Genomic DNA, 144,179 nt, shown 5'->3' on the forward strand with positions numbered 1-144,179 from the left:
CTCCACGGTGAATGCAGATATAAAGCACTCATTTAATGCCTCACCTCCATCCTCCGACTCCAAGCATAGATGCCTTCCTTTATCTTTTAATGGTGCAGTGTCAGTCCGTGAGGTTTGAGTGATCTGTTTAGTTCCCCACTCTCTTTCAGCCGAGTTCCCACCAACGCTGCAGTTGACTCTATGCTCTTCCATCATGTAGCAGCCTCTGGATACTCCAGTACAAGATAAGAATCTTGCGGTGGCCAGGATTTACTGTTCCTTTCTTCGTGGTCTGTCAGAATGACTGCCATTGCCAGTGTTTATTGCCTCTCTGAAGATGACCTGAGGGCTGGCATTTCCACTCGCCATTTGCCTGCCTGTTTTGGAAGGTAATTAGTAGTGGAATCATTCTGTTGTGGTATTAGAGACTCATGCAGACAGACCAGGGTGGCACGGGCCCAGGTCTAGGGTGGCACGGTGGTGCAGCGGTAGAGTTGCTGCCTTACAGCACCAAAGACCCGGGCTCAATACTGACTACGGATCCTGTCTGTATGGAGTTTGTACATTCTCCCTGTGACTGCATGGGTTTTCCCCAGGTGCTCCTGTTTCCTCCCAGACTCCAAAGACGCACAGATTTGTAGGTTAATTGGCTTCAGTAAAGATTATAAATGTTCCTAGTGTGTAGGATAGTGCTATTGTACAAGGATCACTGGTCGGTGGGGACACAGTGGGCCGAAGGGTCTGTTTTTGTGCTGTATCTCTAAACTAAATCTAAACTAAACCGAATGAGACAAGCCTGGTGAGTGATAGGTGGAAACAAAGAACTGCAGATGCTGGTTAATACACAAAAGGACACAAAGTGCTAGAGTAACTTAGCAGGTCAGGCAGCAACGCTGAAGAACATGGATAGTAGATGTTTCTGGTCGAGACACGAGATGTCACTTATCCATGTTCTCCAAAAGTACTCCAGTACTTTGTGTCCTTGAGTGATAGGTGGGTACAGATGAGGAGGGGAGGGGGGATGTTTCAATGGCAGATGGTTGGACAAAGGCTAGAGATTAAAAGACAAGAAGTGTGAACTGAGTTACTCCAGCACTTTTGTCTTTTTCAGTCAACCAGCATCTGCAGTTCCTTGTATCTAACTCCAATCTGGTAAATTCACGGCGATTTAATCTTTATGAAAAATTCTACTCCAATGAGTAAGCTGCCTTTGGGTGACATGCGTTCAAACTGACTGGATTAGTGGTCACCACCACTAATGTCACGGAGTAACAGAGTGTGTTGTGCCAATAAGAGGGAACCTGGTCGAAAAGCCATTAAAGTGACAGATAGGCACAAAATACTGGAGTAACTCAGTGGGACAGGCATCATCTCTGGAGAGAACGAATGGATGATGTTTCAGGGCGAGACCCTTGTTCAGACTGCCAGTTGTCCAGGTCTTGACCCGAAACATCACCCATTTCTTCTATCCAGAGATGCTGCCTATCCCGCAATTATTCCAGAATTTTGTGTCTATCTTCGATGTAAACCAGTGTCTGCAGTTCCTTCCCATGCAGGAAGGTGGCGATGATGAAGTTTGTCCTCAGTGGGTAAGTGGAGACAATAGACAATAGGTGCAGGAGTAGGCCATTCGGCCCTTCGTGCCAGCACTGCCATTCAATGTGATCATGGCTGATCAACCCCAATCCCCTGACTCCGCTATCTTTAAGAGCCCTATCTAGCTCTCTCCACCGACCTCTGAGGCAGAGAATTCCACCGGCTCACAACTCTCTGTGGCAAGACCACAACCATCCTCTGTGACTGACTGACTCCACTGGCCAGAAAGTCCCAAGTCCAAGTCTAGTCTTCACGGCAACCAGTCCGGGCAGCCTAAGGACATGACTCAGTGATAGACACAGAGTGCTGGAGTAACTCAGCCGGTCAGGCAGCACCTCTGGAGAAAAGGAACGGGTGATGTTTTGGAGCGGGACCCTTCTTCAGATACGAAACATCATCCATCCTTTTTCTCCAGACTTGCTGCCTGAGTTACTCCAGCACTTTGTGTCTATCTTTGGCATTTGCAGTTCCTTGTTTCTACTGACATGACCTGGTTGAGTGGTCTGGGGAACTTGGCCCATCGGCCCATTCTATCTCAGCATTGTTGTAAGGAGTCACTGGGTTCAGGGTGAGTAATGGGAACATGTCAAACCAAATCACAGCAAACCTTTGGGCAGTGAGAAAGCTGCCAATGGAAGAGTAAGCACATTTTATTGTGCTCCAGCTACAGACTTTATTGCAACACAGGGTGCTGTGGTAAATCAGCGTAGCCTTGGGGGAACAGTGAATTCCAGTTGTCTGACCGTGATGTCGGAGGGAGGGGGGAGCTGTTTAAAAGGGTGACTGTGAGGAGTGGGATAGAGCAGGGCGAATGTTAAAGGCACACAAAGCCTGAGCCGCACTCTGCCTGCTCTTGGTGTGCTTGCCAAAGGCACGGCGGCTTTAATGGAAAGACTGGAGCTCCCACAGAGGGTGATGTCATGCATTTCTCATCTGAGAGCCGACTGTTTTTTTTGATGGAGACTTTTTTTCAAATGCTGTGGTAGGAAAGTACTGGGGGATCCACGGCATGAAGTCACAGGGAGCTGGGGAAGGAAGGGTGTGAAGGGGACATGCTGGCTGCGGGACAGAGGAGAGGGGAGCTGAGGCGGGCGAGCAGCCACAGGATGGGGGCTTGGACAGCGCTGAGCTTGCTGCTCCTCCACATGCCGGCTGTTCTCAGTCTGCCCAAAGGTAAGGCAAACCTGGCGAATGTTTCATCCTCTCCCCACCGCAGTGGGACAGGCACAGAGAACAAGGCAGCGGGCAGCACTGTGGCAATGTACCACTCCGGGCACCCAGGGGCGATGATCAGAGCACAGGACAGTTGGGGTCAGTGATCCCAGGGAGGGGGGGGGGGGTGCGTGTCCGTGATTCCCGGGGAGAGGGAGTGAGTGTCAGTGTTTCCAGGGATAGTGTGTGAGTATCGGTGATCCTGGGAATGGCGGGGTGCGTGTCAGTCTTCCCCAGGGGTTGAGAGTGACGGTCAGTGTTCCCGGGGACAGTGTGTGAGTGTCAATGTTCCCCAGGGTGGGGTGTGAGTATAACAGTTCCCCAGGGTGGGGGTGTTTGTTTCAGTGTTCCTGCCATTGTGTGTGTGTGTGGGTCAGTGCACTGAAGTTTCCAGCCCTGATCCACTCGCATGCATTTCCCTGTCCTGTCACATCATCCACTTAACCTTGAAAGCCCATTCCTTGTAACCATTTACTCCTCGTTTCATTCCAATGCTCCCTTTCCCATCGCTGGTGATCCATGTTGCTTTAATTATTCGGGTATAATCGTTTCCTGCAACCACATCCAGTTGCCCTCTGGGTTTGTTATCTAGTCGCTCCCTGTTCATTGATCCATTCACTCCTGCCCTTTCTTCCCCCATCCTGCTGTAGATTCCCTGTGTCCCCCTTGTCCAGTGTGTGCGTTCTTGGGTCCAGCTGCCCTGTGTCCCATGCTTGACCAAAATCAGGGCTACGCCACTCACTGCCCTGTCTATGTCCACGGAACTTTGCACTCGGTAATCGGTGACTGCCTGTTCCATGAGCTTCCACCCTCTCCCGTCATTGCCTCTCTGCACGCTGTCCTTTCTCTCTGATAATCTTCACAATGATCACCCCTTTGATCATTCTGTGGTTTTGCTATGAATCGACAGCCTGTTCAGTTTCCACATGTTGTTTCCCACCTCCAGCTGTCAAAATGGCACCATTGGCAGTGAGGTGTGTGGAATGATCAGAGGTACTAAAATATACAGTGCAATCACGACTTTCTTTTAGATTTTTCATTGGCTTTTTTCACATGTCATGCTTCTGTTTGGTAAATTCTACAGGTTGCTGATTATAATTGTTATTATTATGTTCTGTGAAATAAATATCAAATTATTCTCTGCATCATATACTGAGTGGTATTCTCCGCATACGCTGAATTTTCCCCTACATTTTTAATTCTGTAAATCATTCACTGTAATCTATACTAAGTGGTATTCTGCTTCTAATATATATTATATCTGGAGTACTGGAGTACTGAACGAGGAGACCAGGCAGTAATGGTTTCCTGATTTAAAAAGGGAAGTAAATGTGCAGGAAATATCTGGAGATGATTTACTAGACTGCTATGTGATGTGAGTGGGTTCTCTCGTGAGATCTAAGGAGGGGTCGCTGGCCTGAAATATGGTTCCTCCTTGCACGGAGGCCACTTGTTGGCTGAGTTCTTCCAGCATTTCTGTGTTGGTCTTCTGAGGACAGATGGATTGAGTTAACCTTTTAATCTGCTGTATTGTAGAGAAGTGAAGGGGGACTTGATTGAACCTAACCTGAGGTGTAGACACAAGGAACTGCAGATGGTGGTTTGCAAAAGAGGACACAATGCACTGGAGTATCTCAGCGGGGGCCAGGGAGCATCTCCGGAGAACACGGATAGGCGGTGCTTTGGTCAGCACCCCACTTCAGTCTGATCGTGGGGTGGGGAAGGAAAGCAGGGCGAGGAGAGGCAAGGCAAAGCATGGCAGATGATAAATAGATAGACGTTGGGGGAGCGGCTGGGGCTGGGGGGTGGGGAGTGATAGGCAGATGGTTGGAACAAAGGTCAGGGATTAAAATTGGTGTGAACAAAAGGATTGTCGAGTTGCAAATTGTGAAGCCAGAGGAAGGAATGTGGGTGGAGGGGGAGGGGAGAAATAGGTGTGGGGCATGGGGGGGGGGGGGGGGGGGGCGGAATAAAGGGGAGGTGTGGGGGAAAAAGTGGAGAAGGAGGGGAGGAAGATATGGAGTCACCTAAAATTGGAGAGTTCAATGTTCATACCATTGGGCTGTAAGCTATCTAAAAATAACATGAGGCTCTGTTCCTTCAGTCTGCATGTGGCCTCACTCTGGCAATGGAGGAGTCCCAGGACGGAAAGATCAGTACGGGAATGGGAAGGGAAGTTAAAATAATTAGCAACAGGGAGATCCAGTATGTCTCAGCAGACCAAGCGCAAGTGTGGACAGAATGGCCAGTATGTGAATGGGAAGGGGGGTAGACCTCTCCTGAGGTAACTTGACAACAAGGATGTGGAGAAGATTTTTCATCTTGTGAGATAATTTAAAAATCAGAGAATTGCTCATTTAAGGAAATCTTTTTTCTCTCTGAGAGTTGTGAGTATTTGAAACTCACTTCATCAAATTCTATGGAGCAGGAACATGACCATGTTTTTGACTATGTTTAAGGCAGAGGTGGTTTGATGCAAGATAAGGAGGAAGGTGAAAGCTTGTTGAGAGTTAATGGGAAAATAGACTTGAGGTCAGTCAGATTTGGAATGATCTTGATAAATGGTGACGCTCAAGTCTCCTACTAATTCGTGTGTTCCTATGTTTGTACTCCTCACAACATGGATAGGACAGGTTTAGAGAGATATAGGCCAAATGCAGGTGTGGGACTAGTGTAGATGGGATATGTTGGGCGATGTGGGTCAGACCCTTACCCATTCATCATCTCAAGCCTATTACCACTTGCTCCACCGGGGGGTTTAGTATAGATAGCTCTTTTAATTAAGAGTGAATGATGTGCTAAAGGTTCTCCAGAAATATCAGCCGCTGTCATGAAGTCCCTGGTGTGAGAGTGAAATGGACCCATTGTAATTAGTGGAAGTTGTCAGCTCAGTGAGCAGCCGGAATGCAGGGCAGTGCAACAGTATAACACCAAATGCCATCCATGCTGGATATCTGGAAGATGTTTCAGAAAGACTAGAGAGTGGTACAGAGTTGGGAATGTCGAGTAGTCGACATTTATTTCAGCCATGAAGCCATATTCTGCTCTGAGGCACAACTATTAAATGGATTAAATCAGTAACTGTGCACTATAGATTTGAAGAATGGTCATTTCTCCTACTGCAAACAAACATGTTGCAATGACAAGCTGGAAAGAACGCAGAGGAGATGTATGAGGATGTTGCCAGGACTTGAGTGGCTGAGGTATAGGGAGAGGTTGGGCAGGGTAGGACTTATTCCTTGGAGCTCAGGAGGCTGAGGAGTGATTTTATAGAGATGTGTAAAATCACGAGGGGAATAGATAGGGTGAATGCACAGTCTTTTACCCAGGGTAGGGGCATCAAAAATAAGAGGACATATGTTTAAGGTGAGAGGGATTTAAAAGCAACCTGAGGGGCAAGATTTAATAGGACCTGAGGGGCAACTTTATCACTCAGAAGTTGCTGGGTATATGGAACAAACTTCCAAAGGAGGTAGTTGAGGCAGGTTCTATGACAGCATTTAAACACACTTGGACAGGTACATGGATAGGATAGGTTTGTAGGGATATGGGCTAAAAATGGACAAAGGGGACTAGCTATGATGGGGAGTGTAGGAAGGAACAGCATATCCTGGTTTAAACCGAAGATAGACACAAAAACCTGGAGTAACTCAACGGGTTAGACAGCATCTCTGGAGAGAAGGAATAGGTGACGTTTCGGGTCGAGACCCTTGGTCGGCATGGACGAATTGGGCTGAAGGCCCGGTTTCTGTGCTATATTAGTTTATCACTGTATGTGTTTATAAACAGTGCCACTACTGTGACTGCACAGTGACAGAGGTTTATAAGTGGCCACTGGGAGAATTTTACGACAATAAACTTCACATTATCTACAATTAGCTTATGTAAAGTGGTCGAAACAAACATGGTGGTGATTGTGACCTCAGGGCTTAACATGTGGTACCTGCTCCAACCATTGCCTCTGCTCTAAGCTGGCTCACTGACCACAAACCTTTCCTTCATGTCTCTCAAATTGCCTCTGTTGCTGCTAACGCTCTGGTCCTTTTGCCTTGTTAAAAAAAGTTCCAACCCTTGACCTCCCACCCATTCTAAAAAACATAGAAAAGGTATCCGTTAGAATGAAAATGGATAAAACCGATTGCAATTGATATGATAACAACATGGAACATGTACCCTAGCAGTGACCTTGTAGGGCCATCATGATGTTGTAGTTACGACATCTCCTTGACTTGCGGGTCAGATAATTTATTTCTGTGTGCAGAAGACAAAAGGTTGTGGGTTTAGATCCCAAGTGCCCCCAAATGTGGAGTCAAGAGTGCAGGTAAAACTTGCTATCGGAAAATACTTATTGGTGCTACTGGGGATGTGGCAACAGTCCACACTTGCAATGCCAGCCCGAGAGCAGGTCCTAGTGGGTGATGCAGGACCAAGGGGACCAGAAACACACTGTAGGACACACACTGTGAAGGGAAACCACAGGACTCCTTACAGTAACATCACCTTAAGAGCAAAGTAAGCTAAAGCCACCTTTTCTTTCATATCCTCGGTGTGGCACATTTACTTCACTCATGGACTATATTTTGTGCTGGTGACAGACTTTTGCCATTCTACGTCACCAGCTACTGCTAACTGCATCTTCCTTCATTGCCCCGGTGAGTTCACCACAACCCTTATTCTACACTCATCGAGCAACAAGGGAGTCAGTCCCTTTCACCTCAGTACACTACCTATCCTCTCTCGTACACAAGGGTATACTGTTTCAGGCCATGCCTTGCTGATCTCTTGACTGAAGGTCTTAAAGTAAATATCTTGAAGATCCCAACAGCTGCCCAGGTGGAGAACTAAGTTGCTATGGCAGCTTAGTGTGTCAGAGGTTGTCTCTGGAGTGTCGGAGGTTGAGAAGAGACCCAATAGAAGTATACAACATTATGAGAGGCATAGATAGGGTAGACAGTCAGAAAAGTTTACCTAAAGTTGACATGTCAAAGACGAGAGGGATACATTTTAAAGAAAATGTGTGGAGCAGGTTCTTTACACTGATAGTGGTGGGTACCCGGAATGTGGTACTCGGGGTGGTGATGGAGGCAGATATGATAGTAGCATTTAAAAGTATTTTAGATAGGTACATGGATATGCAGGGAATGGAGGAATGTGAATCAAGTGCAGGCAGAGAAAATGAGTTTAACTTGGGATCATGTTCCGCATGAACATTGTGGGCCGAAGGGCCTGTTCTGAACGGTCCTGTTCTATGCTGTAAAGCGGTGATGGTCATACACCTTGAATTGCAAACACTGGCAGCTATATAATCGTGGCATGTGTCACCTTTGTAACTGCCCTGACAAGTTACTTTTAAGAGTGAAAAGTTTTATGATCACTATTACAAACACTGCCTTTTTTAATTCCAGAATTTATTTGGATAACTTTTATTAAATTTCCCAGTTGCTGTTCAGGGATTGAACTGTTGTCCAAGTTCGAATAGCTTGAGTACTTCAGTAAATTTATTGCCAATTAGAACCGATGACGTTTAAAAGGTAATTGAATCTTAATGAGGTGCCAACTGCACATGGTATATATCAGTTACAGGCAGTGCTGAGAGCTGAACATTTTAATCAACATGAGTCAGAGTGGCATAGCCACTGGATCATACAAATACTTGGTGGTGTTCAAACATTAGTCACATACTTGGTGCACTGCTCTTGTCCCAGTTGCCGACTTCACAATGTGTTCCCACCACCGACATAGTAAGGGCTGCAAGCCGGCAGCCCTGCCAGCAGCGTGTCAGTTTTGCTACTTTTTTAATTTTTTTAGTGTGTTTAAATGTATGTTTTTAATGTTTCTCTGTGTGTTTTGGGGGGGGGGGGGGGGGGGGGGGGGTAAGGGGGTGTGGGGGTGTAAGGTGGAAACCGCTTCGGTCACCTCCTCCACGGAGAGGCGACTTTTTCCATGTCGCCTGCCTCGTGGCCTAACATCGAGGATCGGGCGGCCTTTCCCGGAGATACGTCCGGGGCTTCAGCGGCGGGCGCAGCGCGGTCTCTCGGCGTGGAGCGGGCGAGCCCTCGCCGGGGCTCGCCGGAGGGAAGCACTCCGTTCTCTGGCCCGCGGCAGCCTGAAGCCGCGGTCTGCAGAGCTCCAGCTGGCGCGGCGTCCGCAGCCTGGGATCCCTCGTTGGGGACCCGGGCGAAGAAGAAGCTCCCACCGCTGGCCTGCAGCCAATTTCTACCGTGGGCGCGGCGTGGACTTACCATCAGGAGCGGGGTCCCTCGCCGGGGACCGCTGGGGGGGAGCTTCGACCGCCGGCCCTGCAGTCTGCGGTGCTTCTGGCTCCGGCGCGGCGGGAACTTTAAATCTCCGACCTCCGGCCTGCGGCCTACACCAACTGATGGGGGAGGCACCGTTTCAGGACTTACCTTGACTTTCATTCATCTGGACGCCCGCAGTGGCGGCTGCGGAGGGTTGAGGTCCCAACCACGGGGGAAAATGGAGGAGGACTGGCCAAATTTTGTGCCTTCCACCACTGTGATGAATGCTGTGGTGGATGTTTGTGTTAAATTTTTATTGTGTTTTTGTGTGTTCTTTTTCATTTTACCGCTGCTGGCAAATTGATTTCACTTGTACTTTATGCACAATGTGATGAATAAAACTGATTTTATTGTATTGATTGTATTGTATTGTTGCACAGTGGTAGAGTTGCTGCCTTTACAGTGCCAGAGACCCGGGGGAGATCCTGACTGCAGGTGCTGTCTATATGGAGTTTGTACGTTTTCCTGTGACCACGTGGGTTTTTTATCTCGGTGCTTTGGTTTCCTCCCACACTCCAAAGGCGTGCAGGTTTGTAGGTTGACTGGCATTGGTAAAATTGTAAATTGTCACTAGTGTAAGATAGAATTGCTGTATGGGTCGTCGCTGGTCTGTGTGGACAACAGTGGACCTGTTTCCACGCCGCATCTCTAAAAAACTAAAAGTGCCCCTTATATAATTGTTCAGGAACTGAGCGGTTCTGGTTGACCCATTACAAGAAGGATGTGTAGGCTTTGGTGAGGGTGCAGGCTTACCAGAATGCTGCTCTGATTGGAGTTCAATGCCACAGTGCATGCGAGTGCGTGTGTGTTGAGGTGGGAGAGGGAAAACATCCAAAGATTAGGAGTGTGAGAGAATACATTCCTTGTCCAGTTCATTCTTGGGCAAAACAATCTTTGTTGTAAGAACCCAAGTATTACATCTATTCTGTTTTATAAGTGGTTGCAGTAAACACTAACTATAGGAAACAGCTCATGAACCATGGCTGTTGTGTTAAATGAGGTGCTTGTGCAGTAATCAACCAGAACCAAATGTCTTTATGATACAACCAGTGTACCATATCTGCAGTGTGTACTCTGTACAAGAGAAATCCCATGTACCATGACTGCAGTGTGCACCATCTACAGGATACATCCCGTGTGCAATAACTACAGCATGAACGGCAGAAAATTGCTTCGTTTTTTTATGGCGGCACCTTCTAATCCTTCATCATCTGGATGCATGTGGCCTTGCAATCTCCACCTAGTTCCACCATAACATCTCTACTCGGATCTATATTGCCATTTCTTCTTCAGCTGTCCATGGAATTTAAACTATGGAAGCTTCCTCTCCCCCGCTGGGCCATTGGACTCATCTTGCAACCTAAGCGACTTTGCCACAGTTGACCAATTACTGCTTTGCCTAACAATTCTAGATTCTGATTTGCTCTATTCAGATTCCTCTCCCATTCACCAAAGTCAGCCAACTCAATTGTTACATTCAGGATTGGGTGACGTGTAGACATCCTTAGGTAAATGTAGAGCTTGCAGTAGTCATAGAGTGGTACATAGTGGAAACAACTTGCCTACACCGACCAACATATCCCAGCTATACTAGTCCCACCTTTGGTCCATATCCCTCCAAACCAGCCCTATCCATGTACCTGTTTAACTGTTTCTTAAACGTTGGGATAGTCCCTGCCTCAATTACCTCCTCTGGCAGCTTGTTCCATACGTCCACCATCCCTTGTGTAAAAATCTTACCCCTCAGATTTCTATTACATATTTTCCCTTTCACCTTAAACCGATGTCCCCTGGTCCTCGATTCATCTACTCGCCTGGCAAGCGATTCTGAGCATCTACCTGATCTATTCCTCTCATGATTTTATACACCTCTATAAGATCAATTGGCTTGCATTGGGTTAGGGTATCGTGATTATTGGCTGTTGATGAGGTGAATGTTGGTTGACAGTGGGTTGAATATTCATGTTCATACAGTAAGTTATGTTCAGAATGAGGCCATTTGGCCCATCAAGTCTACTCCGCCATTCTTTCCCTCTCAACCCCATTCTCCTGCCTTCTCCCCATAACCTCTGACACCCGTTCTAATCAAGAATCTATCAATCTGTGCCTTAATAATATCCATTGACTTGGCCTCCACAGCCGTCTGTGGCAATGAATATTGGCCCATTGTGTGGTGAATATTGTGTGGTGCATTGAATCATGGTCTATGCTGTGCTGGGCATCGATCTATGTTATGTCTACAATGCATTGGAGCACACTAGTCTTGTTCAACCAGTGAAGTTAATTTCTTTGTTGGTTGATGTAAGGTTATGATTTTTCCTCTCTGGAAACTGAGCTGCTCCTCTTTGGAAATTTGAAGATGCCCCCTTCAACGTTTAACTTCATCATCACTTACCTGCTGTGCTTTGAATTTCACACCTCGTGGTACCGACCAACAATTCACCTTCACTGAGGTCTCATGAACAAGTCACAGACTGCTCCTGACGGGAGACCCGATGAGGGGTCTGTGACTCTTTGACAGATGATCACTGGCCCATCCGCCAGCCCACCCCTCCTGCTACCAAATGCAGGACCCTGCTACCTTGCTGGCTGCCTCTTGGTTCGAGCCCCCGTCGGTGACATACAGCCACCGACCCCAGGCCTCGCCCCCACTCATCCCCCATCTTGGAACTGCCTGCTTCCCTGTGCTGCAGTTTGTATCGGAGCAACGAGGGAAAGAAAGGCCTTTGCCTCATGCAAGGGTGATTCAGTCCTGCCTGATACCACTGAAGTTGGAGCCACGATAAGTGGCGGTGCAGTGGTAGAGTTGCTGCTTTACAGCACCAGAGACCCAGGTTCAATCCTGACTACGGGTGCTGTCTGTATGGAGTTTGTACGTTCTCCCTGTGACAGCATGGGCCTGCTCCGGGTGCTCCGGCTTTCTCCCACATCCCAAAGACATGCAGGTTTGTAGCTTATTTGGCTTCGGTAAAATTGTAAATTATCCCTAGTGTGAAGGATAGTGCTAGTGTACGGGGTGATAGCTGGCCGGTGCGGACTTTATGGGCCGAAGGGCCTGTTTCCGTGCTGTGTCTCTAAAGCCTAAAGTAAAGTGCCTAGTCAAGGAGCAACATGCCCTATTGTGCATCTAACTGTGACTCATTAACCCTTCTCCAAGGGTAGCAATGAATTTGAATGTTGGGTGCGTCACAGTCTAGTTTATTTTAGTTTAGAGATGCAGCGTGGAAACAGGCCCTTCGGCCCATCGAGTCTACGCTGACCAGCGATCACCCATACACTAATTCTATCCTACACACCTAGGGACATTTACAGAAGCTAATTACCTACAAATCTGCACATCTTTGGGATGTGGGAGGAACCCGGAAAAACCCCACATGTTCACAGGGGGACATGCAAACTCCGTACAGACAGCAATTGTAGTCGGGATCGAATCTTCATCTCTGGCGCCGTAAGGCCGCTACACTACTGCTGAGCCACTATGCCATCATGATTAGGTGAATGGGCATTACTGTCTGGAGTATACAACCTGTAAGGATATAGTGAATCATTCATTTGGTTACAGTAAGCTTATTGTGAACTTATCCTGACTTAAACGACTGATGTCTGGGGCTACTCCCTGGACCTTCCTCCTGGTAAACTCATTTGACAGTTTTGTCTGTGTGAGTGAAGCATCTCCTGGAATATTACCAAGGCAGATCCCAGGGGGACGAGCAAGAAACTGATTTGCAGAGTCTAGAGTTTTGGATGCTGTAATACCTTCACCTCGTAACTCAGCAGACTTTTCTTGAGATCTTCTCCGTTCGTGTTTCCAGCAAGTACCCCAGTTATGTTGCTGCATCTGGGACAAGCTATGCCATGGGTGGATTTGAGCGGCAGGGTGCAGGGGTTGGCATTCCCATGGGACTGTAGTGGGCGCCACCTTCAATTTTGCAATGACCCGTCAGCCTTAGCAGTACCCGACAGTATCGCCACAAAAAGAACACGCTTTTTTAAGCTTCTTCCCTGCAACAGTGAGACTCTTGGCCAAAACACAACAAAATGAACTGATGTCCTGATATAGTGTTTGTGCAAGCTACAATGCTCTATGTGTCTTCTGTGTGTCTTTTAAAAAAAAAAATGTTTAATTTTTAAATTTTTAATTTTAATTTTTTAACGTAACTTGACTCTCTGAATAGCCGCACAAGAGTTCCTATGGGTGTAAGCACAAATGGTAAATAAAGTTTTTGACCTTTGACCTTGAGATGCGTTGTCGGGGCACTCTCCCTGAGAACAATGGAGGAGCCAGCGGAGGTACTTTGTAACTTTGTCAGCACCGTATGTGGCGATTATTTGCATATGTATTTGGGTATGCAAGCAAAGGATTTCACTGTCCCTTGTCGCATGTGATAATAAAGTATTCCATTCCACTCCGCTATGTGGGAGGAAACTGGAGCACCTGGAGGAAAACTACGCGGTCACAGGGAGAATGTGCAAACTCCGCACAGGAAGCATGTGAGGTCAGGATCTAACCTGGGTCCATGGTGCTGTGAGGCAGCAGCTCTACCAGTGGTAGTGGTGCCAACTGTTAATGGACAAGTGAGAGGAAGCACATTGCAGGGCTTGAGGGAGATGAGGAGGAGTATGGGACTGATGTCATTGATGCTTTGGGTGCTGACATGGAGCCAATCAGTCTGATAGCCACCTTCAGTGTTTTCTTAAGTAAGATACAAGGATGGAAGGCAACGGCAACAATTCTCCAATAAAACATGACAGTGAGGCTGCATCTTCAGCCGTTCACTTGGTCATGACCATTACACGTGGATTATACTCACAATGGCCGTTCTGATGTTTTAAGTTGGATGCTGGAGAAGGAGATAGCATATTCATGTTAATAGCATAGTTTCTCTGCAGTGAACTGCTCAATGTATGGTATCCACTTTTTACAATATAGTTGAATATTGCCATATATCGCCTATAGATATATTTGCCTTCGAAGTAAAGTTGGATCATGTTTTCCAAATACATTTTTTTTCCTTCAAGAATAGTTTCTTACCAACAACCACCAGGATCTTGAACACGACACAACACTAATTAAACCATAAACAATGGAGTGTCTCTGGTTGCACTAAATAAAGATTTTGGGCTTCTTTACACTGGTATTGGGGTTATTAATTTGTAGAGTTTTTAGTTTGAGTATTATGTTTATAATCCAGTCTTGCTGCTGCAAGTAAGAATTTCATTGGTACATTATGACAAGTCAACACTCTTGACTCTTGACTCTAGACTAATAGACACCTCAGCTTCATATATACACCCTTACTGCCCATCCAACTAAAACCCCAATCCCAGCATCAGAGGTTTTAACTCCACTTTAAATCCACTTCTGTGGCTTTCTATCAGTTAAGTTCAAGTTGAAGTTTATTGTCATAAGTGCACGTGCAGTGAGGTGCAGGTACTGAGGTGCAGGTATAATGAACAACCTTGCTTATGGCAGCATCACAGGACTCAGACAATACGCAAAAACATAAATTATACATCCTTATGTGAAAAACAACATGATATCTAAATATCACCATTAAATGCCTGGCTCCAATTTTAAGAGGATGTTTTTGTAGGAAGGAACTGCAGATACTGGTTTAAACAGAAGATAGATGCAAAAAGCTGGAGTAACTCAGAGGGTGATACAGCATCTCTGGAGAGAAGGACAGGGGAGGGAAGGAGAGAGAGGGTTGCAGGGGTTTCCTCCACCCGAGTCGGTGTTCAAGTTTCAAAGTCGTCTTTTTGTGTCTCATTGTATGTAACTCGTTTTCACCTAGGGCACAGTTAACAATGGCCTGTCTCCTTAATCAAAAATAATAGAATCTGGAGAAGCGAGAGGGGATGAGTTTGGCGGTTCAATAAGGGGAGATATATAATAAATGGGAACACGGTGACAATTTGGGCGAGCAGTGGAACCTTGCAATATACATCTGCAGAACTTCAAAGGTAACGGGACGTGAAGTGGTTAAAAAGGCACATGGGTTAATTTGGATTTAGTTTGATTTCTTTATGGTTACCTATACAATGATACAGTGAAATGCTTGTTCTTCAAGCTATTCAGTCACATCTTACAATATAGGTAGGGAGGAACTGCAGATGCTGGTTTAAAACAAAGACACACAGAAAGATGGAGTAACTCAGCGGATCAGGCAGCATCTCTGGGGAAAAGGAATATGCGATGTTTTGGGTTGAGACCCTTCATCAGACCCATTCTTCAGTCTGAAGAAGGGTATCGACCCGAAATTCACTGAACCCTTCTATTCCTTTTCTGCAGAGATGCTGTCTGACTCGCTGAGTTACTCCAGCATTTTGTGTCTATTTAGGATGATGCTTACTGGGTCTGAATGTCACACCAGATTCTCTCCTCCCACCCCCTCTCTTCTCCAGAAGGTACCCATTTGCAGCAAACTATCTTTCACTTCTCTGTTGCTACAATATAAATGGCCTCTCAATTTGCCAGGAGTGTGAACAGCCATTGCCTTTTCCATTTTTCTTGCAGGGTATACTCTCATCAACGAGGACTGCCCGGGAGCGGAGTGGAATATCATGTGTCGGGAATGCTGTGAGATAGATCAGATTGAATGCACCTGTCCTGGAAAACAGGAAGTGGTGGGCTACTCTGTCCCATGCTGCCGGAACGAGGAAAATGAATGTGACTCTTGTCTGATCCACCCAGGTAAGGTTAAGCTTCCTGGTGCCTTGAGAGTGAGTGTCCAGCCATTATACTCCTTGCAACCACTGAAATTTAGCAGGGATAAAAGTTATCTCCCTGATATTGCCGGCAAACAGCGACGACTTGGGTAAAAGAGGCAAGTCTTCTGGAAGGGAGCCCTGCCTATGGGTTTGGGGCTGTGTCAGTGGCTTGCTTTTTGCTTGCTTCCTTGAACCACACTGCACAACCTTAATCACAACCTTACCTCAGCACTGAACTACCATGGACTTTATATGAGATTGCACTATGTATTTTGTCTCACTATTACAGCCTGGTTACCTAATATAACTGATAATTTATTGTGTTATCCATTATTGTTTGTTTATTTATTTGTTGTGTTGTTGCATTTAAGCTGCAAAAAGTAACATTTCCATTGTTCTGGTCCTGGTGTATCTTGACTGTTGACACCTCCCCTTTGTACTTAAAATACAGAGGCTGCAAAAGAGAAAAAGCATGAATACATCCCATTGTTAAACCCCCCTCTCTCCACCAACGTGGATATATTCTTTTAAATAAACTTTTTGTCATGAAGTTGATGGTGTTCCACTTGACCTCATTGCCCTAGGATATAGGGCACCAACACTGGGTCAGGGTCACTTTCCTGTTGGCACTTTGTATACTTTTGCCAGAGAATGCCAGACAGATGTGAGGTAGGAATGTGCTTTGGGATGCTTTGTATGGTCATGTAGTTTCAGACACATGGTATTAGGTTTGCATCTGTTGAATGGTCAGTTGTAGCGGGTTGTGGAAAGAGCAATATAAAGAATGGTCAACATAGAAACAGGCTATTCAGCTCATGGTCGCGTTGTCCCTTATCTATCACATGCTCCATAAACTCTTAATCCCCCCCCCCCCTCCCCTCCCCTCCCCCACCCTTACCATCTCTTATTCAAGGACCTTTTCCACCCCTGTCATTCCTTCTTCTTCCCATTCCTGTCATGCAGAAGATACAAATGTTTGAGAGCACACACCTCCAGACTCAGGAACAGCTTCTTTCCCACTGATGTCAAATTTCTGAATGGTCCTTCCACAAGGAAAGATACAGCCCCTATTGTCCAACCTCCCTCATTGTGGAACTTCCCTGGAACTTTAGACTTTAGAGATACAGCTCAGAAACAGGCCATTCGGCCTACCAAGTCTGTGCCGACCAGCCATCACCCCGTACACGAACACTATCCTACATACAAGGGACAATTTTACACTTACCAAAGCCAATTACCGGACAAACCTGTACGTCTTTTGGAGTGTGGGAGGCAACCAGCGCACCCAGAGAAATCCCATGCGATCACTGGGAGAACATACAAACTTCATACAGACAGCAGTCATTGTCAGGATCGAACATGGGTCTCTGGCGCTGTAAGGCAGCAACTCTACCGCTGCGCCACTGCGCTGCCTCTATGTACTGGTATGCTACAATGCTATGTATTTTTCTCTTTGCTCTTCCTGTTGTTGTTGTGCATGGTTTGATTGTACTCATGTTTAGTATTATTTGATTTACTTGGATAACATGTAAACAAAATATTTTTGGTGCACCTCAGTACCCGTAACAATAATTAACCCCATCAAACTAACTCCAATCCTCTGAGGCACATGATTCCTATTCCTAAAACCCTTCCCTTTAATCTTATATTAGACCAAGTGGGTGGGGATGGGGTAGCAGAGGGTGGGAGCGGAGGGGAGTAGGGGGGGGGGGGGGGGAAGAGGGGGTGTGGGGAGGGGGGGGGGGGGGGGCTCGCACTCTGCTCACCCTGCACCTTCAGCTTTCGGCCTCATGCAGCAGAACCCGGTCCCACTCCAGCTTCACTCAGAGGCTTCCGGTTCAACTCATCAGCTTCCGGCTGGTCGTGCTGGTCGCCGCAGAAGCAGTCCGCCAGCTGCCCAACACACTGCGCCCCTTCAGCTTTTTACTCTCCTCGCTGCGTTATTGACAGCGGGTTCCGTAAGGGGCAGCTTTTACGATTTTTAAACCTTCATAACTTTTGTACTATTTCACCGATCGGAACAAAACTGATTTGACTTGCAACAGAGGAGAATGGGGAGTAAGGTGGCGAGAAATCGTAACGCTGTGGGGAATTGTTTTAGCGCAAATTTAATTACAACGCAGACCGGAAGTGGTCAAGATGAGAGTTTTAGTAATAGTATAGAAGATAGATGAATGCATCCCCCCCCCCCCCCCAAGATCTATAATCGTGCTCAGCCACAATTCTTCATAAATGCTTCTGTCAAATCATCATGTGACTTGGGTTCCAATAAGTATTGCCCACTTTTTGTGATCTTTGTGTTAAATCACAATTAAAACACAAAGTGCTTGTGCTGTAACACCAGGATAAGTGCTCAACCAAGAAAAACCAAGTCCAAAGCCAAAGTAATATCTAAACTGATTATACAAATTTATACTAAGGACAATAACTAACTCCATCTGCAACAATCTGCTACCTACATAAGCACCAAAAAAAAAAATGATCGTGTAGATGCAAGTATATCATTGTGGTTATCAAGTGGGCACCTGTGTTCACTGTTGTTTTGTGTTAGGCCCATGGCACCTCGAAGAGGCTCAACAGTTAGTTCTGGTGTCCACCAACCCATCCCGCCCCCCTCAATACCTGCTCTCACCACCCATGCTACCAGTATCTACTAAATCAAGGAAACTACTATATTTGTTTGTATCAGGAAGCAATGTGACCTCTTTATTAGAACCTCCTCTTCTCCCCAACCCCCACCTCTCATCCAAAGGCCAATATTGTACAATTGCCGATTTTATTCTCTTCAGATTCCTCGCTCAACCTTTAGATGAAGCAGATATTGAATGTTGGCTTTCTTTGTTCCAGGCTGTGTCATCTTTGACAGCTGCAAGAGATGTAACAATGGCTCGTGGGGGACATTGGATGACTTCTACATCAAAGGGCTTTACTGCTCTGAATGCCACACTGGCTGGTCGGGGGGGGACTGCTTGAGTAAGTAACGCTGAGGACACTGTGTACTCTTTCCATATCCGTCAACCTTTCCGAGTGAAAAGGGCCGTGTTCCATCATTACTGACTGAAAGGCTGCTGTGGGAGGGAACACAAAAGCCAGATCAGAGACTTCATCATTGCTACTAGAAGCTCCACAAGGCCACGTACAAAGCACCATGCAATTCTGTCTCCAAGGGAGAGGCATATTTTCCTCCAAATGCAAGAAATAAAAGCAAATATAATGAGGGCGAAATTTAAAAAACTCAGAATGCTGGGAATGTTCTGTAGGTCAGGCAGTGAGCAGGAGAAATAAGTTAATGTTTCATTTCGTTTAGTTTAGAGACACAGTGTGGAAACAGGCCCTTCGGCCCACTGAGTCCTTGCCGACCAGCGATCACCCATACACTAGTTCTATCCTACACACTAGGGACAATTTACTGAGGTCAATTAACCTAAAAACCTGCACGTCTTTGGAATATCGTAGGAAACCGGAGCACCCGGAGAAAACCCGCGTGGTCACTGGGAGAATAGACAAGCTCCCTACATACAGCACCCGTAGTCAGGATCGAAGCCTGGTCCCTGGCACTGTGAGGCAGCAACTCTACCGTTGTGCCACTGTGCCACCCTCTTCTTTCTGATGTTGCTGAGAAAGGTCAGATATGTAAAGAGCTTTAAACAAGTTCAGAGGTCAGTCAAAGGGGGAAGATGAGTGAAAAGGTGGAGATAGGAAGAATTAAATCATGGAAAGGGTGATGATGCAAGAGAAGGGTTGATAATGTATGGAAGAGTAAGTTATTGGGAATCTCAAGCGACTGCTACCTCTATCCCTTTAGCACAAGGGATCAGGCAGGCAGCAATGGTTATCGATTCCTAGTGGCTATATATTGATCCCATGCAATCTCAAATATCGGAGGTCCCAACACTAACTTTCAATGGAGTTTCAACATCCTGAAGTCTCACTATCTATTTCCATGGTGCAATATCTGTAGGTCGCTAAGTCTGTGCCTGCTTTTGTGATCCCAGTGCCTAATCCCTCTTGATGTTGGTGACTGTCCCTGTCTCTGACGTTGTCCCTGACTCTGCCTTTGTCTTTACGATCTCTTGACTTTTGAACTTCTAATGACGTATGAGGCATTCCTGCAGTCTGCCTGGAGATGAAACTCGTTTCTCTATAGAATACATTGTCTTCTAGATATGGAGCACATATCGGGTTTCTTAAATCGAGCAAAGCTCTGAATCAGATATTTGGTGATGAGCCTTGATCATCGTTTACATTGATCCATCATTTTCACACCTTACCCTTCCATTTCTCTTGTTTCCCTCTCCCCTGGCTCTCAGTCTGACGAAGGGTCTCGAGCCAAAATGTCACCCATTCCTTTTCTCCAGCGATGTTGTCTGTCCTGTTGAGTTGCTCCAGCATTTTGTGTCTACTTCACAGAGCTAATGCATAAAGTACTGACCTCGGGATTCCTCCTCACTCACATCACTATCAAAAGGACACCGGGTGCTGGAGTAACTCAGCCTCTCTGGAGAACGTGGAGAGGTGACGTTTCAGGTCGAGAGCCTTCTTCAGAATCTGAAGAAAGTTCTTGACTCAAAACATCACCTATGCAAGCTCTCCTGAGATGCTGACTGACCTGCTGAGTTACTCCAGCACTTGGTGCCCTTTTGTGTAAACCAGCACCTGCAGTTCCTTGTTTCATCATTTTGATATCACTGTCTATGGCCCTCTCAAATTAACCCTGTGTCATCTTACGGCCTACTTTGTCTTTCTGCCTGATCAGTGAATCTACAGCAAAATATACAGAAATGCACCCAAACCAAATTAGATAATAACTCTTCTTCCCTTCTATTTATTTCAGTGCAGGTTAATCTGGCACTCTATTGTAATTCCCATTGATTCAACTGCAATACAACTTGCTATTCCCATGGTTAAGGTATTATGAAGCTACTTCTCACTCTTGTTACTATGTGACTGAGCAGTTGTTACCCTATAACTAACCAGCTTCTCCCCTTTCTCTAACACCAATTAAACCGCCTTCCAACTTTCGTGCTGACCCCACATTATTTTCTCGTTATAACACTAATTTTTATCAACTCCCACTAGATATGTCGGTTGTAAGAAACAAGGATGTGCTGATTTGAAAACGAGCGATAGACATTTCTCTCTGCTGATCCAGTTAAAATTGGCACATCACACACACTTTCTTAGGTTAAAGTAATATCCCATATCCATTCCCCTTGGTTGCTCCTATCTCCTTTGATAAAGCTGTACTCTACACCCATTGTCACTCGATACTCTGGCAATCACATACATCTTTTCACACAAAGGGTGGTGGGTGTACGGAACACGCTGCCAGAGGTAGTTGAGGCTGTTGAGATTATCCTAACGTTTAAGAAACAGTTAGAGAGGTACATGGATAGGACAAGCTAGGAGGGATATGGACCAAAAGCAGGCAGGTGGGACTAGTGTATCTGGGACATGTTGGCTGGTGTGGGCAAGATGGGCTGAAGGGCCTGTTTACACACCGTATCATACTATGACTCTATGACTATCTGTCTATAGGGGACACTTTGCCTCCACGCCAGGGTTAGTCTGGTATTTTATGGCCACATGCTGTGGTTAATTTGTTGCCATGTTATCACATGCCCTAGAGAAGCTGCTACTCTGTGCCCCCTTCCATTGGAGACGAGGAGTCTGAACCTGCACTCACATCCAGCAAAGCCAGCTCATCTACTGTCCTGCACAGTCCCCATTTACATTGAATTCCTGAGAGTCAAACCCAGGCTTAAAAATACTCAGTGACTGCACTTCTGTGTCTGGGTTGGAGAATCCCGCTGATTTACAACCCTCCGAGTGGAGAAATTCTCCTTCTCCATAATGTTTCCCACTCTAACAGACTTGTTTATCCTAGCAACCGTTCTCGAGCTTATTTATCCCCAGTAACCATGGGGTTATATATTTGGGCTCCCTTAGATTTGGCAATTGATTTCTGTTATTCCAGTAATCGATCACTTGTCTCATTCAGCTGAGCTCTCCAGGATAAATACCGATGAGAAGTAATTGATCGCAGCAGTCAACTAATGGGGTCTTGACATTCTTTTTTTTGTTGAAAAAGTAGAAACAGCTGGCAAAGCACTCGGGAAAACTGGGAAAGTGTCATAAATATTGAAAGAAGAAAATGGGATTTGGGAACCTTGGAGATTCACGGAGAGAAATGTATACGGGACTGAAGGGTGGGGTGAATGAAAGGGTGTGACTAGAGAGAGGATGGGATCAAATAGCATGAAGGGCGGGGTGAAAGAGTGAGGAGGGCAGGTTAATGGTCGATGGAGGACCTGGCGTGAGGGGACTGCCATGAGGCGAGGTGGAACTTGTGACTTTGTGAGCGCCCTGTATGGGCGACTATTTGCACACCTTGCCAAGGTAAGCAAGCAAAGAATCTCACTGTGACTTGTCACATGTGACAATAAAGTATTCCATTAAATTCAATTCAATTCAAAGGTGAAATAAGTCTGATGGAAGAATGAGACGGTTGCTGTACACGGTGAATGGCTCGGTTGTAACCATGTGTTGCCTTTCCGCTGACTGGTTAGCACGCAACAAAAGCTTTTCACTGTACCTCGGTACACGTGACAATAAACTAAAGGGCCTGTCCCACTTGGACGACCTAATCCACGAGTTTCGAAGACCCTAGACGAGTTGAAAAAAATGTCAAGGTTGTGTTGACTCGCCAAAGTAAAAGACCTCCTATGACCGCCTATGACTATGTCTATGACCTCCTATGACTATGTCTATGACCTCCTATGACTATGTCTAAGACCTCCTACGACTATGTCTACAACCTCCTACGACTATGTCTACAACCTCCTACGACCCCCCACAACATCAGTCTTCCACACCTAAGACCAACTACGACTAGCTACTAGTGGAAAATTATCCCATGATAGAATGATGTAATGTTTGCAATTTTTTTTGTCGGGCCATTTACCGACCTAAGACTACTTACTACCACCTACGACTACCTACGACTACCATCATGACCTACTACGTTCTACCTACGACCTACCTAGGAGTAAAAATAATCAATTTTTTCCATGCCGACCTTTTTTTTAACTCGTGGACATTTTTTATCAGGCTGGAAAAAGCGCCGCGACCTACTTGAGGCCACGAGTACGTGGAGACCACTCATGAGCATGAGGAAGAGTTACGAAGACCTCCTACGACCTCGTGGCGACCATGCTGCGAGTATGAGTCGAGGGCAAACTTGGCAGAGGTCGTCAATTAGGTCGTGAAATAGGGACGGGCTAAAACTGAACTAAAAACTAAACGGAACTACAAGTATTTACAGGAGGGATTTGTATGGATTAAGCTGTATGTTACACACAACCACTCACAGACTTGATGAGCATATTTCTGTTTCCAGAATGTGGGAATGTAATAAATGCTTCAAGAGGACATATTGTACTGGAAGGATACCCCAGCAACTCTCACTGTGAATGGTCCATATCAGTGAATCCAAATTACACCGTTGAATTAAGGTAGGATGGGTTTATCATGTGTAGTTTTCGACACCTCTTTATATGCTAAGTCATGGTACAAAAGTTGGCGTTGATTAAGCATGATGAGATTTTCAATGACAAGCCCAACATTTATCGTCCAAGCAAAACTCCCCCGTGAGATGGTAATGGTGGTGATGAACCATCGTCTTGGACCACCTCCCAGTCCTAGTGATAAAGGTGCTCCTACAATGCAGTTGTGGATGTAGACCCTGTGATGATGAAGGACTGCTGATATATTTCCAAGTCAGGCTGGTGTGTGACCTGAAGGGAAGTGTGCAGATCATGTTCCCCATGCACCTGCTGTCCTTGTCCTTCTTGGGGGTGGAGGTTGTGGATTTGGGAAGTGTTATTGAAGCAGCCTCTGTGAATAACTGCAGTGTATTTTTTGGAAGGAGGGAGTGACTGTTAGGATGATAGAAGAGGTCCAGTGACTGTTAATGCCGACCAAGATGCCCCATCCAAGCCAGTCCCATTTGCCCCTACCTGGCTCCTATCTCCCTAAATGTTGTTATTACTGTGAAAACACTAGTTGGAACAGAACTACCTCTACTGTCCCTCCTCAGTATCCTCCACTCTGGGGATAACAAACCCAGCCTATCTAGTCTGTCCTCATAACAGAACTGTTCCATTGAAGGCAACATCTCCCCTTCACCTTCTAGAGGGCAGTCACATCCTTAATGTAAGGATAGAATGAGAGACATGGTGGTCCATGAGGTTTCGGTTTTAGCTTTATTTAATTGGGAGATGCAGTGCGGAAACAGGCCCTTCGGCCCACCGAGTCTGTGCCAACCAGCGATCACCATGCACTAACGCTATCCTACATACACTAGGGACAATTTACAATTTTCCAAAGCCAATTAGCCTTCAAACCTGTACGTCTTTGAAGTGTGGGATGAAACCGGAGCTCCCGGAGAAACCCATGCAGGTCACGGGGAAAATGTACGAACCCCGTATCGACTCTCCTACACACACTAGGGCCAATTTACAAATTTACCAAGCCAATTAAACTACAAACCTGTACTTCTTTGGAGTGTGGGAGGAAACCGGAGATCCCATAGAAAACCCACGCAGGTCACGGGGAGAACGTACAAACTCCGTACAGACACCACCGTTGGTCAGGATTGAATCCGGGTCTCTGACGCTGTAAGGCAGCAACTCTACCGCTGCACCACCGTGCCGTTGTATACTGTGGTGTTGCTGATCCTCCATTGTGCCTCATGGATGCCCAGCTTTGCGCTGAAGCTAGCCTACTGCAATCCCAGGGTGGAGGGTGATCTTGGTATTAAGACGTGCACTGTTATGGCTTTCTCCCAAAACATTTGCATTTTGGAGTGACTGTGAAGTTGTGGTTCAGGCATCAATTGCGCTGTTGGCTTTTTATCTGTCAGCATTGAGTAGACAATATTCTGAATCCACTTGGCAATACAGTTTTGATAAAGAACTTCCCAAGGTTGGAGCTTTGGTGCCACCTCCTGTTTGAAATGAATGTTGGCTGTTTTAAGGAAATGCCTTAATATTAAGATTGACACAAAAAGCTGGAGTAACGCAGTGGGTCAGACTGAAGACGGATCTCAACCTGTAACGTCACATATCCCTTCTCTCCAGAGATGCTGCCTGACTCGCTGAGTTACTCCAGCTTTTTGTGTCTATCTTCAGTTTAAACCAGCATCTGCAATTCCTTCCTACAGATTTTAATATCTGTCTATTTAACTGCGTGAGTCTAATATTCTCACCCTAGTTCTCTACCTCTCCATGCCCTGCTCTCTCTGCCTCTGTAACCTCATCCAGCCTTAATCTGGCCACTTGATCACCCTCAGTGGCGGCTCATGGCTTCAGTTCTCTGGGTCCGAGTTCTGGAACGACATTGGAGCTCTGATAATCCAGCGAACAATTGTTCGGAAGTCCTGATGGTCTGGCATGTGGCTCACTCGTTAGTTTGGATTGTGAGTTGTGAAGTGGGAGCAGGGTGGAAGGATGAGGACTGCACGTATGTGGTCAGGGTCCAGAACGCCAGGGGTTTGCAGGCATAGCCAGGGTCTGGAGTGTTTGTATATATCACGCTCCCTTTAAACTCACTATTTGATTGGTTCATTGATTGATTGATACTTTGATCGATTGACACTTTATTGTCACATGTACTTGGTACAGTGAAATCCTTTGCTTTGCATACAATACTCAAGTATGCAAAGAGTCGCCACATAGAGGTTGTCGACAGAGTTACAAATGTATTCAACATAGTCCTGATGGTCCCTCTTCCTCTTGCCCCCCCACTCCACCGGGTCCCTCTTTGTTGTCGGTGGTGCGTCCTCGACCAGCTACCAGCACAATGGCCCTCCTCGTTCACCAACCATGCCCCTCACTCACCGACGTCCCTCCTCCCTCTTCGACAGCTCCCCTCGCCTTCCTCGCTTGTCCCTGGTGGTCACTTCAATCGGCGGGATCGTCCTTGTTTGCAGCCGCCACCAACTGAGTTCGCACCAACCAAAGTCCCGGTTGTGTCTAATTATTGGAATATTTCCGTGGTTCTTCAAATGTACGTGCCTCTTGCCCTCTCCTCTGATGTTTACCCCTAGAATCTATCTAAATGATCAAGGTATTGATATATTAATCCTAATGCTTCCTTTCGAGCCTTGGAGCTCAACATCTGCCAATGCTATTGCTGTTGTTTGTTGTGACCAAACAATTTGGGAGATTTTGATTTAATCAACATTAGTGTTGTTATTGAATAAGTGAACTTGCTGGGGGAACACGTGTCATGGGCCGCACGGTGACATATTCGTCAGTATGACCTCCTATCTCCTCACAGATGACATGTCCATCAGAATCGCCCCCCCCCCCCCCCCCCCAACTCTATAAACTGTACCCATTGTCTGTGGATGCGGACTGCATAGAGTAGATGCGGAGAGGATGTTTCCATTAGCAGAGTGTCTAGGACCAGAGGGCACAGCCTCGGAATAAAAGGATGTACCTTTAGAAAGGAGACGAGAAGGAATTTCTTTAGTCAGAGGGTGGTGAATCTGTGGAATTCATAGCTGTGGAGGCCAAGTCTTTGTGTATTTTTGTGTATTTTTAAATGACGAAGTAGAGTAGATGGGCCGAATGACCAAATTCTATTCCAATGATTTAGAAACTTATGACTTGAACAGGGCTCTCGTGCCTGGAGATGGAAGCGCTGAAGGGAAGTATTGAGGGAACTGCTGCCTGTGGAGAGAGTCACTGGGATCTCCTGCCTCCTGTGGAGGGAGGCATTGAGGGATCTCCTTCCTGCAGAGGGCGCTACTGAGAGATCTGCCTCTGGGGAGGGAGGATCTGAGGGATCTCCACTGTGGAGGGAGGGAGGGAGGGAGGCAGAGAGGGAGATACTGAGAGATTTCCACTGAGGATGGAGTGAGGGTGCCCCTGCGAGTGGATGGAGGGGTCGCGGTGCGCCGGGTTCAGCTGCTCTGACCGCGCCCTCCTCTCTTCCAGGTTCTCCATGCTGAGCCTGGAGTTTGACTACATGTGCCAGTATGACTACGTGGAGGTCCGTGACGGCGACAACATCGACACCAGGGTTATCGGCAGGTTCTGCGGAAACGAGCGCCCTCCCCCAGTCCGCAGCTCCAGCAACATGTTACATATTCTGTTCGTGTCCGATGGGTACAAACGCTTTGATGGTTTTTATGCCACGTTTGAGGAAGTTGATGGTACGTCACCTGGTCCTAGGTCATAATCCACCACTCCTCACTCATTGCTTGCAGGTTCATTCACTGCTCAGGTGACTTCTTCATCTCTCCGCAACTTCCTCACCTTCACCTTTCAATGTTTTCTATCTCAGCGACCTTCTTCGCCTCGCTCTGCCTCACCTCATTTGCCGGCACTCCTCCCTCACTACACCTACTCTGTCTCTCTCAGTTGCCTACATCTCCCTTCCATTGACCACCCTGCTGATGCCAGATGCCAGGGTGGCAGATTACTGCAGAGATTCAGATTCAGATTCAGATTCAGATTCAACTTTAATTGTCATTGTCCGTGTACAGCACAGAGACAACAAAATGCATTTAGCATCTCCCTGGAAGAGCGACATAGCATATGATTTGAATAAATATTTACATTAGCATATATACAGACATAGTGTTTTTCCTGTGGGAGGAGTGTCCGGGGGGGGGGGGTGATTGGCAGTCACCGAGGTACGTTGTTGAGTAGAGTGACAGCCGCCGGGAAGAAGCTGTTCCTGGACCTACTGGTTCGGCAACGGAGAGACCTGTAGCGTCTCCCGGATGGTAGGAGGGTAAACAGTCCATGGTTGGGGTGAGAGCAGTCCTTGGCGATGCTGAGCGCCCTCCGCAGACAACGCTTGCTTTGGACAGACTCAATGGAGGGGAGCGAGGAACCGGTGATGCGTTGGGCAATTTTCACCACCCTCTGCAATGCCTTCCGGTCGGAGAAAGAGCGGTTGCCATACCATACTGTGATGCAGTTGGTAAGGATGCTCTTGATGGTGCAGCGGTAGAAGTTCACCAGGATCTGAGGAGACAGATGGACCTTCTTCAGTCTCCTCAGGAAGAAGAGACGCTGGTGAGCCTTCTTGATCAGAGTTGAGGTATTGTGGGTCCAAGAGAGGTCATTGGAGATGTTGACTCCCAGGAACCTGAAGCTAGAAACACGTTCCACCTCCGTCCCGTTAATGTGGATGGAGGTGTGCGTGCCGCCCCTGGACTTCCTGAAGTCTACAATGAGCTCCTTGGTCTTCTTGGAGTTAAGGGCCAGGTTGTTGTCAGCGCACCATGCTGCTAAGTGCTGGACCTCCTCCCTATAGGCCGACTCATCGTTGTTGCTGATGAGGCCAATCACCGTTGTATCATCTGCATACTTGATGATGGTGTTAGTACCATGTACAGGTGTGCAGTCATAGGTGAAGAGGGAGTAAAGGAGGGGGCTCAGCACACAGCCCTGTGCTGAGTTCAGGGTGAGGGTTGAAGAGGTGTGCTTGTCTAACCTAACAGACTGTGGTCTGTTGGTTAGAAAGTCCAGTATCCAGTTACAGAGGGAGGGATCGATGCCCAGGTTACCGAGTTTGGTGATCAGTTTAGATGGTATAATGGTGTTGAATGCTGAGCTGTAATCGATGAACAGCATTCTTACGTAAGTGTCTCTGTTGTCGAGGGGGGAGAGGGCGGAGTGAAGTGCCGTTGAGATGGCATCCTCCGTACTCCTGTTCTTGCGGTAGGCAAACTGATAGGGATCCAGTGTGGGGGGTAGGCAGCTTTTGAGGTGTGCCAGGACCAGCCTCTCGAAGCACTTGGTGATGATGGGGGTAAGTGCAACTGGGCGGAAGTCGTTGAGGCTTGCCACAGTGGAGTGTTTTGGCACTGGCACGACGGAGGTGGTTTTAAGGCACGTGGGGACAACTGCTTGGGCAAGTGACAGGTTGAAGATGTCAGTCCAGACGTCTGTCAGTTGCGCAGCACAGGCCCTGAGCACGCGCCCGGGGATGCCGTCAGGGCGAGCAGCCTTACGTGCATTAGTCCTACTCAGTGCCACGTATACGTCGTAGGGGGTGAGTGTGAGGGGTTGGTGATCGGCAGGTAGCACAGCCTTGATGGCTGTCTCTAGATTGTCCCTGTCGAAGCGGCCATAGAAGTGATTAAGCTTCTCAAGGAAGGAGGCGTCGCTGGATGTGGGGGTGGTGTTGGAGGGTCTATAGTCCGTGATGGCCTGGATGCCTTGCCACATTCGTCGGGGGTCGGAGTTGTTGTTGAAGTGCTCCTCAATCCTGAGCTTATGGCAGTGCTTGGCCTTCTTGATGCCCCTCTTCAGGTTAGCCCTGGATGAGCTGTAGGCTCGAGCATCGCCTGACCTGAAAGCGGTGTCCCGTGCTTCCAGCAGTAGCCTGACTTCACTGTTCATCCATGGCTTCTGATTCGGGAATATGGTCACCTGTTTGAGGGAGGTGACACTATTGATGGTGGAGTTTATAAAGTCCAGAATAGAGGATGTGTAGGAATCAATGTCCGTGTGGGAGTCAAGGGTGGCCTGGGCTGCAAACGCCTTCCAGTCAGTGTTTCCAAAACACTGCTGAAGTGTGAAGTCCGCTTCCTCTGACCAGACTTTAACTGTCCTCACAGTTGGTTTAACCCGTCTGATGAGTGGGGAGTATTTAGGGAGCAGGAACAATGAGACGTGATCAGACTGACCAAGGTGGGGGAGGGGGATGGCTTTGTAAGCTTCAGCCATGTTGGTGTAGACTTTGTCCAGTGTCTTGTCTACTCTAGTGGGGAAGGAGACATGTTGGTGGAATTTGGGGAGTACAGTCTTCAGGTTAGAGTGATTGAAGTCACCCGCAACAATGAAGGCTGCCTCGGGGTTGTGCGTCTGTTGATTGCTAATGGCAGTATGCAGCTCTTTCATTGCAAGCTTGGCATTAGCATCAGGAGGGATATAGGCTGCAGTCACAACAGTGGAGGTGAACTCTCTGCGCAGATAGAACGGTCTGCATCTAACCAAGAGGAACTCAAGGTTAGCTGAGCAGTGACTCTCGATGATGGTGGAGGTCTCCCACAGCATCCTTGGGCCTTCTCTGACCCCTGTTGCTTCCAGGCAGGTGGCGAGTGGGCTTCCTCAAGCTCACTGTAGGAGCCAAGAATCTTGCGGGCAGGACAGACATTAGATCTGGTCCTTGGGGTCTTCCCTTTGGTGCTAGGCAGATATATTGGTCAGGATCTGGGATATCTTGTTGCATTTACACAGACAATTGATTAGACTGCTCTTGGAGTATTAGGTACAATTCTGGTCATCACACCACAGGAAGGATGCGGTAGCAATAGTGAGAATGCAGAAGAGCTTCACCTGGATGTTGTCTACAATGGCGGGCTGTAGTTATAAAGAGAGGATGGATAGTCGGGGTTTATTCTCACTGGAGATTAGGAGTAAGATGAGAGATGTATGGGGCATAGATTGGTTAGTCAATCTTTTTCTCAGGACAGGGGAGTCTGGAACTAGAGGGCCAAGGTTTAAGCCGAGAGGAGAGAAATGTAGAGGCAAGTCTGAGGCAGGAGGTACGTCCAAGTTAATCGTTAATCCGCTGCTGCGTCATGCTGTTTATTTTCAGCTCCTGTTGTTGGCCCGACACTCAATCTAAAAATTCTTGAGTCGGAGCCAGCAAAAAGATTATCCGGATGAGGCCATTAGCCCATTCCATGTCCCTGCCTCCACCTCCTCCTCCGGCAGCTCATTCCATACACCCACCACCCTTTGTTATCCCTCAGATTCCTATACAAGATTTCCCCCTTCATTTTAATCCCATGCCCTCCTGTTATCAGCCTGTTATCGATTCCCCTCCTCTGCGCAAGAGACTCTGTGCATCCACCAAGGTACAAGATACAAGATACATTTATTTGTCACATGTACCAATAGGTACAGTGAAATGTATGGATCTATTCCACCCATGATTTTATACACCTTTGTAAGATCCATGAAAGTGTCCACACAGATCAAGGGGATGGTGGAGAAGGCATTTGGTTTTCTTGTCTTCATTGGTTGGGGTACAGGGCATAAGAGATGGGATGTCATGTTGTAGCTGTGTAAGACATTGGTCCGATTGTACTTCTGTTTTGTGTATGGTTCGAGTCACCACAAAGCAGGAAAGACATGGTAGAATTAGAAAGAGTGTGGAAGATGCCATCATCTGGAATGGAGGGCTTCACTTACCATGAGACATTGTGTAGGTTGGGTTGGGTCGCACTGGAATGCAGGTGGGTGAGGGGTGACCATGTCTTGCAAAAACCTTGCCTCACACTGATCTCAGACCTACCCTTTCAACCTGTGACTTCTTGCCATTGTTTAACATGCACTAGCCTTCCTGATTTACGTCTTCCATTCCCTCCACTGTTTTGGATACCTCAAGATGATCACCTGATAAGAAGGTGAGAAAACCAAGGCTGCTTTGCTCTTTCATTGTAATTCAAGGCGGTGGGTGGTATCATCGAGTAAGTCTTTCGTGGGGTGGTCCAGTGTATGAAATTGTCCTTGTGCCTGGAGAATAGAGCTGGATGGAGTACGGGTGCAATCTGATCAGAGCATTGTGCCGCTTAGAAATAACTTGAAATAGAATGGGACATGAGAGAGTAACATGGCGTAGCATAGAAATGTGGTCACTATTGCAAACAGGAAAGCTGATTGCCAATTTGTACATGTCAAAGTCCCTAAATGAGAAACAATTATGTATTTTAAGGATGGTAGTTGAGGCTGGACTCCTTGGGGAAAAAAGTCATTTTCTTTTCTGTAAAGTGGTGCCCACGTACCGCTTGTTGTTGGCCCAATCCTTCTGTAACTTACTGCAAGGTCAGCTTGGGTTCTGTGCTGATGTTTCTGGGCAGGCCTTGAATCCACAGCCTTTCCACTCAGAAGTGAGAGACCAACCGTTCAGGTCAGGTTGAAAAACAGATTAAAAAGAACTGCAGATGCTGGATATCTGTGAAAATGAAAGCAGGAATTTCTGGAAACCGTCAGCAAATGAAGCAACTTCTGTGGATAGAGAAACTGAGTTAATGTTAACTTAAGATTATGACCTTTCAGCAGAACTGGGAAAGTTAGAAATCAAACATGTTTTAAGTTTCACAAAATGTATGTATGTGTGTGTGCATAGGAATGTGTATATAGGAATGTGTGTCTTGTATCTGCATATGTATGTGTGTGCATGTTGGTGCTTGAGCATGCAGATGTGTGTGTGTTCATATGTGCACCTGTATGTCTGTGTAGATTTGTATGTTCATGTGTGTGCATTCATATGTGTGTATATCTGTATGTTGTGTTTGTGCTTAAGCAGTTGCCTGCATATGAGTGTATATGCATGTGTGTATGCATGCATGTGTGCATCTTAGTATGGATGTCTGCACATCTATGTATGTACCTGTGTATGTGTGTGTATCTATGTATGTGTGTTTCTGCTTGAGCATATGCGTGCATGTCTTTGTATGTATGTGTGCGTATCCGTATATGTGTGTATCTGTGTGCATACGTGCATGCATGTGTGTATGTGTTGAGTTTAGTTCATTGTCAGGTGTACCAAGGTACAGTGAAATGCTTTTGTTGCGTGCTAACATGTTTGAACATGTGTGAACATGCATGTGTGTGATGCATGCGTTCATGCATGCATGCGTGCCTGCTTGGATTTGGGTATGTGTGCATGTGTGTGATTAGTGCGGGGGAGATGGATAGAAGTTCCAGCGCTCCATTATTTCAGATTTCTAGTATCTACTGTATTTTGTATCTCACGGTTCCAATATTGCTTTCTCTCCTCGATTCCCATTAATCTCTTATTTATATCTTGCACAGACAGACTGCTGTGATGTATGTATTCATCACAAGCCAGTTATCACAAACTAGCTCCAAGCATTGCAAGCTTGCTGTAAGCACCATTTTTAAGCATTTCATCACCCTCTCTCAGCCAGCACCAACTGTATTGTTCAGTCCCTCTTGCATTCACTTTATCACAGGCACTTCCTTTGTTCACTTTACCCTTCTCCTTTCTCTCCAACCTAATACATATTTGATTTCTGACTTTTGTTGCTTCTGATGAAAGATCATCGACTGAAATATTAACTCTTCCACAGATGCTGTCTGACCTGCTGTGCATATCCAACGTTTTCTGTTTCATACATTGTTTGTATTATGTAGTTCAACACCATGAGGTCTTATTGATCCCTAATCTGCTCTGGCTGCATCATCCATGGATACAGTGGACAACCGGTGGAGTCAATGCATTGAACATCACTCCTTTTTGCTCTGCCATACTTTATTCTGATGCCACATGCTTTTTTTTCCATCAGCTTATGCATATTGACAATTTTCTAACTCCTGGGGTTTATCTTCAGAATCAGCTGACTGTGAGTGGAGAAATATCTGGATACTGAATGTATCTAATTTTCCATAGGTTTCTGAATTCATACGGCTGATGGAAGCTGAGACAGTCATGATCCAGTCTAGGGTGAAGACGGGCAGCCCCTTTGCTCACCATTAATACGTAGCTTCTTCTCAGGATGTTGTACGATGGCAAGAGAGGAAAAATGGGGCGATAGAAATGTGGTAGACCCCCATTATTGATTTTTTTAAAAAAAGTGTCTTCTTCACGTGGCCTCTTCTAAATGTTTATATGTTCAAGACGTAAGTAAGGCCGCATTCAGGGCATTGCGTTCAATTTTGGTCGGCTTGCTATAGGAATTATGCCATTAAGCTGGAAAGGTGTTGAGAAGATTTACGATGTTGCCAGGACTCGTGTGCCTGAGTTGTGGGCAGATGTTGAATGATGATCTTATAGAGGTGTATAAAATCATGAAGGGAATGCACAAACGTGAATGCACAAAGTCCTTTTCCCAGTAGAGGAGAATCAAAACCTAGGAAGTCATTGAGACAGGTACAATAACAACATTTAAACGACATTTGGTCAGGTGCATGGATATAGAAAGGTTTAGCGGTGTAAGGCTGAATGTGGCTAAGTAGGGCCGGCTATGATGCAAGGACAGCAAGGACAAGTTCGGGCGAAGGGTCTGTCTCCGTGCTGTTTGACTCTATGACTGATGCCACCTGCATACCCTACCCATCCCAATCCTGCCTTGCCTCACCTCTGTCCTTACACCCTGCTCCCACTTGCCTCACAACCACAGAGGATTGGACGAAACACTGATGAATCTGAGCTGACTGGCTTGGAGCTTCCATCCCTTGCCACATTGGGGGAGATTGGGGAGTGGAGGCTACTCTTGCCAGCTGGTGACAGGTAATGCCTGGTTCCGTCCGGCCCAGCCCAGCAGAGTTTCCTTGTTCTACCTTGCACTGAGATTCTTGGATCTACCTTTATCAAATCATAACATAGACGGAGTACAAAGTCCAGGATTGATCTAAGAAACAGATCTATTTTGCAAGGTTAGTTTATCATCTGGCATTTCCACCCACTGCTGCCATAATGCCTAAAGTAGAAGCTGGACTCCAAACATAGCTCATTAGAACCACTTACAATTAGCCTGTAATACTTAAAGCTGGCCAGTGATGCCTGAAACTAGCCTGAAATGCCTAAAGCTAGTCAGTGATGCCTAAAGCTAGCCTGCGATACATTAATGAAGTTTAAATTTAGCCTGCAAGGCTTACAGCTAGCCTGTAATGCTTAAACTTGGTCTGTAACTCACAGCTAACCGGTAATGCTTTAAAATTAGCATGTAATACAGCTAGCCTGTAATGCTTAAATATGACCTGTAATTCTTACAGCTAACTGGCAATGCTTCAAGTTAGCATGTAATACTTACAGCTAGCCTGAAATGCTTAAAGGTAACCTGTAATACTTGAAGCCAGCTTGTAATGCTTAAAGCTAGACTGTAATGCCTAAAGTTAGCCTGCAATGCCTAAAGTTGGTTTATAATAAAGTTAGACTGTGAGGCATAAAGATAGGCTGAACCACCTAACATTTGACTGAGGAAACAGCTCCAGCTGAGCCACTGTGGTAAGAATTTCAGAACAAAGGATTGCAGGTCATGGAAATGAGAGGCAGCTTTGAGTGTGTACAAGGCTGCAGCACAGATGAAGCAGCAGATTGCCATGTTTTTCTCGAGGCAGTCGATATTAGGGGGGAGTAGAAGGAGGTGAAGAGTTTGGAACTTACGACGATGGTTAGAAGGAATGCTGGGGTCGGGAATTCTGACTGAATCCCATCAAGGCCACCCAATCTAAAACGAGCAACATAGGAAATAGGTGCAGGAGTAGGCCATTCGGCCCTTCGAGCCTGCACCGCCATTCAATATGATCATGGCTGATCATCCAACTCAGCATCCTGTACCTGCCTTCTCTCCATACCCTCTGATCCCTTTAGCCACAAGGGCCACATGTAACTCCCTCTTAAATATAGCCAATGAACTGGCCTCAACTACCTTCTGTGGTAGAGAATTCCAGAGATTCACCACTCTCTGTGTGAAAAATGTTTTCCTCATCTCGGTCCTAAAACATTTCCCCCTTATCCTTAAACTGTGACCCCTTGTTCTGGACTTCCCCAACATCGGGAACAATCTTCCTGCATCTAGCCTGTCCAACCCCTTAAGAATCTTGTAAGTTTCTATAAGACCCCCCCTCAATCTTCTAAATTCTAGCGAGTACAAGCCGAGTCTATCCAGTCTTTCTTCATATGAAAGACCTGACATCCCAGGAATCAGTCTGGTGAACCTTCTCTGTACACCCTCTATGGCAAGAATGTATTTCCTCAGATTAGGAGACCAAAACTGTACACAATACTCCAGGTGTGGTCTCACCAAGACCCTGTACAACTGCAGTAGAACCTCCCTGCTCCTATACTCAAATCCTTTTGCTATGAATCGGAAAGCCATGCTTGTCTCTTGTTGCCTTTCAGTGTGCTCCTCATCGCCATGCTTGCACGATGGGATGTGTCTCCGGCTCGGACTTGCCAACTATGAATGTGCTTGTCTGGCTGGGTACACTGGCAAACGCTGTGAAAACAGTAAGTATTAAGGTTTGTGCCAACTTTAGCCTGTAGATACATCATGCTCAGAGCCTTCGTGCATTATTGCAGCTGGAATGTGTGGAATTATTTGGAGAGACTGGGCCCTAACCGAGCTGTGTTTGTTCTGTATCGCACTGGAGCTTAAATGGTGAAAGGCTCGATAGTCTCAGCAGGTCAAGCAACAGCCATTGACCGTAAACTTAATGTTTCAGTTTAATGACCTTTCAGTTTCTCTCTCCGCAGATGCTGCCTGGCCTGCCGACTATTTCCAACATTTACTGTTTCATTTCAGATTTTTGGCATCTGCGGTATTTTAGTTATGGAGTTACCTACTACATTTTGTTCAGACTCCGATAAAGCTCTAATAACTGATGAAGGGTCTCGACCTGAACGTCACCCATTCCTTCTCTCCAGACATGCTGCCAGTCCCGCTGAGTTACTCCAGCATTTTGTGCCTATCTTTGATTTAATCCAGCATCTGCAGTTCTTTCCTACACAAGCTCTAATAGCTGTCAGGTTGTCAATCCTTACTCCTGCCATACGCCAGAATTTCATCAGCTATGCTGAGTAGTTTAGGTGGAGTAGGTTGACCTGGTAAAGGAAAGCCCAAGCCTCAGGGAGGATGGTAAACGTTAAACTAGCAAGGTCTTCAGGCAAGTGAGGATTTGAAACAAAATGTCAGACTCAGCGTTGCTCAATTAAAATGGAAGATAACAGCTGAGTTGCCTGGTCCCACACACCATGATCGAATCATTGAGTCAGACATCATGCACCAGGCCCCTTGGCCCATTGAGTCTGTGACAGCCATCAAGCTCCTATTTACACTAACCCTACATTGATCCAATATTATTTTCCACATATTCCCACCATCTCTCCCCAGATTCTATCAATCATCTACAGACTAGGTAGAATTTATGGTGGCCAATTATTCAATCCAGTCAGGAATGAGGGAGGTAATGGAACACCCGGGGGAAACCCATGTGGTCACAGGAAGAATGTGCAAACCATACAAAGACCAAAGGTCAGAATGGAATCCAGTAAACTGGTGTTGCTCCATTAGGGGAGTTTGGGCCGTGAATTTAGTTACATAATTCTGAAGAAAGAATTGGGAATCTTTGTATTTATACAAATCATAGACTTCTATAGAATCAATGATCGCAGAATTAATGATCCCCACTCTTTAGCTTTCTTGGGGCCACGGATATAATGTACTTCTAAACATTATCCAGTAGGTGTGTTTTTGTAACTTTCTAATTCCAAATAAACCGCAGCCTAAAACTCAATCTTTTAAAAATGTCATTGATCAATGGTTGAATTGGTATGAATGAAGAGACTTCAATAGGTCGTTCCATATACTTACCACTCTCCGTGCGAAGAGGTTGCCACCCAAGTTCATAGTAAATCTTGCATCTCACGTCTTACTTATTATAAAGCAGAAAAAGGCCATTCAGCCCGTCGGATCAGTGCTAGTCTCCAATTCTTTTACATATTCCCATCAACTAATCTTTGCTACTTTGTCACTTGCCTACAGAAAGGAGTAAATTACTATAGTAAATGAACGTGCATGCAGACCTTTGCGATGTGGAAAGAACAGCAAGATTGTGCAGACTCCACACAGACAGCACCTGCGGTCAGGATCAAACCCAAGTGTTCATAAGTTCATAATTTAATAAGTGATAGGAGCACAATTAGGCCATTCGGCCCATCAAGTCTACTTTGCCATTCAATCATGGCTGATCTATCTTTCCCTCTTAATCCCATTCTCCCGCCTTCTCCCCATAACCTCTGCCTTAAAAATATCCATGGACTTGGCCTCCACAACCTTCTGTGGAAATGAATTCCGCAGATTCACCATCCAAGTGTAAGTGAATGGAGCTGTGAGGCAGCAGCATCTACTGCTGCAACTCCATGCCGCCTCTGTCATATTCATTGGTATTGCGAGCTGAGAGAAAATATTGATGGTGTGCCTTTGCTTTGATTTTCTGACACTCTTTATATATCATTGGAAGGTTTAATATCAGAGAAGGTCAGGATCCTGATGCAATGCTGAGGATTGTTTTCATTGTCTCACAGATGACAGATCTGAGAGATAGTTTAGAAAACCGTCAAATAACTGGACTTTGTCTGAATTTGATGGACCGATCCTTTTAATTCATGCTGAAATCTAGTAAAACCTGGTAACTCTTTAATGGAATATCTAAATAACCTCTTCCTGTCTTAATGATTGGTTGATAGTTGCAAATCTCATGAGTAGGAGCGATTTAAACTCCTCAGGAAAAAACCCAACAGTTATAAATTATTGTGCAGGAAGGAACTGCAGATGCTGGTTTAAACCGAAGATAGACACAAAATGCTGGAGTAACTCAGCAGAACAGGTAGCATCTCGGGATAGAAGGAATGGGTGATGTTTCGGGTCTGAAGAAGGGACTCAGCCCGAAACGTCATCCATTCCTTCTCTCCAGAGACGCTGCCTGTCCCGCTGTGTTACTCCAGCATGTTGTGTCTATCTACAGTTTTAAATTATTTTTAGGTTGCAATTCCTGGAAGTCCAAGTAGATTTAAAAGTTAGCTACAAAGGTTACGTTTACTAATAAGTGTGGCGTAGCGGTAGAGTTGCTGCCTTACAACGAATGCAGCGCCGGAGACCCGGGTTCAATCCTGACTACGGGTGCTGTCTGTACGGAGTTTGTACGTTCTCCCCGTGACCTGCGTAGATTTCCACCGAGATCCTCGGTTTCCTCCCACACTCCAAAGACGTGCAGGTATGTAGGTTAATTGGCTTGGTAAATGTAAAAAAAATTGTCCCTAGTTGGTATAGGATAATGTTAATGTGCGGGAATCGCTGGTCGTCACGGACTCGGTGGCCGAAAGGACCTGTTTCCGCGCAGTAACTCTAAACTAAACTAAGAATAAGAATATTTTATTATTTTACGGTTGAAGTTACTGTAGTTATTGTCCCCTGATTCCCATCGACCTCCTCCAGATTCTACTGCTTACTTACATACATTGGGCAAGTTACCGTGAGTTACAGGGAGAACAGGCAAACTCCACACAGGTGGTCAGGGTTGGACCCAGAACACAGGATTAAGAAAACCATTGCGTACATGGATGGCAAGAAGATCTCAGTTGTAAAATGTTCATGTTCTTGCTTTCTGAATGCTAATCTTTAGCTTGACAGAGAGCTGAGGTAATTAGTCTAACGCTGTCCCAACCTGGGGATTTGCGACTGAGTTCGTCTGCAGTCCTTCAGCGCACAGGGGACCTATAATTCACTGCAAATCGAGGTGAGTTCGCATTTGCTGGCTGGTCTAACGCCACTTCTTGTGGGAGGAGATTCACCATGATGTTGCCTGGCTAGGAGAAGGTTAGTTATGGGTTGAGATTAGATGGGTTGTGATTAGATAGGCTGTGTTTCCTGGAATGAAGGAGGCTGAGAGGTTACCTGATAGATGTGATGAAAATGACAGGAAACATAGAAAGGGTAGAAGTTCAAAATTATTATTTTTCCATGATAGGGGTATCACAAACAAGAGAGCGTAGTATTAAGGTGATAGCTTAAAGGGGATCTGAGGGCAAGGTTTTCCACACACAGAGATAGACACAACGTGCTGGAGTAACTCAGCGAGTCAGGCAGCATCTCTGGAGAAAATGAATAGGTGTCGTTTCGGGTTGAGACCCTCCCACACAGAGAGTAGTTAACATCTGGAGCTTGCTGCCAGAGAATGTGGTGGAATCAGATGCATCCACACTCTTAACAGGATTTAGACAAACACTTAATTGGTCAAGGCATAGAGAATATGGTCCTAATGCAGGCAAATTGGATTAATGCAGATGGTGGGAAAAAATGGTGTGCACTTGATGGGCAGAAGGGCCCATTACTGTGCTGTACTCTATCACTCTGTGACTTTATCTTGGTGGCCAGAAGGTCAAGAGAAACACAACACCAATATAACGAGGATCAAATGGCATTAATTGTGCACTGTGTGGAGTAATGTTAAACTCACATTTTATCAAAAGGCTTGTGATTTCATAATGGAAAATACAACAGTTGCTGGAAATCTGAATGAAAACAGAAAATGCTGTAATTATTAGCAGGACATACGGCATCTGAGGAGATTCCTGTTACATCATGTTCCATCCGTTCCCTTATGGATTTATGACTAGCCATTATGTATTTATGGTTCCTAAAAATCAAAACATTCTTTACATATCTCCCTTGCCCATTTTGTCACATATTTAAAAACCATCAGAAAGTCTCTACACCTTTCAAAGCAAAAACAGTCCTATCCTGTTTGATCTTTCCTGACAGATGTTTCAGTAAATCCTTGTAAGCTTTTATGAATGTTCTCCAGTACTTCCATGCCCATGTTTCTGGTTTGCCAGCAGTCCAGAGCGATGCAAGGAAGGCCAGACCAAGACCTTGGAAATGTTTAACACAACTTCATTGCCTCACTAAACTGTGATGCTGCTTCTAATAATTTTGTCATAATTTTTCTAGATCCCTTTTAGTTTTCTACACTTCTCATTTATTAAACTGTAGATTTATTCCCAAGCCTCAACACCTAACATTTGCAGAGATAAACTTTCATTTGCCACTTAGTGAATATGTCTGCCTGTTTCCTAATGCCTTCTGGATGCTGCATTGTAAGATAAAGGACCCTGTTCTGATACCAAGTTCCTTGTTTCTGTCTGAATCACAGTGGTCCCAGCATTGGGTTTTGTCGTTGTCTGTCTTCCTCCAATCTGAATGAGTACCCTTTCCCTCAACTCCCCTTTTATTTGGTTAATTTGTCTTCCAGTCAGCGACTTCCCCATGGGCTAATTATGGGTCGACAAAGGGGAGCCTTTTCAACACAGAATGGAGACTTCATATCTAAATATCATCTCTACATCATAAATTTACCACCTGACATTTACAAGCCCCATGTGTAATTGTGAAGGTCCTCACCTGTGTCCAAGTAGCTCACACAGTCAGTGAACCTTAGCAACTAGTGTGGGAGACTCTATCTGTGAGAATTGTCTCCCAGCAATACTCATGAAATATTCAATGAGTGCAAATTGGGGAAGGCTTTGGTTCTCCTTGTGAAGAAATCTCACAGAGATCTGGGATTTTCCCACTGTGGTCTCCAGGAATTGTTCAAACTTGTTGTGAGGGGGAGGGTTGTCTTTCTGTTAATTGTTAAATGTTCTTGAATTTGCATGCTTGCAGGATTTGTTAAATGTCTGCAGCAAAGTGAGTTTATCAACTATGTGACCTGTCAGTGGTGATATGTAGGAATACGTTGGCCCCGGTCAATGGGACGATGGAAGGGGATGACTTCCGATTTGGCTCCCAGGTCTACTTCGGTTGCCATGAGGAGTTCCACTTGGTTGGAAGTAACGTTGCCACTTGCCAACTGGATGGGACATGGAGCTCAAGTGCGCCACACTGTGGTAAGGCTCTTCAATACGCCATGTTTTGGGAGGCAGAGACCACATTTCCATGTGAGGATGGGGTTGGAGGGCTATGGGGAATACATCTACGATTTAGTCTCCACAAGGTTAAATGACACCTCACATGGATGGATACTCCTCTATAGTAATACCCTGTCAGGATATTATCATTTATCAGTAGGGGAATTAGATGCAAACAAAGACCGTTGGCAGAGCTGTGCCTCACAGCACTGGAGACACAAGTTCAATCCTAACTCCTGGTACTACCTGTGTGGAGTTTGCTCTTCTCTCTGTGGCCATGTGGGTTTCCTTCAGGTGTTCCAGTTTCCTCACACATCCCATAGGTGTGCGGATTTTTAGGTTAATCCCCTGTGATATTGCTCCAAGCGTGTTGGAGCTGGATGCGAAAGTGGGATAACAAGTCCTTGAAAACTTTTGATGAGTAAAGAGGTTAAAACGTTATTGGGGACAGCTGGAAATGCAGAGATGAGGGTACAGAGGAGACTCAAGAAACTGCAGTTGCTGGAAGTCTGAGCAACTAACAAAGTGCTGGAGAAACCCGATGGGTCAGGCAGCATCTGTGGAGGGAATCGACAGTTGATGTTTCAGGTCAGGACACTTCCTCAGACTGATAGGAGTTGTGCGGGAGAAAGCTAGAAAAGAGAGGTGGGAGGGAGGAAACGGCAGAGCCTGGTGAGTGATTGGTGGGTACAGGTGAGGGTGTTTTGATTTTCAGACGGGTAGTGTAAGTGACAAAGGCTTGAGGTGAAAATGAGACAAAAAGGTGTCGGATTAGGAGGAGGAGTGAAATATGTGGAAGGGAGTGGGCATAGGAGGATAAAAGGGAAATGGGGGACTCGGATGGGAGATGAGTGTACAAAGGAGGAGAAAGGATTAGGTTGTCTAGGAGGGATGGAAGATGGTCAGGATCGAACCTGGGTCGCAGGAGCTGTGGGACAGTCACTCTACTAGCTGTGCCACCGTGCCGCCCAGAATGACATCACTGATAAATTCTGTCACTCATTTTGATTTGAACAAGAGTCTTGAAGTCAACAAAATGCCTTTTATCTCCTGCCGCAGTACTGTGGATGGAAGAGAATTTAAAGAGCAGTGTTCATGTAACTAATCTCAGCCACCCAGTCACAGTTTTCTCTGCTGCTTAAACTGAAGATGGGCTCAATCATTTTACACTATAGGAGTTTCTTCTCCCAGTGGCTGGTGAATCTCTGGAGTTCTCTGCCTCAGAGGATTGTGCAGATGGGTCAATGGGAGTATTTAAAGAAAGGTAGATACATTTTTGGAAGATTGAATGCTGTGTGGAACTGGCACAGAAGAGTAGATGAGGTCGGGGTAGATCGGCCATGTATATACTAAATAGTAGGGCAGGCATGAGGGGCCGAGTGGCCTACTCCTGCTCCGGATTATGTGCTCTCTTGGGATGACATCATCTACATACTTCCAGAAAAGGTCAACATGCTTCCAAGATGGCGTCCAACCCAGGCGAATTTTTGCGTGCTAACCGCAGAAGCAGATCTACAATCACATATGATAATCGCTCCACATTCTTAAATCTCTATTCCTTATACACGGTAAATGGTTCGATTGTAATCATGTATTATCTTTCTGTTGACTGGTTAGCACACAACAAAAAGATGTTCAATCGGTACACGTGACAATAAACTACTAAACTAAGGTTAGCTGAACCTATACCAGTGTGGTATCGGGGAGGGGGGGGGGGGATTTGTGTCTAATTTGTGTGAACACATAATGGCCATGTACCCAGGCCCCAAGTGCCCAAGCTTTGCTGCTGCATTCAGCTTCCTGGGCATCATGTGTTACTTCACCCTGGTGATGCATAATTTATTCTCCAGATTCTAAAACATGTCGGGGTGGGGTATTTTCTCCTCAGTCATTAGTGCTAAATGTCTACTTCAAAAGCAGAATACATGCAGAGATGTTGCACTATTGTGCATCTGGGTCCTCTTGCTAATAAGGACATAAGGGATAGGAGTAGGAAGAGGTTATTTGGCACTCATATCTTTTCTGCCATATAACATGATCATGGCTGATCTTTTGCCTCGGTACCACTTTCCTGCACTTACCCTTCATTCCCTTATTATTACATCACACACAGGTTCCAATGTTCAAAGGCAATCCTAAACAAATGCACCATATGGTACATGGCTCACATATTTCTTCCCAAACCAAAAAAAGCCAGACTAGAGGATCAGTAGGTGGGAGGGGGAAAGTTTAAAGGAGATGTGCGGGGCAAGTTTTACTAGTGGATGCCTGTAACGCACGGTGGGAGCATCGTGGAGACAGATACTGTAGGGGTTTTGCGTTTCCCTTTACTCCACTTCGGGCCCAACTGCCCGAGTTATTCTCTCCCTTGTCGGAGGGTCAAACGGCCACCACTCCACTCGAGCGGTTTCCAAGAGAGAGAATACAACAAAAGGGATTCCCCTAGGTTCTAGACCTCGGAATTATGGTGGGATATGATAAAAAGGTTGAATTGACCAGAGTGTGCTGATGAGAGGAAACAGAAACCAAGATGGACTCAAAGCAAGTCTAAATTACAGGCTTTATTAAACAATGAGAAATCGAATCTCACCAACACTACATAATACGTGGCTAAACTTATGCTTTAAACTAAGACTATGGACGGAAAACTATCGGGCACGTCGTAAAACTTACTTTACACAATTTTACCCCCCTTTCCTTTTATTTTCTCAACCTCTATCCTATTTTGGGAATTTCACCAGGTCACCGGGATACTCACAGCTAGGTCGATGCAGGCCCACGAGCTGTCCAGCAGAGCAGAAAGAGAGCGAGTTCTGGCTTGACTCCTGTTTTTATACCTGAGCTTCCTTTGAAACCCCCAGGTGGTCCTCTGGATAAAAGGGTTCTTTTGATGATTCCCAGTTTCGATCTGGCATGAACAATAGGCTTCCGATGATAAGGGGTTTGCTGATGTCATGATCCCTCAGCCTGATCGTTATCCCATCGCCTGGATGGGCTCCTATTGTCTCGATGGATGGGTCATCCAAGATGGTGATTGTGCTTGTGCTGGTCTGTTTACCACTGTCTGCTGAGGCTTGGTTCCTTCCTTTGTGTATCCAAGATAATCTCGTTATCTCCATCTCAGCCTTTCCTGCCCACACCATCCGCTTAGTTGTGTGATGCCCAAGTCCACAGGCCAGACAGGTTTGAAACTTGAAACTGATTCTTTCTGTGGATTGGGGTTTTTTCCGTTGCAGCCAGCAAATCTGTCTTTTTAAAATATCCATGTCCTTATCCGAGTTCTTCCATAATTTTGGAGGATTTGCCCCAATAACTTACAGATACGACAGTGGCATTTAAGAGGCTTTAATGATTTGATGAGTCTATGATACTTTATTGACACAAAATGCTGGAGTAACTCAGCGGGGCAGGCGGCAGCAGCTCTGGAGAGAAGGAATTGGTGACGTTTCGGGTCGAAACCCTTCCTCAGGCTGAAGAAGGGTCTCGAAACGTCACCCATTCCTTCTCTCATGAGATGCTGCCTGTCCCGCTGAGTTACTCCAGCATTTTGTGTCTATCTTTGGTTTAAACCAGTATTTGCATTTCTTTCCTGCATGGTTTATTGTCACATGCACTTAAGTGCAGTGAAATGCAGTTTGTTTTGCATACAACCCAGTAAAATCATATTGCAGACCTCACCTTGCCGAACAGTCCTATCTTGTGGCTGCTGCCACATGTGGCAGTAGGCACCCACTCCCCCCCACGCCCCCCTTCATTCTCGGCGCGCCCTCCCTACTTTTAGATAGACATAAAAATAAGTAGTGAATGGAGAAACATGGATAACGTTCAGGCAGAAGGGAATAGTTTAATTTGGCATCTCTTACCGTTCTTTGCTATGCAAAGGGGTCCACTAATGTTGCAAAGAAATCTAGGCCCACCTCTCCCGCAGTCTAGACTGGGTCTTCCGTACCATTGTTTTCACTGTGTTATTTGACCTGTAGTTCCAGAGATCAAGTTCTGTGCCGACCCTGGTACACCAGTCAATGGACGTCGGAGGATTCTGCCCGGAAGCGGGTACCTACGCCAGGGCAATGCCGCCTTGGGCACCATCGTGCAGTTCACCTGCAACTCTTTGTTTGTGCTGAGTGGCAGCTCTCTGGCAAGGTGCCAACACGATGGGATGTGGTCCGAGAAGCAGCCAACCTGTACGAAAGGTAATATCACAAAAGCCTTTCTTAGCCAAAGGTAACGTCACTGGGTTCATAAGTTCATAGGTTCATAAGTTCATGTGGCAGAATTAGGACATGAAGTCTACTGTGCCATTCAACCATGGATGATCTATCTTCCCCACTTAACCCCATTCTGCAGGCTTCTCCCCATAACCCCCGACACCCGCACCCGAAATGATTCTCACCCCCTCCTGTTTTCATTGAGAGCTCGTGACTTCAAATAGCAGAGTGGTCTTGCGTTAAATTCAAGAATAGTTGAAATAAATAAATCAATCAAACCTATAACCAGCAATAAAACATAAATGAAAAACAATGACACATTTATTTAAATATACATTTAATTGACATTGATTGATTGGCATCATTAATTTTAATCAAAATTTATTTCATTTTCGTCTTTAAAAAAGCCTCTATTTGTCTGCACACTTTTCATCAAGTCCGGCATGATTCTGGGTTCAATCCCAACCTCCGGTGCTGTCAGTGTGGAGTTTGCATGTTCTCCCTATGACCCTTTGGGTTTTCCCTGGAAGCTCCAGTGTGTTCCCACTCACATACGCAGCGTACTAAAGATGTGCGGGCTGGTACGTTAATTGGCCGCTGTGAATTGATCCTAGTGTGGGTGATTGGTGAATCTGGCGGGTTTTGGAGAATAAAGTGGGATCGGAGTAGAATGAGTGTAAGTGGGTGCTTGAGGGCTGACTGAAGGACCTGTTTCTGATCAGTATGACTGTCTCCAAAAGGCAACGTTTTGCCCCATTTTCATTGCTTTTATAAGATGCTTTGATCTTTGATTGCAGAGAGGAAGCTTTGTGTCATTCTGGGAGCACCACTCCATGGGCATCGGAGAATTCTCCCGGGAAGCGGGCACCTACACCAAGGCTATGCCAGTGTGGGCACCGTCATGCAGTTCACCTGCAATTATTCCTTTGTTCTGAGCGGCAGCCCACAGGTGAGGTGCCAACAGGATGGGATGTGGTCAGAGAAGCAGCCTGCTTGCAAGAAAGGTAATGATGCCACAACTACATTTAGCCACACTCACAGCTTTAACAGGAGGGCAATGACTTTATACAGTATTTAATGTTGCTAGAAGCCCCCTCAGCACTTCTATTGTGGACATGTGGTGGCCTATGATTTTACACCACATATAAAAACACAATAGCATTAGATGCAGTTCAGACGAGATTCACTAGGCAATTATTTTCTGGGATGGGGAGAGGGTTGTCCTATTACGGGCACTCAATTTTCATGTGTTTAGTGATAAACGGCTGTTCCCTTCAATGGCATAGTTTGTAGACTACGAGGCACAGATTTACCATTTTGCAGAATGTGAAGAACTTTATATTTCATCGAGTACTTATATGCTCTCAAATTCACTGCCTGGAGTGGAGTGGAACTAGAATCAAGATGCATTCAAAATGTTGTGCACCCAGGAGAAAATAATTTGCTGGGATACAAGGACGGAGCAGGGAAAGTGGGACCGCTGAGATTTACCTGCGAGGAGCTGGCACAGAATTAATGGGCCGAATGGCCTCTCTCTGTGCTGTAGTAATTCTCTGATCCTATATCATGGTTGTGCTTGAACTCCTCAGTCAGCTGTGGATGCTGAAGGATTTCCGCCTTGTCCCAGGCACAAGGTGTGTGGTGGAATATTCTCCACTTGCCTGGATGATTGTAACCCGTAAAGTACTCGGGAGGACTGATAACATTTTGTACATAGCTGCCTAGTAGATTGGGACCCCATCCAGCGCCCTAGACATTCACTTCCCTCCATCACCAATGCACAGTATCTGCAGTGTGAACCATTTACAAAAAGCACCACACAGGCGCACTGTGCATCATTTACAAATGCACTGTCAGTGATAGCCTCAGCTACTTTAACAGCACCTCCCAAACTTGAAGATCTATCATCAGAAGGGCAAGAGTAGCAGGCACATGGAAACACAAAAGGACACAAAATGCTGGAGGAACTCAGCAGGTCTGGAAAACATAGATGACATTTTGGGTCAAGAACCTTCTTCAGACCAACCCTTCTTGATCTGAAACGTTACCTATCCATGTTCTCCATAGATGCTGCCTGAGTTTCTCCAGCATCTTGCATATTAACCAGCTTCTGCAGCTCTTTGTTTCCCCATGGGAACACCACCTTCTGCAGGTTCCCCTCAAGATCACACACTGTCCTAACCTGGAAATATACCTCTTGTCTTTCATGGTCACAAATCCCAGAACTCTCTCCCTAACAGCACAGTGGAAGCATCTTTATCAGAAATTGATTTAACAAGATGGTTCAATTTCAAAAATAGACACAAAATGCTGGAGTAACTCAGCGTGACAGGCAGCATCTCTGGAGAGAAGAAATGGGAGACATTTCGGGTCTTCTTCAGACTAGAGTCGGGGGAAAGAGAAACAATCACCTTCTCAAGAGCAGTGAGGGATGGGCTATGAATGTTGACATTGTCAAAGATGACCAGAAATTGTAAGTCAATAAATTAAATCGCTCAACAACTGGATCCACTCACTTAATAATTGTCAGGCACCAGAGCTTCAGAATGGATATTTGATCTTCAGGAAGAGATTCCAGCCTGGGATGTTTTTATCGTCCAATACAATTGATGTTAAAGGAAAGCTGAGCAAGTGATGCCCACATTCCTGTTAGATTTCCATCCATTCGAATCTGTTGTTTTCATTCCTGAGCTTGAAAGCTGTCTGTGTGGAGTCTGCATGTTCTCCCTGTGATTGCATGGGTTTCCCCACATTGATGCAGTTTCTCCCATATCGCAAAGGCATGTGGTTTGGTTGGTTAATTGGTTGCTGTAAATTGCCCCTGATGAATGATAGACCTGACAGAAGTTGATGGGATTGTGGAGTGGATAAAACTAGCATTAATGCAGGGTAGGGTAAAGGGCCTGTCCCACTCGGCCATCATTCGCGCGCTATTTACACGACCTGCTAGCGTGTGGGTAGCATGTGGGTAGCGCGTGGGTAGTGTGTGGGAAATGTAGGTAGCGCGGGACGGGTGCATGGAGTGGCGTGGAGGAGTGTAGAGGTCGTCCTGCACTAAATATTCGCGCGCCACCGGCCCGTCGCGTAATTGACGACCAAAGTGGGACTGGCCCAAGACCCTGGCGTGGCGCAACGTCTCATCTCCATCAGCAGCTGAAGCAGGCAAACGATCGCCGAGCTCGGCCTGGGGCTCACGGCCGTTGCGGATCCGGATCCGCCCCCACTCCTACTCCCAGAGCGGGGCCAAGACGATTGGAGATAGACACAAAATGCTGGATTAACTCAGCGTGACCGGCAGCATCTCTGGAGAAGAATGAAGAAGAGTCTCAACTCGAAACATCACCCATTCCTTCTCTCCAGAGTTGCTGCCGGTCCCGCTGAGTTACTCCAGCATTTTGTGTCCATCTTCAAAATGACGTCACGCGCTCCAGACGGCCGTGCAGACGCATGATGACGCGCGCGACCATCGCGGGTCAGTCACTACCGGCCTGTCGCGTAAATGACGGCCCAAATGGGACAGGCCCTTAAATTTTTGATGATTGCTGCAGACTTGGTAGACTGAGGGCTCTGTCCCTGTGCAGTATCACTCCATGAATCTATTGACACTATCTAACCTTGATGTATCTCCAGCAAAGGTAAAAATTCACTTGTCGCATGTTTCTGGGATATGACTGGCTATGTGCTGCACTGATGATCTGCATCTATCATGCATAGATGGCATGCTGTTACAGTTCTCTGATAGTTATGACACTGGATTAATACACCAATTACTCAGTTGTGTTAGTTTAGATTAGAAATTCAACATGGAAACAGGCCCTTCGGCCCACCAAGTCTGCACGGACCAGCGATCCCCATACACTAACACTATCCTACACACACAAGGACCAATTTACAATTATACCTAACCAATTAACATATAAACCTGTACCTCTTTGGAGTGTGGGAGGAAACCGGCGATCCCGGAGAAAACCCACGCAGGTCACGGGGAAAACATACAAACTCCGTACATACAAGCACCCGTTGTCAGGATCAAACTGCGGTCTCTGGCGCTGAAAGGCAGCAACTCTACTGCTGTGCCATTGTGCCTCAAAGAAGCAACTTGAAACTGATTGCTGTGCATAGATTTGACAAGAGGAAAATCTTTGTGTTAATCTGTTAAAAAAAATAGATTTGTTTATTATCATTGAACCTACCTGATTAATGTGACCAGTGTCTAATCATTGCTGTGGTTTCATCCATATTCAGCTCCAGAGAGGAAGCTATGTGGTGACCCTGGAGTACCAATGCATGGGCATCGGAGAATTCTCCCAGGAAGCGGGCAAATTGACCAGGGCTCTGCCACCTTGGGTACCATCATGCAGTTTACCTGCAATTACTCGTTTGTTCTGAGTGGCAGCCCACAGATAACTTGCCAACAAGATGGGAAATGGACAGAGACACGGCCAAGGTGCACCAAAGGTAATACAACACATCCCGCTTTATGTATGTGGCTGGTGCGATGTGTCATAGGCTGCAAACCCATTGTTGTGTGAAATGTCTGAACAATGGGAACTAAAAGTAAGGTCCGGAAGCCTGGAGCAGGAGTGATATGTGGGCCGTTTAATTTTGATATAAGTTGTCTGTGTTGCGGGGACGATCTTTGGACCAAACTTTACTCATTGTTCTAATTGGTCATTGATGGATCATGGATAGCATACGATTTGGATGAAATTAACCCAAAACATGGGTAAATAGACCTCTTTTCCCACGTGTCTTAGGCTTCTGCCAATGTCAAAATGATGATCTCCCCAATTAATTATCCTCCTGAGCCCCAGGTAAAAGAACACCACATTGGCACAGTTTACTGGTTAGAACAACACTTGGTATTGTGTTCAGTTCTGGCCATGCTGTAACATGCTGGAGAGATTGCAGTGGAAATTCACAAAGATGTAGTCCAGATTGGAGGACTTCAGTAATGGGGAGCGATTGGATGGGCTGGGCTCATTTTTCCTGTAGCAAATGAGGATAAGGAATATAAAATAATGAGAGGCAAGGCACCGATAGGCTGGATAGCCAGTATCTTTTCTCCTTGAGAAGGGTAACTAAAGCAAGAGTGAGGAGGGAGTTTTGGCAGGGATCTGAGAGGAAAGGTTTTCACACAGAGTGATAGATATCTGAAACATACTGCCAGAGGAGATAGATACAAAATGTGGGAGTAACTCAACGGATCAGGAAGCATCTCTGGAGAAAAGCAATAGGTAACGTTTTGGGTCGGAACATTTCTTCAGACCAGAGGAGATGTTGGAAATCAAATACAAACACTATGTTTAAAGAGGCCTTCAGATTGGCACTTGAATAAGGAAGTCATGGAAGGATACGGACCTAGAGTGGAAAATGTATTAGTGTTGATAAGCAAAAAGGTTGGGGCTTGGATCTGGTGGGCCGAAGGGCCTGCTTCAGTACAGCTCGATGAGTCTTTGAGGGGGAAATTTTACTCTGAGGTTCAGCCCCTCAGAGAGTCGTAAATTCAAACAACATAGAAACAGGCCCTTCAGCCAATCGAGGCGGTGTAGGCCATCAATCACTCGTTTACACACAAATCCCATTCCCATCAATTCTCCCCAAACTCCACCACTCACCCCTACACTTGGTACGATTTACAATGACTAATTAGCGTACCAGCCCTTTGGGATGTGGGAGGAAACCAGAGCAGCCAGAGAAAGCCCACGAGGTCACAGGGAGAATGTGCAAACTCTGCCGAGACCGAAGTCAGGCTTGAACCCAGGCCTCTGGCACAGTGAAGCAGTGGCTCGACTGGCAATTCTGCTGCTTCGGCTGACCATGTATTTCTTTCTGTTTCAGCTTGCAAGAGACCCAAAATCCCTAACTTGGTGAGACAGAAAGTTCTGTCAACACAGCCTCAGACCAGGTGAGATGCCTGATTCATGCCGTCAGGTTGCAGTGTAATGTCCTTGGGTGCATTCACAGATACAGGCCGGCCCAGATCACATTCACCTTCTGCTCAATCACACGTTCAGCTGACCTCAGCCATTCTTCACCCAAAACCTTACAGCTCATGTCCCATTCACCCATTACTCCAGTTCTCGAAGGTTGACACAGATAGCCACTTATGCAACAGTCAGTTGTAAATTTACCCTTTGTATTTTCACTCCATGTATTTTCACTCCTGGCCTCTTGGTCGTCCCTTTCTGTTTGACATTTGTGCCTTTCCCTGCAAAGGTCAGGAGTTTCTTCCCTGAACTTCAATCTTTTAAGATGTTCCTAAAGACTGATCTGATTGATCAAGTTTACCTTCAGTAGCGTTGTATTGTTCAGTGATGCTCCTTCAAAACACTTCAGAGCATTTTTGCACAATGATTGAAAATGCAAGTGCATTTGAAATGGTTTTGTTTGGCTGCAGGTATACACAGACAGTGTGACACAGGAGCAAGAGTAGGCTCCATCCCTATGAATTCAATTTCTCTGGATAAAACACGGTCCTCCTATCATTTGGATTGTTTACGCAGCTGATCATGGCATTTTAAGTACCTATTTACCAAGTTCTTTTGCAGACAGATCAGTAACATTATTGCGATACCCAAGTATAATCCCCGATTAAGTATCAAATGCATAGAAACAGAAGGCGAGGCCTGTACCCGCTGCAGGAGGGCTCCCTGGTTCAGGCTGGGGTACGGCAGCGGCCCAGGTCCTGCAGTAGCTTCTGCCGCCTGCGGCCATAGATCATAGTGGATCTCACGCTCGGCACAATTTTCTGGCATTGCCTCAACATCCCGTGACTACAATCACACCCAGCAGTCTATCGATATTTGCTTAAGTAAATACTTTGGCAGAGCCGGCCCAGTCCTCTGGGGTAGAACATTCCCTGTGTGCAAACAATTCTCCGAATGTCAGCCCTTTAAAACTGTGGCCACGGTTCTTGCCTGCATATCCAGGGAAACGTGCTCCATGCAATTAGCCTTCAAGTCCTTTCAGAATCTATTAAGATTTTGCTCATTGGTTTAACCCATTACTGCCTCATTGTGATTCTGTACTCTCATATTAACTGCCTTTAGCCTTTGTGTCTTTGCAAGAAGCTGGCTACATCATCTGCAGCTTATGAACACACAATTTATGGGAGTCCATAGACATGAGTAAGTGTCTGGGAGAACGGCCAAATGGATTTGCCGGTTGCGGTGAGGCAGCAGGTATCTTCTGCCGTGTGAGAACTACATTTGTGGCCTTATTTCTGACCTGCAAACTGTTTGGGTTATTGACATTTCTCAGGAACATAACCCTGGTGTAACTCGGGGACTTTTGGCATTTTATCCTCTCAGTTAAGCAAGGATATAGTTGAGGCAACCAGAGAGAGACTTAAAAGGTATTCTGATTACATCCTACCAACCTGCTAGCAACAAGATATTCTTCTCTCTCGACCTGAAATTATTTCCTAAAAAAAATCCAAAATTGGTGTTAGTTTCCATGAGTTTCAACTTGGCATTTTCTCGAATAGCTTCTGGAAGTCCGGATAAATGGCATACTTTTGTTAAACAGCAACAGTCTGATTAATGGCATCCAATTGTGGATTGGGAAGACGATTGTCAAAAAGGATACAGCAGGATATAGAACAGTTGGAGATTTGGGCAAAGAAATTTAGATTAGATTAGATTAGACAGCCTTTACTGTCATTCAGACCGAAGTCTGAACGAAATTGAAGCAGTCATACATACAATACAATACAATACAATAAAAAACAACAATAAACACATATTAACATCCACCACAGTGAGTCCACCCAACATCTCCTCACTGTGATGGAGGCAAAAGTCTTAGGTCTCCAGTCTCTTCCCTCCTCTTCTCCCTCTGCGCTGAGGCGATACCCTCCGGGCGATGTTACAACTGTCCCGCGGCTCAAACACCGCGGCCCGGGGTGGTCGAAGCTGCCGCCCACCAGTCCTGCTGACGCAGCCGCTGGCCCGCGGCTGAACCCCGGACTCAGGCCACCGCCGCCAGAACACCGTCCAAGCCACCGGAGCACCGTTCCAGCCCCGAGCCGGATCGCCCTCACGTGAGTGCCGTTACCGTCTCAGCCTCGGGCTGGGCCGCCCCGACCGGGTACCGCTCCTCCCTCGGGCTGGGCTGCCCCGACTGGGCGCCGCTCCTCCCTCGGGCTGGGCCGCCATGACTGGGCGCCGCTCCTCCCTCGGGCTGGGCCGCCCCGACCGGGCGCCGCTCCTCCCTCGGGCTGGGCCGCCCCGACTGGGCACCTCTCCTCCCTCGGGCTGGGCCGCCCCGACCGGGCGCCGCTCCTCCCTCGGGCTGGGCCGCCCCGACCGGGCGCCGCTCCTCCCTCGGGCTGGGCCGCCCCGACCGGGCGCCGCTCCTCCCTCGGGCTGGGCCGCCGCGACCGGGCACCGCTCCTCCCTCTGGCTGGGCCGCCCCGACCGGGCACCGCTCCTCCCTCGGGCTGGGCCGCCCCGACCGGGCACCGCTTCTCCCTCGGGCTGGGCCGCCCCGACCGGGCACCGCTACTCCCTCGGGCTGGGCCACCCCGACTGGGCGCCGCTCCTCCCTCGGGCTGGGAACGCCGTACCTCCCCGAGCTCGGCCACTCCGACGGGAGCACCGTTCCTTCCTCGGGCCGGCCGTCCTCACGGGAGCGTCACAGCCCCTCACGGAAGCCCTGTTCCAGCCCCGAGCCGGGCCGTCCTCACGGGAGCGAGCTCATGGCAAGTCCTGGTGGGCTCTGCCTCCTGAGCCTCGAGGTCGCCAGCTCCGCCATTAGGCCTCAGCGCAGACGGAGGCAGAGAAGGGGAATACAACATAAAAGTCGCATTCCCCCGCAGGGAGAGACAGCAAGCCCCGTTTCAACCCCCCCCCCCAAAACAGAAACTAAAAACCAAAACTAGACTAACCAAATCGAAAATAAACAACCCAAAAAACACAAAACAAACAGGACTGCCGGAGAGCCGCTGCAGCCAGAGCCGCGCCGCCACCAGGACGTCATATCATGTCATGATTATGGCAGATAATGGCAGATTAAATGTAATTTGGACAAGTGCGAGATGTGTTTTGGGAGTTCAAATGCAAGAGGGAAGTAAAGAGTAAATGCCAGGACTCTTAGGAACATTGATGCACAGAAGGATCTTGGCGTTCAAGTCCGTAGGCCAGTGTCGGTAGGCCGGTGGATGCTGCGAAGGGGGTCGCTCGGGCTGTCGGTAGGCCGGTGAGTGCTGCGAAAGGTCGGTTGGGCTGTCGGCTGGGGGGTGCTGAAGGCGGCCCGGGCGGCGTGCAGGGCAGTACTGCTCCCCACCACAATGATGATCCAGAAGGGCATGCTGGCCGAGGTGGACTTGCTGAGCTGCCACACGTACGGAGCCTACAGCCGGTCCCAAAGCTGCTCCAGCTCTGGACGGGGGGTGGGTTAGGGTTAGGGTTAGGCATTTTTCTCTCAGTGGAAGATGACTTCGCTTTCCCCTTGCCTGGCACTGTCCCAGTCCCACTATGGCTGTGACCCCCACTCTGCACACTGGCGGTCAGTGAGGTTCGGTAAACGGGGGAACCCAGAAGAACTGCCCTTACCCGTTAATTAGGCTGGTTTAGGAGCTGGACCGCTGCGGCAGTCTCATTCAACAAACACACTCACAATTATATTCATATTATTTTTATATAATATAACATAATTATATATGATTACAGTCATATTCACTATATATATAGATGGTATAATAATATATGGTTTAAATAGACTGCAACACGGAAATAGGCACCCCATGGTGTGATATGGGCACTGACCACTAGAAGACGCTTACTTTTTTAATCTCATTTTCTAATTAGTTTAATCAATTAATGTGCGACTTTTGGCACTGACGAGTTATGACTTCCTTCTCAATTATATTTAATCTAAACCTATACAAAATTTCATGTAGTTCCGAGACATGGATCATGAGAGTTGATTTCTAGACACATATTTGATGCTCGGCTCACAGCCTATTCACTACAGAAGGCTGTGGAGGCCAAGTCAATTGATATTTTTAAGGCAGAGATAGATAGATTCTTGATTAGTACAGTTGTCAGAGGTTCTGGGGAGAAGGCAAGAGAATGAGGTTAGGAGGGAGAGATAGATCTGCCATGATTGAATGGCAGAGTAGACTTGATGGGCCAAATCGCCCAATTCTACTCATATCATTTTCTAAGGGGAGATTGGACAAACTTGGATTGTTTTCTCTGGAATATCAGGACAACCTTAGAGAAGTATATAAGATTATGAAATATATAAGATTATGGAGAGGCAGAGATATTCGTTTTCCTGGGGTGAAAATGTCAAATTCTGGAGGATGTCGGTTGAAGGTGAGAGGGAGGAAATTTAAAGGAGATTGAGAACACACCTTTTTTTTTAACACAGAGAAACCTATGTGCCTGGAGCATGCTGCCAGGGGAGGTGGAGGCAGCAGATACAGTGTCAACTATTTGGGCGGCACGGTGGCGCAGCGGTAGAGTTGTTGCCTTACAGCGCCAAAGACCCGGGTTCAATCCTGACTTCGGGCGCTGTCTGTACAGAGTTTGTACATTCTCCCCATGATCTGCATGGGTTTTCTCCGGGAAGATCCAATTTCCTCCCACACTCCCATGATGTACAGGTTTGTAGGTTAATTGACTTGGTATAAATGTAAATTGTTCCTAGTGTGTGTAGGATAGTGTCAGTATGCGGGGATCGCTTGTTGGTACGGACTCGTTGGGCCGAAGGGCCTGGTTCCACGCTGTATCTCTAAAATAAACTATTAAGGGGCATATTAAGGGACACGTGAACATGGAGGGAATAGAGAGATACAGACCATGTGCAGGCAAATAGGATTAATTGAGATTGGCATCATGGTGAGCATAGACATGGTGGGCTGAAGCAACTGTCTCTGTGTTGTTAAGTTCCAAGTCTCATGTTCTAACACAGAGCTGCCTTTCGCAACATTCGTTTGTTCATCAGGCATGACCTTTACTGATGATTTACTAGTGCATACTGGTTTTCCCAGTTCATCTGGAAGTAATCATGTGTACAGTCACTCTTTCCTTAATTGTAGGCTCCAGCGATTTGATGAAAGCAGATGTTAAGCCACAATTCTCTCGGTCACTGAATTCCCCCTCTCACCTTTCCTAAATGCAGAATGACATCCATCACTTTTCAACCTATAGGAATAGTTCCTGAGCTTTGAAACGTTATAGCTATGAGATCAGCAATATTCCTAACTATTAAACTCCAAAACATACGGATAAGATCGTCCGGTTGAAGAAGTCCTCTACTCTCCGAAGACAGGATCAGTCTGAAGAAGGGTCTCGACCCAAAACGTCACCTATTCCTTCGCTCCATAAATGCTGCCTCACCCACTGAGCTTCTCCAGCATTTTTGTCTACCTCCAGTTCTGGTAAATGTCATTCTGCAGTGCCATTAACATTTTTTGCCTGTGTTTCCATTACAGATTTCATACTGGTTTTCTTTAAAGTTAATATTAAGACAGTTCACCAATATTAGCCCAATTCCCTCATTGCTATTCATAATGTCATTGTTATCTGATTTTGAGGGTACCGTATTATGACTAGGAACCCTTTTTATCGCTTACACAATTGTTTTGAGGTTCCTTTTCTGTTGAATCCACTGCACCTTTTGCTTTTCTTTGGATAACTTCCATCATCAGGACGTTCACTTTTTGAATTATTTTGCATGCTTTAGTTTTATGATGATCTTCACCTTTTGACTGGTTCCTTTGTTTAGCCTTTAGGGTTGAGAATCACAGAGTCACTGAGTTGTACAGAATGGAAACAGGCCCTTTAGCCCAGCTCATTCATGCCAACCAAGATGCCTATCTTACATGAATCCCATTTGCCTGCATTTGGCCCATATCCCTCTAACCCTTGACTATGCATGTAATTGTACCCAGTTCTACCACTTCCTCCAGCAGCTCGTTAAATATACCCACTGTTCAGTGTGAAAAAGTTGCCCCTCAGAACCCATTTTAATCTTTCCCCGCACACCTCCTTTAAACTTTGCCCCTCTTACATTGAAGGTATGTCCTCTAGTATTTAATATTTCCACTCTGGCAAGAAGGTTCTGACTGTCCACCCTATCTATGCCTCTCATCTGTATTACTAAAAGTCTGTTCTTGACCGGTTTTGGCCATCTGTGCTGCGATTTCCGAGAGAATGCCGCCACCTACGGCCGTCATTTTTGGCCACCTTGCTCAGAGCCCCCCTCCGCCGCATGTGTGCCGAAAAGTTTTCCCGTCGATTAAAAATGACAGAGATATTAATGTTTTTACAAAATTCCCCATTCTCTCTGCTGCTCCCGCTGGTGGCAGGGGGGAGGGACTATAACACCAGGAAGTGGTGTGCCTCACTCACGCTTCAAGATGGAGGAAGGCAGAGGGTCATGTTTCTCTGAGCTGTGAATAACACTGAACACATGTCTACTCAAGTGTAAGTGCCCTTAGTGATTCTAAAATGCTTCCAGAATGTGTCTATTGGTTCTAAAGCTTGCAAAAAGTGTCTCTATTGGTTCTAAAGCTTGCAAAAAATGTCTATTGGTTCTAAAATGTCGTACAGTTGTACAGGGTCTTGGTGAGACCACACCTGGAGTATTGCGTACAGTTTTGGTCTCCTAATCTGAGGAAAGACATTCTTGCCATAGAGGGAGTACAGAGAAGGTTCACCAGACTGATTCCTGGGATGTCAGGACTTTCATATGAAGAAAGACTGGATAGACTCGGTTTGTACTCGCTAGAATTTAGAAGATTGAGGGGGGATCTTATAGAAACTTAAGGGGTTGGACAGGCTAGATGCAGGAAGATTGTTCCTGATGTTGGGGAAGTCCAGAACAAGGGGTCACAAGGATAAAGGGGAAATCTTTTAGGACCGAGATGAGGAAAACTTTTTTCACACAGAGAGTGGTGAATCTCTGGAATTCTCTCCCGCAGAAGGTAGTTGAAGCCAGTTCATTGGCTATATTTAAGAGGGAGTTAAATGTGGCCCTTGTGGCTAAAGGGATCAGGGGGTATGGAGAGAAGGCAAGTACAGGATACTGAGTTGGATGATCAGCCATGATCATATTGAATGGCGGTGCAGGCTCGAAGGGCCGAATGGCCTACTCCTGCACCTATTTTCTATGTTTCTATGTTTCTAAAGCTTGCAAAAAAATGTCTATTGGTTCTAAAGCTTGCAAAAAAATGACTATTGGTTCTAAAGCTTGCAAAAAATGCCTATTGGTTCTAAAGCTTGCAAAAAAAATGTCTATTGGTTCTAAAATGATTCATACTAGCGCTCCAGAAAGCCCCCCCGGTTGGCTTGGCTTGGCTTGGGTGTGTCTTGAATTGAAAGGCACTACTTACTGCAAATGGTGGCATGAAGTTGAAAGGCACTACTTACTGAAAATGGTGGCTTGGGAGCTTTGGCTTGAAGTTGAAAGGCACTATTACTGCAAATGGTGGATTGGTTGCTTTGGCTTGAAGTTGAAAGGCACTACTTACTGCAAATGGTGGCTTGGTTGCTTTGGCTTGAAGTTGAAAGGCACTACTTACTGCAAATGGTGGCTTGGGTGTGGCTTGAAGTTGAAAGGCACTAATTACTGCAGATGGTGGCTTGGGTGCAATGGCTTGAAGTTGAAAGGCACTACTTATTGCAAATTGTGGCTTGAAGTTGAAAGGTACTACTTACTGCAAATGGTGGCTTGGGTGTTTGGCTTTAAGTTGAAAGGCACTGCAAATGGTGGCATGAAGTTGAAAGGCACTACTTACTGCAAGTGGTGACTTGGGAGCTTTGGCCTGAAGTTGAAAGGCACTATTTACTGCTAATGGTAGCATGAAGTTGAAAGGCACTACTTGCTGCAAATGGCGGCTTGGGAGCTTTAAAGTTGAAAGGCACTACTTCCTGCAAATGATGGCTTGGGTGTGGCTTGGGTGTGGCTTGAAGTTGAAAGGCACTAACTGCAAATGGCGGCTTGGGAGCTTCGAAGTTGAAAGGCACTACTTACTGCAAATGATGGCTTGGGTGTGGCTTGAAGTTGAAAGACACCACTTACTGCAAATGGTGGCATGAGGTTGAAAGGCACTACTTACTGCAAATGGTGGCTTGGGAGCTTTGGCTTGAAGTAGAAAAGGCATTACTTACTGCAAATGGTGGCTTGGGTGCTTTGGCTTGAAGTTGAAAGGCATTACTTACTGCAAATGGTGGCTTGGGAGCATTGGCTTGAAGTTGAAAGGCACTACTTACTGCAAATGGTGGCGTGGGTGCTTTGGCTTGAAGTTGAAAGGCACCTCTTACTGCTAATGGTGGCTTGGGTGTGGCTTGGGTGTGGTTTGAAGTTGAAAGGCACTACTCACTGCAAATGGTGGCTTGCATGCAATGGTTTGAAGTTGAAAGCCACTACTTACTGCAAATGGTGGCGTGGGTGCTTTGGCTTGAAGTTGAAAGGCACCACTTACTACAAATGGTAGCATGAAGTTGAAATGCACTACTTACTGCAAATGGTGGCTTGGGTGCTTTGGCTTGAAGTTAAAAGGCACTACTGTAAATGCACTTACTTCCTGTTTGCACTGTATATTGATTTTAGATAAAACGCTACCACTTACGGCTATGATTTTTGGCCATCTTACTCAGTCCCCCTCCGCTGAGCAGGTGCAGAGAATTCTTCCCATCAATGAAAAATAAAAGTGTTATTAGTTTAAAAAAAAATGTTGAGAATCTCTCTCCTGTTAATCACTCGATGAAAGCCACACCTTTTCCGGTGGGGGGGGGGGGGGGGGGGTGGGGTTAAAAAACCCGGAAATGTGGGTGTGGATGCAAGATGGAGGAGGGAGAGGTCACAACTCGCTGTCTTTAGTGGCTTTGCACCCTACTTCAAATGGTATGAAACTGCACTTGAATTTGGTGGCCTTGCACCCTGCTAGAAGTGGTAAGAAACTGCACTTGAATTTGGTGGCCTTATACCCTGCTTGAAATAGAATTTCAAGGATTAGCCGTGAGTCAACTACCAGCCCACCAGCCGTGAGTGAGTGAGTTGCCAGCACAACAGGCTTGATTGACTGAGACGCCAGCCCAAGAATCCATTTGGCGCACAATTTGCATACTAGCCCTCTGGAAACCAGCCCCTTCAGCCCACAACACCCATACTAGCGCTCCAGAAAGCCCCCCCACCCCCCAACTGGCCACCAATATTAGAATTGGTGGAGAGGTGGAATATTGCGTTGGATGACCAGCCCTCCTGTGTGATGCTGGGACCCAACGGGTCCCACTTAGTCTAGTAATTTTATATATTTTTCTATCAGTCCTCCATGTAACCTCTGGCATTCCAGATAAAACAATCCAAGTTTGTCCAACCTCTCCTTAGAAACATAGAAAATAGGTGCAGGAGTAGGCCATTCGGCCCTTCGAGCCTGCACCACCATTCAATATGATCATGGCTGATAATCCTTGTAGCTAACACCCCCTAATCCAGACATCATTCTGGTCTACCTCTTCTGCCCCCTTTCCAAAGCCTCCACATCCTTCCTGTATTGGGACAGCCAGAACTGCATGCAGTACTCCAAATGTGGCCAAAAATTACAATGAAGCTGCATCATGACTTCCTGACAAGTATACTCAATGTCCTGACCAATGAAGTCAAGTATACCAAGTTAAAAAAAGGACACAAAGTGCTGGAGTAACTCAGCGGGTCAGGCAGCATCTCTGGAAAACATGAATAGGTGATGTTTCAGATCGGGATCCTTCTTCAGACTGAAGTCTGCTCAACCTCTCTTTGTAGGTAATACCTCATAACACATGCATCCAGCACTTCAGTTGTTTTGTGTTAACCAGCATCTATTGTTTTTGTATTTCTACAAGTATACCACATTCCTTCTTTAATCTCCTTGTGTTTCATGCCTCTTTCAGGGAACGATGGACTTGTTGTGGATGTGACCATTCTTTGCTTTCTCCAACAGGAGGACACCACTGCACAGGCTACTGGCCACTATTCTAGACAAGAAGGAGTCCCAGATCTCACCCACTAAAGCCCCAGTGCAGCGTTCTGGGGATCTACCAGCGGGATTCTATCACCCTCACACTCAGCTGGAGTACGAGTGCATCTCTCCCTTCTACAGGCGTCTTGGGAGCAGGAAAAGAACCTGTCTTAAAACGGGAAAATGGAGTGGCCGATCACCATCATGCATTCCCAGTAAGTGTAGTGCCTGATAGAAGACAGATATTTGATCTAAGTTCTCATCTCTGTGGTGGTACAAAATGAGAAGGGTGTTTAAAAAAACCTTTATTTTTAACCTAATTTTAAATCTAGATGGATTAAGGAAGGATGTTCCTGATGGTGAGAAGGTCAAAACTAGGGATCCCAGCCTGAGGATATAAATAGGGTAATTTAGACTGAGATAAGGAGAAATGTCTTCCACAGACAGTAGTGGACAATCAGGCAGTGGCGGCCAAACCATTCAATGTGTTCAAGAAAGATGGTGATTTTATACCATCCTGTGATAAATATGTCAACTTGCTACAAATGGGTTGCAATTTTCAAACTTTGTAGTTCTGTGGGTACTACATAACTCACAGATGCACTGCACCTAAACCTTTTATATGCTGTTATGCACATTACTAAGATATTTGTTCATTTTTGAAGTATGCATGCAGTTTCTTCAGCTGCTTATTGTTGAACACACAGGTGTGTTTTCCTCAAAGTTCATACATGTCAAGAAATAAAGTGAAGCACTTTTCATCAGATCAAATAAAACTTTACTAGTAAAATGTAAAAATTCATCAAGTGGAGATTAATGTTACGAATGTCATGGTTGCACTAATTATGAATGGAGTTATTGAGTCTCAGCTGGGGGCACAGTAGTGCAGCGGTAGAGTTGCTGTCTTACAGCGCCAGAGACCATGGTTCAATCCTGACTATGGGTGGTGCCTGTATGGACTTTGTACGTTTGTATGTTCTCCCATTGACTGTGTGGGTTTTCTCTGGGTGCTCTAGTTTCCTCCCACACTCCAAAGACATTCAGGTTTGTAGGTTTAATTTGTTTCTGTAAAATTGTCAATTATACCCAGTTTGTAGGATAGTGCTAATGCATGGGGTGATCATTGGTCGGCACAAACTCTGTGTTTCCATACTGCATTTCTAAACTCAAAAACCTAAATATCCAACTAACAATAATGTGTAGTAGGTTAGTACAAAGTTTGTATGTTTCTCTTTCATTAGGTGGCTCCCAAACAATAGAGAATGATTATGCTCTCCATATATGTTGCTTGCCCAATGATAGGCCTGGTTGCGGTGATTAGGTGACTCGAATGAGTAACGTTGGTCTTCTTGTTTCTCTCTTGCTTCGCAGTTTGTGGAAAGCTGGGCAACTTCAGCCAGCAGAACCTGCCCTCGATGAGGTGGCCCTGGCAAGCCGCGCTCTACCAGAAGGTGTCACCGACCAACAACGAGATTGTCCGAGGGCAGGCCTGGTTCCTGGCGTGCAGCGGGGCCGTGGTGAATGCGCGCAGTGTCCTGGTGGCTGCCCACTGTGTGACAGAGCTGGGCAAGGCAACGCTGATCAACACGGCTGACCTGATGGTGGTCCTGGGCAAGTACTTCTATGATGAGTCGCGACAGGAAGATAGCCGACAGCGCCTGCAGGTGAGTGCCGTTTACCATGTGGGGTGGGGAGAGGAGGTGGGGGAAGCTCTGTGGCCTTGTTGCAGTATTCTTCATCCAGAGAACAAGACAGTCTGTGTCCGAAGGAACTGCAGATGCTGGTTTAACATAATAATAATAATACATTTTATTTGTATAGCGCTTTTCAAGGACTCAAAGTCGCTAGAACATAGAACATAGTTTAAATCGAAGATAGACACAAAAAGCTGGAGTAATTCAGCGGGACAGGCAGGATCTCTGGAGGGAAAGAATAATGGGTGGCATTTCGGGTCAAGAGTGTTTTATTGTCATATGTCCCAGATAGAACAATAAAATCCTTATGTAGCAGCACAACAGAATTTGTAAAAATAGTACACGGTGAACAATATAATAAACAAGAGAGAAAATAAAAAAGGGTCGGGACCCTTCTTCAGACTAGACGGTCTGCTGGCTCTTTTAACAATAGGTGAAATGATCCTGAAGTGGGAACAATGGATATTGTGCTTTATTTGTTATTTCTTGGGGCAACACTGTCACTGGCTGAAGCCCAGGTGTGGTGAAACCTCCCACACGACTCAGTGGAATATTTACTGACAAATAAGGCACATTGCCCATTGTTCCCACTTGAGGACCATTTCCCCCATTGTTAAAGGAACAATGTTGTTCTCTGGATATGGATTATTAGAACAAGGCCATAGGGTCATACAATATACAACCATCAAGCACCCGTTAATACTGATCTTACACTAATTCTCCCCACATTCCCATCAGCTTCCTTCAAATTCTGTCATTCAGACACACACTAGTGGCCATTTACAACGGCCAATTAACCTACCAACCTGCATGTCTTTGGGATGTGAGGGGCTAACTGGAGCACCCAGAGGAAGCCTAGGTACTCTGTGGAGAATGTGTATACTACACGCAATAGCCCTCAAGGTCAGGACTGAACCCTGCTCACTGGGACGTTGAGGCAGCGGCTTTACTAGCTGTACAGTATCGCTCTCAATGCTACTGCATGAGATTCTGTACAAATAGCACTGAATTATTCCCCTAAGAATTAACTAAACTGCTAGCTGATGCATGGATGTGGATCATCCATAGAAATGTATCCAGTTACGTATAACATGAAAGTTAAGTTCCTGAAGAAATGGTGCATTATAGAGAATTGTGTTATGAAAACTATTGCTTCAATGGGGAAAAGATGGTTGGGGTTAGAAAATTTCAGACTCACAACAACAGGATTTTTAAACATAAAGACCTTTTAATATGTATGTTCATTTTGATTATTGCAAGCTAAAATACTAAAGACTATATGTTACATTGTTTAGTATATTATCATTAAACAAGTATCAAGAAGTGCAATTGTGTGTACATTTTGATGCCCATCCTATGGTGAAACTAGCAGCTGCGTTCTTAGGAGACAATGATATGTGGTTACTGTGGGGAAGTTACATGGAAACAGTTTTTTTCCCTCGACTGTTTCTCACCCCGCCACAGATTATTTTCTGCTTGTCAATTATCTAAATAACTTCTAAATAGTTGTGCAGTTCACATTTGAAATCACGTTATAACCAGATTAGCTTGTGCAATACAAATACTGTTCTCTAATTCCTCAATTGTGTCATATCTAATTAGTGCTATGGAAATGAGTGTTGGAGCAGAGCCACAAGGCGTTCAGAGTGATGGGTGAAAGTAAATGATCTTAAGAGGGAGATAGAATCAAATCAGGATCCTTGGAGCTGTGGGGCAACTGTGGTTCCCAGAGTTTATGAAAATCTGTGCCATATCTGGCCTTCCTTATGACAGTGTAGGAACACAGACTGGGGGTGGACAAAGCAACACCTGCCCTCAGCGTACTCAGTGGTTCAGTGATGAAGCAGGAGCCGTGCTAATGGTGCTGATTCTGACTCGAGAACCACAAGTTCATCAGTTCCAGCCCCCTACTGAAAGCCATTAAGTGACCCACAAAACAAAGCAACAAATGAAAGTCTGAAGAAGGGTCTTGACCCGCAACATCACCCATTCCTTCTCTGCAGCGATGCTGCCTGTCCCGCTGAGTTATTTCCAGTATTTTGTGTCTAAAGCAATAAATGAACAGCTTTTCCAAGATTCTGATTTAATTCTTCCAGATCTCCGGAGTCATCGTGCATCCCTCCTACGACCCGGTCCTGCTAGATTCCGACATTGCCATCATTAAACTGATGGACAAGGCGAAATTCACCGACCATGTGCTGCCAGTGTGTCTTCCAGACGTGAAGGACCTGCCCAGCATCAGCACTCAAGGCTACGTCACTGGTTGGACAATGCAGAGCGAGCCCAGTGAGATGGTCCGTGCCAACGATACCCTCCGGGTTGGCACCATCGAAACTGGCGACGCGGTCCAATGCGAGCAGCAGTACGAGGAGCACGGCATCTCCGTCAGCATCACCGAGAACATGTTCTGTGGCCGGCACGATCAGAGGGGCTTCTCAAACATTTGCCCGCTGGAGACGGGAGGTGTGGCCACATTCCCAACAGTGGACAAGGTGGGCAAAGCCTTGACCTGGTATCTGGTGGGGTTGGTCAGCTGGGGGTATGAGAAAGGTTGCAGCCCAGAACTTTTCACCGTCTATACCAACGTGACCCCTTTCAAAGACTGGATCGAGAAGCACCTGAAATAAGCATCTTTCTTCGAGTCAACACGTGGCAATAATGACCAGCAGAGTGGTCGCCATTAACGGCCTGGCTTTCTCAACTGCGCCCTTGGACCTGATGGTGGCGTTTACACAAGGCAATAACAATGCACGCTAGCTGGTCCATCAGCAGACACCATTCATCAAAACCCAACAGCTGGGTTGGTGACTCTGGTGATTTTTATCAGCAGCTCATATACCTACCCGACTAAAACTCGCTTACAGAGCAGCCGTTAAATTCAGCTCCCGGGCCTCAGGGAATCACATCCCCATTCCTGACCATGGGATTCACAATCCCTCTTCCCATCTTTCTCAAACCCTCTCCACAAAGCTCTCTTTCCCTCCTCCCAGGGACCACATTCCCTCTTCCGAGCAAGAACGCTCCCTCTCCCCAGTCATCTCATTCCCTCTTCCCAGGGAATTGCTTTCCCCCTTTACAGCCAGGAATCATACTCCCTCTGCTCAGATCTTGTAGAGAGAATCTACATTATGCTAAGTTAGGGGTGAAAATCTATGAAATACAGGTCTTGAAATGCCCCCTGGAAGTCACCCCCCCTCCCCCCAAATGTGACGCCTAGGCTGGGAGAGGCTGATGATCTTGACCTCATTGGGATTTCCACGCCGATCGGTGAATCAAATTTTCCGCTTGTTGCCGGGGCTCTGGGACTCTGGCCCGGCCGAAGCTGGCAGATCTGTTCCCATAGCCGACTTCCAAGGTTGAATTTGCAGGCTGGTATCTCGGCGGCCTAAGCAATCCGTTCTGGTACCGTCGGGCTCCTGGATAACCTGTGACCTGGATAACCAGAAAGACTCTTGAGCCCAGGGTGCCGGAAAATCGGTGCTGGACCTGTGACTCTAATCCTCAGGACGTTACCAAGGATTGAGATTGTAAACCCCATGCCAAACATTCAGAAGCATTTGTGCTATATAGCATATGGAGCAAAGGAAGACAGGAAAAAATTGTGACTGTTTCCAAAAATAATTTCTTTACCTAGAGATTGAACAATACTTGGAGCAATGCTCATTAGGTGTTGATAGGTCGCTGATTTAAATTACAAAACATAATGCAAACTTATCCCTGCTGCTCTTGGCAATATGAACTCAGTGGACACACAGGGCATATTAGACATAGGATTCACAGCCTAAACATTAACCCTCCTTTCTCTCTGAGTGCGCTGCAAAGTATTTGCACCTTTTAGCATCAGTTTTGATTAAGGATTGAGTAGTTGCCATGCCGTGGCCACAGGGCTGGACACATCTGTAATGAAATTGTCTGCCGGCTTGCATAAGTAAATACACACATATAGAGCTACAGTAACCCCCCTCCAAGCTAAGCAGCAGTGACTGTGGCAATCTATCAAAGTCATGCCTCAGGTATGTTTTATATTAATATACTGTACACTGCATCTTCAAGAAAAGGAATAATCTCATGCAAACCATCAATTATTTACACACATGAAATTTATGTAATTGGTTAATTATTTATGTTACTATACAGTTGTAAGTTGAATAAATTGACTCAGTCTCTCGGTCTCTTTGTCCACTGAGGTTTTCACTGCAATCTGCACTTGACATCTCTGAATATCCATTCCAGCATTGGATATTCCAATGGACCACTTCTCCAGTGTAACAGCTGTTTTCACATCCTGCTTTGGAAATGTTTCTTCAACGTCTGAAGAAGGGTCTCGATGCGAAACGTCACCCATTCCTTCTCTCCAGAGATGCTGAGTTACTCCAGCATTGTGTGTCTGTCTACCTTTCTTCAATGTAATTGTATTCATAGCATCAAACACATTGTATTATGCACTCGGATTCACCATGTTCTTGATGCGGCTCTATGCACAAAACTGTCCATGAAATAACATCAACAATGACCACAATATGCATTGTATTTTGATAGATTTCTGGAAGCAAAGAGCTCAGTTGAATCATCTGTCTCCACTCTGGTTGCTTCTTACTGTTCTACATCATTGTGCCGTGATATTCAATTCATCTTGTATTCTGACTATAACTCCAACTCATTGTGTTCACCAGACACATGTTTCCTCACGGGGCTAATGCCAGAATTTAGACTGGCAATAACAAACAATGAATGGCAATGTACTGAGCATAGGGCTGTCAGATTTTCTCATGGCACAGTGGTAGAGTTGCTGCCTTAAAGCCCTGTCCCACGGTACGAGTTCATTCCAAGAGTTCTCCCGAGTTTGCCCTGATTCGAACTCGGAGATTTACGATAATGGCCACTCGTCGGTACTTGGGGCTCTCGTGGACATTTTTCATCATTTTGCAAAATCTTCACGAGTCTTCCAGCGCTTACCTGCCATTAGCGAGTCTTCCCGAGTACCTGCCGAGACCTGGCTTTGATCCTGATTGCGGGAGCTGTCTATATGAAGTGAGTACATTCTCCCTGTGATGGCATGGGTTTTCTCCAGGTGCTCTGGTTTCCTCCCACACTACAAAAATGTACAGATTTGCAGGTTAATTGGCATTGGTAAGTTGTAAAATTGTCCCTAGTGTGTAGGATAGTGCTAATATACGGGGTGATTGCTGGTCGGCATGGAGTCCACACCGCCATTCAATCATAGCTCATCCAGGGTGGGATGGAATGTTTCTGTTTTGAAGATAGACTTGATTGTCTGGACCTGTTTGCCCGAGAGCAGAGCAGGCTGAGGGGGGACCTCCTGAGACACAAAAGATTATGAGGGCATGGATAGTGTGAATACTTTTCCTCATAGCAGAGGTAAATAACATAGAAACAAAGAAAATACTGTAGGTGCAGGAGTCAGCCATTAGGCCCTTCAAGCCAGCACCGCCATTCAATAGATCATGGCTGATCATCCACAATCAGTACCTCGTTCCTGCTCTCTCTTGAAAACATCCAATGAATTGGCCTCCACCCCCTTCTGTGGCAGAGAATTCCACAGATTCACAACTCTCTGGGTGAAAACGTTTTTCCTCACCTCTGTCCTAAATGGCCTACCACTTATTCTTAAACTGTGACCCCTGGCTCAGGACTCCCCCAACATTACAGACCATAGATTTAGGATAAGGGGTAAGGAAGATTTTTTACCAGAATCTGGTTGGAATCTGGAATTCACTCTTCTTCTTTTCGTGTCTTTGAAGCTGGTTGACTATATGACAGTTTCCCATTCCTTTACACAGTCCTTTGTGTTTTTATTGAACACTGCAAGATCCTTTGAGCTGCACTGGTTGGGTAGTAGGGGGCAGACAAGGCAGTGCTGCATTGTATGGTCCTCTTCTCCACATTCACAGGCGGTTTGGCCAGTTTCATAGCCCCATCTGGCCATGGCAGCTTTTGATCGCCCTGTTCCTGTTCTCGGGCGGTTGAGCGTCTTCCACTGGACCCATGGTGCTTCTGAGCCCGGAGGGAGGGCTTCAGAAGGAGGGATACCCATGTCAGAATAAGTGGTAGGCCATTTAGGACAGAGGTGAGGAAAAACGTTTTCTCCCAGAGAGTTGTGAATCTGTGGAACTGACTGAGTATTTAATAAATGTCAGGGCTGCCAACTCTCACGCTTTGAGCGTGAGAATCACGCCCTCAAGCAAACTCACACGCCCTCACGCTGATCAGAAATTTCTCACGCTCTGTGGTGAGAAATTCTGTGATAAATGAAAATTTAAAAACTCGGATAAACGGCATGGTCCACGGGTGTTGGAAAGCCGGGGCTGAGGGAGGGATGGGAGCAGAACCAGCAGCGGGAACAGATGCGGTGAGCCGGGATTGGCAATTGTGTTTGACTGGCTGCGAGTGTTTGTGGGGCTGAAAGGGCTTTCTCATTGTGCGACCTGAAGCAAGACTTAACAAGATTTAACATCGTGGGAACCTTCTGCGATAGCAGTACGGCATTCGTGGACCACCGAGGACCTCCGTGGCGCTAACGGCAGGTAGTCGTGTGACTTGGTAAGGTCGGGAGAAAATTCAAACATTTTTGAATTTCTCCAAGAGTGTCTTGAGCAGCGTTGCAACATTGTATGGACGCAGATGCCAGTGCGATATCCGTGCGATATCCGTAATGACACTTGCGAATACCATGGGAACTCCTGCGAACGGTAAACCCGGAAGCTTGACAGAGGGGACATAAGGTGAGTAAAAAAGGTGGTCTCAATATCGCCAATGGACCATGTGTCCATCGAGGACGTCCCACCTAATTGTCATTGTTTGAGAATCTTTTTCACAGTAAGACTTGCAGAGATGCCTCTCAGAAAATCGCAAAGAAAGGGGTCAAAGAAAGTCGGAAAGTTTTTAGCCATGCAGGTAAATGAGGAGGAAACTCAGCAAGAGAGACAGGTGGAGAGGCAAGAGGAGATGCCAGAGATACCACTGCCTGTGGGCTCCTTGGAGCAGGGAGAGGGTGATCAGGGTGGATTTGAGATTGCCTCCCCAGTAGCTGTTGCCTCCACAATATTCTCAGCAGACGAGAACATAAAGGTCAGATGGCAGAAGGTAAGGCCATATAACTTCAACAGGGAACAAGAGGGGGAACTGGTGGAGTGGTACCAATGCAATGAGATTCTCTATGACAAATCCAGAGAGGATTATAGAAATAGGGAGAGAAAGCGCAACCTGCTGGAGACGAAGGCTGCTGAGTATCCCCGGTGCTCATGTGAGTAACTATAACAATATATTAGTTTATGTACAGGAGAACAACTAAAAATGTTATCCATGATTTTAAAACATACAATGCTACAGATGTAAAAGTGCTGTTTTTGTAGTCACCTTTAATTTATCTTATAAGTCTGTCTGTTCCCTGCAGCTGCAATGTAAAAGTAGTGGCAGACAGCTTTTACACCCTCTTCGTTTGAAGTAGGAATCATGTCTCTTAGAGCCATAAAATAAATTATGCATGAGGGCAGGCAATTTTCACTTGTAATTCTTGTCTTCAAAAATGCCATCTGTATTGACCAACTTGTGCTCTGTTATCCAAGAAGAACAATAAATAGCACATTAAATGCGGAGGGCATGATCTTAAACAGGCCTCTCTTTACTGACCAAAACTTTAATTTAACGGAATAGATCCAATGCTTGAAGTTCCATTTAATTCCAGCACTCTACTTTAATGCAGATGACCAACTTTTGCAATGGTTCGCTTGAGAACCATTAAGAATCGCCTGAGGCCAAGTAGCGGAGGGTGATTGCTATGCGCAACCCTGGTTCCAGTGCCTTTCTCATTACAGTGTCAGTCTTCTTCAGCAGAGGTCCCAAATTATTCTTTAACTCATTAAAGAGCTCGGGTGAAATTCTGACAAAGTTTTTGAATGCACTTTTATCCTCTTCGCACAGCACATTAAGCAGTTGCTCATATTGTCCTAATTGAGGTCTCCGTTGAAACATGGGCTTAACCCAGTGAGACTTCCTCTTAATTATCTTTTTAATTAATCTCAGCCTTCTGCCTTCACGCAAGCGTTTTCGATGCACATGTTGCGCTAATGCATACAGCGCGTCAATGAAAATAACAACCAGCCTGTACTCGAACCAACTTTGTATAGGCATGTCTGCAAATTAGCCAATTCTACGAACGGAGGATATTTATATAGTGTGTGAAAAAAAGTGACATCATTTGTGCCACGTGATTAACTACACTACAGTCCCCGATGTTCATTCACGATTCGGGAAAGATCGGGAGACGGACAAGTCAGTCTCACAAATGACAGAATTGCCGAGTACCGTGGGAACTCTTTATCGTGGGAACACTTTATCGTGCGGAACTCGTGCTGGACCACGACCACTTCACTCGGGTGACATCTTGCTTCAGGTCTCACTGTGAGAACTGGCCATGACAAGTCGCTCGCTGCAGCTTCGGCCATGGAGCACTCCGGACAGTGCAAGTCCCGGGCTGCGGAGCCGACGGAAGCGTTGTGCCGCTGCCGCGAGAGTCTTTGTGCGAAGGGACAGACTCTCAAAGGGAGGTGGAGAGAGAGAGAGGGGAATGAGACAGGGAGACGGGGGAGAGAGAGGGGGGGGTGAGAGGAGAGAGAGAGGGGAGAGACAGAGGGGGATTGAATGGAGAGAGAGAAGAGGGAGAGAGGGGGGTGGGAGAGGGGGGAAGAGAGTGAGGGGTGAGGGAAGAAAGAGGGAAGAGAGAGAGAGGGGGAGGAGAGGGAAGGAGAGAATGGGAGAGAGGGGGAAGGGAGAGGGGTGGTAAAAGAGAGAGGGGAAGAGGGAGAGAGAGGGAAAGAGAGAAACGGGGGACAGAGAGAGAGATGGGGGGGACAAAGAGAAAGAGGAGAGAGACAGGAGAAAGAGAGAGGGGAGAGAGCCAGGGGAGAGTGAGGTGGGAGGGGGAAATGGGGTGAGAGGGGGGGAGAGAGGAGGAGAGAGAGAGAGGTGAGAGGGAAGAGAGAGAGGTGAGAGGAGAGAGAGAGAGAGGGGGAAAAGAGAGAGGGGGAGGGTGAGAGAGAGGGGGGGAGAGAGAGGGAGGGAGAAAGAGAGAGAGGGGGGGAGCGAGAGAGGGAAAGCGAGGGGGAGAGAGGAGAGAGAAAAGGAGGAGAGAGTTAGGGGAAAGAGAGGGGAGAGAGTTAGGGGAATGAGAGGGGACGAGAAAGAGGGGGGAGAGTGAGGAGGGAGAGATAGAGGGGGGAGAGAGTGGGGAAGAGGCGAGAGAGAGGGGGGGGGGAGAGGAGAGGGAGAGAGGAGAGAGAGAGGGGAAAGAGGGGGAGGGGAGAGATAGGGGAGAGAGGGGGGTTGAGAGGAGAGAGAGCGGAAGAGAGAGCGAGAGAGAGGGGAGAGAGAGAGGGATGAGAGTGAGGTGGGAAGGAGAGAGAGAGGGGAGAGAAAGAGAGGTGGAGAGAGGAGGGAGAGAGTGGGAGAGAGAGGAGAGAGAGAGGGGGAGAGAGTGAGAGAGAGAGGGGGGAGAGGGGGATAGAGAGGCAGGGCTGCCAACTCCCATGCATTGAACGTGAGAATCAGGCATTTCACCAAATTCTCACGCTGATCACAAATTTCTGTGATCAACGAAAATTTCAAAACTTATATGAACTGCATGGGCCGCAGATGCTGGAAGCAGAAGCAGCGGCGGGGACAGAAGCGGACGGAGAGCGGGGCTGGCGAGTGTTTGCCGGGCTGGCAAGTCGCTCACTGCAGCTCCGGCCATGGAGCAGCCTCAGTGCAAGAGTCCCGGGCCGTCGGAGGCGTCGAAGTGTTGCACTGCTGCCGTGAGAGTCTCTGTGCCGAATTCGCCCAGTTGACTGGCATGGATCAGGCTGTGGCTCGGTGCATCCTGGAGGACAACCAGAAAATGTTCCCGATGTTGGGGGCGTTCAGAACCATGGGTCACAGTTTAAGAATAAAGGGGGGACCAGTTAGGACTGAGATGAGAACAAACTTCCTTCACGCAGAGAGTTGTGAATCTGTGGAATTCTCTGCCACAGAAGGCAGTGCAGGCTAATTCACTGGATGTTTTCAAGAGAGAGTTACATTCAGTTCTTGGGGCTAACGACATCAAGGGATATGGGGAAAAAACAGGAAAGAGGTACTGATTTTAGATGAATAGCCATGATCATATTGAATGACAGTGCTGGCTCGAAGGGCCGATGGCCTATTCCTGCACCTATTTTCTATGTTTCTATGCTTCAGTATATGGCAATAAAACTCGATCACTTGATTTTGAAGCATTCATGCATGGTGGAAGTATAATGTAGTCATAGAGTGATACAGTGTGAAAACAGGCCCTTCGGCGCAACTTGCCCACACCCGCCAACATGTCCCAGCTACGCCACCTGCTTTTGGTCCATACCTCCAAACCTGTCCTATCCATGTATCAGTCTAACTTTTTCTTAAATGTTGGGATGGTCCCTGTCTCAACTACCTCCTCTGGCAGCTTGTTCCATACACCCATCACCCTTTGTGTGGATAAAGTTACCCCTTAAAAAGTTACCTTAAAAATACTTCATACAAAAAACATTGAAATCATACTTCTACAGTGCATTAAAACATGATCAAATTTCAAAACGTTCCTACCCTGGGAAGGGAAACACCCTTCTTCCACACCCTCTCCCTACTCAGTTGCTCCACTCACCGGGTACCCCGAAGGCCAGTGATCAGTGATTGCACAGCCTCCCCCCAAAAACGCTCCAATCCAATTTAAAGCATATATATTGCATTCAAGTGTAAGTTAAAAGACTCGCTACAGTATGCACCATATTGCACAATTTCAAGTTGAAAAATGCAAATGTTCTGTACCAATGGGAGGAGTCCACGTACCCACTCACGCTCACCCTTCATTGCCAGCTGCTGCCCCTGCCACTGATGGGAGCAGATGCCCACCGACTCGGTGCAGCTACGGGGAGAGCACTAGGTGGAGAAGCAGAAAGCCAGGTAAGGGCTCCGTACGATCGGCCAGCACCAAAGTACCACTGCCATGAAGGGCATCTTGGCAACACTAATGGTTTGGTCTCATGTGATGATATCTTGCTGAAGATCGACTGCTTAGCGCCTGCATTCATGAAGCGTGCTGGAGGTGCTGTAATGATGAACACCAATGGGGGAGGTAATATAACAATGGTTAGTGCAGAGAAATCTGCGTATCCACATCCATTTAATAATGGTCCTGCCTATCTCACGGAGCTCATGTTACCACTAGAGCCAGGATGTTTAGGCGCTAAAAAACTGAAATAGGCAGGCAAAAAGGCATAATAAAATTACAAAAAAGACACAAAAAAGGCATTTATTGACAAAAAAAGGCTTAAAAAGGCATGTATTTCCACCACCAAAATATGTTTAAAAATGATAATATAAAGGCATACTACATTAAATGACCAAAGTTGCCTGGTTGCACATGATTATAGCATTTTTTTCAAATTATCTAGTGTTAAACTATGCCGTCTGTCAGACAGAATATGCTTCAGTTGTGAAAAACGTCTTTCTACCTCAGCTGAGGTCACTGGTGCATACCCGAAACAAGCTACAGACTCTATATTCATGTCGATATCTTGTGCATTGCAACTATCTTTGAGAACTTTAGCTATGTTTTGTATTTCTTCAAGATCTTTGTTAGTTAAAATCACTCTTTCACATTTTCCTTGTATGTCTTTACTGATATCGCCAGGAATTTTACGGATATCGTCAGTTACTTTGTTGAAAACCTGCAAGTTATTTACTAATGTTTTGCCACGTTTCTCAAGGGAAGTGATAGCTTGTGGGAAGGTTGCAAAATTGGAAGCAATAAACACAAGCTCGCGGTGGAGGGACTTTTTCTGCATGTTTTCACTGACGATCCTGACTGCAGCAAATTCTTCTTCTTAAAAACAGTGGACGATTTATTTTACCTTTTCAAAATTTGCAGCATAGTGGAGTACAGCAGAAAGCCATGTACCCCACCTAGTCAAAACGGGATGAGGAGGTAGCGGGTGCCATTTCCTTGAACAACTGCACACTTGCTTTGAGGAAGATTTTCTTGACATTGTAAATGATGCTTGGCAATTCTATGAAGTCCTTGAGCTAAGCATGTCAAATAAAACATTTTGGGGAATAAAACTTTAAGAGCACGAGCAGCTTTTTCATGTATGGAGCTGCATCAGTCACAAACAGAAGAACATTCTCGTGTTTTATACCTTCTGGCCAAAGTACAGCAAGTGAAGATGTAAAGCAACTGAGCAACTGAGCTGTTTAATTTCTCCAATACTTCCAATGTCAACAAATACGCCTTTGATGGTTGACTTGCCTCTAATGTACCGATGACCATATTGGCAACATATCTCCCCACAGCATCGGTTCTTATCTATTAAGATCTATATTTTGTTGCATGCAACTTCATCTCTAATTTTCTGCACAACAATATTGAAGTTGCTGTCAACATTATTTTTCCGTAATGATGACTCGCTTAGCATATGTTCCTCTGTGTATTTCTCTAAAAATCCTCTGAGAGATATGTTTTCCAATTTCCACAGTGGAATTCCAGCATCAATGAATGCCTTGCACAGATCACTCGAAAACTCAGATTTGCGACTGGAGCCAGCAGTAAATGTAGTGAGGAGACAAGCTTGGGTATTTCGCTTAGGTAGCCTATATCCCAGCGGTATCAACATTGACCTCTAATTTTAGATAATCCTTGTCTTCTCCCTCCTCCCCCTCCCCCTTCCCAGCTCTCCTTCTAGTCCTACAATCAACAAAAGACATTATCTTGGTGAAATCATCAAAAAGACATGAAAAGGCACATGGCATTTATGGCAAAATCCTGGCTCTAATTATCACTATCTGTCACAGGCTTGCACAACATGGGTACAAATAGCCCTATCTGTCCTGGGCCCAGCACATAGATGCACTCACAAAGAAGGTGTACCAGTGCCTTTACATTCTTAGACCTTTAAAAAGATTCTGTCTGTCAATGAATACTCTCTTAGAAGTGTTAGGAAGTTTGGCATGTCTCCAACAATTCTCACTAACTTTGACAGATGCGCTGTACAAAACATTTTATCGGGATGCATCACTGCGTGGTTTGGGAACAGCTCCATCCAAGACTGCAAGAAATCGCAGAGAATTGTGGATGCAGCCCACACCAACCTCCCTTCCATTGACACCATCTACACCTCACATAGCCTCAGCAAGGCCACCAGCATAATCAATGGCAAGTCTCATCCCTGACACTCCCTCATCTCCCCTCTCCCATCTGGCCAGAGGGACATGAGTGTGAAAATGCACACCTCCAGATTCACGAACAGTTTCTTCCCAGCTGATATCAGGCAAGTGAATCATCCTATCACCAACTAGAGAGCAGTTCAAACCTACCATCTACCTCATTGGAGACCCTCAGATTAACTTTAATCGGACTTTACCGGACTTTATCTTGCACTAAACATTATTCCCTTTGTCCTGTATCTGTACACTGTGAATAACTTGATTGTAATCATGTATAGTTTTTCCGCTGATTGGACAGCACAAAACAAAAAAGCTTTTCACTGTACTTCGGTATACGTGACAATAAACTAAACTAAACCACTCTAAACCACTCAAACTTGTCACAGATGCACTGTAGAATGTATCCTGACTGATTGCATAATGGCCTGATATGGCAATTCCAATGCTTGGTAATGCAAGAGTGGTGGACTCAGCCACCATCAATTGCACAGTCCTCAGCACAATTGAAAGCATCTATATGAGCAACTGCTTCAGGTTTCTCTACCATCCTGAGCAAGCCCTCTTCTCATTGCTACCATTAGGCAGGGTATACAGAAGCCTGGAGTCCAACACGAGCAGGTGTAGAAACAACAGCCATCAATCTACAGCCCATGACCTACAATCATCCTGAACACTACACACCACCTCCTGTACTACCAAGTTGTGTTTTGCACTGACATCCTGTTTCATTCCACAGTCATCTTTCTTTCAGAAATGTTATATGTAATTTATGTATAATTCACGATTTTGTGTGTGTACGTATATGTGGCTGTGATGCTGCTGCAAGCGAGATTTTCATTGTACCTGTACCTCACCATACTTTTGCATATGTCGATAAACTCAAACTGACTTGACTCGACTCGAAGGAACCATCAAGATGGAGTCAACTTGTCCAGGTGTTGATGCCAAGTGTCCTTGGGTTTTAACCAGCTGGATGCTCAGAGTGATGGTCAGTATCCTGTCACATCACTCCATGCACTGGTATTCAGAGCATTCATCCTGTAAACAATAGACTGCAACTAAATGGCAGGTTGGCTCGATGGGTTGTGGGTAAGGGCTTGCTGAAGGAAGTAGACCATCGTAGTGGTACAGCTAGCAGATCTGCCCTCGCAGTTCTGGAAGACAGGGTTCAATCCTGACCTTGGATGTTCTCTGTGTGGCGTTTGCACGTTTTCCCTGAAACCGCATGCATTTCCTCTGGGTGCTCTGGTTTCCTACCACACCCTAAAGACGTGTTGCTTGGTAGGTTAATGGGTTGCTGTAAATTGTCCCTCACATGTAGGTAAGTACTAGAATCTGGGGGGAACTGATGGAAATGTTTGAAGAAGTAACTGGGATTGATGCAGAATTGGGGTAAATGAGTGGTTGATGGCCAGCATGGGCTTGATGGGCCGAAAGGACTGTTTCTGTGCTGTATCTCTGTAATGTAAGCATTAAACAGGCATTTAGGCTCAGATGTTGTCTACAAATTGCTCCACATGTCAAAAATAACTAAGTGCATGTGTAAAGTTGGGCTCATTTAGAAGAACCAGTAAAACATAGAAAATAGGTGCAGGAGTAGGCCATTCGGCCCTTCGAGCCTGCACCGCCATTCAATATGATCATGGCTGATCATCCAACTCAGTATCCTGTACCTGCCTTCTCTCCATACCCCCTGATACCTTTAGCCACAAGGGCCACATCTAACTCCCTCTTAAATATAGCCAATGAACTGGCCTCAACTACCTTCTGTGGCAGAGAATTCCAGAGATTCACCACTCTCTGTGTGAAAAATGTTTTTCTCATCTCGGTCCTAAAAGATTTCCCCCTTATCCTTAAACTGTGACCCCTTGTTCTGGACTTCCCCAACATCGGGGACAATCTTCCTGCATTTAGCCCGTCCAACCCCTTAAGAATTTTGTAAGTTTCTATAAAATCCCCCCTCAATCTTCTAAATTCTAGCGAGTACAAGCCGAGTCTATCCAGTCTTTCTTCATATGAAAGTCATGCCATCCCAGGAATCAGTCTGAGGTCTCTGATTCGCAGATACAAGGATAGTAGCATGAAGATAAGATAAACTTTTCTTTCTCAGAGTTATTCAAGATGGCTTGGTGTCTGATGTAATAAATAATTCTTATTTTCTGTACCAGGAAAAACAGCTAGTTTCTAAAACAGTCAATTGTTTGTAGATTTGAGAAGCATAATATTATTGATTATGGAAGTGCCGCCTGCCAGTAAGCTCGCCTGAATTTACCACAGGTTATGATTCCAGAACAGCACCAGAACCCACAGATACAGCTGTTGATAGGTGTTTCCAATGAGCTTTTGTAATGAGCTTTACGCTGAGCTTTGGCAATTGAAGGACATGTGAGACTCAGTGTTTATTTGCTGCTGTTCGGTTGTAGTTTTATTGATGTTTAATGATTTTTTTTCTATTAATTTCTACACTACTTGAGAGTTATTTCTCCATAGTTGATTTGAATTCTTGAAACTGCTCATATTTTGTTACAATCTCTCTATGATTCTACCACTCAGTGTGATCAGAACCAACTCTAGTTCAGTTCAGTTTAGGTTATTGTCACGTGTACCGAGGTGCTGTGAAAAGCTTTTGTTGCGTGCTAACTAGTCAGCAGAAAGACAATACATGATTAATAGTGGCTCGGGTGGATACCGCATTACAAAGCAAATATCAATGGTTCAATGGCCGCCACAGTGGCGCAGCTGTAGAGTTGCTGCTGTACCACGCCAGGTACCCGGGTTCCATCCTGATTATGCGTGCTGTCTGTACGGTGTTTGTACGTTCTCCCCGTGACCGGCGTGGGTTTTCTCCAGGGTTTCCTCCCACACTCCAAAGACTTAGGGTAATTTGCTTGGTATAATTGTAAATTGTCCCTAATATGTGTAGGATAGGGTTAGTCTGTGGGGATTGCTGACTGGCGCCGACTCGCTGGGCTAAAGGGCCTGTTTCCACGCTGTGTCTCTAAACTAAACTAAACAATGGTATTTTATTGTCACATGCATCTAGGTATGGTGAAAATCCCTTTGGTTGTATACAGTGCAATAAAAATCTTTACTATATATAGGCATAATCAAACTCAAGTACAGGAGTGTAGGAACAGTAGATTACACTGAGAGCACACAAGAGTTGCTACATTTCCGGCACGATTCAAGTCCAACGTTTTTCATGATGTGGAATCTTAACTTTGTCATAAAGGCTCGCAGGAATCATTGTGTTCTGGGCATCGCTTGTAGAAGGAAGTGCAATGATTTTCTCGTGTCCATAGGCCTTGTCTACACTTCCCTGCAGTTCCATGTGTCATTGGCAAGATGGATTGCCAACATTAGAGGATAATGCTACCTCCATTGCAGTGACTGCCGCCCGCACACACTGCAGCGGATGCTGCTTCCTGATCTAAGCTAATCTCCAAAGAACATCGTTGGTGAAGAATGGGAGATTGGCCATGCCTTTGAGCATCAAGTGGAATGGATGTGACTTCCTCCCAATGCTCAATGTGAGACACTGGGGCATTAGCATGATAACTTTCTACATGGTCAGGAAATACATGAGCCTACATTTTGAGCTTTTTGCTATTTAAAATTTGCTTCATTTCTGTTTTTAAATGTATCCATTGCCTCTGAGCAGCCAGCCAAGTTTGTGTAAATGGGATAGTCACCCATGGTGACACTGTCAGCTACATTTGCAGGTTAAACAATGGCTGATGGAACCTTTTCACTTCAAAGGAAAATACCATACATGCTGAATTTTTTAATTAAAAAATGAGAATGCAAAGTTCTACCCATCTGTCTTTGTCAAACAAGTTGTAGCAGTAGTCAGCATGAGTGTTTCTCATTTAATTCAGGCGTTATATGGCAATCAAATTTTCTGGGGTGACTCAAAGCTAATTGTTGATTTGGTTTATGTCACAACTTGCTCAGGTTTTTCCTATTTTCTTTCCTAACATATTTGCTCATCTTAGTTTCTGAAGGCAACTAATGTTCATCTCTGCTTGGGCAGTGCCCTGTGCTTTCAACGTCAATCTCTGGGAATGGATCCATCTACAATCAAGACTTCTAGTTCCGGAATTACTAGTGCAGTGTTTTTCACTCCTCAGTTAGATGATTCTGATGACAACAGATTGTATTTACAGATTATATTTACTGGTCAGTCAAGACCTTTACTTTTCATCCCACTTGGGCATGGAAGAGTGTTGGTCACCCATCTCCTTGTGTTTATTTCTAAGATAGACGCAACGTGCTGGAGTAACTCAGTGGAACAGGCAGCATCTCTGGAGAGAAGGAATAGGTGACGTTTAGAGTCGAGATCCTTCTTTAGACTTCCTTGATATCCTTGGTTTTCTGTATCCTCGTAGAGTTCCCAGAAAGGCGGAGAATCCCAGAATTTTGAAAATGGAAATGATGAGGCTATTTAAGATGGAAATGATTTTGCAGGGATAGAATGGAATGGAATACTTTATTGTCACCATTGACAAGGCACATTGAAATTTTTTGCTTGCATACCCAAGGTATACAAATAGCGGCCACCTACGGCGCTGACAGTTACAAAGTACACCGGCTCCTGCTTTGTTCTACACCCTCCCCCCCACACACACACAGCAGTCCCACCCATGCTGTGTCCTCCATTGTTCTTCACCCTCCCTCACGGCAGTTCCCCCGTGCTCTCATTGACCGCCAAGGCTCCATCACCGCGAGGTCTCGCTGCCGCCGTCGAGGCTTCACTGGTTTTATGTGCTTGATATACAAAGCTATGGCAAGCAGTGAGTCGAAGCAAGTGTGGTGAGATTGTATGTGCTCTAGCGATTGTTCAACAAGGTTGATGGGACTTTGTCCACCTCCAAGGCCAAATATTTCTCCTCATTCCTTGCATATCCTTCCGCCCTGGTACAGTATTGCACATGTATTCAGCAAAGTCTACATGGAGTTTGATCATTATCCTGATGTTTTATATTGGGATTGTTTAATAGGCCTCACTCATTGCTCTGATACCTTTGGAGTTTTTAAATAGCATGTGATCGGAGTAAGTTTGTACTGGAATTGTTAAAAGTTAAATTTAAATTGATAATGGTGCCTGTATAAATGTTATTGTTTAAATGGAATTTGAGATTGAACATTGTTCTGGCATTGTTTCATTGGCTTTTTTTATTATTATCCTGTGCTTTTGTACTGGAATTATTAGATATTTCTTGTTCATGCGGGCACACAGTTTGGAGCAGGAGTACTTCCTTGTCCCTTCAAGCCTTGAGACCTGCTCCCCTATTCAATAGAAACATAATAACCCTTCCCTCCCCTGCCTGACTGTTACCTGCTAGTCGACCCCTCTGAGTCTGTATCGTAGAGTCACGGAGTCGTTGAGTCATACAACACAGTAACAGGCCCTTCTGCCCAACTTGCCCAAGCTGACCAAGATACACCATCTAAGCTATCCCATCTGCCAATGTTTGACCCAGATGCCACTAAATCTTTCCTATCCATGTATCTGTCCAAATGCCTTTTCAATGCTGTTCTGTTACCAGCTTCAACTACCTCTTCTGGCATCTCGTTCCATATACCCATCACCCTCTGATTGTAAAAGTTGTAACAGTGTGAACTCCATCATCAAGTTCGCTGACGACACCACTATTGTGGGGCGTATCACTGATGGGGATGAGTCAGAATACAGAAGAGAGATCGAGCAACTGTCCATATGGTGCCAGCGCAATAACCTGGCCCTCAACACCAGCAAAACCAAGGAACTGATTGTGGACTTTGGAAGGAGTAGGAGGGGGACCCACAATGGTTGAAAGGGTCAAGAACTTCAAATTCCTGGGTGTGCACATCTCTGAAGATCTTTCCTGGTCCGAGAACACTAACGCAATTATCAAAAAAGCTCATCAGCACCTCTACTTCCTGAGAAGATTACGGAGAGTTGGTTTGTCAAGGAAGATTCTCTCTAACTTCTACAGGTGCACAGTCGAGAGCATACTGACCGGTTGCATCGTGGCTTGGTTCGGCAATTTGAGCGCCCTGGAGAGGAAAAGACTACAAAAAGTACTGCCCAGTCCATCATCGGCTCTGACCTTCCTTCCATCGAGGGGATTTATCGCAGTCGCTGCCTCAAAAAGGCTGGCAGTATCATCAAAGACCCACACCATCCTGGCCACACACTCATCTCCCTGCTACCTTCAGGTAGAAGGTACAGGAGCCTGAAGACTGCAACAACCAGGTTCAGGAATAGCTACTTCCCCACAGCCATCAGGCTATTAAACCTGGCTCGGACAAAACTCTGATTATTAATAACCACTTTCTGTTATTTGCACTTTACCAGTTTATTTATTCATGTGTGTATATATTTATATCATGGTATATGGACACATTTATCTGTTTTGTAGTAATTGTCTACTATTTTCTGTGTGCTTAAGCAAAGCAAGAATTTCATTGTCCTATACAGGGACACATGACAATAAACTCACTTGAACTCACTTGAACTTGAACTCCTGTTCTTATTAAATCTTGCTCTCTCATCTTGAACCTATGTCCCTAGTGTTTGATTCCCTTACCTTGGGTGAAAGACTCCGTGCATAGACCCGTCCTATCTCATGCCAGCTCTTGCCTCACTCGTCCTCTGTCCACTTCCCTCCACAGATGCTGCCTGATCCATGGAGTTCCTCTGGTATTTCTACTTTTATAAAATTAATCTCAGAAAATGTTGACCCTAATAGTTCCTCAGATCAACCGTGACATGGCCATGCTTCAGACCTATGTGGGGCGGCGGCAGAGATGGATCAGGAAAGATGGCGATGCAAGCGGCCAAACGGGCCAACATTTGTTTTCCCCCTGTAAGCATCTTGTACGTATGAAATTTACCATACAAATTAACAGCTGAAGAAACGTATGATATATTTGGAAAGTATGGGCCAATCAGGCAGGTCAGAATTGGAAATACACCTGAGACGAGAGGAACTGCCTATGTGGTTATATGAAGACATGCTTGTCTTCTGTACTTGGTCCATTTCCTAATGAGCAGTTATGACCATGGTCTTGTTTCTCCTCCACCACAGCAGATCCCACCTCGTTCCAGAACTAAAGTTATGAACTGATACTTCATCCCCAAGTGTGAAACTCCTTAATTTTGTATTTTTATTATGGTATTATTTCAGTTTTCATTGTTTGTTCTGTAATTTGATCTGAGAGTGATGAGATCTAAAGTTGACCTCATGTTCCTTGTAATGAGTAATTGTCCAAGAGACTGTCCAGTTGTTCACTATGGTGTAATGCGCAAACAAATAGGGATTGGGACATTTTAGTTTCATAACGTCACCAGGTCATGTGATAGGAGCAGAATTAGGCCATTCAGCCCATTTATCTCTCCCTCCTATCCCCATTCTCCTGACTTCTCCACATAACCCCTGACATCCATACTAATCAAACCTTCACTGCTGTCTACTTGTATTTTCTTGACACCTTCTTTGAAAGACAATGTAGCTCTCCACTAGTCCATCAGAGGATGGATGAAATCAGATAATTGCATGTCATCAATGCCATTTTGTTTCAAGAAATTCTCAACCTCCGCTTGTGTGGAGCAATGTTGTCTGACATTAACACGTGAGGCAAACCATGAACACTGAAACGTTGCTTAACCTTTTTCAATTGGTGTTGAAGTATTTGTTGGATACATAGAAACATAGATGTGTATATATTAGTGTGTGTGTGTGTGTGTATGTGTGTGTATATATGTATACAAGTTTATAGAAAATAGGTGCAGGAGTAGGCCATTCGGCCCTTCGTGTCAGCACTCGCCATTCAACATGATCATGGCTGATCATCCAGAATCAGTACCCTGTTCCTGCCTTCTCCCCATATCCCTTGATTCCGTTAGCCCAAAGAGCTCTATCCAACTCTCTCTTGAAAGCATCCAGTGAATTGGCCACCGCTGCCTTCTGTGGCAGAGAATTCCACAGATTCACAACTCTCTGGCTGAAAAAGCTTTTCCTCATCTCAGTCCTAAATGGCCGACCCCTAATCCTTAAACTTCGGGGGACGACAGATGGCACAATGGGCTAAATGTTCGGCTGGCGACCAGAAGGTAGCCGGTTCGAATCCCGCTTGGAGTGCATACTGTCGTTGTGTCCTTGGGCAAGACACTTCACCCACCTTTGCCGGTGTGTGAATGTGTGTGAGTGATTGGTGGTGGTCGGACGGGCCGTAGGCGCAGATTGGCAGCCACGCTTCCGTCAGTCTGCCCCAGGGCAGCTGTGGCTACAGAAGTAGCTTACCACCACCGAGTGTGACTGAGGAGTGAATGAATAATGCGATGTAAAGCGTCTTGAGTATTAGAAAGGCGCTATATAAATCCCATCCATTATTATTATTATTATTATAGAAACATAGAAAATAGGTGCTGGAGTAGGTCATTTGGCCCTTCGAGCCTGCACCGCTATTCAATATGATCATGGCTGATCATCCAACTCAGTATCCTGTACCTGCCTTCTCTCCATACCCCCTGATCCCTTTAGCCACAAGGGCCACATCTAATCCCTCTTAAATATAGCCAATGAACTGGCCTCAACTACCTTCTGTGGAAGAGAATTCCAGAGATTCACCACTCTGTGTGAAAAATGTTTTTCTCATCTCAGTCCTAAAAGATTTCCCCCTTATCCTTAAACTGTGACCCCTTGTTCTGGACTTCCCCAACATCGGGAACAATCTTCCTGCATCTAGCCTGTCCAACCTCTTAAGAATGTTGAACGTTTCTATAAGATCCGCCCTTAAACTTCTAAATTCTAACGAGTACAAGCCGAGTCTATCCAGTCTTTCTTCATATGAAAGTCCTGACATCCCAGGAATCAGTCTGGTGAACCTTCTCTGTACCCCCTCTATGGCAAGAATGTCTTTCCTCAGATTAGGAGACCAAAACTGTACGCAATACTCCAGGTGTGGTCTCACCAAGACCCTGTACAACTGCAGTAGAACCTCCCTGCTCCTATACTCAAATCCTTTTGCCCATACAAGCCCATCCACACTGAATGAGCATCAGTTATCAACTAAGAAAACATAATCAGTATGGAATCTACACCACAGCCACTCAGGTCACTCCTGGGAAAATGAGGAAGAGAGGCAGATATATTTCTGTTTTCTGGATGTTTGTTGCAATTCTGCAGACTCTATTTAGGTCAACCCTGTGATCATTCTAATTACTGAGTGCATCAAATATAGTTGCTCCAGGAGTAATGCCCGGCCTTGTGGACGAACAGCTACTCCACCTACATTTGGTGTTTCACCCTGTAGTTCATTCAGTGAAGGCCACCTCTTCAGGACACAGTCCTAGCTAAACAGGAGCAGGTACAGGTCCAGGGGCTTTCACTGTCCACATATCATCCTGTATCTCTTCCTGAGCAGCCACCTCCAGCACCGGGAGATGACTGAAAGCATTTGTTCCCCAATGTTGAAAACAATGGTGTATTCATGTGCTCTCCATATGCTCTCAAGGTCAAAAGTTACCACCACACACATGGGGAAGCAAAGGGCCAGGAGTCTGCGATCTGTGTAAACGGACATCTATAAATGTACTCATGGAACGGCTGCATTTCAAACATGACGGCTGAACCTTCTTCACCCAGCATGTAGTACTTGTTCTCTGCTGCTGTCAATTATCATGTGATAGGAGCAGAATTAAGCCATTCGGCCCATCAAGTCTGCTCTGCCATTCAATCATGGCTGATCTATCTCTCCCTCCTGACCTCATTCACCAGCCTTCTCTCTACAACCCCATGACACCCATACTAATCAAGAATCTATCTATCTCTGCCTTAAAATTATCTATCGATGACCTCCACAGCCTTCTGTGGCAATGAATTCCACAGATTCACCGCCCTCTGACACAAGAAATTCTTCCTCATCTTCTTTCAAAAGGAAAGCCCATCAATTCTGAGGCTATGACCTCCGGTCGCAGACTCTCCAACTAGTGGAAACATCCTCTCCACATCCACTCTATCCAAGCCTTTCACTATTTTCTTGTCATAAGCACCTTCAAGGGTTCTCAGAATCATCTTCCACCCAATGGGACAATCCACCATCAATACTGTATGGTGATGTGTCAGAAGCTAAGATTAACTCTGTCTCCACTTTCAAGTAAAGCCCTCCCCCATCCTTCCACCCCCCAACTCTCCCACCCCTACCCCCAGCGAACATCCGCTACACCCGCTACACCCGCCAGAACCTCGTGGATATCGGTGACCAGCATCAGACATCTGTTTCGGGTGTCTTCCATCGCACGTATAACACCCCGGGCGACATAGCGAGACCACCGGGGTCCCCGTGGATTGTCGTCGGGTCTGAGAGGCGGCGCAGACGGAGGAGGGAGAGGAAGCAGAAGCGAGGCCGCAGGTCCGGTGTTTTGCTAAGGCTAAGAAAACAACCACACAAGCCACCGCTACCGAGCCTGTATCTCTCCAATGTCAGATCCCTGGTTCACAAAATGGATGACCTGGAATTACAACTCGCTGGAAATCGATATGTTCGTGACTGCTGTATTATGATTATCACCGAAACCTGGCTTCACCCGGGGATACCTGATGCTAGCATGCAGCTAGCAGGACGCTTTCTGCTCCGCGGGGACGGGACTATGGACTCCGGTAAGAGCAGGGGAGGGGGCCTCTGTATATATGTGCATGAGAATTGGTGCAACAACGGGATAATCATAGACAATCATTGTTCCCCTGACCTCGAGTACATGTCTGTAAGATGCCGGCCTTTTTTTCTACCGAGAGAACTAACAGTAGTGATTGTCACGGCTGTGTATATTCCACCTGACGCCAATGTAAACACGGCGCTCTCTCTCCTGCTGAACACCATTAATGAACAGCAGCGGGCCCACCCCGAAGGTGTTCACATAATTGCAGGGGACTTTAATAAGGCCAACTTGAAGACTGTACTGCCGAAATTTTATCAACATGTCAAGTGTTCTACTAGAGGGGTGAACACGCTGGATCATGTCTACACCAATATTAAGCATGCGTATAGAGCCATCCCCCTCCCCCAACTCGGCCAGTCAGATCATCTGTCCCTCCTGCTCTCCCCAGCCTACACCCCCCTCAGACGTAGTGCCAGGCCCACCATAAAGTCTGTTACAACCTGGCCTGAAAATGCACTCTCCAAACTACAGGACTGCTTTACACAGACAAACTGGGACATATTCGAACACCAGGATCTGGAAACTCTCACGGAAACGGTGCTGGACTATATCAAGTTCTGCATCGGAAACGTGACTATGGACAAAAACATTTGGGTTTTCCCAAACCAGAAACCCTGGATGTCCAGCCAGGTCCGCACACTCCTCAGAGCCCGCGATGCTGCCTTCAGGTCACGTGACAGAGCTCTGTACAGGGCTGCTCGAGCCGATCTGAAAAGTGGAATTAAAAAAGCCAAGGCGGACCATAAGAGGAGCATAGAGTCCCACTTGTCCAGCAATAATACACGGGAGGTATGGCGGGGCATACAAGACATCACAAACTACAGAGGCTATGCCACAAAGTCAGAAGACCTGAGTGCGCCGCTGGCAGAGAAGCTAAATTGCTTCTTCTCCCGCTTTGAAACATCACAACAGCAGCACTCACCTGCTACAGCCCTGCTCCCACCCTCACCTGGCTCCTGTACTACTCCACTCACTGTCAGGGAGCACGATGTCAGACGGGTGCTCCTGGCAGTGAACCCCAAGAAGGCTACCGGCCCAGATGGAGTACCTGGTAAGGTGCTCAAAGAGTGTGCCCACCAGCTCACTGTCATCTTCACCAGAATTTTCAACCTCTCCCTGGACCAGGCAGTTATCCCGTCCTGCCTAAAATCAGCCACAATCGTCCCAGTGCCGAAGAAGTCTCCCATCACCAGCCTAAATGATTACCGTCCCGTGGCCCTCACTCCGGTAATCACGAAGTGCTTCGAGAGATTGGTCCTCCAGCACATCAAGGTCTATCTCCCTCCAGACTTCGACCCCCACCAATTCGCCTATCGCCCAAACAGATCCACAGAAGACGCCATCACCGTAGCTCTCCACTCTGTGCTGAGCCATCTGGAGCAAGGGCAGAGCTACGTCCGGATGCTCTTTGTGGATTACAGCTCAGCTTTCAACACAATCATTCCGGACATTCTCATTGATAAATTGGTCACTCTCGGCCTCCCCACTCTCACATGTGCCTGGATAAAAGATTTCCTCACCAACCGGCCCCAGACTGTGAGACTCGGCCCCCACCTCTCCTCCACTCGCAGGTTGAGTACCGGCTCCCCACAGGGCTGTGTGCTAAGCCCCCTCCTATACTGTCTCTACACCTACGACTGTAGTCCGGCCCACAACAACAACCGCATCGTCAAATTTGCTGACGACACTACTGTAGTCGGACTTATTTCAAAGGGAGATGAGGCAGCCTACAGAGAGGAAGTCCTGAAGTTGACAACCTGGTGCTCAGAAAACAATCTGGCTCTGAACACCAGGAAAACAAAAGAGCTCATTGTCGACATCAGGAGGCACAGCACTGACTTAGTCCCCCTACATATCAACGGCGAGTGTGTGGAGAGGGTCAACACCTTCCGGTTTCTCGGCGTCCTCATCTCCGCTGACATCTCCTGGACAGACAACACGACAGCGGTCATCAAGAAGGCTCAGCAGCGGCTGCACTTCCTGAGGGTTCTCAGGAAGCACAACCTGGACTCTAACCTGCTGCTGACCTTCTACCGCTCGTCCATGGAGAGCCTGCTGACATACTGCATTACAGCATGGTACGGCAGCTGCACCATGGCAGACAGGGAGAGGCTTCAGAGGGTAACTAGGACAGCACAGAAGATCATTGGTTGCCCTCTCCCCTCCCTGATGGATATTTATACATCCCGTTGCCTTAGCAGGGCAAAGAATATCATCAAGGACAGCTCCCATCCTGCGTTTGGACTGTTCGACCTGTTGCCCTCTGGAAGGCGCTATAGGTGCATCAAAACTAGGACAAATAGACTCAGGAACAGTTGTTTTCCGAAAGTCATAACTACTCTTAACTCACACATGCACTGACTTCACAGCCCAACACCCGGACTTCCATCTACTCCATCCACGTACTGAAATTTGGAACTGTAATATGTATTGTAATTGTAATTTTTAATATTTTTAAAATAATTTTTAATATTTTAATATAACTTTAAAAATCTGCCTAAGAATACTACCTATTCATCCTTCACCATTTTGCCTTTATAGATATGTATATAGCGCCGCAGAATTGTGCACCTATCCCCACCCCCTTGTTTTGTTTTCTGTTTCTTGTTTTTTGTACTAAATTATATGTATGAACTGAGTACGAGATGCTTTTAATCTCATTGTACATGTATAGTGTCAATAAATGGCATATCTATATCTATCTATATCTATCAACAAGACCTTGTACAACTGCAGTAGAACCTCCCTGCTCCTATACTCAAATCCTTTTGCCCATACAAGCCCATCCACACTGAATGAGAATCAGTTATCAACTAAGAAAACATAATCAGTATGGAATCTACGCCACAGCCACTCAGGTCACTCCTGGGAAAATGAGGAAGAGAGGCAGATATATTTCTGTTTTCTGGATGTTTGTTGCAATTCTGCAGACTCTATTTAGGTCAACCGTGTGATCATTCTAATTACTGAGTGCGTCAAATATAGTTGCTCCAGGAGTAATGCCCGGCCTTGTGGACGAACAGCTACTCCACCTACATTTGGTGTTTCACCCTGTACTTCATTCAGTGAAGGCCACCTCTTCAGGACACAGTCCTAGCTAAACAGGAGCAGGTACAGGTCCAGGGGCTTTCACTGTCCACATATCATCCTGTATCTCTTCCTGAGCAGCCACCTCCAGCACCGGGAGATGACTGAAAGCATTTGTTCCCCAATGTTGAAAACAATGGTGTATTCATGTGCTCTCCATATGCTCTCAAGGTCAAAAGTTACCACCACACACATGGGGAAGCAAAGGGCCAGGAGTCTGCGATCTGTGTAAACGGACATCTATAAATGTACTCATGGAACGGCTGCATTTCAAACATGACGGCTGAACCTTCTTCACCCAGCATGTAGTACTTGTTCTCTGCTGCAGTCAATTATCATGTGATAGGAGCAGAATTAAGCCATTCGGCCCGTCAAGTCTGCTCTGCCATTCAATCATGGCTGATCTATCTCTCCCTCCTGACCTCATTCACCAGCCTTCTCTCTACAACCCCATGACACCCATACTAATCAAGAATCTATCTATCTCTGCCTTAAAATTATCCATCGATGACTTCCACAGCCTTCTGTGGCAATGAATTCCACAGATTCACCACCCTCTGACACAAGAAATTCTTCCTCATCTTCTTTCAAAAGGAAAGCCCTTCAATTCTGAGGCTATGACCTCCGGTCGCAGACTCTCCAACTAGTGGAAACATCCTCTCCACATCCACTCTATCCAAGCCTTTCACTATTTTCTTGTCATAAGCACCTTCAAGGGTTCTCAGAATCATCTCCCACCCAATGGGACAATCCACCATCAATACTGTATGGTGACGTGTCAGAAGCTAAGATTAACTCTGTCTCCACTTTCAAGTAAAGCCCTCCCCCATCCTTCCACCCCCCAACTCCCACCCCTACCCCCCTTCCCTCATGTCCCACACTGGTGCGCATACATTTCTCCCACAATCACCCCTCCACCCCTCCCTTCCACTTCCTCTCCTCCCCTCCCTTCCACCTATATCACATTTTAATCCTCTCCTTATCTTACATACCTTTGTCTCCTTTTTATCTCTTGCCTTTGTCCACCCATCAAGATGCAGACTTTCCCCTCATCTATATCCCCTATCTCGTCCGTAGGAAGAAGCTGCAGATGCTGGTTAAAATCCGAAAAAGGGTCTTGACCAGTGATGCTGCCTGGCCCGCTGAGTTACTCCAGCTTTTTGTGTCTATCCACCTATTACTCGCCACCCTCACCTCTTTGCAGCTTTCCCTCCACTATTACAGTTAGTCTGAGGAAGGATCCCGACCCGAAACGTCACCAATCCAGGTCGTGCAGAGTTGACCCCTGACCCACTGATTTACTCCAGCAATTGTGTGTTTTTTAAAATAAAACAGCATCTGCAGTTCCTTGTGTCGACACTTACACTGTAGCTCTCTGCCTGGTGAAGAGAGGACTGTAACGAGATATGAGCACGTTTCGAGGATTTGGATCCACAATGGAGGAAGAACACTCAACTGAAATAAAATTGATTAAAAAATGTGTTTATTTAAAAAAAAGTCTACAACTTAACAATAAAGGAACAGAGACTCACACATCCTTCAACAACAAAAGCTGGTTTGTAAATGCTTGTCGGGGACTCCTTCTTATAACAGCTGTGTTGGGTCCTGACGTTGTTCTGGAAACCTGGCCAGAGATGAATTCCATTGAGCTCGCTAACAGCCTGCATTTACATAATCAATAATCCCGTGCTTCTACCCGCATCTACAAGCAACAGTTGACAATGTTTTTGGAACTAGCTGTTCTTCTCAGTGTTGAAAACAAGGGTTGTTTGTTGCATCAGGCACGGAACTGCTATTGAATGTCTGCAAAAAAGAAGCGTTTATCTTATCTTTTTGCTAAATGTCCTTGCCCCATGCTTTACTGGTTCTTCCAAGTGAGCTCAAGCACCTTATTGTTTTTCTAAGTGACCCCTCTTGCTCGACATATGGTGCTGCTAACAAAACTCCATCTTAGCCGAAGCCTATTGAACCATGTGACACTGCCCCCTTGTTTGGATGCTGCTCTGATCCCTATCATTGGCTGACAGACCAGGAGAGGCCAATCCTCAGCATCATTGCTAACAGTTGGGTCCAATTAGCTGATATTGGTTTGGCCTCTTGAACCTCGTCGAGGAGAGGAGAGGAAGTGGGGTGTTCCCCTGTTGGCTGTGTTCCCGCTGTCACATGTTTGAAGGAGACTGGGACAAAGCTGGGAACACCAGTGCCACTGTGTGGTCAAGGCAGGGCAGCCAGGAAGAAGCTCTCGACAGCCATGTACTGCTAAAACTTTCAAGAGAGAGCTAGATAGGGCTCTTAAAGATAGGGGATATGTGGAGAAGGCAGGAACGGGGTACTGATTGGGGATTTTCAGCCATGATCACATTGAATGGCGGTGCTGGCTTGAAGGGCTGAATGGCCTACTCCTGCACCTGTTGTCTATTGTCTAAGACTGAGCGGCTGGGGCAAGCCTGAGATGCTAGTGTGTGTGGACTGGCAGGAGTCCAGCCAAAAACTAGTCGGACACAAGTGTGTGCTCTTGACGTGTTTAATCTTCTGCATACAGCTCCCTACTCCTCAACTGACACGGGCGTTGTCCGGCCTTAAATAACAACTCAGATAACGACCCCGTGACTCGCGCCTCCCCCACCAAGACGCCGCCCTCTAGAGCCGATGGTTCGTCGTGACGTTGGGTTGCTAACAGGCGCCGCCACACTAGTACCTCGTTCTACCCCTGGGCAACAAGGGACTGCGCCCACACACAGAGGCAAAAACTGAGCTGCTAGGATGAGCCGCATGCCACCAGCGCCGCCTGTTCAAGCCCCAAAGCTGAGCTCATTATCCTGGCAGCAAGGATGAGCTGCAGGGACAAGCCTGAGATCACCACGCCTCCTCCTTCAAAACCAGGACTGAGCTGCCGGGACAAGCCTGAGATCGGCAGCATTACCACACATTCACCCTGACAATGAGGGACACCGCTCTCATGCATTTCTGGGATTTGTCTCTGTAAATAAAATATGCGTGAGTTCACCCCACTGCGAGTGTCGGCATGGTCACTGACGAAGCTGGCGTCATCCCCGATGCCACAACCATTGCATTACAAGGACCATCACATCCACGGAGTACAACAGGGCTCTGCCATGCATAAAGCATGCCCTTGAAAGACACAACATATTCAGCGGGTCAGTCAGCATCCCAGGAGAACATGGATAGATGCCATTTTTGGTCCAGACCCTTCTTCAGACTGAATGCAGGGGTGGGGAGAAAGAAAGCTAGATGAGTGGAGGGCAGGACAAAGCATGGCAGGTCCAAGATGAACCTAATCACCTATGATCCAGGTCATAGGCTTGACCTTCAATGCAGCATTACACTTTCTTTCACAAATATTAATGTGCTGCGCCTTGTTGGATTTGACAAGAATTAGAATTGAATAATAATTCAGCATTCCCAATTCTACCTCAAATTGGAGCAGGACCATTGGCTTTAACAGTCCCGTGAACTTGGTATAGCTTGTTAACATCCTCATAGTGTTCCAAGTAGTGTATTTCATTCACCAGGCATGTACACTGTTTTTCTTTCACCTTTCCCTGAATGCTCAACACTGTTCCTAGACTGTGTGGGTTTGTCTCAGTGTTCCTGTAGCCACATCTCACCCATGTTTACAGCACCTCTTGCAAGGGCCTGCAGCAATCATTCCATAGTTCTCTGGAAGGTATTAGGCACAGATAAAACTCTGAAAAGGAAAGGGTTACATACAAACAAGCTCTTGTGTGTGTGTTGACAGTCAAAACTATTTTAGGCCGACTCTCTTACACTATCTCTTGATATACATGTCCTTCCCGAAGCTAGCGTGCAATTTGATTGTCCAATATCTGAGTGTGGCATTGGAATTTGTCTCTGGAACTGTAGCACCATAAAGCTGAGAACTAAACTCTACACTCTGTAGCTTTCCCAATGCTCTACCTATTGCACTTGAGTTTGGCTTGATTGTATTTATGTGTCGTATTATCTTATTTTGATTAAATAACATGTAAAACAACGCTTTTCATTGTACCTCAGTACACGTGATAATAATATGCCTTAAATCCAACCATGAACGGGGAGCAAAACTGGGAATGGGATGCTGCTTCAGGGATGAGACTCCATTAATAATCACCTTGCAGTCTCCACAAATCCTGTTGTATCACTTTGGCACAATGGGTGCAGGCCATTCATCATACTTTGCAGGTTCACTTTGATTCCCTTGTCTATGGGAGAGATGCTTGTGCATGCTCTTACATGGAACAGCCTGCTTTCCTGCCAGGGCCTGCATGTTGTTATGTACCGAGCCCATTGCACAGCCAATTATTTCATAAAGGTCAGATACACCTCTGCCTAGGAATGCTTCTGAATCAGCTCATTTCAGAATACAAGCACCAACTTGTTTCTTGTTGCAATAAATGCAGACCTCATTTGGCTGCATTCTTACCCATTTTATTGTTAGGTGTTCTAGATCATTAATCAAATCAACTGAGTTCCCTTTTGAAAGGATGGCAGCCAGATACAATAAGACCACACCCCATACTTTCACACACAAGGTGACTGAACACTCGAATACTAGATATTGGTTCAATGCAAAGTTACACAACTTTATTTTAGTTTACCTAGCTTCAGATTAAAGTGATTCATAAATCATTTTTACTTTTTTAAATGACAGTGCTTCCCCATGCTCTACAGATTTGTAATTACATTATATACTGCATTCCCATTGCAATATTAGAGCAGGCTCCTGCTAACAGTAGTGAATATTATTTCAAGCAAAGAACTGAAAATATTGCAATTCTACCCCCATGTCCGTGTTCGAGAGTCAACTGTTGCAACTGAGCTAAATGTTCTGGACATTTTCCTTATTATTTTAAAGAGGATGGTTGTTGGACTTCTCTTTGGACTGTTTTTTGAAGGAAATTTGCAGATGACACCAAAGTAAGCGGTATTGCAGACAGTGAAGATGGTCATCAGAAATTACAGCAGGATCATGATCTGCTGGGCAAGTGGAGTTTGATGCAAGGTTTAATTTTGGGAAGTCAAACCAGGTCAGGACCTTCACAGTGAATGGTAAGGCCCTGGGGAGTGTTAGAGCAGAGGGATATAGGCGTACAGCAGAGCTGCCAACTCATGCATTGAGCGTGAGAATTACGCATTTCGTCAATTCTCACTCTCACACACTGATCACAGAATTTCTCATGCTCTGTCGTGAGAAATTCTGTGATCAACGAGAATTTCAAAACTAATATCAACTGCATGGGTCGCGGGTGTTGGAGAGCCGGGGCGGAGGGAGGGATGGAGCGGTGGGGTCAGATGCGGATGGGGAGCCGGGGCTGGCGAGTGCTTGCCAGGCTGGCGAGTCGCTCGCTGCAGCTCCGGCCATGGAGCAGCCTCAGTGCAAGAGTCCCGGGCGTTCGTCAGAAGCGTTGCGCCGCTGCCGTGAGAGTCTCTGTGCCGAATTCGCCCTGGCGACCGGCATGGACCAGGCTGTGGCTCGGTGCATCCTGGAGGACAACCAGTGGCTGCTGGAAGTAGGTACCAAGCACTGGGTAGAAGCGGTGGAAAATAGTGGCCTTCAAATGGGGGTGGTTGGAGAAAGCATCCTGCTGGCCTGCTAGATTTTCACTTACTGTAACTGCAGGAAAAATGTTCCCCATGTTGGGAAAGTTTAGAACCAGGGATCACGCAGTTCAAGAATAAGGGGTAGGCCAGTTAGGACTGAGATGAGGACAAACTTTCTTCACACAGAGAGTTGTGAATCTGTGGAATTCTCTGCCACAGAAGGCAATGGAGGCCAATTCACTGAATGTTTTCAAGAGAGAGTTACATTTAGCTCTTGGGGCTAACGTAATCAAGGGATATGGGGAAAAAACAGGAAAGAGATACTGATTTTAGATGAACAACTATGATCATATTGAATGGCAGTGCTGGCTTGAAGGGCCGAGTGGCCTATTCCTGCACCTATTTTCTATGTTTCTATGCTTGAGTGTATGGCAATAAAACTCGACCACTTGATTTTGAAGCATTTATACATGGTGCAGGTATAATGTAGTCATAGAGTGATACAGTGTGAAAACAGGCCCTTCGGCCCAACTTGCCCACACCCGCCAACATGTCGCAGCTACACTACCTGTTTTGGCCCATATCCCTCCAAACCTGTCCTTTCCATGTATCAGTTAGTTTCTCAAATGTTGGGATAGTCCCTGCCTCAACTACCTCCTCTGGCAGCTTGTTCCATACACCCACCACCCACAATTTCAAAAAGTCCCTACCGTGGGAGGGGAGAGAACCCCCCTCCCACACCCTCCCCCCCACCCGGTCGCTCCACTCCCTCGCCGGGTACCCCAAGGCCAGTGATCAGTGATCGCTCAGCACCCCCACTTTCAAAAACACTCCGCGGCCCCTGGTTCAGACGTAGAACACTGCCAGATGTGAGCGGGGAACTGAAGCCAGTTGTCCATGATGTCTGGATCCCAATGCTCAGCGCTTCGTGTTTCGGAGTTGGCTAATGTTATTGATTTGTAATTAGCCTGATTTGTAATTAGTTGACAAAACCTTAATTTATTAATCCGGAATATCCAGGAGGATAGGATAAGTGTAATATTAAAATGACATGCAAGGTGTCAGGCTGTCTGTCACAACATACAGTCCCGATAACCCATTATTTCCTTCAATTAAATATTGGGAAGTTAGTACTATTGTCATTTGCTACTCAACTATTATGTTTGTTTACCTCACTGACTATTTCTAAACTCCCCCCCCCCCCCCAAATCTTTGACAGGTTGAATAGAAATGTCCCCAATCTCATTGTTTTATTAATTGAACACGTAGATGAACATCCTCAAGGAGTGTAATCAGATGGAAACTGATTCAGATGTGATATTTAAGAGCTTGTTCAAAGAAGGGACATATTTTAAAGGAGTGACAGAGATACTTGCAGGGGAATGTGTGAGGAGGTTATTATTTGTCTTTACTTTTAGCTTGAACCAGGACATCTGAAGATTCAAATTTTAATATAGTAATTGTGCTGATACTGACTCCAACCAACCACGTACTGAATATCATCCATTCCGGAGGTTTTATTTTTCTGATGCCATTTAAACTTCACTTGGATTTCAATCACTTCAATGTAAAAGTAATTGGGAATGGGGAGCATTGGAACAAAAATTTGCCCTCGGTACATATTAATTGTAATACAATAATGTATGCATGTTGGTAGGTGCAATCAAAACAAAGATCTTTTTATTCAAAATGTTCAAAAGGGAACTGCAGATGCTGGAATATCGAAGGTACACAAAATTGCTGGGGAAACTCAGCGGGTGCAGCAGCATCTATGGAGCGAAGGAAATAGGCGACGTTTCGGGCCGAAACCCTTCTTCAGACTGAGTCTGAAGAAGGGTTTCGGCCCGAAACGTCGCCTATTTCCTTCGCTCCATAGATGCTGCTGCACCCGCTGAGTTTCCCCAGCAATTTTGTGTACCTTAAAGATCTTTTTATAATTGTTTAAGAAGGAACTGCAGATGCTTATGATTATTAATTATAATTTTATAATTGTTGTGTTATGAATACCACAGAAAATAGTATGTACGCTCAAGATCACATTAAATAGAATATTATTGCTTAAATATATAGTTATTGGACTTTGCTTTTTGGAAAAGTCCCAGCTGAGAGGAAGACAGCAAATTACTGAAAATATTGAGGGTGAAAATGACTTCAGGACAGTTTGTTGGGAAAATGAAGGAAATGGTAACAGAATACAGCTGAGTGAGTATAATTTTCTGGACGTGAAGTTGTGTTCAACCAATTGATGACTTATTTGACAAAGTAACTAGCATGTTAGAGAACAAGGAAGCCAATGGATGTAACAAATTTATACAAAATTTGGTCCGTGAAGTACCCCATAAAAGATTACCGCATTAGATAAGCACCTGTGGACTTGAACGTACTAGGTTAAGTCCAGGGGATCAGATATGGAGCTTTATGTGTGGGCCAGATATATTGCCAGTGCAGAGGGGCTAGGAGCAAGGCCAAGTGTGCATCCAGAGTCAAGGTCTGGAATGGTACTAGGTGTGCTGTCAAAGCTGGGACAATGGGAGTGTTCAGCACTGGGAACCTAAGCAGGTAAGCAGCTATGATCAGGGTAGAATAGGGGGCCAGGTGTAAGGCTGGACTCAGGGTCAGGAATGTGAGAAGGTATGCAACTGGAGTCAGGGTCAGGAGTAGTACCAGGTGTGCAGTGAGAACCAGGCTGGTCAACATGGGCCAAGTGCTTGATTATAATCTGATTTCCATACATGAACATACTAAGATCATTTGTGTGCTGCACCTGGCTCTATTGTGGAATGTCATTAGGAATATAATTTAGCCTAACCTTATTCATAGCAAATCCAATTTAGAGCATAAATATTGCATTCAAGTGTAAGTTGAAAGACTCAATATAGTATGCACCAGATTGCACAATTTCAAGCTGAAAATGCAAAAACTCCACACCAATGGGAGGGGGGAGACCCCCCTCCCACACCCTCGCCCCTCAGGCTTCGTCTCTCACAATTTCTCACTCCCAACTCTCACCAAATGTTAGCAGCCCTGGCGTACAGGTACATAGTTTCCTGACAGTGGGATCACCGGTAGATAGGGTTTTTGGTACATTGTCTTTCATCAGTCAGAGCATTGAGTATAGAAGCTGTGACATTGGGTGACAGTGGGATAAGATGTTGGTGAGGCCAGGTTTAAAATATTATGTTCAGTTTTGGTCACCTGCTGTAGGAAAGATGTAACTAAACTGGAAAGAGTGCCAAGAAGATTTACAAAGCTTTTGACAGGACTCAAGGGCCTGGACAAGTTAAGAGTTCATTCCTTGGAGCGCAGAAGGCATAGTGATGATCTTATAATCAATCATGTAACAATTAAAACTCTGATCTTGGATGTGGATGTATTTGTGTATTGTGGATTTGTGTGTGTATGTGTGTGTTTTTCTGTGATTCACATCTCCTCGAAAACCCGACACACTAATGGTGACATTTTTACATATTCCGGTAGAGATTTACCTCGTGATCTCAAAAATCGCCTCATCTGAAAATTTGATTCATTATTTCTTGAGTCTTTTAATTAAAATTGTTCACAAATCTGAGATATTTTTTAAAGCTAACAAGCTGATGACGTCACAACGGCTCTGGTCCTCGCGGCCAGCTGGGCAGAATTTTCAACGCGCAGCCTGCTGGCCACTGTTTTCCACGAGCTGTGAGTAACGTAACCCCCCCTGCGTAACTCGCACTCGGCCGGCCGTCCGCATTGGCTCGACCCGCCTCGCCCACAGCCCAGCCGCTCTCCCTCCCGTAGGGCTCTGGATTGAAGCTGCTGATCACTCAGTAATTTGGTTGGGCTTCTGAGGGCTTCAGAGGTACCGCGAGGACCGGCGAGGTCCTGAGAGGTCCTGAGAGCTGCAGAGGTCGGCCGCCCGCTCGCAGTCAGCCCTGTCCGTGCACCAAGTTCAAGTCCGCCCTCTCCCTCTCTCTCCCCATCCCCCCTCCTCTCGTTCCTCCTCCCTCCTCCCTCCTCTCCCCCCTCTCCCCCCTCCTATTCCCCCTCCTCCCCTCCTCACTCCCTGTCGTTGAGTGAGTGATCGCCCGATATACAGCTACGTATGCTGACAGTGCCTCCTTCCAGTTTTTCCCTTCGGCATGGGCGATTCGTATCCTCTTCTATATGGACTGGTTTTGTCTCTCTACTTCTCCGTTAGCTTGTGGCCATTTCATAGTCACCTTGTGATGATGGATGCCTGTGATTCTCATGTATTCAGCAAACGTCTCAGAAACAAACTGTGGCCCATTGTCGGAAAACAATGTAACAGGCAACCCGTGTCTGGCGAAGATCACTGCTAATGCCTGTACAGTCTTTTCTGCTGTAGTTGACTTCATCACTGCATACTCATAGTACCTGCTATAGTAGTCTACCGCTACCATAATTGATTCACCTGTTGGAAGTGGTCCAAGAAAGTCAACAGCTACGTCAACCCATGGTTCTGTTGGCAACGTTGTACTTCTAATTTGTTCTGGTGGGTTGCTCCTGCTTGTGATTTGGCATCCGTGACAGGTCTTGACAGAATTCCCCGCATCTTTCTCACAACCTGCTCCGCAAATTCTGTTTGGTACCGACGATGCCTAAATGTCCTTCATGAGCTAATGACGCGATCCTTGTTCGGAGTGCCTGCGGGATCACCAATCTGCTACCTCTCAGCACACACTGACCAATTACACAAAATTCATCTTTTATGGGAACATCAGCTTTGTAAGGGCATTGATCCCATTGCCCACTGTGAATACGTTCTCTGATATCTTTGAGTTCAGGATTATGTTCTGATTCCATTTCAACTTCCTTTGTTGTCACGGCTCCTGGCATTGACAAATCGCACAAAGTTCTCTGCTTCCCTCTCTAGCGTGGATGTTGCTTCCAGCTGTTCATCCATCAACAGTCTCGACAGCGGATTTGCTTTCCAAGCAATGTGGACTACTTTGTACCTGTACTGTTGGAGTCTCAGCAGCCAACGTTCTATTCTGGCACATGGCTTAGACCTTGTCGAATAGATAACTTCCAGCGGCTTGTGAATCTGTAACAAGTTCAAATTCAATGGCATACAAGTACGCATGGAACCTTTCACAGGCCCACACTAGTCCCAGTGCTTCTTTCCCTATTTGAGAATACCTTCTCTCCATGCTGGTTAACAATCGACTGGCATATGCTATGATTCTGGGTCCATCTGCATGTGTCTGTACCAACACTGCTCCTAAGCCGACTGGACTAGCATCTGCTATGACTTTTGTTGGTGCAGCTGGATCATAATATCCATGGGCTTCTGCACTCATTAGCCTCTGTTTCAGTGATTTTAATGCCTGTCTCTGTTCACTACCAAACTGGAACGGTACATCTTTCCTGGTCAACTTTCTCAGCGGATCTGCCAGTGTAGCAACATTTGGAATAAACTTTACACAATAATTGACCAGTCCTAGAAAGCTCCTCATCTCGGTTGCATTCTGAGGTTCACGTGAATCTGCAACAGCTTTCACTTTAGCTTTGGCTAGGTTCAGCCCTTCACTTGTGAGTCTGTGTCCCATGAAATCCATCTCAGAGACCCCAAACTTGCACTTGTCTTCATTCACAGTGAGACCTGCTTCTTGAAGTTTAGTCAACACTAGCTTCAATCTCCTGTCATGCTCTTCACGAATTGATGCATGGATGATGATGTCATCTGATATGTTTGCTGCTCCAGGTACATCTTGAATCACTCTGTGAATTTTGTACTGATAGATCTCGGGAGCAGCATTGATTCCAAACATCAGTCTTTTGTATTGGTACATAGAAACATAGAAACATAGAAAGTAGGTGCGAGAGTAGACCACCAGGTCCGTCGAGCCCGCACCGCCATTCGCTCATGGCTGAACACTAAACAGACACACTTACCCACAAACAGTAGACACAAGACACAGAACACAAGACACTACCCTCCCCTTTATACCGCTATCACCCCTCTCCACCCCAAGAACCTCGTGATCTCCTGGGGGAGGCAAAAAAACGGATAAAAACCCAGGTCCAATTCGGGAAAAAAATCCGGGAAATTCCTCTCCGACCCCAATCCAGGCGATCGACACTTGTCCAGGAGATCACTCAGGTCTTACTATACTAACCATACCTAGGTCCATATCCCTGCCCTCTCCCCGTAGCCCCTTATCCCCTTGGCAGCTAAAAAAACATCTATTTTAGTCTTAAATATATTTAAAGTTTCTGCTTCCACTGCTCCCTGGGGCAGTGAATTCCATAAATTAACCACCCTCTGGGTGAAGAAGTTCTTCCTCATCTCAGTTTTAAAAGAGCCCCCCCTTATTCTGCAACTATGTCCCCTAGTTCTAGTTTCCCCGATCATTGGGAACATCCTCGGTGCATCCACCCGATCAAGGCCCCTCACGATCTTATATGTACATTCCGCAGTGAATGACGAATGTTGTCACCTCTCTTGACTCTGGATGTAATTCCAACTGATGATATCCCCACTTAAGATCAATTTTGGAAAACACTTTACTGGTTGATAACTCTTGTAGCTCCTCATCAACCGTAGGAATTGTGTGTCTTTCTCTGATTATTGCCTCATTGGCTCCTCATGTCAACACACAGTCTAATGTCATCATTGGGTTTTGGCACAATCACAACTGGACTCACCCATGGGGTCGAACGTTCAACTGGTTCAATAATGTCCTGATCAATCAACTACTTGATTTTAGCTACTTTTCCACGGTCCAAATGGCATTGTCCGCACCGGTTGAGCTATCGACTTGACATTTTCATCAATGGCTAACTTTACTTGCCGGCCTTTCCGACCCCTTGGAATACTGAATGAAATTCCTGCCTCATGTCATCATATGACTGCACTGAATTGGCATGCACTCTGATGTGAAGCACTCCCAGCTCTCGAGCTGCATTTCTACTCAGCAGAGGTTCTCCCTTCTCCTCTATCACCACGAATTCTGCTTCAGTTTTTCTATCTCCGACTTCTACTTTAGCCGTGAAACATCCAATGGTCTGCAATGGTTTAGTTGCGGTGTACGGATATAACTTCCTACTGCACCTCCTTGCCGAGCACTTGATTATCTGCTTTTACAAGCATTCCCAAAGTGACCTGTCAATTGTTCCTCTGCAATTGATTACTTCTAAGTCGCTACCAGAATCTACAATTACTGGCACTGTAACACCTCCGATGGTCACTGCAACTTTCTCGTGATGGCTCTCATTCAATGCAAACTGCTAATTCCCTTTAACAGCACACTCACCAGCTTCATCACTGTCTTCATCACTTCCGAAATCGTCCTTTAGGGAGTTTATGGATTTCTTTACAAACCTCCTGAATGTGCTCGTCTGCAACACAACCCTTACAGGCAGCAACAAGAATGATCTGCCAAATAATAACTCATGATAAGCCCCGAAAAGCATTTGGACCCCTACTGCCTTGGAGAAGACCAGCTAGCTACTATACCCATGTTACGACATACATTTACGTGCACACTGGAGATTAAAATGGCATGCGATGCTTGTAGAATGGTTACTAATTTATAATGGTTATTGACATGGTGTGCCAATTGCTTGAAAGAGTTTATTTGGACTGAGAGTGGACTTTTGCAGTACGGAGTAGCTCTCAGAAATGGGAGGTCAATGACCCCTTATTCAGACTGTGGCACAGCTGGAATTGGATTTAGTATTGGTTTATTATTGCCACGTTTCCTGAGATTAAGTGGGAAACCTTGTTTGCGTGCTATCCAGTTAAATCATACTGCACATGAGTATAGTGCTAACCGCACACACGTACAACATAGTGCAAAGGGTAAATAAAGCAGACGGCAGAATATAGTATTGCAGTGTTGCGGTGTTGCAGCTACAGAAAAAGTGCAGATTTTTAAAAAGTACAAAAGCCGCGATAAGGTGGGTATGAGGCAATGCACATAATGCGTACAGAACTGGGAGGTGGAGAAAGGAGCCATTCCCACAGCAGGAGGACATGTCCTCCAAGGTCCATCCAAAATTAACTCTGCATCCACTCTGTTGTCTATCCCTCAGTAGGATGTCGTCACTGGTCCAGACAGAGCTAAGGGGGCACATTTCCACTGGCAATGTGACAAGGAGCTAGTCGCCTCAAGCTCTACATATTCTTCAAGGCTGGTGCTGGAGACCTTGGTATCAAAATCTCAATTTGCCATGAAAAAAAGTAGTCCTAGATAGATTAATACAATTCCTTGCAAGAGGGAATCAAGGAAATTGTTCCTCTGCAATTGATTACTTCTAAGTCGTTATCAGATGTTTCCAGCTGTTATCAGCGACTGAATCATCCTATCACCAACTAGAGAGCAGTCCTGACCTACCAACTACCTCATTGGAGACCTTCAGACTATCTTTAATCGGACTTTACTGGACATTATTTTATCTGCCCCCTCAGATTACTGATTGGAATATCAAATCACAGTTCCTGCTTGGAGGGGGCGCTGTCCTGTGCGGTATGGCTGCCCAGCCTGCAGCTATTCGTTTTTCACTCTTTTTTTAATATTTAGTGAGTTTTAGTGTTTTGTTTTTGGAACTCTATTTTTTTTATGTGGGGGGGGGGGGGGGGAAACTATTTTTCAGTGTCACTACCTGGTCGGAGAGGCAGCGTTTCTCCGGGCTGCACTTTCGACCCGTCCCCGCGGCCTACCAGCGGGTCTGGAGCGGCGTTTCCTGAGGGGACCGGCCAGAACCTCGTCTTCGGCGGCGGCGCAGCGCTGGAGCGCTATTGCCGCGCTGGAACTCCGGTATGCTGAGACCGCCAAGAAAAACATTGCAGAGCTGCGGGACTGTGGAGCGGCCAGCCGTGGGCGACGGCGCTGACTTTAACATCGGGAGCCTGGGATCTCTCGCCGAGATCGCCAGTGGTGGAGCTCCGTCCGGCGCAGCCTTGTTGGCTTTGGAAGCCGCGGTCTCCAGTAAGGAAAGCAGCCGTTCCAGGTGTCCCATGCCGCTGAGAGGATTCTCCCGACGCCGGAGCACCATCACCCGGTGAGAACGACCTGGAACATCGGGCCTCCGTAAAGGCAACTGTGGAGGCCTCAATAGGCCCGACTATGGGTGGACATGGGATGGGGACTGGACATTGTACCTTCCCTCATAATGGGAACCATTGTGGGGGGAAGTTTTTATGTTTAAATTTCTTTATTACTGTTATGTCCGTATTCTTTCTTTATGTGCTGCATTGGCAAGAAGCATTTCACTACACCTAGGTGAATGCAACCAATAAAATAACCTTTAACCTTTGACCTTTGAACTTATTTCCTTTATCCTGTATCTGTACACTGTGGACAGCTTGATTGTAATCATGTATAGTCTTTACACTGACTGGATAGCACGCAATAAAGACACTTATCTCTCTACCTCGGTACACATGACAATACTAAACTAAACTAAACATTACAAACCCACTGACTCACATGGCTATCTGGACTACACGTCTTCCCACCCTGCCCCCTGTAAAGACTCCATCCCCTACTCCCAATTCCTCCGCCTACTCCGCACCTGTTCCCAGGATGAGACATTTCATACCAGGGCATCGGAAATGTCCTCGTTCTTCAGGGAACGGGGATTCCCCTCCGCCACCATAGATGAGGCTCACACCAGGGTCTCATCCATACCCCGTAACACTGCTCTCTCTCCCCATCCCCGCACACGCAACAAGGGCAGAGTCCCTCTGGTCCTCACCTTTCACCCCACCAGCCGGCAAATACAACACATAATCCTCCGCCATTTCCGCCACCTCCAACGTGACCCCACCACTCGCCACATCTTCCCATCTCCCCCCATGTCTGCCTTCCGCAAAGACCGCTCCCTCCGCAACTCCCTCGTCAATTCTTCCCTTCCCTCCCGCACCACCCACTCCCCGGGCACTTTCCGTTGCAACCGCAAGAAATGCAACACCTGTCCCTTCACCTCCCCCTCGACTCCATTCAAGGTACCAAGCAGTCGTTCCAGGTGCGACAAAGGTTCACCTGTATCTCCTCCAACCTCATCTACTGCATCCGCTGCTCTAGATGTCAGCTGATTTACATCGGTGAGACCAAGCGTAGGTTGGGCGATCGTTTCGCCGAACACCTCCGCTCAGTCCGCAATAACCTACCTGACCTCCCGGTGGCTCAGCACTTCAACTCCCCCTCCCATTCCCAATCCGACCTCTCTGTCCTGGGTCTCCTCCATTGCCAGAGTGAGCAACAGCGGAAATTGGAGGAACAGCACCTCATATTCCGTCTGGGGACCTTGCGTCCTTATGGCATTAACATTGAATTCTCCCAATTTGGCTAGCCCGTGCTGTCTCCTCCCCTTCCTTAACCATCTAGCTGTCTCCTCCCACCCTCGGGCTCCTCCTCCTCCTCCCCTTTTCCTTCTTTCTTTCCCCACCCCCCATCAGTCTGAAGAAGGGTTTCGGCCCGAAACGTCGCCTATTTCCTTCGCTCCATAGATGCTGCTGCACCCGCTGAGTTTCCCCAGCAATTTTGTGTACCTTAAACTAAATAAATGATAGTTTGATGGTGTCATACACCAGTCTAGAGCATCCTGGATCTGGTTGATGCGGCTCCGTGCACCATTCATCATGCTAATTGTTGCTTGTATCCGCCATGCAAGATTTGCTCATTTGTAGTTTGCTTCACTTTCAGGATTTAACATGAAATAAATCATGATAAGTAAAACTCTAATAATCCAACATCGATTGTTTGGAAATCCAATTGGTCTGGTATCTGGCTGGCTCATTAGCCCGGGATGTGAACTGAGGGACTGGTGCAGACAGGGCTTGAGACAGGCAGCATTTCTGGAGAGAAGGACTGGGTGACGTTTCGAGTTGAGACCATTCTTCAGACTGTAGACGATGCTGAGATGCTGTCTGCCCTAAGATAGGCACAAAATGCTGGAGTAACTCAGCGGGACAGGCAACATCTCAGCTTCTTCGAGTTCGAATTGGTGGAATGGTGTCAGCCTCGATAACAATCAGCATGGGAGCGCCTCAAGGCTGCGTGCTCAGCCCCCTGCTGTACTCACTCTATACCCATGACTGCGTAGCCGTCATAGTGCGAACGCCATCATCAAGTTCATGACGACACCACTGTTGTGGGACGTATCACTGATGGGGATGAGTCGGAGTATAGAAGAGAGATCAACTGACTGACTACATGGTGCCAGCACAATAACCTGGCCCTCAACACCAGTAAAACCAAGGAACTGATTGTGGACTTTGGAAGGGGTAGGATGGCGACCCACAGTCCCGTTTATATCAACGGGTCAATGGTGGAAAGGGTCAAGAGCTTCAAATTCCTGGGCGTGCACAACTCTGAAAATCTCTCCTGGTCCGAGAACACGGATGCAATTATAAACAAAGCACATCAGCGCCTCTACTTCCTGAGAAGATTACGGAGAGTCGGTATGTCAAGGAGGGCTCTCTCTAACTTCTACAGGTGCACAGTAGAGAGCATGCTGACATTCCCTGGCTATTAATGACATTATCAGTTCCACCATTAGCCAATTACAGTAACATGGTAGTGAATCAGTGAATGTGCAGATCCCCATAGAATCATAGAGTCATACCAAGTAGAAACGGGCCCAACTTGTCCACACGGGTCTCTGATGGGATGGCTGGGTGGGCAGTTCATGAGGTGGCGCGCTCTTTCCTCCGCTATTCCAGGACTTCGGATTGATCCCAATCCCATCCTGGATGCTCCCAATCCTCACATTGAGCCTTCACCGCCCAGAGGTTTCCAGGAGTCGGTGAGAAGGTTACATTCTTGTGGGAACTTCCTTGGACCTTGTGCTCTGCACCTATAACACGCAAGCACCATCACATGTACACGGGAAGCTCAACGGCATAAATAATGCCACACGGTCACGGGCAAGTGAGTGGCCTCTGGTAGCGCATCCCACAAAACAAACTGCACCACCCCCTCACTCACCCCACAGCCAGCATCCAGCAGGCACGGTGGCGCAGCGGTAGAGTTGCTGCCTTACAGCACCAGAGACCTGGGTTCAATCCTGACTTTGGGTGCTGCCTGTGTGTAGTTTGTACATTTCCACGTGGCCTGCGTGGGTTTTCTCTGGGTGCTCCGGTTTCCTCCCACACTACAATAACCTACGGGTTTGTATGTTATTTGGCTTATTGGCCCTAGTGTGTGTCGGATAGTGTTAATATGTGGGGATCGCTGGCCGGCATGGACTCTGTGGGCTGAAGGGTCTGTTTCAGCGCTGTATCTCTAAACTAAACTAAACTAAACTAAAACTGTCCCCTCATCCTCACAGCCAGTGCCCAGTAGTTACTCCTCACTCTACAGTGGGCACCCAGCAGTTATCTCCTGCACTTGCAGTTTCTCCATGTTTGGATATAAAGATAATCCATCCTCACCGAGGGCAGCTGGTGGGGCAATCTCCACACAGTGAAAAATCTCAAAGAGCTTGAAGGAGTCGGCATTCTTAATGTGGTTGAGGGTGTCGCAGCTGGTAGAGCCGCTGTCCCGGAGACATGAGTTCAATCTCAACCTCAAGTGCTGTCTGTGTGGAGCTTGCATGTTCCTACCTGTAACCATGTTGGTTCCCTTCAGGTGCTCCTGTTTTCTCCCATTTCACTAAGCAGGTTTTAGGATAATTGGCCACTATAATTTGCCCCCTGTGTGTAAGTGCGTGGGGTGAGTTGATCGCAGTGTGGTGGGAATTAAGTGGGGTTAATATAAGATTTGGGTAATATGGGTGGTTGATGGTCAATATGACCGGTGGACTGAAGGGCCTTTTTCCAAGCTCTATGTCTCTGTGACTCTATGGGGCACTCCACTTGACTTTGCAGGGAGTCCTTTCTGACACAGGAAAGGGTGTTGGGCTCCACATCAACAGTTGTGCCCCCAGTCACAGTACAGTGCCCAACACTGGCGAGTTACCTCTCCAGAGCTTTAGTCTGACTGCACTGAGGTTGTTGTCCAATGTGGTGTCACAAAGGTAAATAAAAGTACACTTGTCAGGTGTTGTGTGGCATAACTATGGTGTGATAACTGCGAGATGTTGAAAGGCATAAAAACCTCCCAGTATTTATTATATGGAAGACAGACACAAAACGCTGGAGTAACTCAGCGGGACAGGCAGCATCTCTGGAGAGAAGGAATAAGTGATGTTTCAGGTCGAGACCTTTCTTATGTGTGAAAGGTGAGAGTGGCGTTGTGAGATGCAGCACGGAAACGGGCCCTTCAATCCAGCAACTCCACTCTGTCGCATTTCCATTAACCCTATATTAATAAATACTATTTTTCTATTTTAATTTGGAGTCACGTGAGTGACTAGGTGAAGACCCCGCCAGCACGCATGCACGACATAGCGTCTCACGCAGTGCAATAGCGACGGGCGGGAGAATGAGCTCTCCCGCAACAGAGTTTAAAACGGGACCTCCAGGTAAGTAAAACTTATTCTAAGGTTGTATTTGAGAAAGCTTTGTTGTGCTCTGTTTTATAGAGAACATGGACAAGGGCAGGAAAACAAAGAAGGTCGCACCCCGTCCGACTGTGATGGCCCAGGAGGGTTCCAGCAGTGGGGGGTGACTGGCGGCACCTGGACCGCACTCGCTGTGATCCACAGTCACCGACGAAATTTCTGCAGATCCGAACCCAACGCCGCAAACTGCTCAGCTCGAACCACCGCAGCGGGTTGGAGGCAAGGCAAAGCAGGAGTCGGTCCGGCCGGTAGACTCCGATGAGTCAGGCACAGAAGACACACCGCCCGAGGGCGGCAAAGGTGACCGTTTGTCCCGCATGGAGCGGTTGATGGAGCAAATGCTCCAGCGGGACTTGCTCCGGGAGATGGGGCAAGCCCGCCAAGGGAGTGCATGCACACCCGCTACAGTGCAAAATCCAGCACTGGCCATCGCATCTCCCTCAGCAGAGGGGAGCGTTGGTGACCAGGGCTGGGCTGGTCAAGAAGAGGGATCTTTGGCTGAAGACAACAGCAGTATGCTGGGGGTGCAGGAACAGGAAGAGCTGCTGGGAGTGGTAAACCGCTACACTGTAACACCGTGAGCGGGACAGCCGTTACAGCGTAAACTGGCGGCTAGCATTGACTACCTGTCCTTCAACCCACTCCAAGAACAGGTAATTAATGAGGCGATGGAATTATACACGCCACCGGAGAATTGTATTTCGCTCAATGTACCGGCCATCAATAACCAAATCTGGGGGTACATTGGGTTGGGCATTCGAACCCAAGAACTAAAACTCCAAAAAATTCTGAAGCTCCTGACGTCAGCCATAACATCATACGCTCGTTCCGTGGATGGTGTCGAAATGACCAACAACCAACAAGACACCCTGGCTCTGCTGTGTAATACACAGTACGAAATCAACAACCTACGGAAAGAAGCCGTAAGACCTGCCCTCAATCCCAAATTTGCAGGGTTGTGCAAAATGCTGACCTCACAACCTCAAATCAAACCTTACAACTGCTATTTGGTAAAGACCTGCCGAAGCAGGTAAAAGATCTGGACGAGGAGTTTAAAGCACTCGGACTCATGAGGGCAGGCCCCGGAACGAGCAAGGCTATGCAACCCTGATGGCAGCACCCCTACGCATCCACCAGTAGGCGTCTACATCATGGTACTGGTGAAAGCATGGGGCCCGCATATCATCTCCGGAGGTCTTTTTAGGACAGGGCCCAGAGTGGACCCCATGGAAGATGCGCCAACCCCACACAGCAACACCTCGACAGATGAAGAGCCGGAAACCCAAGAAATGAATATTCTACCGGTAACAATGGAGGTAGGTGGGTCTGGTTCCTTCCAGAACATAAAAGGTGCAGGGCCTTTACTAACTGGGGGAAAGTTACACCTGTTTTTGGAAGCATGGAGGGCTATCACTCTCGATAATTATATACTACAAAGTATTCAGGGATACAAAATTGAATTTGTTCAAAAAAGTATGCAGCCAGTTCAGCATGCACTCCACAGGGAGTTTACCCTCTCGCAAAATGAAAAATGCGAGGGACAGGCAGAACTGGTGAGACTACATACAAAAGGAAACATAGAGAAATCGGAACATGACCCTTTGGAATTTGTATCAAATATCTTTACAAGAACCAAAAGAGATGGTGGAAGTCGCATCATCATTGACTTAACGACATTGAACACTTTTGTCAAGTATATACATTTCAAAATTGAAACATTTGTTACTGCCAAACAATTAATTTCCAAAAGATACTTCAAGGCATGCATCGATTTAAAAGATGCATACTATTTAGTACCCATTCATAAGGATCATCGTAGTTTGGTTATATTGCAGGCAGGTGGGACTAAGGGAAAAAAGTGTTCGGCACGGACTTGTAGGGCCGAGATGGCCTGTTTCCGTGCTGTAATTGTTATATGGTTATATGGTTATACCTAATGTTTAACTGGATGGGGCAACTATGGCAGTATAAAGCATTGCCTAATGACCTAACATCTGCCCCAAGACTATTTACCAAGATATTAAAACCGGCCCTGGCAATACTAAGAAAACAAAAACATATTGTCATTGCATATCTAGATGATATTTTGATAGTGGGCAAAACCCTGGAATTAGCTAAATCAGCAGTATTAGCTACCAAACATTTATTTGAAACTCTGGGGTTTGTCATACATCCAGATAAATCTAAGTTGACGCCATCCACAACTATGGACTATCTGGGATTCACAATTAACTCAGTCCGCATGTCTGTAACGTTGCCAAAAGAAAAAGCAGCAGAATTGGCACAAGCCTGCAACAAATTAATGATTACCAATCAACCAACTATTCGACAGGTGGCAAGAGTAATTGGGAAATTAGTAGCAGCATTTCCAGCTACCCAGCTTGGATCTTTGCATTACCAAAACTTACAAAGAGCAAAGGTGCAAGCGCTAAAACAACATGCAGGTCATTTTGATTGAACCATGAAATTACCAGCTAAAGCAATATCAGAATTACAATGGTGGAAAGTGAACATTTGGCATAGTTCCAGCCCCATCGTTATCAGTAACCCAACATTCACGATACAAACGGATGCTAGTGCTCAAGGCTGGGGAGCAACTAACACTATATCTAGTACGGGTGGTAGATGGAACATACAAGAATCATCACTACTACAGACACTGGGTATAAACTATTTGGAAATGTTGGGTGCGTTTTATGGGCTAAAAGCTTACTGTTCAGCTATGCACCATTTGCATGTCCGCCTACAAATTGACAATACCACAGTGGTGGCCTATATTAATCATATGGGTGGGATAAAATCGATATCATGTGATAATCTGATCAACACAATCTGGCAATGGTGTGTCGACAGACATATTTGGCTATCTGCAACTTACCTACCAATGGCAGACAGTGGCAGACACCAGGTCACGAAAATTCAATGATAACACCGAATGGATGTTAAACCCCAAAGTATTTGCTGAAATTACAAAGCAATATGGAACACCAGATATCGACCTCTTCGCATCCCGACTGAATCACCAGGTATCAACATACGTCGCTTGGGAACCAGACCCTGAGGCAGCAGCGATGGACGTGTTCTCGCTGAACTGGGGAAAATTGTTTTTCTATGCCTTTCCCCCCTTCTGCCTCATCAGTCGGGTACTACGCAAAATACAGATGGACTCTGCTTCAGGTATTTTGGTAGTACCCGACTGGCCTACACAACCATGGTTCCCTGTGGTCCTTGACATGGTCACTGAACCACCCATGACCATTCCCAGGAGACCAGATCTGTTGGTCCACACTGTCACAGGCGAGAATCATCCGTGCCATGACAGAATAAATCTGTTGGGTTGCAGAATTTAAAAAGACCATTATTGGACCTGGGACTGTCCAACAGGACCATGGACATGATGACAGCATCTCACCGACAATCCACCCAGAAACAGTACCTCTCCAGCATCAGGAAGTGGGAAGCGTACTGTACAAGAACTGGGACGACATATAGAACAGCAACCATAACGAACGTACTGGAGTTCCTGTCCAGCCTTCACTACGATGAAGGTCTGAGTGACAGTACAATTAATTGTGCTTGAAGTGCTCTGTCAGCCTATCTATAGCAGGCACCAGGACAACAGTCGATAGGATCACATTCGCTGGTGGCCAAATTAATGAAAGGCATCTTTAATACCAACCCCCCTAGACCAAGGTACACCCAGATCTGGGACGTCAGTGTCGTCCTGTCATTTCTAAGGGGATGGTCACCAGCCAGATCCCTGACTCTGGAACAGCTCACCCTGAAAACGGTAATGCTGATGGCTTTAGTCTCAGCCCAAAGGGTCCAGTCGCTACACCTTCTCAGACTGGACAACATGGTCATATCAGCTGACCAAGTTATATTTACTATCTGGGAGCTGATTAAGCAGAGCAGACCGGGAACTTCAGGACTAACTATGGAATTCCGGGCGTACCCACCTGACCCCCCTTTATGTGTCATGTCACATTTGCTGCAATATCTCAACACAACCAAAGAATCCCGAGGGAGAGAAAAGGCACTATGGATCAGCTACAAAAAGCCACATGGTCAGGTGTCGGTACAAACCATCTCTAGATGACTCAGACAGGTATTGGGAGCTGCTGGGGTGGATACTGACATTTTTACATCTCACTCCACCAGGGCAGCAGCTACATCGGCGGCTAGGAATATGGACATGCCATTGGACTATATCCTAGCAACAGCGGGGTGGTCCATGGAAAGAACGTTCCAAACGTTCTATAATAACCCGATTGCTAAACCTGTATTATTTGCAGAAAGGATTTAAAATTCTGCAAATATATAATTTAAGCCCGGGGGAGCGTTATTTTTCTTTGTTTAAAATAAATATTATTATTGTTTTTTAAAAAACGGATTCATGTTTGATTACGATAACACACTTCCTCCCTTGGATGACTTCGGCAGTGAGTGAAGAATGGACTGTTACACGGTTTGAAATCACAGAGCTTTAAAATCTTCACATAGTCACTCATGTGACTCCGAAGTAAAATAGTAAGATTAAACGAGAACTTACCAGTTTGAAGTTTGATCTTTATTTTATGAGGAGTTACGATGAGGGATTATGTGCCCTCCGCTCCCACCCTCAATTATAAAGGTCAACTGGTATCCTAGTTCTTCTTATCTTTACTATGTTTATTTCAATTACTGTGTTTCTGTGATTCCACACCGCTGCTTTGAAGAATGTCGCGCATGTGTGCTGGCGGGGTCTTCACGTAATCCCTCATCGTAACTCCTCATAAAATAAAGATCAAACTTCAAACTGGTAAGTTCTCGTTTAATCTTACTATTCTCCCCACATTCCCAGCAACAGATTCTACCATTCACTACACACCTGAAGTAATTTACAGTGTCCAAGTAGCCTGCAAACCAAAATGTCTCTGGGATTCGGGAGGAAACCAGATAATCCTGGAGAAACCCACATGGCGAACATGCACAATCAAATAGGATCACATTGAACAAGTTGTCCTACAACTTTAGCCTGTGAACGCCATATGCAAGGAGAAGAAGAAGAAGAAGTTTAATTCTTCAGTACTGAAGGAAGTTGGCTACTGTAAATTGGTGGATGGGAGGGAGGAGAATCTATGAGCGTCAACGGATATGTGTGAAAAGGTTCCGAGGGCGTGGAACTCAATGGGCCAAATGGCTTATATCGTAAGGAGGTGTGAGGGTATAGAAATTATTAAGAAGAGTGATGATGAAATATGCCTGTATTTGTGAGCATTTATTTAATTATTAAGTAATTGTGCATACACATTCATATGCATTATTTATATGCATGTAACGCATATGATGTCTCCTGATGTGCCTCAGCACCAGCTTTTACATGAAACATCTGTGAAGCACTTTGAGGTGTTCTGATGCAGTAGTAATCTGGCATAAATGAAAATTGTTGTAGTAAGTCTGCCATCAAATACTTGTGTATAAAATTACATAATGTGTAGAATAATACATGTATCTGCAGTGTATTCGTGTATGAAAGTAAGTATGTGAATAATTATGGTTCATATACCAATACGGAAAATAAATGGACAAAGAATGTACGGACTTAGGGGCAACGGTAGAGTTGCTACCTTACAAAACCAGGGACCTGGTTCGATCCTGACTACAGGTGCTGTTTGTATGGGCCTGTCCCACTTAGGCGATTTTTTCAGATACAGATACACACCGCGATGAACAGGAAGAAAACACGGTTAGCACAGTGTACGGTAAGTCCTTTAAAAGAGAGGGGGTGGGGGAGAACGGGGGGAGAAGGGGGGGGGGGGGGGGGGGGGGGGGGGGGAGAGAAGGGGGGAGAAGGAGTGGAGACACTTTTAAGAAGCCAGACAACTTTTAATAAACCAGAGATACACGGCTGTGAAGTTCGGCGGACATTTAACATTACCGGTCGGTTATCCTTGGTTCTGAAAACGTACCCAATGAGCCAATGAGTCAGCAAAGGCGATTAACTAAAACTACCTACTTCTACCTCGGCTACCTATAACTACATGGCAACCCCACTACAACATGTTGAAAAATTTGCGGTGACCATACTGAGGCCGCGACTAGTTCCCAGAATGCGGGAACTCCACGCGACCATGAAGGAGACTCACCAGAGACTACCAGTGAACAAATAAGTGGGACACTGTGTTAATAAAGATCTCTTGTTTCACCACCCATGGCTTGCTTATTCACCAACCATATTAATACGGTTGTTAAGGGGTTATGGGGAGAAGGCAGGAGAACGGGGTTAGGAGTGAGAGAGAGTTCAGTCATGATTGAATGGCGGAGTAGACTTGATGGGCCGAATGGTCTAATTCTGCTTCTATCACTTATGACCTTATGACTTATGATCCTCGAATTCCGAAGGTAGAAAGATCCATTACCGATTCATGTAAGGCAAATATATGTGTATATCTTTAATAATGTCACGGAATGCTTATTTCTCGTTAGTTATCCTTTATCCACCCAGCCCCACCATCCATCCAGTTAACCACCCTATAGATCGAGGCGTCTGTCGCCCGGTGTCTATTTGTTAGTCTGTCTATCACTTGGGCCAGACGTTAATTGGAGACTATTTTTAAATTAGGTAAAGATTATAGGATGTCAAGTGAGGAGGGAGGGGTTCGCGGCGACTCCAAGTATTGCCGGACCCGAAATGTCATCCATTCCTTCTCTCCTGAGATGCTGCCTGTCCCGCTGAGTTACTCCTGCTTTGTGTGTCTATCTTCCACATCAACAGTCTCGCTCCAATGGGATTTGCCACCAAAGAAATTGCTGCATTTCCACCGTGAAAGAGAATTAAACGCAGCTCAGGAAACGTGGAATGAATGGCGAGGAGGTCTTTTCAATGGCTCTCTCTCAACCTCTCAACTCACATCGGGAAGGCTTGAAACTCTGGAGACTCGCTCCCATAAATCATCCACAGGGGAACGCTAATAATGTCAATGAATTGATCTTTTTAAGATTATTTCCCGTTCGTTTCCTTTTTTTAAATTTCCCCTCTGCAACCATCCTTCGCGTCTGCTTCCATTGAGCGCGATGCGCCTGCAACTGCAGGCTTGGTTATTGACCTGAAATGTACCTCGTTCTCCCTGTCGTCTCACACTTCCAGCGCCGGATACAACCCGATCTCTCCCCTGTCGCCCAGCTTCGCTTCCCCTCTTCCCAAATCCCACCCTTCGATGATCCTGATCGAAGCTCTCGGCGTCTGTAACCAGCTCCCACTTCATATTGACACGGTCCGGGTTGTGGGCAGGGGGAGAAATCTAACCGACGGAGCCCCATATCCACCCTCAACACCCGTCTTACAAATCCTGGGGCAAAATTAATCCATTTTATTCCCAGTTTGTAGCAAAGTATTTTTTGTATAACATTCACCAGCTATTTAAACAGCATTTTACTCCACACGATGGTCGCTCTATCTCTCTCCTTTTCTCTGTTTTATGTATGTGGATATTTGTGTCCTTTCTCTCCCCCCTCTCTCTCAATGTTCGTCTTTCTGTGCGTCTTCTCCCCTCGCTCTTCTTTCTCCATCTGTGTGTCGTCTCTGTTTATCTGACTGTGTCCCCCTCCCCGTCTCTCTCTGTTCCCTCTTTCTTCATGTGTGTGTGTGTGTGCGCGCACCCTCTCTCTCCCTCTCTGTCTCTGGTCCCTCTGTCTTTCTGAGATTGTCTTCCCCCTCTCCCTTTTCTCCCCCCCCCCCATTTGTGTATGCGTCTTATCTCTCTCGTTCTGTGTTCTCTCTTTCTTCACCCGTGTGCGTGTGTATCCTCTCTCTCCCCTCGTCTCTCTGTTTGCCTCTCTCTTTCTGTGAATCTCCCCTCTCATTCCTCTCTCCTTATCTGAGTGTCCTCTCCCTATCTCTCCCTTGTCTCTCTCCACGTCTCTGTTCTCCCACTCCATCTACGTGTGTGCCTTATCTCTGTTACTCTATCTGATCTCTTTCATCTGTGTGTGTGTGTGTGTGTGAATGAGAGAGAGAGAGATATGGTAGCGCCCTTTGCAACATAGAGGCGCTAATCAAAGGTGCATATTATGTGCAGAGATAATCAGGAAACCAAAAATAGAGGTGCAAAAAATTATCGGATGATGTATTAAGGAGTGTGGAGAAGGGGGTGAGTGTGGGAGGGAGCCGGCGGCTGGCGATGTGTGCACGGTATTTTAGGACGAGGGATTCACCGGGGAATCGGGAGGCGTGGGTGATGTCAGCGGGGGAGAGAGGGGTTGGTTCGTGTCAATCGCAGGCAGCGCGCACGCTGCTTTAATGGTGTCATCCGTGCGTTCACCAGGCACAGCAGACACATACCCAGAGCAGGACGCAGGCAGGCTCCCAGACTATCTGTCCCGTCGCTGGAGCCGAAGAAATTCCGCGGCAGAGCGGGAACGAGGGCTGTCAGAGCTGCTGTGGGGAGATCCCGGAGACTTCCCTGGAGATAGGATTATCCTGCATCCGTAGCCCGCACCAACACACACACACACACCGCAAACACACACACAGACACCACAAACACACACATACTCCACAAACACACACATACACACACACACACCGCAAACACACACACAGACACCACAAACACACACATACTCCACAAACACACACACACACACACCGCAAACACACACACACACACTACAAACATACGCACAAAGGAAACCCAGCCAGAAGGAGCAAGTCTGGGGATTGAAACCCTGCTCGCAGAAGAAAAAGGAACAAGCGTGCAAGGTGAGTTTTGCATTTATTGCTTTTGTTGATGACTGGCGACGGTGATACATAGGCCGGCTCCCCGCGTTACCCCGAGGGAAGGGGGGGAGCCCTGGAGGGCTGTCCGATGTAAGAGCCCGGGGGGGGGTTTGCTGAGATTTCTGACCGCGGGGCTCGGGTTGTGGTGAGCTTCGCCGTGCGCCAGCGAGCAGCTCGCAGCCTCTGATGGAGAGAGGCGGTGGAGCATGTGTGGCGGAGCGCTGGTGGCAACGAAGGATGCTCAGGTGAACTTGGTGCGCGGTGATTCTGTCTTGTTCGGCTTGCTGTCTCCCGGTACAGAACACTCCTGCAGCGGATCCGATTGTCAGCAGCCGCTAATGGTGGCGAATGAACACTGCCTATTTCCAAATCTCCCTCTCCCACTCACCCTCTCTCTCTCTTTCTCTCTCTCTCTCTCACTCTCTCTCTGTCTCTCCCTCTCTCTCTCCTCCGTCTCTCTCTGTCTGTCTACTCTCTCTCTCACACACACATTATTTCCCACTCTCTCTCTCTCATACTCTCTGTGTCTATCCCCCCTCTCTCTCTGCCTCTCTCTCCTCCATCTCTATCTCTGTCCTCTCTCTCTCTCTCTCACACACACACAGAGACTCTTCCCCCCCTCTCTCTCACACACTCTCTGTGTCTCTCCTCTCTCTCCCTCTGCCTCTCTCTCCTCCATATCTCTCTCTCTCTCTGTGTCTACTATCTCTCTCTCTCTCTCTCTCTCTCACACACTTCCCTCCCTCACACACAGTGTGTTTGACTCGATTGGATTTAATTACTTTGAGCATGCTTGCCAGTTGGACCCAGTAACCATTTAAAATAAATCATATTTTATATTAGTGAGCAGTAATACCGCGGGCAGAATGACCCGGGGCAAGAGAGGGCTGTTGAATTCACCAGCGAGAGGAGGAAGGCTCAGGGATATGGAGAAGGAAGGGAGCCCGGGATCAGCAGTGGTGGTGGTGGTGGTGGTGGTGGTGGTGGTGGTGGTGGTGGTGGTGTGTGGGGTGTGGGGGTGGGGTGGGGGGAGAACACACGAGCTAGTCTGTCACTGTGGGACAGGGGATTATGCGCTTTAGCCGCACATGGACTCGATGTAAAAGACTGTCTGGGGAGACTGGACTGAACGCTACGACGTAGCAGATGTGGTGCCGCGCCGTGAACTGACCCCGGGATTACTGGGGCATGAACCCAGCGCCAAGGCGACAAGGAGAAGAGAGGAAATTCTGCGTCGCGTCTGCCTCAACCCCAGGGGCACTGGGCTGGGTTTGGAGCTGGCTTTGGCCGCGGGTGTCAGGCTCAGGCTCAGGCTCAGAGGCCAGGCAGGCAGGCACGGGTGCGCGGCTTCTACAGAAAGTCTGGGCAGGCACTGACTGACATTCCACAACGCTTCTCCAGTGAGCGAGGCTGCCTTATCTGCAGCGCACAGAGGCAGGTGTTTATAGTCAGTCACACGCACACATACATCGCTGAGTGTGTTCACTTCGCTCCATGCATGCAGCACGGCAACAACAGTTTTACGATTTAAAAATGCAATAAATCATGGTGGCGTTTGACTGCATAGTTGGCTTGAAATGGTTTATTGAAATGCCTGCCTGAGCTACGAGATTCGGTCTGAAGAAGGGTCTCGACCCCTGATTCTTTTTCTCTCGAGATGCTGCCTATCCCGCTGAGCTACTCCAGCATTTTGTGTCTATCTTCGGTGTAAACCAGCATTTGCAGTTCATCCCTACACTGGGAGGGAGATTCGCTGTTAATCTTGCTGCTAATTCTTACGGGACGTTATCCACTGATCCAGAAACTGAACACTCAGTTTCTCTGTGCCATTATTTGCAGGTACACAAAAATGCTGGAGAAACTCAGCGGGTGCAGCAGCATCGATGGAGCGAAGGAAATAGGCAACGTTTCGTGCCGAAACGTTGCCTATTTCCTTCGCTCCATCGATGCTGCTGCACCCGCTGAGTTTCTCCAGCATTTTTGTGTACCTTCGATTTTCCAGCATCTGCAGTTCCTTCTTAAATATCATTATTTGCAACCTCGTCTTTCATTTATCTCTCGTTTCGCTCCTCTGGTCCTCTCGAAATTGCATTCGCTCATCTATGTTTTGTTTGTATCAAATAATCTTTTTTTGGGGGGGGGGGGGGGGGGGGAGATTAATTTCCTGATTTGAAACCCGTTCCCAATATATATTGCTGTATATCGGGGGCGGGGAAGGTGGGAAGATTTCTAATATCCCCGGTTTCTCGTGGGAATATAAACCATGGAATGAAAATAACTTTATTCCTGACATAATCTGAACACAATTCTCACTTAGTAGGGCATGTTTACAAATACCATCTTAATTTTTACACGGGAAAATGAAAGATTTGTTATGAAGTGTGAATTGCGTTCAGATGCATTAAGACTCTGGATGAAAAATTGACGTTAATTTGCTTAATTTTTATTTGACTGTCAATTGTTTGACCATACAGATATTGCACTAAACTTCGGGATTTACAAATTGGGCAACAGGGCAGTGTGTGAGATGGAAGATTTTATATCAATTTAACGGTCTGTACAGAATCCCCCGAGAAACCTTGGTCCTATCGATGTACCAGCATGTGATGCAAAGATATAATAGAACAGGTATTGGGAATATGCAATAAAACAATACACTCTGGAAATATTTTTCAGTAACAAAGAACCGGATTATTGTGTTCACTGGTGGGTTTATATGTCTACATGGACCAGACGGGGAAACAGTAAACGTGTCCGTTCTGACCTGCCTCCACCATTTTCTTTGCATAGTCCAGCAGTAGACAGGTGGACAGAGGAAATAGAGACCAACAAAACATGTAAGGGAGCCTCGCTAATTGAACTAAAGCAGCGTACTGCGGTCGTGCAGAATAACCCACCCGCTGGTAATACTGGCACCTGTCACCCCTGCCGGTGCTGGGTGGTCGGGGGGCTCCAATCGCGACCCTGACAATGTAGCTACCGGCTGCTCGTTGTGTAACATCGGTGCACATCATAGTCAGTAACAGCACCCCCTTCCCAAAACAGAAAACAGGAAATAATAAGCGCCCGAAGAAGGGTCCCGACCCAAAACGTCACCTATCCATTTTCTCCAGAGATGCTGCCTGGCCCGCTGAGTTACCCCAGCATTTTGTGTCAATCTTTCATAAAAATAGTCAAATTAGTACCAATGATCAGCATTGATCAATGGCAACATCTATAAGTTAATACATCCGTGTGTGTGTGAGTGCATGAACATGTGAATGTATGTTTAGGCTTATGGTTGTCACGTGTACCGAGGTACAGTGAAACGCTTTGTTTTGTCTGCTATCCACTCAAGTGATAATACTATACATAATACAATCAGGCCAAACGCAAGTACAATAGGTAGAGCATAGGGGAAGAGACAGGGTGCAGGATATCGTTCTCAGCATTGTAGCACATCAGTTTCAGAGACAACCTCCAATGTGTGTGTGTGTGTGTGTGTGTGTGTGTGTGTGTGTGTGTGTGTGCGCGTGTGTGTGCGTGTGCGTGCGTGTGTGTGTGTGTGTGTGTGTGTGCATGTGTGTGTGTGTGTGTGTGCGTGTGTGTGTGCGTGTGTGTGTGTGTATGCACATCTGTGAATATCTGTCTCTCTGTGTTATACAAGAGTGGGTGGGTGGTGTCTCTGTATGTGTGTAGGAGTGAGTGTGTATGTACAAGCGTGAATCTGTGTGTATTTGCGAGTGTGTGTGTAATTGTGGATATTTGAGAATGTGCCTTGTGTATTTGTTTGCGTGTGTGTGAGAGAGAGCGAGATGAATGCACTTGCCTGTGGAATTCTAATGAAGAAGTGCGGTAATCAATCTTCACTCTGAAGCTGGGAGGTCATACATCTGACTTTAAATGGGGTGGGAATGGCTCTGGCAATGGCATCATCAGCCACACATGGAGAAACCCACAGACAGTTCATCTCCAGGAAAAATTACCTGGTATTTCAAAATCTGTGGGTGAATAAATAAAAATCACACAGATAGCACATTTTATTGAAATTGATTGTGTTCGAATGTAATAGGTAATATAATTGCCGTCTATTTAGAATTTAAAAGGCTGTTTACAAAATATGAAAATAGGAGCCTTGTTATTAAATAAGCAGTTACAGTAGAGATAAAATGGTTCGGTGTTATTAAACTGGGAAGATTTATACAACAGTGCGCCCCAGGGTTCAATGTTAGCACCAGTAGTGTTTTGATATCTTGTAATAGCCTCGGCCAGAGTAAACAGGGGATCATTTGACACAAATCTTTAAAAATTCACAAGCATTGCGGATTATAGCAACACATCGCAAGAGAGCATGTGGATCAGTGAAAGAGGCAGACACGAGGCATAAAATATTTAACACAGTGAAGTGTGAAGAAATGCATTACTGTAAGAAGAATGTGAAGGATACAATATTGACTTTGTTTTAAGGAAAGAGCCAGGAGTGTGTATTTCACATCTTTGGGGATAAATTGAGAATGAAGAGGATGCAGAGATTTACTGGTGTCAGAGACTTCATCTGTGGGGAGACTGGAGAATTCTGTATTTGTTCTTAGAGTAAGGATTTGATAAGTGAGTTCTAAAGCCCTCAACAATTTAGATAGCGGAAGAAGTATTTACAAAGTGAGTGGAGCCAGCAATGCATAGACAGAAATTTAAGTCAATAAAAGAATCACAAAGAAAAAATCTTCCATTCAGTTAGTTGCTATGATTTGGAATGTGCCGTCTGAATGAGGGCAGAGGCTAATTTAATATTAACATTCAAAGATAAATACTGGGGGGGGGGGGGGGGGCATAGAAGGCTACAGGGTCTATGGGAATGGTGCAGGAGGATGGAAGGGGTGGAGTGCCTCCATTAGTTAATTGAGCATTGCAGGGCTGGTATTACTATTGACAACGGCACCAAAACTCAAAGGAATTTCTTTGCCAAGGAAGCAGGAAAAGGGTTCACGAAGAGGTTAATATTCCACAATGTCATTGCAAGGCTCTTTTGGAACCTCGGTTTGTTGCAATATATCAGAGGCAAGTGTCAAAAATCCCATTGCGGATGTTGGGTGGGTCTCATCCTTAGCTCCGTACGCACAGATATCTGGGTCATCCACTCAATTAAAGAAGGAACGTCTATTCGTTTGAGCTTAGTGCCAACTCAGCCGGTCGCAAAATATATCACGACCAATAAACTACTTATTGTTTAGTAACCGTAGGAAATGAGGCAAAGAATGCACAGAGAAATCCCACTGGCAGCAGTGTGACAATGAGCTGAGGATCTGGTCCAATGATGTGGTTGAGGGAAGGGTTTTGTGCAACACAGCTTTGAGAACTCCCCACTATTCCTTGAGTAGCGCCTAAGGATCTTTTACATCCAGCCAATGGGGCAGAATGACCATTGACACAGCCTCTCATCCAAAAGATTCCTCATGCCTCCTTCATCCCCGTGCATTGTCCCTCTACATTCTCTGCCTTTGTGAGTTTGAGTGAGATTGAATCTGACCAGTGTTGAGCCAAGCCTGAATGTGTCGCAAACTGTGCATTCATTCCCTTTATGCTTTCATTTTGCTGAACCAACATATGGCTTGCCCAGGTCTGTGGTAGCACAGTGCACAACTTGCATATCAGAGCTCCAGGAACCCAGGTTTGGGCCAGATCGCCAGTACTGTCTATGTGGAGTTTACACCTTCTCCAGGTGACTGCAATGGATTCCTATCAGTGCTCCAGTTTTCTCCCACATCTCAGGAACATGCAGATAGGCAAATTAATTGATTATCTTAAATTGTCCTTATGCGTAGGTGGAGGTCAAACCTGGGAAGCTGATAGGACCATTGGGAGAATACAATGGGATCAGCTTAGGATTGGTGTAAATGGCTGTTTGGGGGCTGACAGGTGCAGTTTGCCCAAAGGGCATGTTTCTACTCTGTACGACTCTGTGATGTAATAAAGATCTATAGGTACCCAGCTTTCTTCTGCCCTGTGGGTAGTAACAAGAGGTTGCCCAGGCAGTTTGAAATACCTTTCTCCACGCAGGGGACTGGAGGCATCACACCTTTCTCCAGTCCAACACTTGAGCTTCTGCTTAAGAAACAAACAGAAGGAGATCATAATCATGGACTGAAACTGGCCTTTCGGCCCACCACGTCCATATCCTGGCCTTTTTGTCCATCTACACTAATCCCAATAACATGCATTAGGTTTGTTTACTTCTGTGCCTTGTCTAATTAAGTGTCCATCAAAACACTTCATAAACATGGTGATTATACTTGATTCACCACCTCCTCTGAATTGCAAACATCAACCACTTTCTGAGTAAGAAATGTACCCTCAGATTCCCTTTACATCTCCTTCCTCTCACCTTAACCTACATAGTCTTGTTTTAGATACCCTTATCATGGGGAAATGATTTTGACTCTCATATTTATAATATTCAAAGTATTTTATATTTCTATTGGGTCACCCTCAAGCCTCCTCCACTCCAGGGACAACAAGCCCAGCCTATCCAATCTCTCCCTGTAACTAAAGTCCTCCAATCCAGGAAACACCCTGGTGAATCTCCTCTGCACTCTCTCCAACACAATCCCATCCTCCCAATGCAGCAAGTGTGGACTCACAAATACCTTGTAAGGTTCAACATAAAGCCCCAACTATTATATATTGTGTCCCAATATGTAAAGGCGAGCATTCCTTCTTCACTTCCTTACTGATCAGTTTTTCCATAGTCTTCCAGAGTTTGGTTTATCGGTGAAGTCAAAATCTTTCACTTGGGTTTATTAACATTGGAATAGATAGACTGTACATCATTAGATTCCAGGAGCTGTGCATTCGATTAGATTGTGGACACAGTATGCAGTAGCTCGTATACATAACTCTGTTCGCTTAGCTTTCCATTGTATGTTGACGGAGGTACAGATTCACAAATCAATCAATGTGTCAACTAATGAACAAGGATTAAAAAAAATGCAAGCAAAACGCTTGGGCTTCCACAGCCTGCATCTACTCGAAGAATCGATCTGAAATGCAAGAACAAATATAAATAACATCTGAGGTCTGAAATGTCTCAAATGCAGAAATAAAAATAGAGAGGCTGGAAACTTTCAGCAGGTCAGTCAGCGCCTCTGGTAAGAGAAACAGAGCAGATGTTTCAAGCTGAAGCCTTTCTGCAGAACAGATAAACGGAGTGATTTTCATTTTGGGTTATTGTCACGATCATCCCAGGGGCATGAGCAAGATTTGATTTCCTCATTGCAAGGCAGGTAAAGAGAGAAAATGACCAAAAAAATGAAAAGGTTGATTCTGGAATTGGAAGCACCAGGAAAACCTACACAGGATGGTTCACTTTAAGGAAGGCATGATGATGGGTGAAGACTTTGAAGGGCAAAATACTTCTTCAAGTAATTGTGGAGAAGGTGCTTTCACATGCCGAGGGTCCAAAGCCAAAATAATATAAATAATACTAAAATAATATAATATAAATAATACTAGAATAATACTAAACATTATCAATGGATCAACTATGTCTAAGTTGCAACAAGAACTTCATAAGTTGTGGCTGCAACTGGGAAAAGACCAAGAAAATCATGGAAAAGTATTTATTCAGGTCAGTAATTTTCAAAAGATAATTGTTGGCACATTGTTTCCGAGGAGTAAACATAAAGGCATTTGAAAATATTCAGGACATTTAAATGATACGGTTTAAACAGAAGTACGGGGAATTATCTCAGTAACAACGGTTGTGGCAGCATCGGTTTGTGGGTCTTTCTCAAGCATGGGGGAGTCTGGGGCCACGGAATAGGCGAGAAAGCAGCAAGCACAAAGAGACCAGAGATAAGAGGGATGAGCAAGGAAGAGATCAGAGACCCCGGTGAGAGGGAGACCAAGTCCCAGCAGAGGGTGAGTGGAAGATCAGAGTTTCTAGGAATGAGTGGGAGAGAGACCTGAGGCAACAGGGATGGGTGAGAGAGAAGTCAGAATCCCCAGGAGTGGACATAAAACAGACCAGTGATGCTGGGAATGGGCGAGTGGGAGATCAGAGGTGGTGTTGGTGGGAGAGATGGGGGTCAGTGGCCCTGTGAGTGAGTGAGTGAGTGAGTGAGTGAGTGAGTGAGTGAGTGAGTGAGTGAGTGAGTGAGGGGGAGATCAGAGACTGAGGGACAGGGAGTGAGGGGGGAGATCAGAGACCTGGGATGGGGTGGGGGTGGGGGTGGTGAGGGGGGGGGGGGGGAAGATATCTGGGAGTGGGAGGTGTGGGGTGGGGGATGAGAGGGGGATCAGAGTCCTGGGAGTCAATAATCAATAGTGCTTTTTCTTGTCACATATGTTAATTGTTAACACAGTGAAATTATTATCCTTACAAACAGTCCAGTAGAGTATCGCCAGACCCCCGATCCCCGTTTAGCAAGTGTACGGGAATAATCTACTGAGCCACATGCGATGTGTTTTGGCGCCATGTTCAAAGTCCATGCTCTCATTCTGTGGGTGGGGGGTGGGGGGGAATAAGAGACCTGGGAGTGGGTGAGGGGGATATGAGAGATCTGGGAGTGGGTGAGACAGAGGCATAATCTTCACATCTTCTAGAGCTCCCAATGGGAATGTGACTTGTTTAAAGACATTGTACAGAAACGGGAAGATCCCACTGAACCACCGCCGTTAGAACTGGCCAAAGCTTGTGCAGTTGCCCAAGCAACCAGTGTTAGGATGAGAGAATTAGAAAGATATTTCATCTTTACATTTACAATTTGGTTCACTCTTGGATCATATCTTACACGGTATTTTTGTTTCCTGGTCGGGAAAGAATCCAGTCAACTCCATTGAGCTGCAAAACCTGACATCCGAGCCTGCATGTCCGATTCTGGATACCTTGTTAATAACGAATGTCAGGTGCTGCTGCGCCCCTCAGTTAAAGATCAGCAGCAAAATGCCCAACCTTCTGGAGTGAATTCCGAAGCAGACCAGTGAGACCAGTCCAGCTGGTTGCTGTTTTTGCAATGGCTTAATTCATCAGTTTAAAACCACTATTTCGCAAGAGGAAGATCATTTTTCAACAGCCCTGGTTCAGACTAAGCTGCAAAAAAAAAGTAGAGGAAAATTAAAACATCCGAGAGGAAACCAACATTGTTCAGAAGCCCATTTGTACACTACCTATGCCACAAGTATACACACTTCGGTGCACGAGTGCTTATTAACTGCAAGTGCACTGACAGGCGAATTGATATTAACATTTAAAAATAATTTTTCATATGATATAGTCAGTCTGAAGAAGGGTCTCTACCCGAAACGTCATCCATTCCTTCTCTGCAGAGATGCTGCCTGTCCCGCTGAGTTACTCCAGCATTTTATGTCAACCTGCGATTTAAACCAGCATCTGCAGTTCTTTCCTACACAAGTAAAAACGAGAGTTAAAGAACAATGAATGAAAGATGTGCAAAAAAGTAATGATAATAATGGAAACAGGCCATTGTTAGCTGTTTGTTGGGTGAAAATGAGAAGCTGGTGCGACTTGGGTGGGGGAGGGATAGAGAGAGAGGGAATGCCGGGGCTACCAGAAGTGAGAGAAATCAATATTCATACCACTGAGCTGTAAGCTGCCCAAACAAAATATGAGATGCTGTTCCTCCAATTTGCGTTTAACCTTACTCTGACAATGGAGGAGACCTAGGACCGAAAGTTCTGTGGCGGAATGAGAAGGAGAATTAAAGTGTCCAGCAGCCTGGAGATCAGGTACATACAGTAGATACATAGATACATAGACAACAAGTGCAGTAGGCCATTCGGCTCTTCGAGCCAGCACCACCATTCAATGTGATCATGGCTGATCATTCGCAATCAGTACCCCGTCCCTGCCTTCTCCCCATATCTCTTGATTCCGCTAGCTCGAAGAGGTCTATCTAACTTTTTTTAATGCATCCAGTGAATCGGCCTCCACTGCCTTCTGAGGCAGAGAATTCCGCAAATTCACAACTCTCTGTGTGAAAAAGTATTTCCTCAACTCAGTTCTAAATGGGCTACCCCTTATTCTTAAACTGTGGCCCCTAGTTCTGAACTCCCCTAACATCCGAACATGTTTCCTGCATCTAGCGTGTCAAATCCCTTAATAATTTTATATGTTTCTATAAGATCCCCTCTCATCCTAAATTCCAGTGAATACAAGCCCAGTCGCTCCATTCTTTCATCGTATGACAGTCCCGCCATCCCGGGATTAACCTCGTGAACCTATGCTGCACTTCCTCAATAGCAAGAATGTCCTTCCTCAAATTAGAAGACCAAAACTGCACACGATACTCCAGGTAGGTAGATAGGTGAGTTCAGGCGGCCTGAACGAAGGTGTTGCGTGAAACGATCGCCCAGTCTGCGTTTGGTGTCGCCGATGTATAAGAGCCCACATCTTGAACAACAGATACAGTAGATGAGGTTGGAGGAGGTGCAAGTGAACCTCTGCCTAACATGAAAGGACTGTTGGGGTTCCTGGACAGAGTCGAGTGAGGAGGTATAGCGACAAGTGTTGCACCTTCTGCAGTTGCAGGGGAAGGTACCAGGGGAGGTGGTGGTTTGGGTGGGAAGGGATGAGTTAACCAGGGAGTTGCGGAGGGAACAGTCTCTGCAGAAGCCGGAAAGCGGTCGAGATTGGAAAATGTGACTAGTGGTGGAATCCCATTGGAGGTGGTGAAAATTTCGACGGATTATTTGTTGTATACGATGGCTGATGGCGTGGAAGATAAGGACAAGGGGGACTGTCTCTGTTGCTACTAGGGGGAGGGGGAGCAAGAGCGGAGCTGTGGGGTACCGTGGAGACACGAGTGAGAGCCTCATCAATTATGGAAAAGGGGAACCCTAGTTCCCTAAAGAATGAGGACATCACGGATATCCTAGTACGGAACACCTCATCTTGGGCGCAGATGTGGCGTAGACAGAGGAATTGGGAGTCTTTGCAGGTAGCAGGGTGGTAAGAAGTATAGTCGACCTGAAATGTCACCCATTCCTACTCTCCAGAGATGCTGCCTGTCCCGCTGAGTTACTCCAGCATTTTGTGTCTACCTTCGATTTAAACAAGCATCTGCAGGTGTTCCCTACACTCTTCCACCCCTGGTTCAGGAGGAATCTGAAGGAACTAATGGTGGGTGGTTTGTGAGATGGTGCACTCCTTCTGCTGCTTACGCAGGGTCCTGTGCGTTGCCAATGCCCAGGTTCGAGGTTCTCAATGCCATCCAAATGCTCCTTCTCGACTTTGAGTGCTCACAGGGTCAGAGACGGCCAGGAGGCACTGGGGATGCTGCATCTTTTCATGGAGGCTTTGAGCACAGCCTTGAATCAGTTCCTTTGTTTGTTATATCCGCTAACCAAACGGAGGTGGTGGTGAGGTCCTCAGTGAGTTCATTGGAGCACAACAGGAGAGGAGCTGGCTACTGATCATCGGCCTCTCTGGTCTAGCGATGGGTCCACATTTAATGGGAGAATCAATGGATTCATCCAAGCCATGGATCAGCAGTCTACCCTCCCTAATGACAGTCCCCCACACTGTCTCCCCAAGGAACCGGCACATGTAGTCTAGCCAAGCCATGGATCAGCAGCTGATTAGCGACTGATGTGGTGGCGACAGACTAACCATGTGATATATCCTCATTTAACTGGTGTAGTGGCAGACCAACAGCCTGTGCCTCTCAACTACTCACTCCAAAGCTTTCTTGCACTGAAAAGATCCCCAAGTAATCACACCTAGTGGTAGATCAGGCACTTATATGTGGCCTAGCCACAGGTCTACTGCTAATACAAGCGATCCAATTGCCCAAGTTGTGTGGTGTCTAAACTTCTGTACAAGATGCCGGGTGAAGGAGGCAGCCAGCAGAACAGTCACAGTCACTCGGTGTCTTATTTTGATAAGATATGTCCGAAGCACAAACTTGGTCTGTCCCTGTAGAGTTTGCATGTTCTCCCTGTAACCATGTGGGTTTCCTCCAGGTGCTCCGATTTTCCCCCATATTGTAAAAATGTACAGGTTTGTAGGTTCATAAGTTCATAAGTTATGAACAAAATTAGTCCATCGTCTACTTAGGTTAATTGGCCTTGGTAAAATTGCCCTTAAGGTGTATGAAGTGTATGAGTATGTGTATGTGAATGATTCATCTATGGTTAGCATGGGCTAGGTGGGCTGAAGGGCCTATTTCTACGCTGTATCTCTAAATTAAACTTAACTCTGAACATAAACTAAATAAGGGTGTAGATGTTGGAACCTCATGAAACCTCCTGAATCATGAATGTAGGATCAGATAAACCTGTCTGGCAGCAGCTGCACTTCCAGACAGATAACCACCAAAGATTGTGGAGATGCTTGTCATGGATTGGTTCCCTGAACCTAAGTCCCATTAAGAAGGGATGGGGTAGGCAAGGAGAGGTGCCTAATGCTCAGTACATGGTGGTATTTGACGATGGAGGAACAGGCTTACGATACAATACGATGGAACTTTACTTATCCCGGGAGGGAAATTGATCATAAAACACAACGAGATACGAAAGATGAAATCAAAGCTAAAATAATCAAGGTTTGCTCCAGGGGAGCAGCCTTGTCGAGGGAAGTGCCTTGTGAGAAAAGTGCAAGTCTTTGGCTCGAGAGTCTTGTGAGAAAAGTGCGAGGTTTTGGCTCGAGAGTCTTCGGCGAGGAGGCTGAGGTGAGGAGACTACGCCAAAATTTGGAGAGGGTGAGATGCAGTGAAGAAATGACAGGTAAGCTGATTGAGTGTGATGCTTGCAGGATGTGGGAGGGCAGGGACACTGCAGGTGCCTCTGGCTGCTACAACTGTGGAAAGTGTGTCCAGGTTCAGCTCCTGAAGGTCCGTGTTGGGGCACTGGAGAGGCAACTGGATGACCTCAGGAAAACCAGAGTTTCCTGGACAGGAACTACAGCGAGATCGCTTACAGCAAAGATACCGAAAGAGAGAAGGTGGGTGACGATGAGGAAGGGAAAGAAGCTTGGAGTTCAGGAGGCCCCAGGGGGATGTACCTCTTGAAAGGTTTGCCCTCTTGGAAGCTGTCGGGACAGAAGACACTGCCATTCTGAGCGACAGACAGGTCTGCAAGTCAAAACGTGGCGCTGAAGCAAAACCGAGGAGACCAACGTCAGGCAGAGCCGTGGTAGTTGGGGACTCCATTGTGAGAGGTACAGACAGGGGTTTCTGCAGCAACAGGCGGGAGTCAAGGATGGTGTGTTGCCTCCCTGGTGCCAGGATCCAGGACATCACGGACCGATTGCAGGGCATACTTATGGGTGAAGGTGAGCAGCCGGAAATGGTCGTGCATGTCGTCACAAATAACGGGAAGAAGCGGAAAGAAATTCTGCAGCATGACTTTAGAGAGCTCAGAAGAAGGCTGAACAGCAGGACCTGCAGGGTGGTTATCTCCGGTTTGCTTCCTGCTCCTCGTGCTGGTGAGGGCAGGAACAGGGAGATAGAGGATCTGAATATGGGGCTGAGGAGCTGGTGCAGGGGGCAGGGATTTAGATTCTTAGACCACTGGGATCTGTTTTGGGGTAAGGGTGAATTGTACAAAAGGGATGGGTTGCACCTTAACAGGCAGGGGGCCAGCATTCTGGCAGGCAGGTTTGCCACTGCTACACAGGTGGGTTTAAACTAAATAGTGGGGGGGGGGGGGGGGGGGGGGGGGGGGGGGGGGGGAGGAGACATATTGGAAATACAAGGATGGAGTTAAAGGGAAAGAGAGTATAGGTAAAGTTAAGAAAGATACCAGAATTAACAGGGCAGAAAGCTCACAAAGGGATAGGAGAGTTTGGCCAAGTGAAATAGGAATCGATGTGAAAGGTGAGGTGAGTGATGGATTAAAAGTATTATATATGAATGTGCGAAGTATAAGAAGTAAAGTGGATGAGCTTGAGGCTCAGTCAGAGATTGGTAGATATGATATTGTGGGGATTACAGAGACATGGCTGCAGGAGGATCGGGACTGGGAACTGAATATTCAGGGTTATATGTCCTATAGAAACTACAGGCTGGTGGGCAGGGAAGGTGGGGTAGCTCTGTTGGTAAGGGATGAAATTCAGTCCCTTGCGAGGGGTGACATAGTGACTGATGATGTAGAGTGGCTGTGGATAGAATTGAGGAATTGTAAAGGTATCTACAGGCCTGCAAACAGTAGCATGGTTATAGGATGCTAGTTACAGCAGGAGTTAAAATTGGCATGTAACAAAGGTACACAAAATTGCTGGGGAAACTCAGCGGGTGCAGCAGCATCTATGGAGCGAAGGAAATAGGCGACGTTTCGGGCCGAAACCCTTCTTCAGACTGATGGGGGGGGGGGGGGGGGGGGGGGGGGGGGGGGGGGGGGGGGAGGGAGAAAGAAGGAAAAGGGGAGGAGGATTGTAACAAAGGTAATGGGAGATTTCAATATGCAGGTAGACTGGGAAAATCAGGTTGATTCTGGACCCCAAGAAAAAGAGTTTGTAGAATGCCTCCGAGATGGATTCTTAGAGCAGCTTGCACTGGAGCCTACCAGAGAGAAGGCAATTCTGGATTTAGTGTTGTCTAATGAACCAGATTTAATAAGGGAACTCAAGGTAGTGACCATAATATGATAAGTTTAAATCTGCAATTTGAGAGGGAGAAGGTTAAATCAGAAGTGTCAGTGTAGCGTGTTGAATAAAGGGGAATATGAAGGAATGAGAGAGGAGCTGGCCAAGGTCGACTGGAAAAGGATCCTAGCAGGGACAACAGTGGAACAGCAATGGCAGAAATTTCTGGGCATAATCCAGAAGATGCAGGATCATTTCATTCCAAAGAGGAAGAAAGATTCTAAGGGGAGTAAGAGGCAATTGTGGCTGAAAAGGAAGTTAGGGAATAAAACTAAAAGAAAGGGTGTATAACATAGCAAAGAGTAGCCAGAGGATTGGGAAACTTCCAAAGGACAACAGAAGGTAACAAAAAGGGCAATAGGGGGTAAAAAGATGAAGTACGATGGTAAGCTGGCCAAGAATATAAAGAAAGATAGTAAAAGCTTCTTTAGGTATGTTAAGAGAAAAAGATTAGTAAAGACAAACGTGGGTCCATTGAAGGCAGAAACAGGTGAAATTATTATGGGGAACAAGGAAATGGCAGAAGAGTTGAACAGGAGGTGAACAAGAGTTGGTTCTGTCTTCACTAAGGAAGACACAAACAATCTTTCAGATGTACTAGAGGACAGAGGATCTCGGGAGACAGAGGAATTGAAAGAAATTTGCATTAGGCGAGAAATAGTATTGGGTAGACTGATGAGACTGAAGGCTGATAAATCCCCAGGATAGGATGGTCTGCATCCCAGGGTAAGTACTCAAGGAGGTGGCTCTAGAAATCGGGGATGCATTGGTGATCATTTTCCAATGTCCTATAGATTCATGATCAGTTCCTGTGCATTGGAGGGTAGCTAATGTTAGCCCTCTTTTCAAGAAAGGAGCGAGAGATAAAACAGGGAATTATAGACCAGTTAGCCTGACATCGGTGGTGGGGAAGATGCTGGAGTCAATTATTAAATAAGTAATAACAGTGTATTTGGATAGCAATAAAAGGATTGGTCCAAGTCAGCATGGATTTATGAAGGGGAAATCCTTCTCTGGAATTTTTTGAGGATGTGACAAGTAAAATGGATGAAGGAGAGCCAGTGGATATGGTAGACAATAGACAATAGGTGCAAGAGTAGGCCATTCGGCCCTTCGCACCAGCACCGTCATTCAATGTGATCATGGCTGATCATCCCCAATCAGTACCCCGTTTCTGCCTTCTCGTATCTCCTGACTCCACTATCTTTAAGAGCCTTATCTAGCTCTCTCTTGAAAGTATCCAGAGAACCGGCCTCCACCGCAGGGAATTCCACAGACATTCTCTGAGGCAGAGAATTCCACAGACTCACAACTATATGTGTGAAAAAGTGTTTCCTCATTTCCGTTCTAAATGGCTTACCCCTTATTCTTAAAGTGTAGAACTGTTAATGTAGCATGTTGAACAAAAGGGACTATGAAGGCAAAAGAGAGGAGCTGGCCAAGGTCGACTGGAAAAGGATCCTAGCATGGATGACACTAGTGTATCTGGACTTTCAGAAAGCCTGTGATAAGATCCCACACAGGAGGTTAATGGGCAAAATTAGAGCACGTGGTATTGGGGGTAGGGTATTGACATGGATAGAGAATTGGTTGGCAGACAGGAAACAAAGAGTAGGAATAAACGGGTCCCTGACAGAATGGCAGGCAGTGGCGGGTGGAATGCCGCAAGGCTCGGTGCTGGGGCTGCAACTATTTACAATATATATTAATGATTTAGATGATGGGATTAAAAGTAACACTAGCAAATTTGCAGATTACACAAAGCTGCGTGGCAGTATGAACTGCGAAGAGGATGCTAGGAGGTTGCAAGGTGACTTGGACAGGTTGAGTGTGAGGGCAGATGCATTATATTGTATATAAATGTGAGGTTATCCACTTTGGCAGCAAGAACAAGGAGGCAGATTAATATATCAATGGTGTCAGATTAGGAAAAGGGGAAGTGCAACGAGACCTGGGAGACCGGAATGTAAACATGCAGGTACAGCAGGCAGTGAAGAAAGCTAATGGCATGTTAGCCTTATTAACAAAAGGATTTGAGTATAAGAGTAATCTGGAGTATTGTGTGCAGTTATCGGTCTCCTAATTTGAGGAAGGACATCCTTGCTATTGAGGCAGTGCAACGTAGGATTACAAAGTTAATCCCTGGGATGGCGGGACTGTCATATGAGGAACGATTGGAAAGAGTGGGCTTGTCTTCACTGGAATTTAGAAGGATGAGGGGGATCTAATAGAAACGTATAAAATTATAAAATGACTGGACAACTTTTTCACACAAAGGGTAGTGGGTGTATGGAACAAGCTGCCAGATGAGGTAGTTGAGGCAGGAACTATCCTAACATTTGAGAAACAGTTAGACAGGTGCATGGATAGGACAGGTTTGGAGGAATATGGACCAAATGCAGGCAGGTGGGGCTAGTATAGATGGGACATGTTGGCAGGTGTGGGCAAGTTGGGCCGAAGGGCCTGTTTCCGCGCTGTATCACTCTATGACTCTATGCCCTCGCCCTGGTCTTATCATTAGCGCGCATCTTTCTAATATCTTGCTTGCACACTGTTCAGCACTCTACCATTAACTGAGTGTTTGCTTGACTTTGTTGCCCTGTCCAAATCCCTCACATTTCGCTGACTGAACTACATTTTTGATTATTGCCCATCTGGCCAATCCATTCCTATCTCCTGCAACTTTCCTGCCTGCTGTTGGCCACAGTGAAATCTTCAGCAAACTTCTTCATCGGAAATGAAAAATAAATTGGAGAAGGAGTCGAACACTTAAACCTGCACATTTTTCAGAGGCTGCTGCTCGGGATCGAGATGACTTGCCTCCACTTCAGCACTCTGGGCTTCATGCTGACTGGTGAGGCTGATGTGGGACCCACAGGCTGGGCAGGAGGGGGCTGGTGAATCAGATGGGTGGGACGCTGCACTTTGTCCGCTGCTTACACAGGGCTTCAGTGTGCTGTTACTGCATGGGTTCAATGTTCTCAAAGCTAATAGGGATTCATTGTGGGAGAGCCATTGTTGGCTTGGGAAAGACCACTGCCATTGATTAGTTTATCCTTCCAGTGAAACGGGGATTTTATGGAGGGGGTGATGGTGGTAACTTTCCAGTGCCTGTAGATACCTTCCCTCTGTGGTCCTGGTCTCAGAAGTATTCAGGAAGGTAGACATTTCTGCAGCCCCACAACATTTGTTCCATATTCAATGTCTTGATCTGCAAATATCCTTTTCATCAGTTGTCCAAATGTGATGCACTAAAGACAAAAGAGAATTGAATCCTTGATGTCTCCTTAGATCTTGTGATGTGGCCAGTAGACCTTGTTCTTCATTGGCCTTGCCAATAATTCAGAGAATAGATAAATAATTCAATGATGATGGCAGTGAGATGATGTACTTGGCGGGGTTATTTGTTGTGTTTCAGTATTGGGGTGGATGATCTGTATTGAAATAGCTTATTTGAACTATTATTCAACGTATAAATTACTTGTTGAACAAACATGTTGCTTCAAATCTATCGCCCACATATCTCTGCAAAAAAAACGAGTTCTTTATTCCTCCATCCAAGCTAAGCACAACCCAACTCCTTTCTTTATCTCTGCAAAGTCTCTGATTGCTGGAGCATCTTAGTTTGGTTTAGTTTAGAGATACAGCGCAGAAACAGGCTCTTTGGCCCACCGAGTCCGCACCGGCCAGCAATCTCCGCACACTAACACTATCCTACACACACTAGGGACAATTTTCAATTATACCAAGCCAATTAACCTACAAACCTGTACGTCTTTGGAGTGTGGGAGGAAAATGAAGATCTCAGAGAAACCCCACGCAGGTCATGGGGAGGATGTACAAACTCCGTACAGACAAGCACCCACAGTCAGTATCGAACCAGCGTCTCTGGCACTGTAAGGCAGTAGCTCCACCGCTGCACCACCCAAGTCTTCTGCATCCAAACATTCATAGAAAAATCACTTTGCATGCAATATTCCCGATGAACTTCTCCATGGACCGTTCTCTCTCTTATTTACATGCTGGTTAAAGTGTGGGTGTGTTCAATGATACACTCTAATGCCAGTATAAGTAAAAACAATAAAAAAATAATATTAATATTATTGTGAAAATTATCAAAATGAAATAATTTTAAGGCCTTTTAATTCTACCACAGTTCAAACTGGGAGCTAGCACTATGCCAGAAAGGGAATAAATAATGTTTGTCGAGAGGAAGGTCTTCAATCAATCATGCTTTTTACCAATGAAGCCAAGAATCAGTTTAGTTCCCAACAACATCCCAACAATGAAGAACTTAATCTTCAGCCAGCATTGACAGGTCAATTACTGGACCATTCAGCATAGTCCTGTCCTAAATCTGATTTTCATACATTCATAAGTCATGGGAGCAGAATTAAGCCATTCAGCCCATCGTGTCTACTCCACCATTCAATCATGGATGATCTATCTTTCCCTCTCAACCACATTCTCCTGTGTTCTCCCCAAAACCCTTGACATCCTTACTGGAATCTCTTTAACATTTCTCTTTAACATTTTCATAACCTGAAATTGAGGTTACTCCCCAGGAATTATGGCTCCTTTTTTTCAGAAATGGTGTTTGGTTTTTGACAGGCATAATATTAAAACACAATTTTGTTGATCATCTACTAAAGTGACACAATGACAGAAGACATTACTAGAGCCTAGAGCCTTCTGATTAACACAGACAACATTGTCAATAGATTTGTGTAGGAAGGAACTGCAGGTGCTGGTTTAATCCGAAGATAGATACCAAATGCTGGAGTAACTTGGCTGGACAGGCAGCATCTCTGGAGAGAATGAATGGGTGAAGTTTCGGGTCAAGACCCTTCTTCAGTCTGGAGAGAAGGAATGGGTGACGTTTCGGGTTGAGACCCTGCTTCAATCTGAAGAGGGGTCTCGACCCGAAACGTCACACATTCCTACTCTGCAGAGCTGCTGCCTGTCCTGCTGAGTTACTCCAGCATTTTGTACTATCTATCTTGTCAATAGATTTCTTCTCTCTGGTGCTGTAGGGATCCGTATTCGGTAACATTAGACAGTGACAATTAAATCGCTTCCTTAGCCACAGATTTTCAAAGAGTTGGTATTTTGCATTTCTCCAGCTGTTTTTCTCAAACTGCTAGTAAATTCTTTTATCATCGTTCTACTCACCACTTTACCTGGCCCATAGTTTTAAACTATGTGTCAATTTTCACACATGAGTTGGTGGAAAACAGGGTGGTACTTCATAGTCACCTCGCTTAGACTTGTGCTTAAATCCTCTCTAGACCATCTGCTTTAATCTCTGAAACTTCCTCCAATCCTCCATCCTTTCCTCCTAGACATCCCCAGTTTAATTCCCGGGCCATGGTGGGATAAGGAAAAGCAGAATGGGATTGATGCTGGCATGAACTTGATGGAACAAACAGCCTCCTGTGCCATAAGTTAGTGCGCCATATAAAGTTGTCCGTTATTTGGACTGTGTGTGGACAAGGGAGAGATTATATGGAAGAAAGACACAAAATGCTGGAGTAACTCAGTGGGACATGCAACATTTCTGGAGAGTGACGTTTCTGGTCAAGACCTTTCAAACTCTGGGTGACGTTTCGGGTCGAGACCCATATGGCTGGCTCGAGTACTGGGATGGATTATTTGTGAGGGCCTGTAAATTGAGGAATTAATGGGTAGGCCTGTGTGTGGGGATGCAGGGTAGATTATGTAGAGAATGTCAGTGATGCAGTGAGATATTTGAAACATTTCTATACTGGGATGAATAATTTGCAGATGCTCTAATGGTGTTTAGCAGTGGGAGGGAGTGTACATTGGAATGTGTGGCCAATCAGTCACCTTTGTATAACTAAAAGATTTTACTTGCTGTTGAACTGTACAATGGACAATTCATTTAACTACACCTTACATTGCTCAAGATTACATACATCTTCGTCTACCTGTGCATTCAATGCGAAGGGCAAGCCATAAATCTAATTGCTTTCCAATTATATTTAGCACCAATGTCTTGTTTTTTGTGCAGTCACTTTTGCTTTTCACTGTTTAGTTTAGTTTAGAGATACAACGCGGTGGCAGGCCCTTCGACCAGCGACTCCCGTACACTAATACTAGCCTACACACTAGGGACAATTTACAATTTCACTGAAGCCAATTACCCTACAACTGCACTAATAACCCACTAACTACAATTAACCTACAACTCTTTGGAGGGTGGGAGGAAACCGGAGCACCCAGAGAAAACCCATGCAGGTCAGGGGGAGAACATGCAAACTCTGTACAGAAAGCCATAGTCAGGATTGAACCCAGGACTCTGGCGCAACTCTCCCGCAACACCACCATGTATAATTGATGGGTAATTTGTGTATAATTGATGGTCTTGCCTGTTAACTGACAATGTGCCTGCAGGCACAATTTTAATTGTCACTGTACCCCACTGTACTAATGTTCCAGACATAAACTCAATAAATAATAAACTGGCTTTCAGTTTTAAACACAGGTCTTATGAATTTTAATCATTTCATTGTTACATTGCCTGTTAAGATCTGATTATGCTGAATAGACATTGCAAATAGTTTTCCAATCCAAGCTGAATTCATTTAATCAATCTCATTCTAATAAGCTTGACACAATCAGCTTGCTCCGCTCCTTATAAAGCACCATGCATTCAATTTGTCTCCACCTTCTTCAAGCTTTGCCAGAATATGCTCTTAAAGTTCTCACCACGACATCTGACTAAACATTTTGTGACAAGTGTCCTATCAAATGACCAAAATATCTGCAGAAGTGTCGGTGTTCATTTCAATGTTTCAATTACTTAACCATTTTTCAATATATATTTTTAAGGATTTCTTGCACAAGCATTGAGTGGCATAAGGCTCAATTACTACATGTATAAGCCTTTGTTGAATCACAGAATCAGTGCCAGTAGTACTAATAATAATAAATTTTATTTAATGGGCGCCTTTCAGACATCTCAAGGACACCTTACATAGATTAATAGGAATAAAAACATATAATCAGAATAAAATAAGTAATAAAGACATCACAGAGACACAAATTAAAAACAGAATTCAATCCAAAAACAGAAAATCAAAAACACAATGTGAAGAGGGAGCAGCGGCAGCCAAAGCGCGCCAGCGTCCACTCTCTCTTCACGGCAGCCATCTTGGACACAGACTTACAGGATTACATTAGACAAAAAAATCATCCCCCCACAGTGGATACCACTGTGGAGGAAGGCACAATGTCCAGTCCCCACCCCAAGTTCACCCCAAAGTCAGGCCTATTGAGGCCACCGCAATTGCCTCTATGGAGGCCCGATGTTCCTGGTCGTTCTCACCGGGTGGTCTTGCCCCGGCGTCGGGAGAGTCCTCTCGGCGGCTGGGCCACCTGGAACGGCCGCTTCCTGGTTGGAGACCGTGGCTGCCGAAGCCTACAAGGCCGCGCCGGTTTGGAGCTCCCGGGCTCCCGATGTTAAAGTCGGCGCCGCCTCACCGCACTGCCGCCTCACCGCACTGCCGCCTCTCCGAGTATTCACTCTGTGTTCCTCAGATTGCTCATCCTTCTCATTGTGCAAGTTAAGCTGACAAAACTGTCTGAGGACAAGATGCCACTCTTCGTTCAAGTGAACCTTGAAAGTCTTCGCCGCTGTGATAGCCTTTCGGTTCTTGAGGAAATACTTGACCAGATGTGTGAAGATCTTCAACCTGACTTCCAAGTGCTGGATCGGATTGAAGGGCGGCAAGGACACACTGATCTGTTTTGTAGTCAATGCCTACTATGTTCTGTTGTGCTGAAGCAAAGCAAGAAATTCATTGGCCTATCAGGGACACATGACAATAAACGCACTTGAACTTGAACTTGAGCTTGAGGTGCAGCGGTAGAGTTGCTGCCTTACAGTGCCAGAGACCTGGGTTCCATCCTGGAAACGGGTGCTGTCTGTATGGAGTTTGTATGTTCTCCCTGTGACTGCGTGGGTTTTCTCCAAGCGCTCCGGTTTCCTCCCACACACCAAAGACGTGCAGGTTTGTTGGTTAATTGGCTTCGGTAACATTGCAAATTGTCCGTAGTGTGTGTAGGATAGTGCTAGTGTACGGGGATCATTGGTCCGCACAGACTCGGTGGGCCAAAGGGCCTGTTTCCACGCTCTATACTAGTCTTTCTTCTATGATATTCTATAGCAATGATTTCCTTTCAGCCGGGAGTGTGCTCCATCACCATTATTCTGATCCGCTGTGTTTGTTCCAACCTCACATACTTTTTGCCCTTACTTTTGATAATTAGAGTATTTTTCTGTACAAAGCAAAATAGGCTTGCGTTGAATGGTTCCCATGGTGATGGGGAAGAGTTTCCTGTTATTGCTGCTTTTCCCACAACCACACTCACGTGACCAGAGTTAGTATCAGAGCTCCCGTTATCCTTCCTGCCAAAAGTCCATATTGAATTTACACTGATGTGCTGTGGTTACCAGAGATTGTCAACACTTTAAGCAGATACATCCATAGATGTGATCATTCTCAAGCAAATATTAGATTTAGTAACTTGGACTTGGTATATTCTGCCATAAGTTCTCACACAAACCAATCTCTCAGCATGCAGTCTTGAACTGCAAAGTTTTATTACATTATCAACGTCGCAATGGGATTTTTAAAACAATTATGTGGTCACGAGTTCCCTCCTGTCTACTGAATTCAGGACCAAAGCCTATTGGGACATGGATCGCCTCATGGGCAATAAGTTAATTCACCACCATCAAATTTATTGCCCCACTTGCCTTACCTTCATTTACAGTCTCATCCCGAGAACTTTTGCCGTCTCACCATACAGCAGCAATTCTCAGTCTTAAGGAGGGTTCTGACCCAAGACATTGTCTGTCCATTCTCGCTCACAGATGCTGCCTGGCCCTCTGAGTTCCTCCAGCACTTTGTGTTTTGCTCAATTCGAGCATCTGCAGGTTCTTTTGTCTGCACTAATGCTGCTCGCTGGGAAAATATTTCCATCCAATTTGTAAATTGTAAATTATACAATTTGTAATTATAATTATAAAAATAAATACCGAAGAAATAAACGCTGTGGGGTTTTCATCAGAATTAAGTACTTACAAAGTTTCAAAACGTGATGGAAATCTAAAATGACAACAGAAAGACCTGTGAATACTTACTTGTTTTCACTCTTTCATCGGTTCTGATGAAGGATCTTTGACCTGAAACATCAATTGTCTCTTTTCATAAATGCTGCCAGACCTGCATTGTCTGAATTTGTTTCAGAATCTCAGCATCTGCATATATTAGGTTTTGTGCTGGGATTACTCTGCAGACCAGATCGCAACTGTAGTGTTGGGAGGTAGACAAAAAATGCTGAAGAAACTCAGCGGGTGAGGCAGCATCTATCGAAAGAAGGTATAGGTGATGTTTCGGGTCGAGACCCTTCTTCAGACTTACGTATCGGTTCAAGACCCTTCTTAGTGTTGGGAGTTCCCTTTGCCTCACTCCATTCCCTCTGCCGCCACTATCATCCATGCCATGGCCAATTAATCAGCCATACCTCCCTCTCCCTCTCCCTCTCCCTCTCCCTCTCCCTCTCCCTCTCCCTCTCCCTCTCCCTCTCCCTCTCCCTCTCCCTCTCCCTCTCCCCCTCCCCTCCCCCTCCCCCTCCCCTCCCCCCCCCCCTCCCCCTCCCCCTCCCCCTCCCCCTCCCCCTCCCCCTCCCCCTCCCCCTCCCCCCTCCCCCCCCCTCTCCCCCTCCCCCTCCCTCTCTCCCTCTCCCTCTCCCTCTCCCCCTCCCCCTCTCCCTCTCCCTCTCCCTCTCCCCCTCCCTCCCTCCCTCCCTCCCGCTCTCTGGAAGAGATAGATAGGACAAAGGCATATCTTTGATAGAGTGAGACCCGGGCCCTGGGGATAAGCTGTACATTAGGTCATCTGGTCAATAGGCTAATGGGGGCCATGAGGAGAAGGAAAAATGTTGAAACAATGTTCTACACTGTGTGCAGTGACTGTTGCTTTGAAGAAATGATCTGTTCATGCACAAACTTTCATTTCACTGCACATCTTGTATGTGTATGTGACAAATAAAGTTGACTTGACTTGATTTGAACTCTGGCACATCTTCCAGTATCATGTTCACAACCTGTTTGACACATCCCTCCGCTAATAACACGCTATCATATGTCCGTCTCATGGTTCAGAATATTTACACAGGCTTGTACAGTACAGGAACACGCCCTTTCGCACTCAACGTGTATAAATATATACGGGAATAATGTTTTTTTCTAATGTTTTATCATTGCTAAGGTCCATGTCAGCAAAGCTTGTCTCAGTAATGTTCAGGAGGTGTTTACAAGGACACTTAGAAAATAATAATAGTACAAGGCTGAGCCAAAGGGGAACTATGAAATGGAAAGCATGTTTAAAAAAATTGGTGGTGTTTTTTTGAGGTTCTCACCAGAATAGTCAAGGGGGAAACCGGTAGATGTGAGAATTACATTTTGAGAACTCCTTTGAAATGTTGCTGCACAAGAGTTTGGTGAATTAAATGAGAGCCCATGTATTGGAATAATGCACTGTTGTAAATTGAGTATTGGTTACCAAATGATAAGAAATTAACAGACGGAAAAGAGACATTTGCTAGCTGGGTGAGTGTACTAAGTGTAATAATAATAATAATAATGCATTTTATTTGCTGGCACCTTTCTGGACACCCAAGGACACCTTACAGGACATAAAATCACAATATATTTATCAATATTAAAATCAAGTTGATTAAAAACAAAAAACAAAAAATACACAAAACATTTTAAGTCATTAAAATCAGGGTGAACATGGTGGAAGTTATGTCGGGTATGCTAATCTAAACAGGTGTGTTTTGAGTTGTGATTTGAATTGATCGATAGTGTCCAGGTGACGGATGGGAGGTGGGAGAGTGTTCCAGAGACGTGGGGCAGAGCAACTGAAGGCTCTGGCACCCATGGTGCTGAGTCTAAATGTGGGGACAGTTAAAATTGCAGCTGAGGAGGAACGAAGTGACCGGGAAGGAGTGTATGGTAGCAGCAGGTCAGAGAGGTATTGGGGAGCAAGGTGGTGTAGGGCTTTGAAGGTCAGCAGTAAAATCTTGTAGTTAATCCGGTGGTGCACAGGGAGCCAGTGGAGCTGAGTGAGGATGGGTGTGATGTGGTCCGATGATCTGGTGTGGGTGATGATCCGGGCTGCAGAGTTCTGAATGCATTGGAGGCGATGAAGAAGTTTATTGGAGGTGCAAGTGAGGAGGGCGTTGCAGTAATCGATGCAGGATGTGACCAGAGCGTGGATGAGGACTTTTGTATTGTCTTTGGAGAGGGAGGGGCGGAGTCTGGAGATGTTGCGGAGATGAAAGTATGCAGAGCGTGTGATATTGCTGATGTGGGGGCCAAAGGAAAGTGTACTGTCCAGAATGACATCCAATACATCCAAATGTGCTGATGCTGGGCGGCATTGTGTGTTGTGAGGCTGATGCAAAGAGGACATATAGAGAGGCTGTGTGAAAGGGCAACAACATGGTGAATGGAATATAATGTGGAAACATGCAAGTTCATCAACTTTGGTGTATAAAGTAATAAACTGGAGTATCATTTAAATGGTGAGAGACATAAAACAAATATTATTCAGGGGGTAAATGGGCTCCCTTACACACAAATCGC

At 46.1% G+C, this 144,179-nt stretch overlaps 2 protein-coding genes across 3 annotated transcripts in view; both read left to right on the forward strand.

Moving 5' to 3' along the window:
• Positions 1 to 2,355: 2,355 nt before the first annotated feature.
• Positions 2,356 to 66,281, forward strand: pamr1 (peptidase domain containing associated with muscle regeneration 1). The gene is made up of 14 exons (XM_033039251.1): positions 2,356 to 2,748; positions 15,604 to 15,780; positions 18,645 to 18,770; positions 23,197 to 23,311; positions 26,801 to 27,018; positions 35,700 to 35,807; positions 41,073 to 41,243; positions 45,245 to 45,457; positions 46,270 to 46,476; positions 49,718 to 49,930; positions 51,314 to 51,380; positions 61,410 to 61,642; positions 62,799 to 63,091; positions 65,218 to 66,281. The coding sequence occupies exons 1-14, from the start codon at positions 2,628 to 2,630 to the stop codon at positions 65,746 to 65,748; spliced, it is 2,793 nt and encodes a 930-aa protein (XP_032895142.1). The 5' UTR covers positions 2,356 to 2,627; the 3' UTR covers positions 65,749 to 66,281.
• A 51,123-nt stretch (positions 66,282 to 117,404) lies between these two features.
• slc1a2 (solute carrier family 1 member 2) overlaps positions 117,405 to 144,179 on the forward strand; it is a 105,176-nt gene continuing 78,401 nt past the window's right edge. For both annotated transcript variants that reach the window (XM_033039252.1, XM_033039253.1), the window contains exon 1: positions 117,405 to 117,903. The gene's annotated coding sequence lies outside the window, so the exon portion shown is untranslated. The remainder of the gene's footprint in view (positions 117,904 to 144,179) is intronic.

Source organism: Amblyraja radiata, chromosome 20, assembly GCF_010909765.2.
Source record: "Amblyraja radiata isolate CabotCenter1 chromosome 20, sAmbRad1.1.pri, whole genome shotgun sequence".
Taxonomy (NCBI): Eukaryota; Metazoa; Chordata; class Chondrichthyes; order Rajiformes; family Rajidae; genus Amblyraja; species Amblyraja radiata.

Excerpts from the sequence above, each read along its gene's own strand:
- pamr1 (XM_033039251.1), top strand. The coding sequence starts at position 2,628 with ATGCTGGCTGCGGGACAGAGGAGAGGGGAGCTGAGGCGGGCGAGCAGC. Across the intron at positions 18,771-23,196 it reads GTCGGGGGGGGACTGCTTGA|AATGTGGGAATGTAATAAAT; the intron begins GTAAGTAACGCT and ends TTCTGTTTCCAG. Across the intron at positions 63,092-65,217 it reads ATAGCCGACAGCGCCTGCAG|ATCTCCGGAGTCATCGTGCA; the intron begins GTGAGTGCCGTT and ends TAATTCTTCCAG.